We start from the raw sequence: 144,179 nt of genomic DNA on the forward strand, positions 1-144,179 counted from the left end.
TGCCTTGTGCCTTCGCCTATTCGGTTTTTTTTTTAAAATATATTTTCTGCAGTAGGGAATGAAGAGGTAACGCAGGAGCCCGGCGAAGCGGAGGGGACGGGCGGTGTGGAGGGGACGCATTTTTTGCTTTCCCTTCTTTTCCCCATCTCCCTCCCTGGAAGTTTCTTCCCGACACGAAATAAGGGAAGAAACCGAAATAAAAGGTTGCGGTGGGGAGGATCGGAGGCAGAGCTCCCAGTTTGCGGTATAAAACGCTCGATGGTATTTTATCGCATTTAACGCGCGGACGGCGAGCCCGTGTTACCGCTGCGCGCTGCCCCGCACCGCGGAGCGCGGCGGAACCGCGGCATCAATTCCACGAGTGGATTTCAATCCTCCCCTCGTTTTTTGAGTCCGTGTCCCCGGTGGAAGCACGGCTCGGGGCGCCGAGGTACCGCGGCCGCGCAGCGCGGCGCAGCCGGGGCGATGGTGGTTGGGATGTGTATGTGATTTTTTTTTTTTTTTTGAAACTGCTGAAAAAGGTCACTGAAGGAGTTGGCTGCTAAATAAAAAAAAAAAAAAAAAGCCCTAAAAAGAGCGGCAGGCATGCGCACTGCGCGGATGCCATATTGGAATGAGTCTGCCGCGGGTGCGGGCGGAGGGACCGGTCGGCTCCGCGCCGCGCAGCGCCGCGCAGCGCGGGGGTCTCGCCGCTGAGAAAAAAAAAAAAAAAAAAAAGAAAAACACCCCCAAAAAGCCAAACTTGCTCAGGTAAGGTACCGCGCCCGGCAGCCCCCCCAAAACCCTCCCGGCTGGCATTCCCCTTTATTTTATTTATTGGGTTTTGCATCGCTTGGGTGGAGAGAGTCGCTTTTCCCCTTTCAAGATATAGTAAAAATCTTTTTAAAATTTTTATATTTTTTTTTTATAAGCGGGGGAAGCTGGATGGGGATTTTTTTTTTTTTTTCCCCCTCTTCGAAAGGGGAAAAAAAAAAAAGCGGTGGAGTTGTTGGGAAGTGTTTGCGTGCGGGTGGCGGGGCGGCTCGGGCAGGTCCCCCGGCGGCCGCCGCGACCCGCGCCCGGCTTCGTGGGTGCCGCTCCCCGCGGTCGTGGGTGCCGCTCCCGCCGCTGCCCTCCGTGGGCAGGGCACGCCGGAGTTGTCACGGGCAGGGTTTGCAGTGCCCGTGCAATTCATCGCAGGCGTGCAGGGGTTTTCTTTTTGCCTCGGCGTATCGCATTTTAGATGCTCTCATTTCTCTTCCCCCCCCTTCTTTTTTTTCCGCCTTTTTCTTTCGTCTTTTTCCTTCTTTTTTCCCCTTCTTCTTTTTTCCCCTTCCTTCTTCTTTTTTCCCCTTCCTTCTTCTTTTTTCCCCTTCTTCCTTTTCCCCCTTCTTCTTTCCCCCCCCTTCTTCTTTCCCCCCCCCTTCTTCTTCCCCCCGCTTCTTCTTCCCCCCGCTTCTTCTTTTTCCCCGCTTCTTCTTTTTTCCCCTTCTTTTTTTTTTTTCTTTTTTTTTTTTTTTAAAGTAATATCTATCATTTTGGTGCTTCCCTGAGACACGCTTCTGCGACCTCCTTTCAAATTTACTAGGCTGATGCACGTCTCGGAAAGAGTTATTTTGGGTGTGCGGGTGGGTTTCTTCTGAATTTGCAGGGAAGAGGGGAAGCAAAAGCTGCTGCAAAAGGCGGTGGGGGAAAGAAAAGAAAAGAAAGCAATCAGCTGTGCCAAAATGTGCAGCCCTGATCTATACATATTTTCCCGTAGCGCTCCCGAACTGCGGTAAATGAATATTTATAAAGCTTGTCAGTTCAACATGGCGGGTTAAGGTGTCTTTAAAAACTGAAAAGAAACATTTTGAGAGGAGAAAAAGAGGAAAGCCGAGGTGCCGCACGTTTGGTTCAACTCTCTTTTGTTGCTCGGAGAGGTGCGCTGGCGAATTAAATGGGAAGGGAAGGGGATGGGGTCCGTCCTCGGGGGTGTCCCCCCCCGCAGGACTCGCTGGTGGGAAAAGTATAGGGCGTTTGTGTGTGCTGGGGAGAAACCATGGGAAGGGATGTGCGGACTTCGGGGCCCGGCCAATTTGCCTTTGAATGCCAAAATTGCAGACATGCCATGAGGAGAAAAAAAAAAAATGCCGAGAGACACAGCGATGATTTATTTTGCATTAACAGTAGACATGTCGTGGGATGAGATGTCCTGTTGGAGCTGTCAAGCCTTCCCTGCTCGCCTCGGCGCAGTCAACTGGGGATGTGGGTTTTTTTTTTTCCTGTTGTTTAGCAAAAATGCTCTGAAATTGCTATGCACGGAAATTTGGGCTGCCAAACAAGTGACTCTACCAGTGTGTGCTGCAATGAGCGTCTCTTTTGCAGAGATACCCTAAAAAACCCACGATGGTGGAGGCGAATCACAGCTTTTGCAAAGCAAGCAAATGAGAGTTTGCGAGGAGTTTGCAGGGAGTTGTTTGTGCCCTTCCCAGCTGCCTTTTGCAAATGTATTTTCCAGGGGAGTGGAGGAGTGAGGCTGCCTCCGAGGCAGGAGAAACTTCCTTCTTTCCGTGCAGAGAGCGCTTCGTTGCTGCTGTTCTGGGATTGTCTCACCGTGGTTGCAAGACGTTAACTTTGGAGCATCTGTGTTTAGTAGCCGTGGGAGGAGATGGGGAGCTCCAGCATCGCAAGCTGTCAGTGCCCGAGTGGGGATGGAGGAGCCAGGGAGGATCCGGGGAGGGAAGCGAGCTGCTCTGCCTGCCCATTTCCCTGCACCTCTTGGAGATGCTCTCCAGAAACCCGCTGTGTTTTTATTTAGCAGGGGCGGTTGGAGATGCTGTTTGCACACCTTGTCACGCAGGTTGAGGTTTCCCCTGCCAAAAGGGCTCTGCTCCATCTCCCCACCCCGTTTCCTCCCGCCACCTCCAGCCCCTGCCAGGACCAAGTTTTGCTGCTCAGGGAAGCCAGCAAACTCGCATCACAGGGTATGGTGCTGGGGAGGGGGGCAGAGGAGAAGACTGGGGAGGAGGGAGGATCGTGATTTCTTATCAAAAGAGCAGAAAACAGCATTAATTATTACCAGAGCAGCTTGGAAAGCAGCTGTCAAACAGTGGTGGGACTTGGGTGGCAAAATCCAAGAATCCAGTGGAGTAATGTCAGCCTGTGGGGTTTTCTGTGGGGTGGGAAGGGATGAAGCCCCTGCAAAATGGAAGCAGTTCCCCCCATGCATCTCTCTATCCCCGAGCTTTTTGCCCCTTGGACAGGACAGCTTTTAAAATCAGTTTGCGCCCCTGGTGCTCTTGGGGAAGATGTTGTAGCAGAGAGATCTGGTGTCTGAGCAGAGAAGCAGCTTCGCCTGGTTGCGTGCTGTGGATATGGGGATGGACGGGGGTTGCAAAGGTCTCTGCAGATCCTTCTGTAGCTGGGCTCTCACCCCTCTTCCCTCGCTTCACTTTTTTTTTATTCTTTGCCTTGGAGGGATCTGCTTAAAAATGGGAAAAGCAGCCTAAAATGGCTTTTTCCTTGCAAACGGCGCTTTCTGATGGAAACACCTTGCTTTGCGTCAGCGTTGCCTGTTTCAGGCTCTGCAACCGACACCCCACCCGAGATGGGGTGAGCCCCCGACCCCCAGCCCTTGGCTCTTTGCTGTCCAGGGGACACCCACATCAGCCAACGGGGCTGTATTTATGGGACCGCTTTGTCCCCCCGTCTTTGCTGCTCTTTCTCTCAAAGAGGGGGGGTCCTGTTGCTGCTCAGAGCCCACGCAGCCGCCTCCTGCACCCCTCCCGCAGCGCCAGCGAGGATGCATTAGGGTTAACTCTGGTTGCACCAGGCAAACCTTCTCCGAGGACTTTTTTCCTGTGGTAGCAGGGGGGTGCTGGCCAGGACTTAGTGCAATTTGCTTTTCCTCCCACGAAGCCTTTAGGTACAAACAAATTTGATTTCCTTTGCTGGGGGCAAAGGAGGAACAGGCGAGGCAGGTTTTCTCTCCAGGGCTGGGACTGTTGCCTGGGTGAGCAGGGATGCAAGTGGCTTTTTTTTCCCTCCTTTTTTTTCTCCGCAACAGATTATTTATGGAAAGGAAGAAAATATTCTCACAAGTCTAATAACTTTAGTGCTTATAAAGGATTAGGTCCTAATAACTCCTGTGATAAGATGGAGGCTCAGTGTAATCTGTTACTAAGTGAAAATCTAAACGCCATTTAAATAGATACGGCAAAGAGCTATCAAGAGACCAGTACATTGTAAACAACAAGGAAATACCTTTTTAATGATTTAAAGGGGCGCCCGGGGTAGTGGGACAGTAGATGCATTATAAGCAAGACACTATCATTTCACGTATGTATTGAGAAAACATTTACAAATATTCAACAGATGTTCCAAGGACGTTGCAGAGGTGGAGAGCGTGTTTCACACAGATGTAAGAACATCTGTAGAAGACAGTGTATAGTTATATAGCTGTGATTATGAGTGATAATTGACTGGCTGGACAGACAGTTGATGTTTTAATGAAGCATTTATTAAAACTTTATGGTAGTGTTACTAGAAATAGAATAAACAGCACAACTGTCAACTCTGTAGACTGGGGGTGCTTTTCCCCCACCCTTGGCTTGTGCTGTGCTGAGCGTGCTGCTGGCCCATGAAATACATACAGGTATTTTGAGTCACTGTTTCTGGCCTTTCACAGCCATGGGGCTGCTGGCCTGATACGAGAGCATCAGCGAGGGGATGTGACATTACCTTGCTGAGGGACACGACGTGGTAGAGAAGATGCCTTCTTGTTTCTTCAAGGACTTTTTGCTGGCTAAACTCATGTTGGTGTGGGGTAAAAGGGGGCTATGGAGAGCGGCTGAGGGGGTTTTCAAGGGTGGTGGTCGTTGAAGGAGGTGGCTGGTCCCTGACTGCGTCCAAGTGACAAAGTAAAGGAGTTGTGGAAAGCTCCAAAACCTGGGACAAGTAGCCAAAACTTGAAGCAGAGGAACCAGAGGTGTGTTTCTGAAGGTGCGCAGAGAAAATTAATGTGGTGACCACAGGGCCCATGTTTTAAATGACCTGAAGGCGATGGAGGTGTCAGAGCTTTTATTGCTGTGAATATTGACACATACATATATATATATCAGCTGGTGCAACAGGGTCCTCAGTGCTGAAAATGAAATGCTGTTGCTGTTGTTAATAGCGTTGCTATTTGCAAATACTGAGTTTGTTCTATTATTGTAATGTGCTAGTTCCCAGGAGCAGGTTTTTTTTTTTTTTTAGAATTAGAGTCACCGATGGCAGCTTGTCAATATTTAAATCTCATAATTTGAAACTGTCGATCTTTGCACGACAGTCATCTCTGATGAAACCAGTCAAGTCCATCCTATGGGTTTTCTGTCAGAAGATTTCTCTTTATTTTCTGTGTCTCAGGTATGACTCCTACAGTGATTAAAAATGTTTCATTTTCAAAACAGGGGAATGAAGAAATATGAGCAACGACTGTCACTGACATTTAAAAACCTCCTGAAAAAGTTTATTTTGAGATTGGCCTTTTGCAAGACCTAAACAAAGCATTCTTGAGAGGGCTGCTTTGGAAAATGTGTTCACAGTTACTCCATTTTTATGAATCAGAAACATTTGCTCTGAATTTAAATAGTAATAAAAAGAAAAAAAAAAAAACCAAGCAGTTCTTGACAGCTGACCAAGAGATCATTTCTGAGTAGGTGTGAGGCTTAAAAAAAGGTATGTGCAGAATCCTTGCTATTTTTACACTCACTCGTGATTCTTGCTTTCATGATTAATACTCTGAACATCACTGGGTGGCTTGTGCAAGGGAGTCTTGTTTTCTTGGGTAAAGTCCTGAGACCCAATTTGAATATAAGTTATTGGAAAGTTTTGTGTTTATTTGCTTGGCAGGGAATATGAATTCCCTCCACTAAAATCCAGGAGGTGACATTATCCTTGCCCCTGCAGTTTAGCAGATGAGATAAGACGACCAAGGGCTGAGGATCCTTAAAGTCTAAGGAACCATAAGTCCCTTGCCAGGACTTTTGGGTGGAAAGCAATAACTTTCCTGAATGCATTAAAAATATCCCTTTAAATAAAGAACAAGAAAAAATAGTATTTAACTGTTTCTTGGAAGGCATTTTGAGCAAGGTGCAGGTGTAAGACTGGACTCCATGATGCACTGTTGTGTGGGTGGTGGTGGGGCATTAAACCTGCATGTCCTGGAGCCGCTCACATGTTCACCGTGGCATCTCTTAGAGGCCACTTGTGATTCCCTCCCATGAAAGGGAATCCAATTTTTTTTTTCTTAGAGAAATGGGGTGGAATTAACCCTGTAAATGTGACCTGCAGGACTCAGAGTTAAAATGTCTTGTGGAATTTAATTCTGGATAGAGCTTGGCAGGGGTCTGCTGGCTGTCCTCGCATGCCCTTAGCGAAGGGAAGGGTCCTCCTCTTCCTGCTGTTGTACTGAGGAGTGACCGGAGACGGCTGCAAGGGCTGGATCTTTTTTCCTTTTTTTTTTTTTTTTTTTTTTTTTTTTGGCAAATCCTACCAGTCAGTGAAGCTGCTTCTGGGTGTAAAGCACTGAGAGGGATGTAAGCATGTGTAGGACTAAGCCCAAATGCTGATCAGCTGTGCTGTTTAAATGAACTAAACAGTGCCAAGACCTAAAATGTCATTTTTCCTAAAAAGTGTTGGAATCGGATGGCAGATGTTGCCTGGATTCTGGTTTGCATCTCATATTTTTTTTTCTTTTTTTTTTTTTTTTTTGAAAATGGCTCCAACTGCTGCAAAGCACCGCAACATAGAAGGCAGAGCTGATTGTCCTGGGCGATGGGAGTTTTGGCTGATGAGTGGCTTCTGAATTGGGCCCTAAATTAAGTCCATGAAAACAGTGTTTTGTGTTTCCCGCTGGGTGACTTCTATCACTTGGCTGATCTGTCCCATTCAGGGGGTCTGATTGATTTTTTTTGATGCATGTGGCTGGTATTTTGAGATGATAAGCATCAGATGAGATGTTTCAGGATGATAAGCAGCTGTGCGTGTTCAAGTTACCCATCTAAAAGGCTTTCTTGTTTCAGCTCTGTTTCAAACACGGAGGCGGGAGAAGACATGGTGTTGCAGATGGTTGATGTTGCCACTGTGCTTCTTCCCTGCAGCTCTTTTGCCTGTTGTAAGGGGCATTGGGGATACTGATTTGGTCTTCTTCATGACCCTGATTCAGCTGAGAACTTTAGAAGATGCCTAATCTTAAGTATGCCGTATTCCCAAAGTAGTTGGTGTATGTTGGGTCCTTAGCATGGGTAGAAGTGCTTTACCAAAGTGGGGCTACATCATGAAAATCGCCTGTTCAATCATGGAGAAGGTGACAGCCACCTACTAGGTGACAGAACAGCTGGAAATGAGACAGGTTAATACATGGCAACCTCCCTCTCCCTGGCCTGGCACCTTATGCTGACATTTATGTCTATGGAAAGAGAATGTAAAATATCAGTGCTGTGACAGGAGGGGATTTTACAGCTGCTTGAATGAGCATCAGTAGTGCAAGCTCAGGGCAGGGGAGAGGCACCCACTTGCCTTGCCTGGCTTGTTCATGGCAGCACTGCAGGGTGGTTTGGGGCCGGATCCTGCTGTTGGTATCCGAATCTGGGCGGCTTCCCCAGCCAGCTGATGTGGGTGCTGAGCACAGTATCGTGCCATGCACATGGGCTGCGTGGGATGCTCGAGGTGGGGACGTCCAGGGTTAGCACGGGCCATGGCAGGGGTACAGGTGTGGCAGCGATGCCTTGTAGCCCTTGGTTATAAGCGATCCAGCTCACTCGGGAGAAGGGAAATTTAATGAAAAAGTGCTTTTATTTTTAGAGGTTTGTCTAGTCCTCAGTGAAGTTTGTGGCAGGTTTTAGCTTTAAGTCCAGCTCTAGGTCTTTAGGCTATATTTACACATAGGGCAGCTAAGAGCGGGATGCGTACCTAAGTCTGTGTGCCTGCCTGTCATCTGTCTCTATTCTTTATTTTTTTTTGGCCTAATACTGCAGGGCTTTTTGCTGTAAACAAGTTAGTTTCTCTAATTAGGTTTATTTTACTTCCTGTTATCGTATCTCACTGCTATTTATCTCTGTGCGTATCCTGGAGTCCATGGTGTGCCAGGGAGGGAGGATGAGAAAATTGCTTTGTGAAACAGGTTTGTCTCTGTTGGCATAAAAAGCGTGAGGCATTCAGCACCAGTGCAAGAAGAGAGGAGAGCAAGGACCTGCTGAGTTACGGAGGGGTGTCACCACCTCGCATAATCCTTTCTCCACCATGTGTCTTCAGAGGAGTTTGGTTCCTGTCCTTCTTCCCCTTCGAGATGGACAATGCAGACCATCCCTGCTCTGATGGTTCCTCTAGTTTCCCATTTTTGCATGCTTTCCCTCCAGGCTTAGTCATTTATTTTCTGTGCTGCTGCACAAATGATACTGATGCTTGACTTCAAGAGCAGAAAGATCAGCCTTATTGAGTGGCTGGAAGAGACCTCCATGGCTTGTACAGGCCACCTCTTACCCCAGGGCAGGATTAACTGTACCAAGATCTGTTTCTGGACAGATCAGCATCCTAACCCTTCCAAAAACAGAGGCTCTGTACCCTTCCCACAGTCTATCCCACTTCTTCACCAGATTCATTATTAGTGATTTCTTCTCATGCCCGATCAAATGTCCCCTCCTGTAGTTTAAACCCAAGCCTTCCTCTTCGATCCACCAAGAACATGGAAAACAGATTATACTCTTTCCCCATTCAGCTGTTTTTTATATATTTGAATGTTGTGAACATTTCTAGTTCTCCAGATTAGATGGGATTTGTTTCTTCCACCCCAGAGTACATCTCAACCAACACAGCACTGTTCAAAGTAGTAATTTAGCCTTAATAAAATCCTGTGGGGTGTTCAATATGAAAGAGAAATTGTCACTTGAGATAAATGAAAACATTTGGCGAGGGAAGCTCTCAAATAAATAATTAAAAAAAAAGGACAGGAATTTGGAAGAAGTGATCCTTAAAAGGTTTCCAACTGGTACTTTGTCTGAGAAGAGAGACAGGCTCTTTCTCTAGGAGGTGAAAGCTGTTCCTTGATGTGTTCAATAGCCCTTCCAAATGAGCCTCCATTTGCATTGTGCAGATGCTCAGGGGGTATAAATATTGTGGCAGGCTGCCACTAGCAATCCTGCCTGAAGTATGGTTTTATTTAGGGACCTCTGCCTAGAGGAGCAGGCTTTCTTCTCAGTCACAGCATTAGTCCTGGGCATCCTCATGTTAAATGCAATGGGATGATTTGCAGCATTTCCCACGAACTAGCTTTTTGGGGATCTGGAGACTGCATTTATTGCCTTACGTTGCCTGCATGCTCTTGGAGGTGGTCTCTGAGCATTGAAAAAGGTCACCTGCATTGCTTAAAGCAAGGAATGGAGATCCAGGCTTTTAGTCCCAGAAGGGAACACTGCTGACTTGACTTGATCTGTAAAAATCAGAGGTTGTGTATGTTGCGATTTGCAGTGTGGCTACTGAGAAGACTGATCTCAGTGTTTACTGGGGCTGGGATCCACTGGGACACAGGTGTCTCCAGGCTAGCAGGCAATGGAGGCAACCAGAAGGGCTGTAGGAGTGCAGTGTTGGGTCAGAGTCCCAAAGGGGAAAGGAGATGCCATGGAGAAGAGCGCTTGAGGGTGGGCAGGATATCAAGTCGGTATTTTTTGCCCTGACTTTTGGGTGATGCCTGGTCTTGTATTGTGTCCCGTGAGTGAGAAGATTCCTTGGTGGGTCACCTGAGGAGGGAGAGCCTTGCGGTTCAGTCTTGCGGCAGCCAACTCACATCTATCCTAGATCTAGTCCCACAGGGCTGAGTCCCCCTTCTCCCTGCCCCACATGCTGGTCCATGTGGCATCTGAGCATCTCACTTCTTCAGTTTGTTTGCTGGCAAATTTGGATGTCTAAAATCTTGGGTGCTGTGCAAGCACAGGTACCCCCTGGGGGTTGTTCATCTCATCAGAATTTTGGATGTCCAACTTGGACCGCACAAATCGTCCTTTGGAGGTACTTTCTCTCGATTAGCTGCAAATGATTGACTAGGTGAGGCAAATCCCACCTGAGGTGGGTAGGATTGGTGGGCATCGTTTTTTTTAGTGCTGTTTCATGGGGATTTGCTGTGCTGGAAAATGCCAAGGTGAAGACAACAATGGAGTCAGGGCCTGGTCCGGTATCACCTGTGTCCTACCTAGGCTTTTGCTCCATCTGCTCAGGCCTGGGTGCCCCCGTTTTACCTGATGTAAAGCCATTTGGCCAGGTGGGGGACATTAGCAGGGACATAAAAAAATGATGCATTCTGGAAGTAGGATGGAAGAGGAGACAACTGGAGCGTCCGTCTCAGCTCCTGGATTGGGTTGAGGCAGGGCAGGTCTCAGCATAGTCCTGTCCTGCTTCCCGAGAGCCTCAGCACCAATTGCTGCCGTTGCCTAATTGTTCAGGCAGGTGGATCTGCTCTCATTTTTTCAAAATGGTTTCCTTGATCACTTTGCAGTGGCTTTTTCACTGATGGTCCTGCAGAAGGCTTGAAGATAGTAAAGGCTACATGAAATTGCACATGGTGGCGCCTGGCTTTGAGGGGACTGGGTGAAATCAGCAGATGCATTCACCAGGAAAATCTGCTGGGGCCGCCTCACATTCAGCTTCCTTCCAACTTGGCTGGAAAAAGAAATGCGGATTCCTTATATCCCAACATACCTAGGATTGAGCTCTGGAAATGCAGTGAACCCTGGAGCTGCCCATAGACCATCTTCCCACCGGCCACCTCCCTGGTAGGGGCTCTTCACCAAGGACATGGGGTTGTGCTGTCAGCCCTTGCTGCAGCCCTGCTGTACTCATCAGGTGGCTCCTTACCGAGAGGTGGGACCATCTCAAGTCAATGAATATTACTGAATATTGGAGGCAGGCGCCAGATCTTTGGGAGAGCAGTGGGATTTGCACTTCACCATTCAGGACTCAGTGGTACATTGACACAACTGATGCGCTATCCAGGCAGGAGGTTTCAAGGGTGTAAGATCTTTTTTGCATCCTGTGTTCCAGTAGCCTGCCTTTTTAATGTCAGTCCCAATTGACCAAGCATGTATTGGAGGGAGAACGTTAAGTTTTTCAGGACTGACCCTAAGGGAGAGCCGTAGGGTGCTGGATTTATGTGTGTGTGGGTAGCGGACCTCTCCCTACAGGGGCTTACTCCAAAAGAAGGAAAAGCAGGGTGAAGTCGACAGGAGATGAGAAATGTAAAGTGGTGTGAGGAAGCCGACGCCGGCAGTTATACAAAGAGCCAATATTGATAGAGATGACAAGGCGGCGTGTTTGAGATAATGGTGTGGCTGAGACTGACAGCCGTGGGAAGAAGGAAATAGATTTTTTTTTTTTTTTAATATTGGCTGGCTTTTTTTTGCCTGTGAATTAAGAGTCTGGATCTGAATTAAATACCAGGGGAATGGGAGCTGCGTGGGGGAAGAATCGGATCGGTTTGAACCACCACTGTGCAGAAACAATGAACAAGGGACCTGAAACCCGGGAATTGCCCTCCTCCCTGCTCTTTCCAATAAATTTCATAATATTTTCCTTTGTGTTCCTGCCTAGTGTAGTGTCACCTTGAGCCTCTTTTGCAGTTGTTTCCCATCCCCTGGTTTACAGGCTGGTGATGTGGCTTGTGGTCCTTAATTTGGTTTCCAGTGGACACGGGTTTCTTCAGATTGACAGAGAAATCGGAGTACAGCGGTGTGTGCTGCTTGTTTAATGCTGATGATTGCAGGCCAGTCAGCATGCTACTGTTAACAGTATGGTTGGGGACTCTGTTTGAAGTGTTAATTAGCAGCAATTAAGAAGTGAAAAATTAATACCCTATGTCAGCTTTCTTTGCTAGTTAGTTAGATTAACACCAAGGCTGAGAGCTATCTTGAAGCTTATGTTTGCATAAGAGTTTGGTCTTGTTGTCACATAGTATTGGGAAAATACTTAAATGCGCTCCTACCATAAATGGTAAACTAGTTATTCCCAAAATAAGAAGATAAGCTATAGCCTCTGACAGATCCAGTTTTCTTGGGATGTGGATGCTCTTGACAGGGCATTTCAAAAACAGTAAGTTGTCCGTAGTTTAAGGAAAAAATACATTAAAATACAGTTAAACAAACAAATATTGATGACATTGCTGAATCTGGCTAAGAGATTCTGCAGTGCCCCCTTTTAATTGAATTGGGCTCAAGCCCAGCCCCAGCTGTGGCCACCAAAGATGGATCCCAGCCATGGCCACCGAGGATGGATCCCAGCCATGTTGCCTCGGACAGGTTCCTGCTGGTTTTGCCATCCATTTTCCATTTCTGATGGGGAAGTCCCTGACCCAGGGGAACACGCCTTTCTCATGGGTCTGGCAGCAGAGTTGGGGCTTGACTGCGTAAGAAATAGCAAATACCGTTGTCGTCTGATTGGACACCTTCAGCTTTTTATCAGCTCATAACTTTGTCTTATCAGCATCATAGGAGCATCACAAGATTTAACTACACTACCAAGTAGCTTATCTTTCTTCTTTGTATTTATATTGTTACCCCTGAGTTCTGTTTAAGATGATTGATTTGTTGTGTTTAAATTGATCTTTCTGTTTCTCTCTGTTCTTTGAATTTTTTTTAATAGACCAAGATTACCTTCCATCATTGTCTGGTCCTAGGCAAAAATGAAAACAGCTGAATCCACCCAAGGTTTAGCTTCTGCTGACACCTCCCCTCCTCTCACATTAAAACACGCTTGATATAAAATCCTGATACTTAACCAATTTATTATTAATGATATTTACAGAAGTATTCTCTACCAAAGGAGAAGTGTTTTTTGACTTTCAGTAGACTGATTGCTTCTAGCTTCATAGTTAATTGAAACTTAATATACACTGGGGATGAGTGACATATGTTCTGAGGTAAGCTGCACTCAAAATACTCATAGTATATAATACACTTAATTCATTAGCAAGTCTCATGTCAACAAAGAATAAAGATGAAGTGCTGTAGTGGCCATCGCAGTGGGGAAGTGATCATTATTATTTATGGAGTGCTCAAAGTATAGTAAGTACTTTGCAGAGAGACCAAAACAAGCATATTGCTCTGAATGGGTTTACAGTCTCCTTTTTTAAAAATATTTTTTTTCCTTTCATTAGCATGTTCCTTTGGGGTGGGGAACATAAATTGCTGATGGGCGTCTAACTTTGCCCAAACAACCTTCAGTTGGGGGTTTCATCACCTTGGTGATTTGCTTTTATGATGCTTTGTGAAACACCCATGGTTTTAGCATGGTTTAATTGCAGTCACCACAATGCTGTTGTGATTGCTCCAGCAGACAGTCCTGCCATGGTTCAGTTAGTGGATATCACACTTACACTTGACATGCTCCTCATCTTTTTCAGTTCCTCCTATAACTGCTCACACATGCCCATTTCTTCCTTGAAGTTTTCATTGGAACAGCCTAAAAAACTGGGAATGAAAAATCTACAACAGAACACTCTCCCTCTTTCTGTTTTATAACCACCATATCTGGTCTTCCTGAATATGCCTCCTGAGCAGTAAAAGTTCAAAAAAATCCCATAATATTTTTACGATCTTATTACCTCCTGCTTTGCCTGGCTTCTGGCAGTAAACTTTTTTCCTGCTTTTAGTCATGCTTCTTGCAGAGCATTTGGTGTCGGTGCTGCCGGCATAGTCCTCTCTGTCATGCAAGTCTTGGAGGCATCCACTAATAAGCAGGACCAGCCCTCCACATCGTATATTCTGGACACACGCTTTCCCTACTATCTGTCTTTGCTTTAGCATATCTTGTGTGAATAGCTGGTTCCCTCTGTGCCCATAACCTGATCTCTTGGTTTCTCTTTTTCAGTCCTCCTTTGACACCTCATAATTCATCACCATCTCAGAGAGTTTTACTGAAAATCTCACTTTGGAGTTCTTTTTAATCTACTCCTAGAGGTGTATCTCTGCGTATTGCTTGTCTGGTGGCTCACTGTAGATAGAAATATAGTTCTCATTTAGTCTGGTGTCTCATTCAAGACCTAGTCAGTCTGTATTCCCTTTCTCGTATAATTTTTCATCTCTGTGTGTTTTTATTCCACTTTGTATTTACTATGGTCATTCCTTCTAGAAGAATCTCCTCTGCCAACATAACCCAATCTAAACCTGAGTTAATATTTGCTACCCTGCATGGTACTAGCTTGTGCGGTTACCTTAGGTCAGCCTTCATTCAAAAAACAGTTGCAGCCAGCACTGTTTCATTAGGGTACGTGCATTTTGCACGCTGAACGTTATTTTTTAGAGTTACTCCGGTCTCTCCCAAGTATTTTCCTTTCAGTGTTTCCTCTGTTTTGTTATCACAAATCTCCCCCTTTCGAAGTTTTAAAATTTATGGAATGAGATATATCTCACACAGTGTTTGCCATCAAAAAGTTGGAAGTCAAGGGCTGGACTTGCTGGAGGATGGTTTAGTTGGCCTTTCCTGTTTTTTTTTTTTTTTTTTGTTTTGGGTTTTTTTGGTGGTTTTTGTTTTTTTTTTTTTGGCCTGGGTTGTGCCACCTTATGGGCTGGTCTGTCCCTCTCTGTTGGTGGTACAGGGAGCTGGACTGAACTTTGAGACGTGAATCCTATCGATGCTGTTTATTACCTCATTATCTTCTCTGTTGTTACTATTGTTATTGCTGTTATATTATTATTGCCACTAAGGTCCTTTATTGTGGTTCCTCATCCAACTCTAGCTTCACCTTGGAGGAGAGAGCAGGATTGAAGGGTTACAATCAACATCAAAAAACTTGAAAACCATTAGGAAAGGCTGAAGGAATGGGTTGGTGTAGGTAGAACAAATCACTCATTGTTTTTTTTTCTTTTAGCTTGTCTTCTAGGCGCTCCCTGCTGCAGGATGAATTAGGAAGGCAAGGTCTCTTCCTCTGAACCATGGAGACAAGGGCATCTTTCATTGCCACCATGCAAGAGACCCAACATCTCTCCCCAGAGATGGGTCAGAGCCCAGCCAACGGCAACAGGGAGCAGTTTGATTCAGGTGAGCTCTCCTTTACCCTATGGTTTGTCTTTGCTGTTACAGCCCTCCAGCTCATCACCGGTAGAGGTGAGGACAGCCATGTTGCCAGGGGACCATTGGGATTGGTTGTACAGCTTGAAGGCCTTTTGTGAGTCTTATGGATTCATCTGTGTCCCATGGTTGATGGGCTGGGAGATTTGAGCTTTTCTTCTTCTGGATCTCCTCTACAGTACCTGGCAGCTATTAAAAATTTAAACAAAAAGCAATGGAAAACCTTTCCCAGGACATCATATTGTGTTCTTCTGGTTTCCCCATCCTTTTTTATTTTGTCGAAGTTTTGTGGTTAAAGAGGGGAAATGGACATTCAGAAATTACAGCATTTCTCCTTTGTTTTTGCCTTCACCCTCATTTCCTTCACAATTTTTTTGAGTGCTTCAGGTGAGAGGGCTTCACAAACATTAGACCAGCCAGCAGAGAGCTGGTTGCATGTTGTCCTTGTGCTCATGGGTATGACTGAATGCTCTGTAATGCTCTGGGATGGGCACCTAAAGGTGAGAATTCACTATGCTAAATTTGGGCATCGTCATGGTAGATACAGAAAAATAAGTGCTAACTTCTGGCGATTTCTGCTGGAATTAGGTGCTTTAACTTCCCGTATCTAGACTTAACTGGAGGAGACTGTATCTTATGGTGAAGTTGCACATTATGGCTAGACCCAATTTACTTTCTTTCTGATGCCGGGAGACACCTCTTTATGCCATCTCTTCTCTTGCACCACCTCGGCTGCCCATCGCACCCTGGGCTGAGTCAGTCAACTTGCTAACCAAGCAGGAAGGTAATCCAGAAAAAAAAAAGTGATTAATTTTCTCCCAGCTTTGTGAGTTGAACTGGCTGGAGGAAGAGGGAGGGCCAGAGCACATGCTGGTGGGAATGGGACCTCTCCCAGTGGCACTGAATTACTAATTTGGCTCAACTATAACTTACAACTTCATCCTTGCTCTGTGTTTGCATGGAAGAGCTCAGCTGATGAACTTGTGGAGAACAACACTGAGCTATCAGTCAGTCTGTACAAAAGGGTTTGTTTTTTCATTGTGGTACTTGTGTTGGTCCTCATATGCTTGAATGCTTTTCCAGAACTCGCTTGCATTTCTGTAAGAGCTATTCTTGACGAAAGGATCCTGAGGTGTAAATGGCGGATGAAAGTCTGTGCTTGCAGGTGGGCCTCCTAAAGGGCTGCCTTATGTCTCCTTCCATGGAAATAGGTGCCCTCACCAGTGGTGAATCACTGATTCAACACTACTCAAATGCAACAGTAGCAGTGTTGGGGTGACTGCTTAAAAACGCTTTAAAAACGGCGTACTTTGCCTTCAGTGTCTTTTGCATCTTTTCTCTCCGCTGGTGCTGTTTGTGCTTTCTTGGTCAGTGCTGTGCTGAAGTCCTTTGCAAAGCTGTGTCTTTGGTCCACTTTTCACTGTTTCTTCCTCAGCACCTCAGAAATTTGGCCACCCAGCCTTTAGTTTCTTCACTTCTCGTAGTGACTCAGTGATTCCTTGAGGGGACTTTGTAAGCTTTTTAAGGTAAGGACGGGCTGTTTTGCACAGCCCCTTGTGCAATGCAGCCATCTTCTACAACTTTTGCCATGAAAAAGCCAGGTTCAACTGGGCTCTTAAGCTCTGCCTGTTAGGTGGGACATAGAGGTGGAAGCTTTCCTGTGCTGTGGGGTTGCTAGCCCAGCCAAAGTTTTGGTTTTTTTCCATGGTATATGCAGTGGTTCTGGTTGTTTCAGGTGGCTTCAAAGGGAAATTGGACATGCTTGTGGAAGAAAGATGCAGCTCACTAACTGCTTAGAAACCACGGCTGTCTCAAGGAAACCTCTGAATCAGAAATAGTTGCATGATAGGAACTTACCTGGGGGGAAGTGTCACACGTGGTTGCCCTCATCTAATGGATATCTCTAGGCATCCAGGAGGAGGCAAAGCATACAGGAAAAGTGTGCTGTCTCTGTCAAGGGAAGGATGTGTAGGTATGGAGGGGTTGTGATGAGAAACCTGGATTCACCCCACCTAAAGGAAGCAGGACACTTATGTTACCTTAGGTAAGAACATAAATGTTGCCCTGGGTTCTCCCATAGACATGAAAGAGAAAGAGCCTCCCTTCTGTAGTGTGACTCATAGAGATAACTACTGAGGATCCTCTAGAGTTAAACATCTGAATCTGGAGCTGAGGTGTCTTAAAACACCTTCCAAAACCTGAGTCATCTGATGCTGCCTGTATCACCAGTGAAGAGAAAGATACAGCTCCAGAAAGCAAGTCATCCCATTTTAACACAGGTGCCGGGTTGCCTTTGGGTTGAGTTGCCATCTGGAGCTGCCTGTTTCTCCCCACTGAGGATGAAGAAAGCTAACCCTGGCTGGAGCAGAGGGGAACATCTCAATCCTTGTTGCTCACATGATGCAGACCCTTCTCTCGAGGTGGGATTCATGTCCTCTAGGTCAGACATTTCCAGAGTGGACACCTGCAGCCTGATCCAGTCACCATTGGATCCATTTATATCCATGGGAGAGAGGTAGGAGCCTCTAGGATGAGATTCAGTTGGCCAGCCATAGACATTGGTTTTGGAATGAGAAGAACTGGCCTGTGGTGCCTAAATTTCTTTGGGGATATGGATCTTGGTGACTCTCCCAAGGCCATGCTGGAGGTTTGTGGTTGACCAGGTTCCTCCCTGCCCTGCCTAGCTTGGTGTGTTAACTGCTAAAGCATTTCAGTTCTCCGTTCACTCAAAAAGTCATGAATGTACCTATGTGATATAAATAAGATGGCTAAGCAGTTTGCCACAAATACGTTCTCCTTCAGTGAAGCCTGGGAAAAATCTGTGTTTCTGGAGCCACAGGTTTTGGTTCTTTTATCCCCTTTATTTCCAGTAGCCAAACATCCCGGGAGGCTGTTAACAGCTGGAACAGTTGCGTTTTTATAGTGTCAATGCATGAGCACTTTAAAGTCATTGAGAGGCTCACAGATAATGACTTGTTGATTTTATTTGCCATCCTGGGCTTGTTTATACATCACCGTGTTGTAGGCTAGCCAGCCTTGACTCTTTCATTAAGAAAGAGCACTGGACCTAAGTACCAGTAATTGGAAAGGGAGCTGATATGTTAAATAGGCCTAATGCCAAATTTGTCATCTTGCAGGGCACTCTGTGAAATGCTGGCACCTGGGGTTTTGCAGCTCTCCAGCAGAGCCAGGACTTTGTTCTTGGAGTGTGTGATTTGAGGAGCGATGAACAGATCAGCTTTATGATAACCGCTTCTCAAGTGGGCACAGTCTTCGTTGTCGTATATTAAAACAGACTTTGCATTTCTCTATCTGCATTTTAATCAGGGGATCTCCAGGCAATTGAGAGAGATCGGCAAGAGGTTTCCCCTTCTCCTCAGCAGTAGGGCTTTTCTGATGGATGAGGAGATTTGTGTGCAGCTCCATTGCGTGCATGGATGGGACTGGGTCCCTTGGGCTGATCTCATCCCTGGGCCACGCTGTCTCTGCTCTGGATGCCCCCCTGCCAGATTTCTAGAAGGGAACAAGTCCATAAAAAAAACATCTTGGAAACTTACAGTCCCCTCAAAATCCTTTGTGATAAAACGAAGCAAAATAAAACACTGATACTGTGATAAATGAGTACTCTTGACATTATTTTTACAGACCTTGTAAAAGTAATTTCCTGATAAAGTCTGCAGATAAAACACAGTAGAGGAGTCAGACTTGTGATGTGTCGGAGAGAAATGGATTGACAGGGAGGAAAGGCTGCAGCTATCACACTACCCCCTGGGGTCTTAAAGCGTCTCTGTTTCGGTTTAGAAAGGAGTGATCTGGGTGATATTTTTTTAAACAGGTGCTGTTGTGAGTTTTGCTGGATTGCATGTGAATGAACCTGCCGGTTCCTGTGGGAACAGTGGGGCCAGTGAGTCTCTCTGTGTTGGCACGTGGCAGAGTAGGTCACGGGTAATAAGATTACGAAGTACAGGAGGACTTGTTGCGTCCTTAACTAGCATCTGTAATGCTAACGTAATTAACGTGCTGTTGGCAAATTCTGGAGAAGATTTTGTCACCCTGGAGACGTTGCTCCCTGCAAGGGCTGGAGGTTATATACTGAACTGCCTAAAAATCCCTGCTTCCACTGCTCTGTGGAATGACTCCTTCTCATAAGACTACCAAGGAAGGCTGGAGAAAAGGAGATACTTGTCTGGGCTCACCCAGCAGGTTAGAGCAAAAAGCAGTAATAAAACCTGAGAATATACAGAGAGCATCGTGGGCTGAGGGGAATGCTTCATACTCTGAAGTAGAAGTATCTGAGCAGAAGAGAAGAGAGCCCAGGACTGACCTGGAAATGTCCTGTCCTGAGGTGAAGCTGTCCTTGGGGTTGTTGAGCAGCCCATCCCAACACCAGACGCGCAGCTGGATGCAGAAGCGGGGAGCAACCAGGCAGAGGGGATGCACTTCTAGCTTTTCACCTTTTGCTTTTCACGTCAGATGTTCCTGACTTTTAGTGGGACGGGGATTGGTTGTGCTCAGGGTAGAAAGTTGCTTAAGCATCGGAGTAATTTTAAGCCCGGGATGGATAACCATATGTGCTCATCTACTCGTCGACTAACATATTTTATTTTAGAGGCTCAGCCTTTGAAATCTCTCGTCTGGGCTCTTCTCTAAAATATTAACTCCACAGGGTTGCAGACATTAAGGCTGAAAAATATCCCTGAGCATCTAAGTTGCCTGCCTGCATGATGTAGATGAAGGAAACTCTTAGCAATTTTTGCACCAAGCTCCTACCTTGTGGTTAAGCTGTGGCTTATCTTTCAGTCAAGAATGAACAAAACCATCATTTTGGGTCAAATATCTCAGAGTCAGCTTCTATGCGTGGAGGTTTTTGCAATGATTGCAAGAAACAAAACAAGGCCCATCCCTTATTCTATATTGAATTTGTCTATTTTCAGCTTGTAATCATGGAGTTGAGTTATTTCTTGTCTTGCTGAGTTGAAAAGTCATCTGGCAGCCACTTTATCATGGGAGTAAATGTTGATTTACATCTTCACATTTAAGCAGGTTAATTGAGTTTAAGGCAAGGAGTCAGACCTTAGACTTGATGCAGCAGTGTGCAAAGTGTTTAACAGCGACGACAGCTCAGCGCTCCTCTTTGAACTCCCAGACAGATCTTTACCCTCCACCATCTCTGTCTCAAAAACCCTCTTCTGATCCACTTTCTTCCCCTCGCCTATGTATGTCTGGCTCCATAGGCAGCAAATAAAACCTATGTCTTCCCCTTTTAATAATGAGAGATTCCTATTGCACAACATAATTTTCTGGTCCTGAAAACTGGAGACCTGTAGCAATAATTGCAATAAATTAACCCTGCCGTTTTCTTCATAAAACTGTCTGGGGAGGTTTCTTAATTCAGTTTGTCATGAGTCACTTTAATTACATCATGACCACACTGATGAATGTTTGGGCAGGTAAGGGTCTTGCAGAGTTTGCCTGATAAATGCTTATTGCAAAGAGCTCATTGCTAGACTGTAAATATTTTTGCTCTGGGGATGAAACTGGGTTTGCGAGATTGCTTGGGAACAAAATGAAAACAGTCAGATTTGGCTGATTTTCTGTACGTGAAAGAAGATTTACTTTTAATTATTGCTCTGTGTGTTTCAGCAATGGTTTGAGGCCTCAGCTCTGCTCTGCTCAGCGCGGTTATAAAAAAAAAAAAAAAAGAGTAGTAATGTCGAGCCCTTCAGTATGGGGAAGGATCATGAGGGGCTATGGTGCGGATGGGGGAGGCATGATGCAGAGCCCCAAATCTGAAATGGGGCAAGGACAAGGGCAGGGAGCAAGAACGCGATAGTGGTCTGGTGAGGGGTGCTGGGGGATTTGGGGGAAAGCAGCTGTAGTCTTGGGGGAGGAGGGAGGCATGGGGGCCTCGGCTGAGATTTCTGGGTGGAGGGATGCTGAGGAAGGAGAGAAAGCATGGCAGGACTGAACCTGGGGCACCCCCCACCCCAAGGGTTGGGGTGTTTGCTCTATACACTGCTCATCCAACTGAAGCAACTTCTAATATTATCACCAGGGCACAGCTGTAATTAACAGTGCTGTGTGACCCGATTTTGGGGCACAAGCAAGGCCATTGCACCCTTGTGATAGTGGACAGGCAGCCACCTCCCTTGCATCAAATACAAAATAAAAGAGCAGGAGTGCCTGTTGCAATATGGTGGGTTTGTTCCCCACTGCCGTGAAAGCAGAGTCATTTCTGGATTCAAAGTGTTGGCTGCCAAAGTCTGCTGAAAGCATAGCAAGAGTCGGTCAAACTAGGTAAGCGCAGATCTTTAAAACAAGCTTTCTGTTTTCTCTTGTGTTGATGTTTATACTGGTTGCTATTCTCATCCTGGACTCTTTGACAAAACTTTTGCCTTCTTTGGCTGTGTTTTAGGCTGCTTTTCTTTCTTTTTTTTTTTTTTTTTTTTTTTGCTTTTGAACAGATGAGGGCTCCAGCATTGAGGACGCAGACTTCAACTGGGACGAGTTCCTGGAGGAAACAGGAGCCAGCGCTGCTCCCCACACCTCCTTCAAACACGTACGTGCTTTGTCTGAGCTTTGCTGGCGTTGTGTGCGTTCCCTCTTCTGGTTTTCAGGGGTCCCTGGAGAACTGAAGTGGGGTCTGACCATTTTGGGGAGAAATCATCCCTCTGTGCATGCAGCAAACTGCATAGGAATGGCCCCCCAGCTGGTGTTAGGTGAACTTGGTGTGTTTGCATCATCTGCAAAGTTTCCATTTTTGAGGGCTTACAGTGCTCTACTTTTGCTCTAATGCACTCATTTTTCTTTCTTCATCTAGTTATCCTTCTCCTTATTTATTCATTGCTGTCCATCCCAACCCATAGAGATTCATCTCACAAGTGTGCCTTATTTCTCCAAAGCTGTCCACTTAACTCATGCTTTACTGACTAGCAGGGTCACTCAGCACTAGAGCCCAGTGTGGCCCATAGGAAGCAATCTCTCAGCCTCCTGCCTGGAGATGCATGAAAACCAAGTACTTGGGTAGGAGGTGCTTTTCCTGGGTGAACATGGCTCATACAGACGGCCATAGTAGTTACAGCATGGTCTGTGGGTCTGGTCCGTGTTAGCACAAGTAGCATTTGAAGTCTCTGATATCTTGACTGATGAAGAAGATCAGAACATGCTTTGAAAAAAGGGCTCTGTCTCCAAGCAGAGCTCATCACAGTCAAGGATACTGTTGTCTGGGACCAGCTTCTCCATCCACCACCAGTTGTTTAACCTCTTCTGTTCAGCTCCACGTGTGTGATGTCACATGAGGACATGGGACAGAAATTAAGATGATGTATGAGTTCTTCATCACAGTCAAGGGCATGCATGTGTGGCCACATTGGTAGATTTTTCTGGGACATCTTTGTCATTCAACCACGAGACTGTGCTGTCAGAGATGTTGGGGCCTAGTGGAAAGGTGGTGTGATACCTTCATCTGAGTCAAGCCATGAGAAATCATGGTGGTTCTCTGTCCTTAGCTGCAAGTCTCCTGAGGATGGTGCTGCTCATCCTGCTCCCTGACCCATCAGAACTGTAGCCCATTCTTCTACAGTTGCTTGTTGGTTGGCTCCTCTTCTCCCAGCTTCACTTGGCTGGTCTGCATGCTCTGGAGGACGTGGATATCTTCAGCATGAAGAGAGGGGTTTTAGCTGTGATGCTCTGGGCTGCTTTACGCTAAGTCTGTTTGGTGGCAGAGATGTCCTTTGGGAACAGTGTAGTTGTACTGCAGTGAGAAAGCTTCCTGAAGAACCTGTTGCTACTTTAATAGAAGTCTCTGTTTGGATGACTGCATTCACGCCATTAAACCACTTTCGTCTCCAGGTGGTTTCTTGGCTTGTTTTGAAGGGGTAAGGAGATGCGGTGATGAAAAGCCTGTCTTCCATCTATGTCTAAAAAATAATACAATCCTCCACCCCCTATTTTGCTTCCATTTTAACAACAGTAGAGTACTGCAGGACGAAGGACCATAATTCTCTGTACTGGAGAATTACAGTGCAATGCCAATGTTTTATTGTAGAGTTTATCCTTGGTCCAGCAGCTGTCTGGAGAGAACATTTTGTTCCAGGGTTCTGCTCTGGGCCCTGACCCAAATACCAGATCCAGCGAGCGGCTGTGTGGTGCTCAGTTGCTGGCTGGGGTTAAACCATGACAGAGCACAATCAACTCATGTCCTATCCCAGAGCTGCTCTTCAAGGGCAGCATTATCTTGTCTAGCTGGGGGGGGGGGGTGTCTTGCTGCAAAGAAGAAAAGGTAACACCATGCCTTTCTCATTTTGTAAGGTTGAAATCAGCCTTCAAAGCAGTTTCCAACCAGGAATGAAATTAGAAGTGGCCAACAAGAGCAATCCGGACACGTATTGGGTGGCTACAATCATTACAACATGTGGACAGCTCTTACTGCTTCGTTACTGTGGCTATGGAGATGACCGCAGGGCGGATTTCTGGTGTGACGTGATGACAGCAGATCTTCACCCTGTTGGCTGGTGTACACAGAATAACAAGGTCCTGATGCCTCCAGATGGTGAGTTCTGTGTGTTTTGTTAGGGTCATGCTCTGGTGTTGGGCTGGTGGTTAATCTCCAGACTTCCAGTCAATCTGGAATGGGTACTCCAGATCCTCAGTTGGTGTTGGGTGATGCAGTCAGGGTCAGGTCCCCACAGGTCAATGGGTGATTCAGTTTGCCAGTCGGTCTCTAGCAAAGGCATTTTTGCCCTGGTTGGTAACAACAGAAGGCGCTTCTATAGGAAACTGTTTTAAAAAGGAAACTTACTGCTCAAGTGTAAAGCTGTGATTTTCAGTTAGGGGAGAAAATTGTCCTGTTCTTGTAGGAAGGAAGGATGAAATTCAGAGTGAGAATAAACTAAGCAAGATCAGTTCGAGCGTAACCAAAACCAGAAGTTGGCTGTGCAAAGTGTTTTGCCCTGAAAGTTTAAAACCTTCCATTGCCAGATTCTTGCAGCTTTTAATGCCAATGATAGATGCACACGATTAAAGGTAGCAAAATTTGGTCATCATAGGTTAGGACATGTCCTGATTATCAACTCTTAGGTGCACAAAAGCTGAGTGCAAGAGCTCTAGGTTACTGAATGAATATTTAGCCTGCAGCTTGTGCATGCATTTAAGAAAAGTCGCACTTAAAGATTCTACTGCTGAAGTAATTCTTTTACTTTCTGTTGCATGTGACCATCAAAAAAAGTGTATGTGCCATTTGTGTGCCACGTGTGATTTTCCTGGTGTAGGTGTTGCCTGACCTCCCACTGAAGTGAGCTGTAGACGCGGTCCTTGAATCAGAGCTGACATTCTTGCCTTGTGTATGCTGAACTCTGAGCTAAATTTATCTTTTTTGTTCTGGTCTGTGTCTTTTGAATAAACAGAGGATTGATTGCCTAAAAAACAGAATTCTTGAAGACAAATATGGCTGAGAAATCTGTTGGCTTAACACTAGTAAATCAAGCTGATGAGAGAGGTTGGGTATTTTATTTCATTGGTCTCTTAAACTACCTTTTATTACGTGGATTATAATCAATGTTACCAGAAAGGTGTACAGTGCCATAAACTAAATCTCAAAATGCCAGAGTCAAGGGGTAAGAGATCTTATCAACTGTCTCAGTAGAAAATAATGATTGTTTTATAACTGAAGGCAACTTCTTTTCATGGAAATGTTGGAATCTGCTCTTTGGGTTGTGGCTACTTCGTGTGAATTGTCTTGTTTGAATGACTACAGATGTGCAGTGCATCGTACCTCCTTTCGCCTCTGGCTGGGTGATGAACTGTATGCCAGGGTCTTAAATTTGGGCAACTGCCCTGTTTTGGTTTGTTTTTTTTTCCCACTTCCATTCTCAGTGAATAAACTCTGTTGAATGTGTCTTAGTATAGTTTTCAGAAAGAATAAATTAAATGCATAGGTTGTAATTTCAAAAGAGATTTAAGCATTTAAGAGCTTGAGTCGTATTTTGGAATGAGGCATCTAAAATGCCCAGGAGGATTTGAGCCTTCAGGACCTCTCTCCCTTCGAAAAGAGAGAGGTCCTAAATGTGCTCATAAATCGCAGAGCTCTTTTGGCTGTTTGCCCACAGGGTTCAGCCTGTGGTAAAAGGTGGCTTTCAAAGATCGTAGCTCCGGTTGGGACACCACAAGGAAGAGGCTGGATTTTCCAGGGTGCCACTCATCTGCTGTAGGGAGAATGGAGCTCTGACTGGCTTTTAAAGGTAGCTTGTGAGTACTAGACTTACTGTACGCGGATGTCTGGAGTTTGTCCTGTGATTAATTGCTTGGCTGATCAGTGAATGTATCTTAATGAGCCAAAATTCATTGGAATGCTGAGAGTTTTATCTGGTGAAGCCTGCAGATCAGACTTTGCATTTGTTATAAAGAAAGTGATGTTGTCTATGAACTCCATGGAGGTTTTTTACCTTTTTAGCATTGCACACTATTTTGTTGTCAAACCTTTGGAAGAAATGAAAGCCAGCTTCAAATTGCATGGACCCGTTTTCTAAGGACCTGATTCTGCACATCTTGATTACAGTGAGGATATCTGTTGGCAAGACCATGCAAACAGCATGGCCAGGGCCAGTTATCTGTAATTAGGGTTTCATTTTAATCAGGAGCTGTAGGCTTTGGTTAAAAAGCAGATCTGCCAAAAAGGACTTATTTAACAGGCAGAATACCAGCACTGGGACAATGCTCTGTTTCTGCTTACGAATCAGATAGGGCTAATCAGTGCTCATCTTATAAATGTGATGCCAGACAAGAAAGGTATAGAGTGATAGGACGAAGAATTTCATTAGATGGGAGAGAGATGCGAAAAAATGGGCCGGTTCAGTTTAGCAAATCAATAGAGCTTGATTTAATGTTCAGCACACACAGAGCTTTTATGGGGCAGCTGCCAAATAATTATTGTTTATGATCCCAATAGAAGGAAGTAATTTAATTTACAGACTGTTACGTGATTATTTATTGGGTGACGTTAGTATTGCATCATGAGACCTGCAAGTATAATGTCAAGTCATGTTATGTCCTCCTATGACATTATGGTTCAATGCACTAGAATAGGACTGAGGGCCAAATACTTGAGTTTGCAATAAAATGTATTGGCTTATGAAAGGACAGTGTGAGCGCATGTGTGCCTGCGAGCTTCACCCTCCACCCCCTCCTTCCCTGCAGGAAATCAAAGGAGTAAAATTGTAGTTACTTCAAGCTTTGCCATTAATTATATTTTTCTCATTACAAATCGGTGTGTAATTTGAATTGCAAACTCAACTATCCTGGCAGAATAGATCTGTTTACCATTCAAAGCAAAATGAAAATTATTTAAATTAGTTAATATAGAACTCATTTGAATGAATTGGATGTTTATTCATGAACTAGCTGAGGCAAGTGTGAAGCTGTCCTTATGGTCTGTAGCTTTCGCACTGATCAGCTCTAAAGTCACGTCCTGGGACAGAGATTTCTTTTTTTATTGCATATTAACTGTGGTGTAGAGCAGTGGGTAGCTACTGCCTGATGTAGCTGAGTGTGAAATTTTCATCCTTTCTGACAAGGCCCCTCAGCAATTGTAATTCAGATGCGGAAGGACAACCTGCGTCAAAGTTCATTGACAGTGGCAGAGCTGTGGTGGTATAGTAGGATTTGTTTTCTGCACTATAGGGGTGGGATGTTACATAGACTTTCCATCAGTTAGTTAAAATTTCCCCTGTATATTAGCCTGCATGGAAGCAGGGGCAGCCTTTATCCCCTCCTATGTCTTATCCGAGCACTGTCTTCATCCTCAGCACAGAGCTGATGTGGTTATTTTTCAACATCCTCCATCCTTTGGGATGTTTTACCCATTGACCATTAAAAATTAAAGTCTAACTAAACTTTCCCTTACTAGTAACTCCTTTAACTGTGAAAGGAAAAGAGGTCTCTTGCCTCCTTTAGCCTGTTATTTCCATGTGCTGTTTTCCTTTGTTGATGACAGTTGGGTTCATGAACACATTTACCGTCGGGTAGAAGAGCAGCGTGGAGAACCTGACAAGCGTAGTAGCTAAATTATGCATTGTGAACCACGCAGAGAGCAGGAACGTCTTTTGATTGACACTCGGGTGTTTTTGTACAGATTGCAGATTTACAGCTGAGCCAACAGAGCTGAATCTCTCCTGGCACTATCTTAATGCATTCTGGGATGCGCTAAAGACACTGGACGACAAGATTATTGTGTACACTTGTAATTGCCGCGGTGGTTCTGCTTTAATGTTATTGACAGATGGAAATTCAAATAGGGCGTTTCTGTGTGCAGATCCGTGCGGTGAGCTTGAGTCTGCTTGCCGTGTAAACCAGAAAACGGAGGAGACTGGAGATGTAAAGAAGTATAGCGGGGGGAGAACCAGGTCTATAGTTTGATTTTCCAGTGAACTGGTACAGATGGAAAAACCTCTGAACACCATCCATACCTGGATTTGGTGACCAAGATGATAATTATACTGCAATTATATGTAGGAAAGCAGCCTTTACTTCTCTGTTACACCAATAGAAGGAGGATTAAAGCTGAAAAGCCTGATCTTGGGGTGAAGTGAGTCCCTCTTGAATGGTGCTGAGCTTCATCAAGTGAAATATGCCTTAAGAGTGGTGGACATAAAGCATTTTGCCTGTCCAGACTTTCTGTGAAGGTGAACATCATTTGGTCACTATTTGAAATAGGTTTTTGTGTTTCACTCGGGTCAGGTTAACTTTTATCCTAGATCCAGGCCAAAGGAGGAGAATTTCACTCAGATTCTAAGTGCTGGATCTGATTCTGGGCAGGGTATGGGTGAAAAAAGAGAGAAGAATTGTGCCACAGCAAACTGGGTTGCCTTCAAATGACAACTTTTTTTTTTTTTTTTTCCCATCCTTATTTTACTATTATCTGACTCTATCACAGAGCCAAATCCTGCTCTTTGAGATCACTGATGTAAGGGAGGGGAGAAGTGGATCTGGTTGGCCATGTCAAAACTTATGGCATGAGGAGTCACTGGATTCTTCATAGTCAAAAGTCAGTCGGCTGTGTTGCACAGCTGATTTGTGTGCAAGGTGTCAGATAGATGAATAGATAGAAGAAATAAGTTAACTTTGAGCCAATTTTTCCATTTTGTTAGTGCTCAGGTGAAATCGTCGAGGGATGTAGTGGTTAGAACAGACACTGGGGCTGGACTGCAGCAGAAAGTAGTGGGATTGAGAGAAAATGGGGTGCAGGGAATGGGAACTGGAGCTGGTGAGACAGGAGCAAAGAGAAGAGCAAGCCTTGAGCTGTCAGTTTCTGCTCGCGGTGTGGATTTGGTGTCATTCAAGACTCCCTAGGTGCACAGGAGGCTTTTTTGAGGGGCACAGCTGGTGGTGGTGGTGAAGATGTGGCCCGTACACTTGCCTTTCAGCATCATTCTTGGAGGTCACTTGTGTCCGCAAAGCTTGTCCACAGGTTCTTCAGAGAGTGACACAGAGATAATGTTTCTGAAAATAGATGAAGGCCTCCAGAGCTGCTCTCTCAGAAAATGCGATCACGGATGTTTTTTATTTAAGCGAAGCCAACTTTCCCCTGGAAATCTCATCCCAGAGGAAATAAACTATGCCTGCAGGTCCATGATAATAGTGCAGGTAGAGGGATCAGATGGGCAGGGTGGACTTGTCCTTTTATCTCTGCGAGGAGTTGGCTCGCCTCCACTGACTTATCTGAGATGAGTTTGCTTTTCTACTGGTATAACTGAGAGCAGATCTGGCCCCAGTTTAGCGCTTTCACTGAAGGCTCACCTGAAATATTACTTCCTAACAGCTTGAGGCTGGAGAAAATCAGTAGACATTCACTGAGCTTATGCTGTTTTACATCAGCTAAGAACTGGGCCCTCGAGCCAAGTAAAATGAAACTCGGAAATCTTCTTTGGCAGGTTGTACTGTCAAAGACTCTGCATATTTCTGAAGCAGTATATAGATTTTTTATTTTATATCTTCTTTGCCCGATCTTTATCCTCTTATTCCATCAAAACCAAGTTTAGACTAACCTAATGTAAATAGATTGCAGGACTTCTTTATTTTAAATACTGCAAATGATTCCTAGTACAGTGTTTTATGTGTGCTTTTCAAGTCGACTTTAGCAGACTATTAATTATGCAGGGGTGACGTTAGCATAAATAACTAGTCAGCAAATAAATGTCAATTAAATATTCTATTAGCATAGTAGGCAGCTTTATGCATTGGCATAGAACATTTAGCAGATTATAATTAACGAGCATATAAAAAACAGCATTTTTTTTCTTTGCTGTCCTAATGATGGCAGAGAGGAGGAGAGGAGGTAAAAATAATGCCAGCTTTGGCTGAAGAGCCGGGGGTGTTTGGGCTGAAATTTACCCTCGTAGAAGCCATGCCAGTTGACTCTCTTGCCTCTTGGGAGCTTGCAGCAGCTGGAAATTGCTGGAGCATATCATGGCTTGACATCTCCCCGCCAGCCCCATGTAGCCCCTTGCAGACTCGCTCCTGAGAAGAACATGTTTTCATTACAGCACCCACAGTAGTTTTTCCTTCCCTTCCTTGGCATGACTCAGATCGCTCAGTCTGGGATGTGAAAATTGAAGAGTTATCCCATTGCTTGTGCGGCATCAGGATAATGTTGTCTTGATAGGGAAAATGGTCTTTTCACTATTGTGTGAAACTGCAAATCTTTCGCACGTGCCTTTGGCTTTAGTTACTTTCAAAAGACTTAATATTGCCAAGTATTACCCTTTTGGGGTAAACTGAGTGTAACAGGCCCCCCCGTGTCTTTTGGGAATGTAAGTAATTGTTGAGCTACTGTGCAAATGTGGCACAGCCTGGCCAGTGGGACAGGCTTTGCAAAAAGTTTGAGTTGTCGACTGTCAAATGCAAAGTTTCTGAGCATCTCCAGGCCTGCTGGGCTTGAGGTCAACCTTTTCTGTTTTGATTTTACTTTTAATATAATTTTTCAGGTCTAGAGGCGTAATTGCAGAGACCCTTGCAGGGATGAGATGCTGGCAGATTTGCAAGTTGGATGCAGGAGTAAATGATTTATCTACTGTTTCTGTTGTGAAACTCACTCTGTGAGTGGGAAATGCGAGGTGTGCGCTGCTCTGGCTTTACTTGGAACTGCTGTGAGTGATGGAGGCTATCAAGGGGAAAAATCGATGTTTGGTTAAACATAGGTCCTTTTGTTTCAAGATTTTCGGGAATGCAGTGGAGTTGGTCCTTAGGGAACATACCTACCATGAGGTTCCCAGCCTTAGCTCTGCAATGACCCCATGGTTTAGGTACATACATGGTCATGGGGTAGTGTTGGGCTCTCTGCTAAGGGGAAGATTTCCCCTGGGGTGAAGCCTCATCAGCTGGGGTCACTCTTAGTGCTTTTCTATTGAGTTTTTGGTGGAACTGACTTAGAAAAGGTGTTTCTCCCCTTCACAAAAACCGTAAATGCGAAGCCTCTGCTTTGTTCTCATCAGTATTTTCCTTTGGAAAAAAGTAATTTATTTTCCCTCAAAAATGTCAGGACAGTTTTTTCTGGGATTAAATACCCAAAATGTTGTCTTGAGTTGCAGCAGTGCCTCAGGGGATTCATACGTGGGTGCTGGTCCCTCCTTGCCCTTTTGCCTACGTTAGACTTTCTCTCGAGGGTCTGGTCTCTTCTTATGGAGTCATCCTGAGATGTCTTCTCCTTGATGCCCCACGAGGTTCTCTTGTGCCTGGGGAACCCAGCCCTTGCTGAGGATCAGGCATTCGAAAAAACAAAGCCATGCAAGCTGGTTTAGGTTTCCAGTAAAAAAAAAAAAGCCCAAAGCTTGGACATGAAGTAGGCTCTGTTTATTAAAAGCAAGAAAAGAACACACTTTAATCAAAACCTAATTTTCCAGTAAGAAGCCGTTTCAGCAGAAACATACCCAGCAAGCCTAGTTTCCAGGGACAACGACATCTGCTTATGCTGTATTTATATTTATTTATTCTCACAAACAAATGGAGTAAGGGAAATGGGATCAGTTCTGACCAGACAGCCTGCGGTCCAACGATGCAGGGATGCACGCAGTGACTGCAGCCACCAAAACTGCACGGGACTCTGCAGTGCACCTAAAGTGCCTGCTCAGCCTCTGTTTTGGGAAGCTTTTTTTTTATTGCTCACGATTATTTGGGAAAATTAGCTTTCGCCTGCACCCAGATTAGGTATCAGTGCAACTTCTTAGGTAGGTGACAGTTTCACTGATGCAATTGTCCCCACACAGTCCTAATGCAAATCCTGGATTTTTGCACACTTACGGGTGGAAAGTACTTTGATTTATAAGTATAACCTGTCCTCATTCCTGTACTGGACTGAGCTATATAGTCAGTAAAACTATAGTAAAACAATACTGCATAGTTTTACAGCTAACACTGAAGATAATACAGGACTGTTTACACTAGTGTGTTATTAACCCAACTTGGAGCATGGGTTTAATCCGTAGGTTGGCTGACAGCCAAGGAAGGGTTCAAAAAGGAGTTTCACTGATGGAGTGAGGTTTGATAACAAATGACTCAGACATGAATGCACTTTCTGACTGCTTTTCCCTTGCTTGGGTGGACTGTTTGTCCTGACTTTTATTTCCATGTATTGCTACCTGTGCATGGTGCCTTCCTCCATAAATGAATGATGTTGCCATTCCCATGGCAGGAACACGGTAAAGCAGCAGTATGGTTTGCAGCACTGTAATGGTCCCTTTTGGGTGGTACAGGGAAGGCTGAACTATTTTAACTACAACTATCCTGTTACGATTAAAGAAGCAGCACTTTGTGTACAAGCAACAGTGGAGCTGAGGATCAGGCTTATTGCAATGAAAACTGAAAGCCTAATCCTTGTATAAACAGTCTGGAGGGGAATGGAGGTGAAGGAAAGAAAAGCAGTGATTTTCGTGGACTTTGACAAGTTATAAATATATCCTGAGTGAAACCAATAGTGTGGAGCTTTATGAAAGATTTAATGAATAAATATTTCATGCCCACATGGTGCTTCTTCAGTAACGCATGCTGTCGGTAAAAAGCAATAAACAAAGAACCTCCTTCAGGGTTTGTTTGGGCTTTTAAATTAAACTAATTTAATCAACTTTTTCAGTCAAGCTTGATATTAGTTCATTTCTGTACACAGCACTGTACTCAGATCTGTTTGTTTTCTCGTGATACCTGTTCTCCTGTTTGGAAGATGCTTGAATATCAAAGAATGATTCATTACATCCTGCCCCTATGGTGTGCATCTGGGTTTTCAAGGCAGAGAGCACAGTCTGACTTTCTCCTTATCCTACAGCTTGAGGAGCCAGCCATCCTCTGCCATCACAGCTGTAGATGTTATGGGACCCCAGCTGAGAATTTCATTATCCATCAGGGAGATCACTTGAGCATGTTGGTCGTTTCTGAATGTAAGCAAGAAGCAGGCATCTTTTGAGTTTTGGATGCCTTCAGCATCCAGCGTGCTGCTGCTCGAAGGACCAGAACTAGCCAAAAGTGCTCTGGAATCTGGCCTCATGTGGGCAGCGAGACTTGCACGCTTTTGCAATGGATTGCTGCACAGATTTATGCAGGTTGAGATTGAAATGCTCCTCCAGCTCAGGCTATTGGCAAAGCTGGGGCTTTGGTGCACTAGTATCATTGCTTTATGGTTCACTTTCACAACAAATGGCCAGGAGGAGATCAGGATATATATTAGCTCTGTGCTCCATGTCTTTGCAATACTTTAAAAAAAAAAATCCTCAGACCTGATTTTTCCTTGGGAACAGCGGGACTGTAGCCAATTGATTCTTTCACAGCTGGACCACGCATGTGAAGAGCAAATAAGACACAGTAGGAAGGTGAAAGCAAGGGTGATCGGAGGGGTAGAGCTAACTTTGGGAAGGCATCTGCGGGCAGGGCTGCTCAATGAGCTGAAGATTTGGTCAAACTTGGACACTGATGCACCTTGCAGGGGGTGGTGGCGTTGGACACAGGTGCGTGGAATGGGACACTTCTCAGCTGCTTTTGCCATGAAAGGGAGTAAAAGTGCTTCCTTTGCAACCACTTGTTTTTGTACTTGGGAACTGAAATTTATCCCTCTTGGCAGGATGGAGTACATCCCCATGAGGTTTGTGCCACACTAAGGGCAGTGACAAAAAACCAGGGGATGTATTAGAAACTGAGAAAGTTTTGCTTGTCCAAACCCATGTAGAGCTATATTTAATTTTTTTTTTTTTTTTAGTGTTATTAAGCAATGTGTGAGATTGTGTTTGTATAGATCAAAGCCCAAACCCTTTTCACAGCAAAAGGGTTCAACAAAGGGTTCAACTTTGGCAAAGATTGATGGAACAAAACTCCTTGCAATAGTGCTGAGCTGCGATAGTTGAGTGATCCAGCCCGAAGTGTTGTCAGAACCAATTTCTGCTGCAGCTCCCAACCTCCTGCAAGGAAAGTGTGTTTCGATGGGACTCAAGCTCTGTTCAGGGTGCTCGAAGGGCTTAAGATGAGCAGTTGAGACCCCACAGCTTCACCTTCTGCTGCTCGTGATTCTGGTCACAGTCCACAGGATAACACTGCAGCCGCTGCTGTGACTAAACCATTGGTTTTGGAGCTGACATTTAGTACAAGTCGTGCTGGAGGAACAAAGATATGGGAGGAAAGGAGTAATTGCAGTGTGAGGCAGAGACTGTGAATGAGAAGCTGTATTTCCAAGGAAATATTGCAGGAAAAGGCTGTGGGCAGACATCAGGCTTTTCTGTGAGTAGAGATTTCCTTGTTCTTTAGCAGCAGGTGAAATGGGGTGGATTTTTGGAAGGTACCTTTGAGACCATTTCAGGTAAAATCTGCCTTCGATGATCGTTGCAAAAAACCCCTTCCATCCGTTGCACAAACAAGTGAAATCCTTCTGTCAAGGCATTTAAGTGCCAAGGAATGAAAGGATGTAAATTATTTTACAGTTAAAGACCCGTATGAGGCTACTAATAAAAATTTGGTTGAGAAGACAGTAAGTTTTAGAAGTACTGGCTCTGGGGCTCTGTTTTGAGCCACCATTTGACATCATCCAACTGTTTGGTGCAAACCATGAGAACAAAATGTGTGGCAGTTGAGATCTGTGACTTGGTGAGTTGTCATTGAGGAGCAATCATAGAATCACAGAATCGTTAAGGTTGGAAAAGACCCTTAACATCATTGAGTCCAACCATTAACCTAGCACTGCCAAGTCCACCACTTAACCATGTCCCTAAGCACCACATCTGCACGTCTTTTAAATACCTGCAGGGATGGAGACTCAACCACTGCCCTGGGCAGCCTGTGCGAGTGCCTGATTACCCTTTCGGTGAAGAAGTTTTTCCTAATATCTAACCTAAACTTCCCCTGGTGCAACTTGAGGCCATTTCCTCTTGTCCTATCCCTTGTTACTTGGGAGAAGAGACCGACCCCCACCTCGCTACAACCTCCTTTCAGGTAGTTGTAGAGAGCAATAAGGTCTTCCCTCAACCTCCTCTTCTCCAAGCTAAACAACTCCAGCTCCCTCAGCTGCTCCTCATAGGACTTGTTCTCTAGACCCTTCACCAGCTTCATTGCCCTTCTTTGGACACGCTCCAGCACCTCGATGTCCTTCTTGGAGTGAGGGGCCCAACACTGAACACAGCACTCGAGGTGCGGCCTCACCAATGCCGAGTAGAGGGGCACCATCACCTCCCTGGTCCTGCTGGCCACACTATTCCTGATACAAGCCAGGATGCCATTGGCCTTCTTGGCCACCTGAGCACACTGCTGGCTCATGTTCAGGTGGCTGTCAACCAATGCCCCCAGGTCCTTTTCTGCCAGGCAGCTCTCCAGCCACTCCTCCCCCAGCCTGTAGCGTTGCATGGGGTTGTTGTGACCGAAGTGCAGGACCCGGCACTGAGCCTTGTTGAACCTCCTACAGTTGGCATCAGCCCATCGATCCAGCCTGTCCAGGTCCCTCTGCAGGGCCTTCCTACCCTCCAGCAGATCGACACTTCCACCCAACTTGGTGTCATCTGCAAACTTACTGAGGGTGCACTCAATCCCCTCATCCAGATCATCAGTGAAGATGCTGAACAGGACCGGCCCCAACACTGAGCCCTGGGGAACACCACTCGTGACCGGCCGCCAACTGGATTTGACTCCATTCACCACTACTCTCTGGGCTCGGCCGTCCAGCCAGTTTTTAACCGACCGCAGAGTGCACCCATCCAAGCCATGAGCAGGCAGCTTCTCCAGGAGAATGCTGTGGGAGACAGTGTCAAAGGCCTTACTGAAGTCCAGGTAGACAACATCCACAGCCTTCCCCTCATCCACTAAGTGGGTCACCTTGTCATAGAAGGAGACCAGGTTAGTGAAGCAGGACCTGCCCTTCATGAACCCATGCTGGCTGAGCCTGATCCCCTGGTTGTCCCGCACATGCCGCATGATAGCACTCAAGATGATCTGCTCCATGACCTTCCCCAGCACCGAGGTCAGGCTGACAGGCCTGTAGTTCCCTGGATATGTCCTTATGCAAGCAAAGACCCACGAGCTATGCGCCTCAGTCATAACTCTGGAGATGTCCACACCTTGAATATCTAGCAGTGCCTGTTTTGAGTTGTTCTTCCATACTTGCACATCTCCTGGGGCATGTGCTCTGAAGCTGTGGAGTTAGAAAGCCCAGAAACCATAGGAGAATGGGAAGTTTGACCCTGAAAGCATAACACTGGATGCAAACCACTCTTTTTTTTGACATGGTCAACTTAACTGATGTCCAGCTGAGTGCATTTTTTATAAAATATTCTTTAAAAATAATAATCAAGAGATTAGAAGTAGCCGTTATTAGTAATTGTATATAATTTCCCTTCCCCAGTCTACTGTAATTTCCCCCAGAGGAGTTTTGGAATGGAAATGCTATCTCAACTGTAAGGCTAGACCTAGGTATTTAATGTGGTGATATAATAAATACAACGTTGCCAGACTGAAATAATCGCCATTGGAGGCATCTGTGGAGACTTAAAAAACCTCCTACCATTCATATTCTAAGTTAGGCATGGTTTTGGGTCTCTGTATCAGAGAAGGAGGTGACTTTCTGTGCATTGCTGTAGGAGCTGGGAAGGGTAAATAGGACAAGGGACTTGATCCAGAGCATGCCAAAGTCGACGTACATGGTTTTTCACTGGACCTTTTTTGATCAAGTTGAAGATTAAATTATGTCTATTAGAGCTGAGCAGACATGAGAGGGTTTTATGTGCTCTTTCAGGCCAAGGACAAGCCAATGTTGTCTAGCGTCATGTCTTCAGCAGAGCGTTCCTTCAGATGCACCTAGGGGCACCTCAGATTTTGTTCATGAGGAGCATGCATATAGTGAGCTCAGGAAGCTGCTAGTGGCAGATGCAAGCACCAGCATGATCCCGAGCCAGCTGTGACTTGCACTTGATTTTTCCCTCATTACGCATGATAATGTAGGCTCCCAGTCACCATGGAAGGGGCTTGCTTCCTGAAGCAGACCATATGCTCCTGGAGCCCGTGGAGGTAGCTGTTACGCAGTGCAGAGATTTAAGTGATGCTCCTATAAAGCATTTTCCTGATGACAATTAAAAATCAATTCCTCTAACCCAGATTCCAAATTCTGGGTCAATTCTGGCCCTTTTGCATGACATTGGAAAGCTTTTGCTCTGAATTCCCAAATGGTTTGTTTCTATGTCTGTGTGTTTGTACTCTCATTCCTATTTGATTTTGGTCACAAAAGAAAAAAAAAAAAACAACCAAACAAGCAAATAAGCTTAAGGACGTGCTGAAGCCCTTCCTGATTGATGGTTTATTTTGTGTTGTGAGGCAGAGCATCTACCTCCTGCGTTTGTAGCAAAAAAAGCTTTTTCCCTACACTGTCACTGTTGGGAATGGATGAAGAAACAAGGGAACAGTCACCATTTTCAGGTCGTGGTGTAAAAATGCAGCTACTTCCTAAAGTGCTGGAGTTGATCTAGAAGATGCATCCAGGGAAAACTTTGTCAAACTCGGGAAACGATCCTGCGATGTATTGTACAAGTTTTACTGAAGAGGCTCTGCTATGATGAGTATAGAGCCTAAAGAGGCAAGAATGAAATCTGGTAAGCACCCCTGGGAAGGCCACTGAGGAGTCCCTGGCCATGTGAGGCATCTACACCATGGGCATTTGACTATTGAAGCTGCCTCTTCCATAGGGTCTTGCTTTGCTTTGAGCCATTCTGCTGTTGTCCTTGAACTTGTCAGCCTGGACATCAGGAGGTGGCTCCATTTGGAAGCCCTCTTTCCTGTAGAACATCTGCAAAATTTATTTAGAAACAAAGCAGCCAAAAAATCTTGGAGGAAACACTGTGTACTGAAGATCAGGTTAAGAGCTCACAAACCGCCTGAATGAACCATGGCTCTGCACTAAGATTTCAGAGCCTTCAATTTAGCAGGGAAGGCATTTGGGTTCATCAGAGCTTTGTCATCTCCAGTCAACGTGTCCCAGAGTGATGGAGAAGCTAAAGTTTTAGAATTCAAAGGAGTTTTGGAGCACTGTGGAAAAGCTGCTGGCATTTCAAATCCTGCAACACACGTTATTCTCATTTCAGATGATGCCTTGCATAATGTTCCACCTTGATCTCCGATTCAGATCTAAACTCTTCAAAGTTTGGGGTATGTTTTTGATCCTGGGATTTATAGTTCAAGCCCTTTTCTAGTTTCAAGTGAGGAAAACACATGTTTAGCAAGCGCAAAATGAGCCTTGATGGAATATTTCTTTGATGGTGTTGTGATGATGATTATGAATTTACATCTTGTGCATAAGATGTTAAGCACCTCATGGGGCCTGGCTGTGCTTAGACTATACCACTAATGTCGGGAAGGATGCTTGATGAATGCTCATAAGGCTCCCCTAGGTTCTGATTTGTGGTGCTTACATCACGTAGCTGAGAGGCTCCAAAATGATTAAATGGGATTCGATCATTAGAAGCTGGCAATAGAATACTGATTAATTAAAGAATGCGCTGCAAAGTGCAAAATGACTTTTTTTTTTTTTTTTTTTAAATATATGTTTCTGTTTCATGGGGCATCAGAAGGTGAAGTTATGGTGAATGAGGCTTGTTGGCTATTTCTGTGATTGGGAGTGTGCTGGCTCGCTCTTGGGTCATGGGGATGGTTAGATTTCCAGTATTGTCCCATGCTCTGGGCATGAGCAGTGAGATTTGGGGAGAACCATGGGCAAATCCTTAAATTAGACCTAGTGCGTCCTGCTTTGCTGCTTGTACCTTGCAGCACTGTTCCTCAGCAGCTTGAGCGCCGTGGCACCAGTCTCCTGCCTGAGTCCTGCCAGGGTTTTCCCACAAGAAATCCCTCGGCCTCTCGTCTCTGAGATGCATCTTTGCCCTTGGGTTGGGGGTCCAGGCTGAAACTAGTAATAGCTTGCTTTTTCTTTCAAATCACTGCTTGTGTCTTCAAAGGAAGACACGGTTTGAGACTGCCAGTCTGGCCATCCAGCCAGGGACATGTTTCATCTGCCTGTAGCCATAACACCTAATAATCAGATAGTGTGAGACTAGACACTTACATTTTAGATAGGTTGTGTAGGGTGAGGTGAACCTAGACTTGTAGTGTCTGTCTAAAGGCAAAAAAAGTAAAAAATGTGCTTTTGGCTTTTCGCTGGGTCTTATGCATATCTGGTGATTTTGGTAATAGAAAAAAACCTTGAACCGTTAACCAAACCTTGCATCCTTTTTTTTATTTTTAATTGATGTTTCCCACCAGAGCTAAGAAAGACTTGTCTTAATTATTGTTCTGTAGTGTATTAAACGATAAAATAATTTTCATCTTTCTGTAGAACATGGAAAAAAAAAAAAAAACAAACCCAGAATGGATTTCTTGGACATCATGTTCCTCTATATGTCTTCTATGTTTTGGTGCTTTTGTTCATAGTGGATATTTGCTGTAGACTGTTGGTATTGCCAGGGAAAAAAGGTAATTGTGCAGTGAACTGGTTTATGCTTTATGTAAGAACATTGTGCTGCTGCAAATCTGTTGCATTTGACAGAGCTGTCTCCAAAGAATAGCCTTCAGAAAGTGACTGTAGGATTTCGAAGTGAGAAAAGGCACTTAGTATGTGAGATAATTGGATGGAGTTTGGAGGCGTGAGGTCAGAGCCTCGGGCACAGTATTTATACTGCAATGACATCCCCTTACAGAATGGCCCATAACTTTTAGATGTTGTTACGCCACAGAATCCATTTGGGGCTGGCCTATGAGGTCCCAAAGAGATGGGGCATAAAAGTGCCTCTCGTGTCCATTTGCAAAGGCGAGCCAAGGGGAGGGCGTTTGGTATTTGGATCAGGATCAGGTAACCTCCAGACCTCCTTTCCTCCACTAGCTCCACTTTCTAGCATCAGAGAGATCTGGTGCAATGCAGTATTATGTGAAAGACCCCCATATTAATTTATAACAACTATTGGCATGGTTCAAGTGTGTGCCCAGCGGTCGTCAGAGATACTAATTCAAGGTATGAACCAAGCTGATGGCTATATTGCAGTAGTTCTGGCTATGGTTATGAATGCTTACTTGGATGGGGATTTATCCAGGAATAACTTCATTTTGCTTTGTAGACATACCTTTTTCCTCTTTCTACACTTCTCTTCTGGAACTAGTACACAGGGAGCATGCGAAGTGCTATATGTAGGCCTTACCAGGGTGATGATGGGCAAGCAGCACGCATACATCCTCCATGATGTCTTTCGAAACTTTTAAATCAGGATTTTACAAAGTGTATGTGCATCTGTCTACCTGCAACAGCAAATCTCTGTGCCTGCAAAGACGACTAAATACCTTCTTGGTTTTCACCCAGAGGGGCTACAGCTTGGCAGCAAATAGCTGTGCGACTACCTGCTAAGTGCAGTTACGCAGGGAATCTGGTGTGTGTACCTGCGTCTCATATAGGCGCGTGCAAAACCCCTCTCCTGCAGTCACACTCTGAGGTCTGTGACCTGGGCTGCTTCTGAGCACTTTCGTTAAGGTGCTGATTTTGCCTGGAAAACAGAGCTCTTAGAATTTTATTATTTCTTTTTATCTCCATGGGATAAAAATGGATTTAGAAATTACAATCAAAATACCAGGTTCTCCCCCTCCCTGAATGCTCCTGAACTGCTGATTTGACAAAGTATTCATTAAGACTCCCGGGTCTGAAGATTGGGAGTTTTTGCTCTCGTTGCCCATGGTACATTTCTGCTGCGCATTGAGCATGGTGCTTAATGCAAGTGGAGGAAAAAATAATCAAGGAACATACGTGGAGGCTTGGGGTTAAGTGGCGAGAGCCGTGGAGTTTGGATGCTCATTTTCACAGTGAGCCGTCACCCTAATGGACATTGATACTAATGATGGAGGAACCCCTATGGTTATATGGTTTGTTCAGAGGTTTCAAATGCTGGGCATTACCTGGCTTTCAGAAATACCTTCCAGGAACTCTGTCTGTGTGCGTACACGTCTGAGACCATTTAAGTCAGCCATTCCTGCTTAATTTCTAACGCTGTTGTTGATAACAATGAAATTTCGTTACCTTGTACCTAGAATTGGATTGGGCAGGGAGCAATGTTATTGCTATGCATAAAGAGTGTACAATCTCTGTTTAGGTAAGAGTGAAGGTGAAAAATTTTGGAGAAGTAGAAACTGCTTGCTCGTAATGAAACACCGTGACCTTTGTAGTCACGCATTAGGTTTCCTCCTAATTTATTGCATAAGTAACTGAGAATAAAATCAGCCCTTTTTTTACCGCGTTGAATGCTATAGCAAAATCAGACTAATCAGCCTTCATTCATGCCTGCAGATACAAGAGAACAGATAACTGACCCATGTAAAAATGTTAATCTGGAGGATCTTTTGCATTCCCGAGTAAGTTGCCAGGAGGCCGCTCTTCCCAGTTCATGGCGGTGCAATGGGGGTATTTCTGTTGTTTGGTACCTAGTCTGGATGACAAGGTACCAAATTGTGTTCCAGGTGAAATTAATGTAAAAAAAACTTCAAAAAATAAATAAATAGGGTTATGCATGGTAAATGCTCTGAAAAGTTGAATGCTTCATCCTTGAATACCACCCTATTGAGGCTGGATGGCTGCAGGTGACTTGTAGTTATGTTGAGGGACCAGGTGAATGAATCGGTTGCACCCCTGCAAGGCGGACGGTGGGAGGAGATGAGTTTCCCTTCCCTCTTGCCATCTCCCACCTGCATCTTGCTCTCCCTCCTCCCCAGTTCCCGTAATCCTAAGGGAGAGCAGTGCTGCATCTCAGTGGTCCCTGGCTGTGCTTGCATGAAGTCTTCCAACAGCGAAGGGATGTGACGAGTGAAAATAGAGCCGATAAATTTGCTGGTATTCTTTATCTACATAATCTGATTGCAATTGATAGATAATGCCACCAAGACAGAGCAGAGCTGCTTCCCATTATCAACACACCTCTTCTTTTTATTCCTTTTTTTTAAAATTTTAAATAATCCAGTGCGAGTAGAGTATTGACTTTAACTGAAGGGAAGTAATTAATCACAGTACTCACGAGTAGATCATTTACTGCAGCTTGCATGCAGCATGGGTACCTGAGGCCGTCGTACTCAGTCAATCAAGGCAGGATGATACGGGTTAATGGCATATGGGTCACCATGCTGTTGGGATTTATTAAGCAAATTTCTCTTCTGATCTTGGGCAGTTTAACTTGTAAGCAGAAAGCCATAGCAGTGGGCTCTGAAGAAGAGTGTGTTTGTTTCCATAATGTTGTGTTTGGGGTGAAGACAGCTGAACCTACTGCATGGAAGTACCTCTGCAGTTGCTGGTGGTGACCCTCCTGCCAGTTATTTCTAGCTTGGCAGAAGTGTCTTGCTAGGCTTCCTGAGCTGCACTGAGTTAGTGGAAAGGATTGCTGCAGGATCTTGCATCATTCAAAAAAAATAACTTCATTGTAACAGCATCCACCCAACCTGGCTGCACACACACGCACACTTTTTCTCCCACGGCATCCCACATTCATGTCCTTTCCTTCTTCCACCTGTAGTTCCCATAGCTGGGTCGGAGATGTAGCACAGGCCAGAGCAAGCTTCAAGAAATGAAAAGCAACTCCCAAACCACCCACTGCTTTTAAAAAGATAGCAGTTAATTAAGGACTAGAGAAACCCGAGGGGAATAGTGTGCATGCCTGTGAAGGACTCAAAGGATGTTAGGAAGTAAAGTCTTCTGTGGACAGTGAGACAATTTTTTGCACATGAACTTGCTTGTTTTGACTGAGAGAATATAAGCGGATCATTTCTGGACGCCTTGAATGGCAGCAGGAAGAATAACGGTCACATTACACTGAAATTCAATGTACTTGCATAGAAAAAGCTATAAGGGAATTCTTCAGGTGCAAACCTAAAGCATGTGTTCATGCCTTTCTTAATTTTTACTTCTCTTTACTTTTTCTAATCAAGGGGTGATCTTGCCTGCAGAATTGGGTATGCAAGGATTAAAGTCTGTGCATGGGCCCTTTCTTGGGTCATGACTATAAAAAGTGCAGCATGGATAGTCTTCTCTTAGGAATGGGATCAGGGTGTTTTAGGTAGCCTGGAAAACCAGAGCGCATCAAGTATTTTGAAGACAAGTGAAAAAACATGCAGAATATTCTTATCATATGAAGTAGATCGTGTGGGCTGAACAATTAACATTAATTTGAAGTTTACACATTTTCAGTTTTATTTATAAAAAAAATGTTAGATAATTAACAGTTATAAGAGCTAGTAGATAAATTGATAGCTTAAAGCAGCATCTTCTAACAGTGTACAAGAGCTACTCGTTCTCCTACAGATATCACACTCGTATAACATCTCTTTATTAGCCTGTTGTAAATTCATATGAATGGGACCACAATGTCCTGCTGAATCCAGGAGTGTATTTTGAGCACAGGTATTCTTTGATGGACAGTTGCTTATAACTTCTGGTTTCCATGAAAATCCCCTATATATAATATTTTCTTTGGAGGCTTTCCATATTTAAGACAGGTGTGTAGAAGGTGATGCCTGAGCTCTGAAGTTGATATCTCTTGGTATTTATGGCTGCATCATTAGGAAATCAGATCAACAGCTTTTGATGCACTTTTTTTTTTTCTTTTTCGGGCTGCATTTTCATTTTTTGTGATCCGATTCAAACTGCAGAACTCTGCTGGTATGAAACAGAAGATCGTTTGAAGTTTTAAGTAAGAAGGTTGTTTGAAGATATCTCCAGTCCTATTTGGCTTTTTCCAGGGAGCCCACAAAAGAATCTAAAATGAACAGTCATTTTTATAGAAAATGCCGTTAAATCACAAAGTGGCTTTTTTTTAAATTTATTTTTTATTTCTTTTATTTTGGAAATGCCTAATGGGGGATCTGGTTTTGTAGGGTTATTCCCTGGTTAGAGGATATTCCCTGCCCTGAAGGACTTGGGGAGGGTTCAAAAGCAGCATAGACACAGCCTGAGCCCTTTGCTTAGGGGCACAGGAGTAGGGACAGTGCTTACACCGCCATCCTATTTTCACATCCAGTCTGGCTCACAAGGATGTATATAGTTCAGCAACTAGAATGAAAATGTTTGGATTCAGCCGTTTTCTGTCAAAATGCTGTTTTATCAAAATGGAAATATTTTGTGAGAACATGTCAGTTTTGACAAATTGTTTTGATGGGTGAAGTCTAAACAAATTGTTTTAGCGTTCTATGCTATTTTGATATAAAGACATCTCATTTTGACTCTATCATTTAGACCTTTATAACATAGTTATAACATTTATATGTTAAGACTTTCATAACATATAAATATTGCGTCAGATGTGTGACAACTTTAAAAATAAAATATCAATATTACAGGGTTTCTGTATTTTTGCAATATGCCATTTATCTTTTTGAAAACTGTATATCTTAAATATATATATAATATCTGTATATAAACTTTTGAACATCCTGAATTACATGTTTAGAAATTTTTTTTTTTTATGAGATCCTGATATTTTTAGTGTGTTTCATAATGAAAGAATTTCCCAGGTCCTGTCCATCTATAATTCCTTTTTGTTAACCATTTTTGTTCACTCCAATCCTAGGAAGGAGTTAAATTTTTAATAATAAGAAGAGTTGCCACAATGAGAGTGTTGTAAGTTAGCAGATTTATCCTAAAGATTGTAAACCATTTTATAAAGCTGTTTAAGATGCTGTTCTTCACATAGGAGAAAATTGAAACTCTGTTGTTTAGATGTTGATGGGGTGCAGTGGGGATTCTCCAGTAGAGGTGTCGACAGGTTGTTGGTGATCCTAGGTTATTAAAAAAAAAACCAACATGAAAACCATTTTTTCTATTTTTTTTTTTTTTAAGTAAGGACAAAAATGAACATAATTTGATGTTATTACTTGTCTTGGGTCCCGTTAGTGGTGGCAGAAGCTCAGGTTGTCTCAGATGGGCTGGGGCTAGGTTGTCCTCATGCCTGCGAGCTTGTACTTGATGTGCTCAAATGCTAGGCAGATAGATGGGCATAGGTATTCAGTCATGCATTATGTGTTATTTTGTATTATGCTTTATGTATTGTTCTGAAGTCATGGCACACTACTTGCTCAGTGGTCCCTGGTGGCTGGAAGCACGGTCTTGGCCCGCTCAACCTCTGCTTGTGCTTCTTATGCCTTCCCTTGTGGCTGGGATGGGCAAGGGTATCCATGGGGTACGTAAAGGTGTTTCTGAGGAGTAGCTTTTTTAGGTGCTGTAACCCCATAAAGTATTTGTGCTACTTTTTGTTTCTTTTACTGAATGCAGTAGTTCAAATTCCTGAGTCTTGCTCTTGTCAGTCAAGGGAGTGATTTGGGGGGAAATAACCCAATCATAAAAAGGCAAAAAAAAAAAAAAAGGTGCACGTTCTTTTCACTGTCTTCTCAGTCTTTCAGATTTCAAGGTTTTTCCTGCGCTTTGCAGTGTACTGTTCTTGCAAGAAAAAAATAAAAGGGACAGTAGAAAATGAGGATTTTCGTATAAACCCATGACCCTGGGAGAAGTGGCTTTAAGAAAAACAGCAACTACTAGGAGACTAGATAAAATCCCAAGAGTCAGTAATGTGATAATAGTATCTCATATTCATTGAATGGCGCGCCTGTGACTCAGTGCTTTCATGGGACTGTAAATGTTCTTTTAATCTCCTATTTCTCTAGAGAGGCAGATAAATCTGAACCCATTATATGCTGTGGTTGAGGCAGGGCACAGAGATTTACAGGATCGCAGGGGCAGCCTGTTGTGCACCGGGAGTGAAGCTACTGTCCTGGCTCTCCAGCGTGTGGTGAGCGGGGTTACGGGGGATGCTCTGACCTTTTCCGACCGCTGTTTGCATGACTTTCATGGTCAGCATGCACAATGCAAAGGGAAGGGGCTGTTTTTGAGCAGCTAGTGGTGAAAACCAGGGAAAAACTGGTGCACGGTGAGCGGTGCTAATGGTACTTTGCACATCAACCAGGGGTTGCAGCAGCTCCTGGTTCTCAGCTGCTGCCGCAGTGCCCAGGAGCAGTCAGGTCCAGCCACAACCCAGAGTCGTTTGCTTGGGAAAATGAGATGAATGAGTAAAAGTGAGAAAATGACAGGGAGTTGAAAGGGGAGAGAGGAATGGCAGTCCGAGAGGTTGGGGGCAGGGTGAATTGAGTAGAGAAGGATGTGGGAAGAATTATTATTATTTGAGGGATATTGGGTGTGATCCGTTTTTTGATGGAGTTCAGCCCTGTGGAAGGGGAGCTCAGTTTTATAACCTGTACCGTCACTTCTGCAGAAATAAATAGAGCCCTAATATGGAAGGGCCCTTTTTATTTCTAATTTAAGGATCTGCTGTAATATCTGCCAAACTGGAAGCTGCTCTCTCAGATAAATATTTTTCATTGAAGGAGGCAGGAGGGCTTTGTATTTTCCTCTAGGACACACAAAAGTAGTGTGCTGCAAAGACTGCAGTGGAGCAGGGATACTTGGTTTTTACTTTTGCAGGTGTGGATAATTTCACTGAGGTTTATTAGGAGGGGGCAAAGCCTTGGCTCAGCCTCAACCAGCCCAGCCCGGTGTTGAGTCTGGGAGTTGGTGCACCACTACAACGGCTCCTCAGGAACTGGGGAGAGAAATGTGGGCTCTTTCTCATGTCTTTTTGTGGTGATCTAGATCCAGATGGATTTTCCTATCTGTGCATTTAGTCCTGCATGAATGCAATCTGGAGCAGAGCTATTGGCTCTGCTATGGATACGCCTTGGCCCAGCAACGTGCAGATCTGGCCTCTGTTTTGGGCTGCTTTGCTCTAAGGCAGGTGGTTCTGTGGCATTTTTATGGCACGAAGACACTTTAAAGCCTTTGGCCTTGGAGCTGCAGAGGGGTGAAAACAACCACCCATGCCGGCTCCAAGATGAACTGAACCCGATCCAAAGGAAACAGGCACATCTGCGTACACAAGCTGTGGCTCCAAACGGGGCTGTGGTGTTGCCTGCTAAAGCTGGAAAGAAAAGTAGTTACGAGAGCATTGGCATTTTGGGAGCATCTCTTTATGCGATGCACGCCTCGTGTTTGGGCTGTCCTGTGTCTAATATGGTGCAAGCTCTGACCAATGCTTTTTCCATGGTGAGAGTGTTGCTAATACCTGTCTTCTCTCTGGATTATCTAGTGTTTAATCGTTCAGTTCAGCTCACACTGTGGCCTTTGCATCAGTGGGATCACTAAACTGAGTCTTTTTTCCTGCTACCATGTCTCTGCTTCTCTTGAATCATTTCTTCTCACTATGATAAATTTGATGGCCGTTGGCCCCCAGGGTCTCAGACCATTGCACAATCTCATATCGGTCACTTCTCTGCACAGCAGCCCCATGCAGGACCATGGGACTGGCGCTAAGATGGGTCTGTTACTCAGAGCGGTAGTGGGACTCGGCCAAGCTGTGTCCTCGTGGAGTACCAAAGCCTCATGCTCTAGAGGACCAGTCAGTGTGATTATGTTACTGTTGTCTTGGTCAACAAGCCATCACTGCTTAGGATATAGAATCATAGAATCATAGAATCATAGAATAGAATCGTTTAGGTTGGAAGAGACCTTTAAGATCATCAAACTCAAACCTGTAATTTCCAAAATGGCCTGAATGTAACTAGAATATCTCAAATGCTTTCTTATCCTTGGGCCTATTTGGACCCCCACTGTGGTGTGGGTGACAGTCCCTTTCCAACGTGCCATCGTCACAGATGAGCTGTGCATGTTGAGGGAGGGGTGGGTGTGCAAAGGGACAGGTAGCTTTCAGTACTTACCCCTGCTTGGAGGGGATTTTATGCATTGGTAAAAGTCTTCTTCCCAGTTTTGCTAGCTCCCTGGATTGCGAAGAACGAGGGGTGTTTCCTCCTACGCCATCCAGGCAGAAGTACCAGGGACTTTCTTACTATGAAGATTTCTTTTCACCTTTTGAGTCTACGCAGCTCAGTAAGAGCTAGGGTGGAATGAATTAGGGTGACATCAACTGTGTGCTTGTAAGTTACTGCTTGGGCCCATCACACTTTGTGGTTGGAGGGGGCTAGTCAGAGTGTTTCTATTTCAAGGACACATTTTGTCCTCTGTGGCTTTTGTAGGACGTACCTCCATGCATGAAATGGTTCTCTTTGAAGGGATTTGATACGGAGGTTTCTTTTGCTCTATTTTTTGTGTGTTTCCCCTGCCTCCCACAGCACCACAGACGTGAGCTGAGATCCCGGAGGTGTATTCAGCTTGTCAGGTTCAGGGTGGGGGAAGTTCACAGAGGTCTTCTGGGAAGATGGATCCATTGAAAGGTAGAGAAAACATGGATATCTGAGCCCCGTGGACCACTTGTCACTCACTGAAGGAAGGAAAAATTGTTTTGGTGGAGTTTAGGTCCCTGTGGAACAGGATCTTTTGTCCTGTCCACCTTCCCATCCCATCGGTTGGCCAGCCAGCTGCAGATGGGCTCTAAAAGCAGAGTTCTTCCAGCCTGTCTGCAGTAGGAGAGGTTCAACTGGGTCTTTTTCTGTAGCTAACAAGTAAAATGTGAATTAGCGATTGAAAATCAGTGCTTCAGTTCACAGGTGCTGAGTCTGATATACCAGAGAAGCACCAGCATTTCTTGAGATGCATGCTCAGGTTGGGCACCCATGCATTACACTGCCAGCTATTCTCATTTACCCAGTGGATTTTCCTTTGTTTGAACATTCTTGTTTAACATTTTGCTTGGTCCTCGAAGGCTTTTGCAGATATCGTGATGATTCAGATTCACTTCATCACTGCTAAAAATTAATATTTGCATTGTAATGACTTGAACTCTAGTACTGAGAAAGCTGATTGCGCTCTATAGGCACAGAAGAAAGTGCAAATCCCTGTTCTAAAACTTCCAATGCAATCTGTTCTCTCTCAGAAGTTTTCAGAGTCCCCTGATGTACACTACAAAAGAATAAAATAAAGCAAAACACCAGATACTGGATTTGTCTGGGGAGGATGACTCTGAAACCACTCAGGAACTGGGAGTAGCTTGTTTTTTTTCATCTGAGTCTGTTTAGTCTGAAAACAAAGGTCACCTTGGCACTGTTGGACTTTGGAAGCCGGTAATCCAGATTTGAATGTGGAGAGGGGCCCCATCTTATTTAGGTGTCAAAAACTTGCGAGGTGCAAGCCTTTTAAAAAGGACAAGAGATTTTTTTTTTTTTTTGAGTGACATTAGAAGGGGGACAGACTGACAGACAGCAAGATCTGTGAATCAGGCACCGTTAAGACATCTCAAATTGGGCATCTGGAAATGGAGGCCCCTGAAATCTGTTGTCAACTTTGAAAATCCTATTCCCCCCCACCTCCTGCCAGCTTTGAAAGTTCGAACCGTGTTCTTTTTATCACATTTGTCATTCCTTAGTAATGAAACTCTGGCATTCAAAATTTGGCTGACAACTTTGTGGGTATGAGCCAAAATGAAGTTCAACTTGCACCTTTCTCTGATGCACCCAGTGCTGTTCACAGCAAGAGGCAGAAGTCTGAACTAGAGGGACTCCAGTCTCATTCATTATGGCGATTACTATCTTCTCGCTGATGCCAAAATTAAGCTTGTTTTCTTTATCCTAATATAGGTGGGCAGGAACTGATGAGGTGTATGCAACAGGAATGTTGAGAGAGAAAGTACCATGTATAAACCATTTCTTCTCAGGCTATTCCTTCATCTTAAGTAATGTAAAGATCATAAATCTCCTGGAAATCATGTAAAACCAGTGCTGCAAAAGATGTAGAGCAGTTCCAGGCTAGCTTAGCTTTTATTTTATAGAGGCTCAAGTCCAGCGCTTCAAAGTTTGCTAATTTTAAATACATTTAAATGCACTTTCAAAGTAAGTTAGATCTATACACTGAATGTATAGTTCAAATGACATTGGGAGAACTGGCTTTTGGGGAAGGAGCACAACTTAGAAATGAGGTCTGATGTATGGTCTTCTGGGCATGGCTTCTGTCTTTGTGGCTGATGGTATGGATTGCATAAGGTATTTAGGGTATAAACTGAGTATGGGCCAGGGTCCAAGTGTGCCAAGCACCCGTGTGGGAAGCAAGCCCAACCACGAGCATGTTTTTTGGCAATGTCATATAACTGTCCATAGGCGAACCCAGTGCTGCTCCTTGGTATTTCCCTAAAATGTGGAGCAAAGGACTCTGCTTCCTTTGAGCAAAACATGAGGGCTCCTATCATTTCGTTATTTTGGACCTACGCTGGTTAATTACAGCCCCTCCTGGCATCCCCTGTGGGGTAATGGTCTTTAAACCATGTATCCAGTTGTTTGTTCAGAGGAAATGTTTTAATTTTCAAATGCTTGTGATTTTTCTCTTCTATAGGTGTTGCTCTGTTAGCAACATAACTATATTACTGTTGGTTGTCTAACATACACGTAGGATTTTTTGGGAGAGAAAAATGTTTCTGATGTAATTTAATTCCCATTTACAGGCAGGTGGAATTAAAGTCTGGTTTCTGGGTTTCTGACTGCAAATGCACAATGCACTTGAAGAGGCATCTGAATCTCTGAAGCTGAGATTTGCTGAATTGCCTTTTGGTACCCAGCTTTTACTGATTTCAATAAGAATTGAACCAGAATTTGAGTCCCAGAGGCAACATTTATACATTTCAGTTCAAATCTTATGAAACTATATGGATACGGATCCCTAGAGTAACACAGGCTTACAGTATTTAGCTCAGAAATTATTCAAACTTTTTTTTTTTTAAATTAAATAGACGTTCCTGATAAATTTGTTAAGTCTTTCTTCTTGCAAGCATATTGCTCAGCAGCTGACGTACGATGTTCTCAGGGTTGATTTTCTGCTTTGTGGGGGAGAGCACCTGGAGTTGTTGTTGCCCTGTTGAGGAACTGAAAGTTTGCACAGCTTTTTTTTTTCTCCGAGGTCATTAGTGAACATACAAAGAAACTTTATAAATCACATCTGAGCCTACGTGGTAAGCAGGAAACGAGTGGTTACACAAGCGGTGGCCGGCTTTGAATGGGAGAGATGGAGGTGATAAACCACGCTGTTGTAAATCACTGTCAATGGCTACAGTGGAGCAACACCTTCCCTTATTTTGGGAGGTAACCGTATGCGCGGGTTGCCCAAGGAATTGGACAACAAACCAGGTTTTCTCCTGGTCTGGATTGCAATTGTATCCAAAACTTTAGAGCTGTTAAACCCCGAGGAGATGTTTCTAAATACATGTGGCAAGTCCATTGCAGTCTGCTGTGCTAAGCATTTTTCTTTCCTCCCCCTGCCCAGCAATCAAAGAGAAATACATGGACTGGACCGAGTTTCTCATACACGATTTGACCGGCGCCCGAACTGCACCTGCAAATTTACTGGAAGGCGTATGTATTAGATTGCAGTTTCTATCCGATACGGTGTCGCGGTGTGCATGCTGCAGCAGTGTTTGCGCTCCCGACGTGTAGGGCTGTGTGCTTGCAGCGTCTGTGTGCCGGCAGCGGGGTCTGATCCAGTGCTGGCCGAAAGTCGGTGGCAACGTTGCCTTGACTCTGCTGGCTCTGCTTCTGACCCAGTGATGGGTAGTTTGGTTTGCCTTTAGGCTGGAGGGTGGTACTTAGAAAGCTGGGTACTCAAAAAAGGCTGGGTGGTGAAGGAGAGCCTGGAGGGAGTCCGTAGGAAGGAGAATGCAGCCCTTCGGTGCCCCGTTAGATCCACCAAACCGATAACCTGAGCTTTCAGGTCAGGACACAGGTTGGAGAGGGGGTTTAGCAGCTTGATGGGGAGCACCGTCAGATTTATGTATATAGGGAAATAGCTCCTCCACAGACGTTCCCTCCACGTAAACACAGCAGTCAGATTTAGCAGGGAAGTTGGGTGAGGTGGCCTCAGTTGTCGGTAGTCAGGAGAGAAGAAGGGGCTGGTGTTTTAGATGCACCCGTATGGCCAAGAGCCCAGTCTGTGCAGCATATTCACATGGTGACTTCACCTGGGGCAGCCTCAGTTTGCTTTGAGATCTTGGACAAAAATCCCGCAGATTCACCTTGAAACTGGGAGCAAGGCACCTTCTCCATTGGGACCTGCCCTGCTCTCCTGTGGATGCTGTGCAGGTGTTTGGAGAGGAGACGGCCCATCCTGCAGGAGATAATTCACTCTGCCCCTCTGTATTTAGGCTGGGAGTAAAAGCATACAGGTGGTTTACCTTTGTGTAAACACTCACGTTGGCTTTTTGGAAGCAAGTGTGCATCCAGGCACCATTTTTGATCATTTTGTCCCTGGTCACTCCCACCTGCCACAGCTGCATCCCTTTTCCACGTTCCTGGGCAGTACGAGCTGCCTGGCAGGGAGAATTAATAGTGTACCATCAGGGATTTCCCCCTTCCCCAGTCTGTTAGCCGAACAGCCCTTGCATGCCCAAAATAATGCACATCCTCAGGCCTGCTGCATCCCTGTTCCTGGACCACTCCCAGGTGGCATACGCAAAACACCGGTGGTGTCCAACACCCACCTCTGGTGTTTGCCAGTGCCATCGCGAACCTCTCCATTCCCTTTCCACAGGCAGAGAAAAGAGGCAGCCTCAGGCAGAAATGCAGAGAGAGGAAACAGTTCGTTGGCTTGAAACAGTTTCTGACCCTTTTCTGGTGTTTTATGCAATATATGTGCTTGGTGCTGTCTGTGTCGTGCAATGTATGTAACCCCCTGTCGACAGATTTGCTGTTCGTGAGTGCTGCAGATTGTTGTTATACTGTTAAATCAATATGTAGTGATACTTTTTTTTTTTTAACATACTAGCTATGCATATAAAGAGTTGTTGCGTTATGGTAAATGTTCAGATTTCATGCAAGCCAATTATTAATCTTAGCCATTCAGTTCTCAGGGGTAAGTGACAACCCATTGGCTTAAAATTTAGCACACAAATCAGAGAAGCAATATTCGCTTTTACACAGCCAAGGATTTATTATAAGTAGTTAAATCATTACACCATTGTTTCATATTAAAGAATGTTTTGTTGCAATGAAGCAGTTGTATGAGAGGAAAAAAAAACCATTGAAGTAGATTTCTGTTATATTATTAAATTCTGACACTGCATTTTGCCATGAAATAATATTTGAAGAGATTATACAGGTGCTTGTAGCTTATACAATAGAGGAGTGGCTTATCATGGCAAATATATTGTTCTGAGAAATATCTATTAATCATAGAGCTGGTTAAAACTGTATGTGTGATAAAGTTATAGTTAACTTTAATTACATTTTTTACCAAATTCTCATTCTGTTGCCTGCATTTTTGGCTTAAGAGAGATGTAGTCAAAATTGGTTGCATTTCAAAATCTTGGATATTTTCAAAATTCAATGTGAAAGAGAACTTTTTTGAAAAATAAGGCTTTTTTCTCTCTTTTTTTTTTTTCCTAGCCACCCCTAGAAAGAACCATCCTGGACTTACTCTGATTTACAGAATTAATATTTTAAAAAATACTGTGAAAGGTTTATATTGTTTAATTAAGTAGAAGCGGGACAAACACACAGGAAAAAAAAAAGTCCTTGTTTTTAATATATTTTGCCTGTGCTTAGCATCTCCTTTGGGGACCAATGCTCCCAACTCTTGAGGTGTTTTTTAGTGCTGCTCTTAAAGCCTTGGAATCAAGAAATTACATAAGAATTGGAACTTGCATTTAAAGAAAAGAAATCTAACCATTGTGTTAGTGGAGTAAAGCTTGACAACAGAGAGATGCTCACAATCACAGAACAGAAACACTGAGCCCCTAAGGTATCGTTCTGCAAAGCATCTCATGGTTTTTTAATGCCTGTGGTTGGCAGCTTTGCAGGTGTAAAGTTAAGCACATGTGTAAATGGTTGCAAAACTGGGATCACAGAAAATACTGTATGTAAGCAAATAACCTCATTGGCTGGGGTTTCTTGGGTGTGGTGGCTTGATCCAGCAAATCCTATGTGCCTTGGGCTTTGATCCCAAGGCCACTTTAGTTGATGGGAGCCTGCCATTGGCTTTGGGCTTTGGAGTAACCACCATAGACTCTTGCATCCATTGCAGTGGGGAGTAATAGTAGGAGTGAGATAAAGCTTTTGGTGCGAAAGCAGAGCACGGAGGGCAATTTTGGGGTCATGTCCAAAGTAGTCACCTTTCAGGTAAATGCCAGTGTCCAGTCCTGTGATTGGTTATCAGCTGCAGTCAATGAGAATTTGGTTTGAAATCCTCCAATATTTGGAGACTTTGAGTTGTTCAGGAGCATCCTAAGTGGATGTGCCTTATGAGCTGTTCCACCTTTTATTATTCTTTTTTTGTTGTTGTTGATGATGTCGGTTGAGAAATTAGCACAACTGTTGTTTTCTGTTTTACTTCTGAATTTGCACTTGGAAGACATTGGGTAAAATAGAAGAAGAACAGACTGTTTGCTGATCGCTTGGATGATGGTGTGAAAAACAAAAATAATCTTCTGCTGTCATCTGTTTCCTTGAGAAGTCTTCAAATAAAGTTTAAAATAAGGAGTTTTGCTTCTATTCAAACAGCCTCTGCGAGGAAAAAACCCTGTAGACCTCATTACAGTTGATTCCTTAATAGAGCTGCAGGATTCCCAGAATCCCTTTCAGTACTGGATAGTTAGTGTGGTTGAAAATGTTGGAGGAAGATTACGCCTTCGCTATGTGGGATTGGAGGAGACTGAATCCTATGACCAGTGGTTGTTTTACTTGGATTGCAGACTTCGACCAGTCGGTTGGTGTCAAGAGAATAAATACAGAATGGACCCACCTGCAGGTAAAGAGCCTCCTAAAAATTCTATCTCCCTTTGTGGTGTTTACTGATGTTTTGAGATACTTGTGCAACCTGTTTCTTCTTATCCAGCATTCACATTGCTTTTACAGTAGTTTCTAGCTGTAACACAGATGGCATGTGAAAGCCATCTAATTTGAGTTCAAACTGGGTAAGGTAAACTGTATTAAATTTATTGAATAAATTCAGTTTAGCTTAGCTCACTCCTGGAAGGAAACAGTGTCCAATAAAAGCAGCTTCATGCATTGTTCCACCAAAAGGCGGAGGTCATGGGGATGGTCCAAGGATGTGCCTGCTTGCCCAGCCCTTTTCAGTCTTCCTGGCTATACTGTAGGCATCCTGGTGGATGCCTGCTGTCCGACTGAAGTCCTAGATGACACCTCTCAGCATGTACTAGGCTCCATTTGCTTTCCCCTCAACCCAGCACCTCTTGCCTGTTTGTCTTTCCATGGCCACACACATTTCTCTTGGGTAGCAGTAGAACTCCATGAAATTTCCCAGGGCTGGAGAAAGTGTTTTGGGACCCTCATGGTCCTTCTAACACAGGTCTTTCATATTCTGCTGTAACATTGCTGTACATCTGCCAAGTGAGACCTGCCTTGTGTGTAACCAGTCAGAAAGTGCATTGAGGGTGCTGGGTTTGTCTGCCTGTCCATGTCAGCCTGCCCATCGAGGGGTTATGGGGTGTCTGTTGCTAGACGCTAAGAAAATACTCTTTTAAATAAGGGTAGGTGGGTCGTTCAGATTTAAAAGATCACGGATTTTGTCCTGCATTTTCTCTAAGGGAGTGAAGTCTTTGCAAGTATGTCAGACCAGATTCAACATCAGGAGATTGCGACTTGGAGAAGAAGCTCTCTAGAGTTGAGTTTAGTGTTCAGACTAGCTTGGAAGGAGGGAGATAGGGACTGCAGTTAAGCCAGTCTGAGGTCAGAAACTGGAAGTCACAAATCCAGGGGCAGAAGTTCATGGGACAAGAGCCAGGCAGAAGAGTCAGACACAAGCAGGACAGGAGTCTGGGCAAGAGTAGAGTTTAGGGGTCAGCTGGAATCAGACTCCAAACAGTGGGACTGGGTTTAGCAAAAGGAGCAGGATCAAACTGGCAGGGCAAGAAGGAGTGCAAGGCTGAGTGTAGGGGAAACGGAAGCATTACTAAGGTTTAGCAAGCAGGATATGGGCTAGGGATCACAGCACACAGCATGTGTTTTTCTTCACTTGAAGACTCCTGGAGAAACGCTTGCAGAGGCATTCACTGGCAGGTTCTGGGGCTGGCTTTGGAGACGTGCTTCCATCCAGGCTATACTCCATTACACTGGGGGGTGGCTGGGAGGGTGAATTTTCTCCACCACACCAATAATATTCATCAAAACTTTGTGAAAGTTTCTGGGCAATTGCGTTTCTCTCTACTCAGGACGTTTGGTGCTGCATTGGTCTGACTTGAGTTGGCCAAGTTGGTTGAGTCAAGTTGGTTGACTTGTCTTGGAGTTAGAGATCTAGTTAAACATGACAGCTTAGGCTGTTACATTCATGGTCTGCTTTGGGGCAGAAAGTATGCAGCATCTGTATTTTTCATAAGTACTTGGGGCCACAAAGCTGTTTGCCAAGTCCTGTGGAGCATCACCCATATGTGCTAGCTGTTTACACCTCCAAGCTGAATGCCCGAGGACCAGTGTTTCTTCTGAGAGATGAGGTGCTTTCTTGGTTAATGCATAGGTTTTGGCCCAGCAGACCTATTCCGCTTTTTCCTGTGTAGGTGGATGACTTGTCCAGGTCTGTGCCTCATTTTCCTTGTGCTGTGGGTGAAGTTTTTGCACAAGCATCAAATGATAGCAGAAAGGTAGCCCTCCTTTGGGTAGGTATTTCTGATGTGGCTTCTGTCCATCATGCCTGATTCAGAGAGGTTACCCCGATACAGGCAATTGTCGTGTTCACAAGTCTGTCTGAGTCTTGGGTCTAACTTGGGGTCTCTAATGCTTTTTGGAAGCATGTGTTTTTCTTCACTGGTAGGTAAGAAAGAATCAATGTTCTCCATCACTTCTAAATTAGATGTGAATGCTGGAGAGCATGAATATCGCTCACTCTGTTATTTTACAGAGTATTTGTGTTCCAGAGAAACACTTTTTCATTGACTGTCTTTGAACCCTCTTGGCCTACATAGGTTTGGTAAATCAATACAGAAATGGCCCAAACGAGGTTTGTGCTTCCTGTTTGTTTATTCCATTCTCTTTCTATTCTTTCCTCCTTTTATCCAGTTATGTTTCCTTCTCCATGGATTTCCACACCCCCACCTTTTATTTTTTCTTTTCATTTTTTTCAGTTTTCTTGTCTCTAAACTTGTTATTGGACTCTTTATTTGCTGAAGTTGTTTGTGTTTCTTCTCCCCTCTCCTTGATTTAACTGCTTTTAAAATGTCTTTCTCTTTTTCTCATCTGTCTTCATCTGATATCTGTTTTGTCTCCTTGGCATTTCTCTGGTCCTTCACTTTTTAGTGGACATTGTTATTAATAAATTCAGTGCCCCAGATCTTCCTGACTTCCATTGACTTAAGTAGGTGGTCATTACTTTACATCTTCTAAAGTTGTGTCTCATAGGAGTTTGCTGAGAAAAGGCCCTTTGGGTCTGAACTCTTCCGTTTTCTCGAAAGTCCTCCCCTGAACACTTGGCCCTCAAGGATCTTTCTTTGATTCCCCCCTGCTGGTCTACGCAGTTGTCAGGCTCTGCACTGCAGGGAGTAGCCAGGCAGAAATGGCAATCTGATGACTTCCTGGAGGCAGGAATGCTGATGGTTCCACTTCTGACGTAGCGGACTATATCGGCCATTTGATGTCCACCTAACGTCAACATGCTCATAAAGCACAATGGATGAATAAAGCATATGAGACAGTTGTGGTATCACATTGACCCAGAGGAAGAAGAAGGAAAAAGCCAAGTGTCTGGTCTTAGGGGATCTGTTTCAAATTAAAGAGTCTGCAAAAGAAATCTGGGAGCAAGCAGGCAGGCAAGCAGTAGTGAGTTGACAGGATGAAATGCTGGCAGCAGAGAGCTCCAAAGAAACTCAGGGATGAAGCTATTAAACCACAAACTGTCAAAGGATGCAATTTTCTAAGGACCCCAGGCGAGGAGAGTGTGCCAGGGACACATTCCTGCCTGCTTACATCCTTCCTGGTGACTTCTATAGTAAATATGATTTGGACTAGAGACCTTTGCTGTGTGAAAGACCTAGCATGGACCTTCTTAGGAAAGACAGACAGTCTGGGCCATGTGTTGGCTTTTTACCTGTCAGGGATTAAATTGACCTGCTATAGTGTAGGCATCAAAAAGACAGTTCAGCATGAGCTATCGCTTTCTCTTTATGATCAGCAAAGAAAACGGGATGCCTAAGACATGTCTAACATAGGTCAGATGAAACGACATCTTCATCCGCCTATTTTTAACACTCAGGGCGGTTGAAAGCAACAAACACAGACCTGGTTCTAACTTGAACATCTGAAGCCAGTTGAGGTGACTCCTTGATTGATAACAGGAGCAGCTTTATGTCAAAACTGTTACGAATCTTCTCCGAAGAGATGCTGAGGACACGCAGCTCCTCCCAAATTGGGCTGCGTGTTCAGTTGCTATCAAAGAGGATGTTCAGTTATACATCAGTTCTGCAGGTTGTGACAGTGCTTTGCCTACCCTTGACTTGGATGCTGCATATGTACCTTCAGCTTTATTTCCCTATGTGTCCGGGCTGTGATTTTTCTGTGTTGATCCACCTATGGGACCTACCAAGTTGGTTTTCACCTTGTGCAGCACTTTGAGGTCAGTTGTTCAAGATGCAGAGCATCTCATATAAAGGAGATCGCATGGATCCAATCGTCTGCAATATTCTGGGTCTCTTTTCTGAAGCCGCCCACATCCTAGCACCCACTTAATTTACAAGAATGTGCAAGAGGGTCCTTAGGAAATAGCATCCTGGCTGTCTTCTCCAAATGGCAACTTTCAGGGGCTTTGTATGTCTCGTGAGCCCTTTTAACTGAGGCAAAGGGGTCATAGTGTGTTTTCCCCTCAGATGTATGTCTGAATCCAAAATAAGCCTCCTTGCTAGTGCAAATTGGCACAGGCTGCTTGAGACAGAGCCACTGATGGTCTTGCCTGGACTGCTTATGCAGGAGGAGATTGTCTTATTTTATGTTACTTTCTATTTAAAGATAAATTGGCAGTCATTTTAATTGCTCACTCCTTGTTAACCTAAATACAAATTGACACAGTGCACTTTGTTCAATTACCTGCAACCCTATCACTTAAACAAAATGCTTTATGCTCTTTTAACCGTGCAATTTAGTGTCCATATACTTGCCAGTATAAGCTAGCTAACACTAATTAAATGCACATATGATATTTCTTGCTGGTTATTGAAACCATTGGAGGTGTCCGTATCTCTCAAAGTTTGTTGACACTGCCCGAAGAAGTTGCTGCTTGTTTTCACTGATTTTGGGCAAAGTTGCCCAAAATGCCACTTTCTTCTTCTTTCCTATGCTTCACTGCTATCATGGTAGAAAATGAGGTTCTGTTTTCAGCTTGCTCTATCTGGGGAGCCGGGGAGCATAGAATCATAAAATCATAGAATTGTCAAGGTTGGAAAAGACCCTTAACATCATCGAGTCCAACCATTAACCTATCACTGCCAAGTCCATCTATACCATGTCTTCGAGCAACGTATCTATCTGTTCTTTAAATACCTCCAGGGATGGAGACTCAACCACTTCCCTGGGCAGCCTGTTCCAGTGCTCTCGGTGGGAGAGGGTGCATCCAGCAGGGTTTTCCAAAACTCAGACTTTTCGTTAGTTATAACAACAGGCTGGCTGCAGCATGGGGCAAAATCATGTTGTATTGAGTATTTCCCTGTTTGGCATCATTTAAGCCAAAAAGGAAGAAACAAGGTGAGTCGTTTCCCTCCCTGCGCTTCAAGCCAGTCAGAGGTTCTGCAAGTGAGGGAGAACTGGAGCAACAAGGCTATAAAATAATGAACAGTTAGGTAAAGAGTGCACTTCTTAACACTTGTGACCACTGCACATGCTGTAAACAAAGACTTGAAATGTATATTCCCATTAATAACCAGACAGTTGAAGAATTAAAAATATAGCCCTGAAAGGTTAACATTTCCCTTTAAGTGTGTTTAAATTCATATGCATATCCTTGATGTCTGTTCTGAAGTAACGAGGTTTGATATAGTGGAAGTATAAATACATCCACTTCCAGTGAGTGATTCTGCAAATCCTAGTTTGATAAGGTCTTAAATCTGTTGAGATCAGAGCATAAAATTCGCTTGTACCATCAGTGCTAGGTGAAAACAGTGCTTGCCAATTCCTTTTTTTATACATATTTTTATTTCCTCCTTCAGAATTGTAAGATACAGCAGTAAATCTTTGCTAGCTAGTAAATATATATGGTTATTAGATGTACAGAATTTAAATGCAATTTGGGCCAAATTGAACTGTGATGTTAGTGTGTGAAGCCAAACTGACAAAAGAAAAGCTTCACGCTATTCACTCTGTATCAAGGTTCAGGTTTATTATTGAGTAAATGTTCATTTCCATTTTAATAATTGTTGCAATCTGTCTACCTATCTGGTCTCTTTAAGGCCTTGATATGAATGTTCTCCAATAACTTGTTATGTGCAGGATAACAATATGTTTTCTAGGGCAGAAGTAAATCCAATATAATGTTCTTCATCATAGAATTGTTTCCTTCATTGTTTCCTTTGATGATTCATAGGCGTTTCACTGCACTGAACCATAAAGGGCTTGTTAATACAATGATTTAATAATATTAAACCTATTTAAAGAAACTCTATGAAAGCAATGTGAATCTGCACAAAGATGTTGCCTAAAAGTATAACGATGAAAATTCGTAAGTGTTAAGTCTTTGAATTGGTGTGATGGTCTGGTTTGAGTGTGATACAAACAAATGAGTCTGGGTAGAGATGTAGCTGAAATGTTCCTTCCCACACCTACCCCCACCCACTGCAAAAAAAACCCAACCCTGCAATAAAAAAATAAAAAAAAAGGACTTTCCAATGAACAGAAGCCTTGGTAAAGATATTTCTGTCTTTGTTCAAATGTAACTAATATTGGTGGAAGACCTGAGGCTCCTCAAACCAGAAAACATCAGGTATTTTGAGAATTGAAAGTCAAAGGAGAGTTTTTGTTATTTTCAAGTAATGAGATAGTACAATTCTCGTTTCTTCAGCAGAAAATGAAGGATGTGTATTTTTCTGGGTTTTACTCCAGGATATGAAACACAATCTTCCTCAAATGTGTCCCTGCTAGTTGCTTTTGTGTTGAATTTATCCATGCTGTACAGCTTGGAGTATACACACTGTTCATTTCACTTGTACTATCCATTTTTATGACATAGGAACTTAAGTCTTTCAAAAATGTTTGATCCCCAAACAGTCACCTCTTGGTTTTGTTGTTTTTTCTGTTGTCATCGCTTTAGATATCTATTCTCTGAAGACTATATCTGAGTGGAAATGCGCTCTGGAAAAATCCCTTAATGATGCAGCAAATTTTCCTCTTCCAATGGAAGTGTTCAAGGTAAAAGATGCATATTTTTCCTTCACTTAGAGAACCCACGATGAATAAATATCATGCAGTGTTTAGCAGCTTATGTTAAACTTTTGCAGGAAAGGCTGTTGCTCTAATACATCACTGTGAAAGGTCACAAGTGAGACGTTTGTATAAAATGCAGTTTTGCTCTTGTGCGGACTTCTCATTCTGAGAACTGATTTCTTGCAGTCAGTGTTTTGTAGGGACTGGTGGTGATCAGCACTGATTTCTCCAACATTATTTTTAATGTGTCTTATTCTGTTAGACCTGTGCAATGGCATTGTATACAACCATGAAAATGTAAGGCTACAAATATGAAAGTTGACATAAGATGGACAGATTTCTGTGAGCCTTGCACAAAAATTTTTATCCGATCACAAGCCACAAGGCAGAGAAACCTCCTTCAGGGACCTGTAGTGGAAGTGGGAGATAATTTTACTATTTTACTCCCATATCTTTTTTTTTTTTTTTTTCCCCTCACTCTGGTTTTTAATAGTTAGAGATGTGCTTCAGCCCTGAGGCACCAGCTTTAATTTCCCATCCAAATCTGCACTGCTATTAATCATGACGGCTCCAGATAATCCTGATTTCTAGCTGTGCCCGTCTGGTTTCTAACAGTTACATCCTTGCTGTGGTGTGATGGGCAGCGTGGCCATGGGTGCAAGAGGTGCGAGAGGATGCTCGGGGAGGTGTGTGCCCTCTCTCTGGTGCTGTCTTCGGTGTCACCTCCTGCTTGGGGACCTGGTGGACCATGATGCCCTCCTTGCCGCTGTTCCTGGCTCATCCAGCCTGGGGACCCTCTGGGTTCCTTCCCTGCCCATAAGCAACATTGCACTGGGACACCCCAAAACATCTACGCAATTGGAAGAGGCACCCCGCTTGCCCCATCCTGGCTGACATGCCACGAAACCCCGGTGCCACCTTCACCCTTTCTGCAGGGACGTGGCAGCAGCTTCCCGCAAGGAATCCAGGCTCCTTGCCCAGCTGAGATGCACTTAAATTATAGAATCATAGAATCATAGAATCATTTAGGTTGGAAAAGACCTTTAAGATCATCAAGTCCAACCGTCAACCCAGCACTGCCAAGTCCACCACTAAACCATGTCCCTAAGCACCACGTCCACCTGTCTTTTAAATACCTCCAGGGATGGAGACTCAACCCCTTCCCTGGGCAGCCTGTGCCAGTGCCTGATTACCCTTTCAGTGAAGAAATTTTTCCTAATATCCAACCTAATTAGCAACATTAATTTGGGAATGCTTTGCTAATGGCCCAGGCAGTGGCTCATTTGCTTGTGATGTGAAAGCTGTGCTAGGCTAGGAGAAGTGGGAAGATTTGTGCGTTGGCCTTCAGCACGAACGTGGGTTTGAGAAGCCCCATGTTGTTATGGGAGTGGCGCGTGGAGGGTTTTCATTCTCTGCCATTTATTTCATACAATGTTTCAATCCGCCAACTCTATATTAAAAGTTTGCATTTGCAGTTTCAAGATCAAAAAGGCATTGTCTGGGGCAGGGATTAAATCACAATAGGGAATGCCTAATGTGTAAATTTTATTCCTGTCTATATGAAAGAATGAAGAATGTTTCTGATGAGGCTCATAAAACATCCTTTTTTTTTTTTTAAAGTTTATAAATAACAGCTGTTTTGCTGCCTCTTCTCAGCATGCCAGACTTATACCCACTTATTTTAATTATTGCATTAGGGTCATAAATTTAAATTCAGCATAATCCCAGTTGCCATGCCATGCGGTTGGAGCTTGCAAAGGTGTTCCTCTTAGAAGACAATGCAAAACATTGGAATGCTTGAATGGCCCAAGAGGACAGTTACTTTGGGGCAAATGTGACAAAAAGGCAGGATTAGGTCAGTAGGGCTTCTTTATTTGTAATGTGAAAGCTGAGCACAAGGTGAGCTGAATTTAGTGTCTGGTGTTATCTAAGGCCTTGGTTCTGATGCTGGGAAGGCAGGAGGCTGAATAAGTTATTTGTGTGGGGGCATTACTTTATTCTGCCCATTTAGGGTGAATCAACCCCATCTTGTACCTCGTAATTAAGGAGAAGAATATGAGAGCTTGTCTGTGCCTGTGAGCATGACTTCCTCTAATAATGACTTAAACATGAGTTAAGGAAAGGCTTTAGGAGACTATATGAGAGTACACTTGTCTGATCTTACAAGATAAGCCAGTATTTATGTGTGGGACCTTCAAGCAGAATCCCAGATCCCAGCAAAAAGTGTTGAATCCAAAGGTGTCTTTTTAAAATTCTTAATTTTTTTTTTTATTTTTCTGTTTTTTTTTTATTTTTTTGCAAACCCAGCATGGAGATAATGTCTCTACATGGTGCCTGGGGCTCCATGCTACTGTAACTGTCATGTGCTAGATGAGATATAAAACACAGGGTTTGACAGCTGGCAACTGTTAAATATCTTCTGGAAAGCTGGAAATGTTTACTTTGGCAGACATGGTAAACTGCACACCGAGCAATTATATTCTGCATTTTCCACATTTCCCTACAGAAATCCATCACTGAGGAGAGTGTAAGCGTGTGCTTGCTCTACAGACATGAGTGGTCCCCAGGGTGAGCATGTGCACATTTGGCTGGATTACGAGTTAAATTACTGTTGTCCTTTGAGCTGTGTACGATTGGGCAGTGCCACTAATGCGCCATCAAACTGGTTCCAAGTGGTGGTGCTGAGAAAGCAAATCCGCATTTGTAGTGGGAGAAGTGGCTCCTCTTATGGGTCTGTCAGCCCATCATTGCTGTTGGTCGTGATGCTCTTTGGTTTTGGTGTAACAGGGTTGGGTTCTGCCTGAGACCTCATAAACCATGGATTTGAGCCTGAATTATCAATGCTCAGAAGCGTGGCAGAGCTGAACTTGCGTGTGGTGGTCTTCGGCAGCAGATCCAAAAATCCTTTGCAAAAGCGTAGCCCTGATACCCTGTTGGCATCCGAGGAGAGGGCACCAGCCACCAGACCGCACGAGCTGGTTGCAAAAATCAGGGGGAAGGCTGCAAACAGGTTCTTCTTTTTTTTTTCTGGTGCTATTTTACACTTGGCCATATGTTGAAAGTGTTTGTAAAATGCTTTAGGATACTTTGCAAAGGAACGTGATGTTCAACTGCCAGAAAATGCTGCTATTATATAGCTACTAAACATAGTGTTCTGCAAACTGCACATCCTAGAATAAGTTTTTTCTTCACAAAAGCTTTTTGCAACACACTTGCTATTTTGTTGTTCCATTATTTTCAGAAAACATATTGATCCTTAAAGAAAACTAAATACAGACAGTATTTTCACGGGTTTTTGAATGATTTAGGAGCAGAAATCCTTCCAAAAGGCCACAACCCAAGGAGATAGGTCCTCTGCTGTTTCTGCTCTGATTTCAGGGTGCTGTAGGGATCCTCCATGCTTGGCTAGGTACCAGTCCTAAACGATGGCTTAGGCTTCAGAGGACACCTGAGAAAATGGCCCAGGCTTTGGGTATGAATAAAGGTGGTCAAACTGTTACTGGGACCTGATCTGAAGTTAAGTGTGACAATTTAAGCGTTTTGCTTCAGTGGTGGCGTTGCTGGTGCTCTCTGAGAGAGAGCCTTGCATCAGGAAGGCAGTCTCCAAACACAGACCTTCTAGCCCTAATAGTTATGAATCAAGGCATTTTTTAGAGTTAAAGCCCCGTAGCTTGGCTAAGATGAATGCGGGACACAGGTCATGGGATTTAGTTTCCTAGAGAGAGGCAGATAGTGTCCTGGGGATGATCTCTGACATCCCAGTATGCTCCCCCTGGTCTTCTGTGCCATATCTGTGGGTCTTATGCAGATGTTGTGGATCCCTGGGTGTCTTTCAGCTCACCCCAACAGAACCTGAGGGAACGGTAGGAAGATATGCCAGGGGAGGTTTAGGTTGGATATTAGGAAAAGGTTCTTCACTCAGAGGGTGGTGGAGCACTGGAACAGGCTCCCCAGGGTGGTAGTCACGGCACCAAGCCTGACAATATTCAAGAAGCATTTGGACAACACCATCAGACATATGGTGTGAGTTTTGGGGTTGTCCTATGCAGGGACAGGAGTAGGACTTGATGATCTTTGTGGGTCCCTTCTAACTCAAGACATTTTATGATTCTATGACCACAGACAGCTCTGTTTGGGCAACTAAATCCTACCCAGGATTTGGGGTGCTCATCATCTTTCCATGAATGTTGCATATGGGCATACTACTCCCAATTCCTTCTGATTGTTATAAAGTGGGTCCTGATGACTGGCTTGGATAGACTTATGACCAGCCACATCCCTAACCTAAACTCTGTTAAACTGCTTGAAGAGCACAGATGCTTAGGAGGGAGAGATGTTATTTAAGACAGGTGGCAATTCCTGATTTACAGCCTTTAGTCCCATTCCTCTTGTCTCCACCCTCTGGTCCTCCTTTCCTAAAGTTGTCGTTTTTCCCAGCTCGAAATTGTTCTCTTACTGGCAAAAACAACTCTACATTATGCCCAGCCCAGTGTGCCCCTGTTTCTAACTGGAGTTTTTGGATGTTTCCTGTAATCAGTAGTAGTATTAATTAATGGTAAGACTAATGACATGGAAGGAATTGCTTGTGACAAATCTCTCCTAAGGAGAGTGATGGAGGGACCACCCATCACCTGGGCAAGAGGTGCCCGTGAAATTCAGGACAGAGTGGTGGTTCTAGTTCTACACTCAAAAGTATGAAGACAAATATTAAACAGGACTCCTTCCCACCTCTAAAATATAATTTTTCCATCAGATGAATTGTGCATTTTAAATATAAGAGTAAGATGGACTTTTTTTTTTTTTTTTTTTTTTTTTTTAAATGAGGATAACTTCTCTCAAAAGTTAATAAACCCTTTGGGTGTTTTAGGGTGTTTTCTTCCATTATTTGGTATTCTGGAGGAGTTTAAGTGTAAGATAGAGAAACCGAAGGGTTACTTTCTACTCAGGGACAGTCCTGACCGGAGTGGATGAATAGCCTTGAAGTCCAACAGGGTTTTTTCTGTCTTCAGCCCCCCTAATAGATGGGCATGTGCAACGCAGTAGCTTAAAACAAATGTGCTTTTGGTTTCACTTGGAAGCCAAATGCCAACATAAGCAATCCCCAGCCCCTTCATGCACTGATGTCTTGGCTGGCCCTCATTGTGCACGCTGTGCTTTAATAACCCGCGAGTCGCCATGTTGTTAGCAGGCTGCCAGATTATTTATACTCCATCTGTTCTTCCCCGTCCGTAGCACTCACCAGCCCTTCTCCCTGACTGCGATTTGCGTGGCTGGGAGACGTCCATGGCATCCTGATCCCTCTGTTCTTCAGCTGCCTTTTGACCCACTCCTGTCTCAGCTCATTAAAGCCATTTATCTTCCTAAGACCTAATAACCATCATTAAGAGTGTACCGCTAAGGTCCTTACAAACGTAGCTGCCTTCATGGCAATTGGGAGCAAGGATGTCTCTGATATCAAAGGTGCCACTCAGGTGAGATGGAGTCTGGTGGTCCCTCTGTGGATCAGGGAAAAGTTTTAACCTCTCTATAGCTCCCTCCTGACCACGGGCTTTGCAAGGAGGCAGGTGGGGAAAGCAGTCCAAGGAGGTGAATGAAGCCAAGCCCTGTCTGAGATGCCCCGAGGGTCTGTTTGGCAGCACCATATGAAAGTCAGGGTTGGAAGAGAAATGTCGGCGACAGTTCAAGCAAAGCAGACGGGCTGAGTGGGAACCGGGTCCCTCAGCCTTCCTCGTCCCTCTGGCTGTACGTTTAGCACATGTGGTTTTCTTTCTCCGTTATGTGCCAGGGGTCTCTCAGGATGGTGAGAGGTGAGCAAAAGGGCCCGATCCAGTTTACTGACTGCATCCAGGCTCGGTGTGGGGGAGTTTGTGCATGGGCTCTTGCCTCCCCCATCCTTGAGCATGGCAGTGTTTTTCACTGTGAGGGGCTAATGTGCGCCTGCAACCGGAGTCTGCTCCCATGTAGGGGTAGGTGATACCTAAAAGTCATCTAAAGATGGATGATTTTTCTCAAAGAAAGCAAAAGCCAGCTCTATTCCATAGGTGTTTTGCAGGGTGGATGGAGCCCACACTGTACACTGAATTTGTTCTGATACTCTAATGAATTACCATTGATTTCTCAATAGTGAACACTGCCATGACATTACTGAAGGCAGACTTGGTCCAAACAAGTGCCTATGAGGACTCGGTCCCTCTTTGCAGCTGAGATACTTATTTAGGGGTATGAAAAAGAGACACTGACGGTTTCATTTTGAGCAGTCAAGTTGGTGTTCCTGCCTGTGTCTTCCTTTCCATTTGACTTTCCCGCCTGTGAAATGGGACCCATGGATGTGACCCATGCAACAAGGATTCGTTAGCTAATGGTTGTGGAGTGGTGTGGCAGTCCTGAATGCTGTAAGATGTTAAAAAAAACCCAGCAAAGAAACACAGACCCCCCTGAGCGGATGCATATCTGCCTCTTTTACCTCTGCTGCCTGTGCGTCCACTGCCCAGGCAAATCAAAGCAGGCGCTGCGTAGGAGGGGATCTTTGCCCTAATGCCATCTGTGGCGGGCCGAGCCATACGGAGAAGGTGTATTTGGATTTAGACCGGCTACTCTGCAATGTTGCTGTTTCTATGGTAACTATTTTTTATTCAGCAAGAGGAGCCTAAAATCTGTAGGGCTAAATTCGATCCTAGGCAGAAGCATCTGCAGTTTTTAAGGGGCTCTTCAGTAGGTGCAGTTTGTAGCTGGCTCTCGTGCTCATTACTTCAGGGTCATGGTATCTCTAAAGCCCCCTTCCCAGCACCCTTTCCTCTTCATCCCACCCCACATCTCTACATTTTGGTCTTCCCGTGACTGCACTTGTCAAACGGAGGGACAATTTGCTCGTGTTGTGTCTTACCGGGGGATTTTTGTCTCCCTGCAGAGAGTGTGTCTTTAGGGAAAATTGCTCCGTGTTTAGCAAAGGAAGTTGATGAATCGCAAACAAGACTGATTCATCTGCAAATAACGCAGAAGATTGCATTTTGGAGGGTTTCTTTCTTTATTTTTTTTTCTCAATTATAAAACAAATGCCAGATTCCTGTAGAGGCAGTTTAACCACTGCTATTACTGTGTTTGTGACTGGTTACCACACATGAGCTTTGTGATTAAAATTAGGCTATTAGAAGCAGCCAGTTTCTTGGAGAATTAGAGAAAACACTGGGGGAAGCGATTTCGTTGAAAACAAAAACTGAATCAAATAATATGTTTCCAATCATACCAGATGGGGCCCACTTCTTCTGTGTCTTTTAGTAGGGTGAACCAGGAGAGATGTGACTGAAGGCAATAGCATTTCACACTGTTACAGTTGGTGAGGATTAAAGGAGGCGCAGGTCAATCACTTATTAAGTGCTCGATGTTTGTAATCAGCCTCTCAACTTCACAACTTTTCAGCGTGCAGACTTAGTTCTGAATTTTGCACAAAGTTGCAGTCTTATAATTGGTGTGAATCTGACTATCCTGGACCAAAAGAGCCCTGACTTTTAGAGTATTTGAAAATTAGAGTTCAAATTAGAGCCTTTCCCTCTTATCTATACACTGTGTAAGCTGCTAGGTTTAAAATGAGATGGCTCCAGTCTTGTATCTTGAGCAGAATGGGCTAAAAATGAGCATTTCACAATCTGAAGGCGATGCCCTTCCTTGGGTTTGTGGACACAGCTGGAGCAACCAGCCTGTAGTACGACTTCCCTGAATGTCATGGGCAAAAGCAGCTTAGCCAAGTCCTCCTGCTCTATCTGCATTACCCAGTGCACTGTAAAATTACCTGAGCTCCACCCTTCGGTGGCCAGAACACTGCTGTAACATGGACAAATTTGAGTTTATTTATGCTTAAATGACATTTGTTGAGTAGAAATACTCAGAAGCCAGATCTAGCAAGGTATTTAGGCACCAGAAAGGGCAAATGACTATGGTGATTTTGAAGTATATCTTTTTGAGCTCAAGACCTAAAGCCAATGCTTAGTGACTTTATTATTAGGACTTAAGCATGTCACCCACACAGGTGCTTCCCTAAAGCCTGTCGGCATCCTTAAGAGTCTGAGTACTTTTGTAAATCTGTTTGTGGGTCTCTTTTGGAATGACATTTAGGCTCCCAAGTCACCTGGCATTTTTGAAACCTGCACTGCTAGTGACTCGTTAGCTATGAAGGAGAAAATTATGCAACTGTCTCAGTACCTGAAGAAGAGGGTTGGGAATTAGGAGCCTGGTTCTGCTCCCAGCACCGTTGCTGACTTGTTATTTGACCTTCAGATGTTTCAGCGTTCAGCCCTGCAGGTGATGCTGGTTGCAGTGAGCTGTTGCAAAGCCTGTCAGTATTTTTGCAGAAGGGTTGCAGAAACACATGCTGCACGAAGATGGAGATAATGATGCAGATGCGTATCAAAGTGGAGCTGTCTTTCAGGTGGCCCGGAGGGTTGCAGCCTGTGCATGCTGGCAAATTTGCAAATGCATACTGCTCTAAAACTATGAGTGTGGGGCTGAGTTTAATTACTTGGGGTTTGTAGTGAGAGCTGTGACAGCCCTGGCTTTTGCCAGTGGGTTTGGGCTGTGAGTGACAGACTTACAGACTTACATTCAGCGGAGAGTTATGCAATTTTCCATTCATCACCCGTGAGCACCGTCACAGGCTGTAATCCATCATGTTAGAGATTGTGACCCTTTGAATGAGCAACTGTGGTGCTCGTACCGCGTTAATTCATTGTACTTTCCATGGTATGATTTTTCACTTTGCTGTAGGGGACTCTTCTGCATCCTTGTGGATTGCCGATCCAGCTTACTTGGCTGCTCTCCAGCAGTCGGAGGGTATTTCCATCACCCACTCAGGGCTTGTGAACCTTGGGACAGGCAATCTGCTGGGGTAAATCCGTGTAGTCAGTGGGGCTGCTCCTGGGAAGCATTGCCTGCCAGTAGAAGTAAAGGTTCACCATGCACGAGGGTATAAAATGCTCCAACTAGTCAAAACTAGTCTGCCTATTCATCTCCATTTCAAAGAAAATTGAGACTCACTTGGAGAAGTTACTAGAAAATAATGGCTGGTGACATCCTCGTAGGTGGTTTTGAACGCCGTGAAATAGTGGTAAAGGGTCGGATTCTGCCACCCATAATCATTTCAGGCATTTCTTTTGCTCGGCTGCAGAGCCTGGCAGGGACCAGTCTCACCCCTCCTGTCCTCTTCTTGTAGCTGCTTTTATTAAACAGGCGTCTTTCCCATCAATGTGAATAAAGGGAGGAGAGAGCAGTTCATTATCCAGTGTATCACTTTGAGTCTAATACTAATTAAAAGCTTTGCCTTCACTTCTGTGGAACCTATTCTTAGAAATTATGTAAATTAATTGGAGTTTTGAAGAGGAGCATATGCCAAATCCTAAGTAATTCCCTGCTGGCTGAGGCAACTCCAGCACTGGAACTGGAGAACGGCGTCAGGATCTTTTTTTCCTTTTGTGGCTGCAAAAATCTAAGGCTGCTTTGGGAAATTTTGATGCCTCTCTTTAGCAAATATATGAGAGAGATCAAGTATCCAGACCGTGACCATTTGCCAGAGAGGTACAATACAAAGGCTTTTTCTCCATGAAAGCTTTTCCATCTCAAAAACGACATTTAACACAGACAAGCTTTTTACTTCCGCAGCCCTTCTCCAAACAAATGCACATTCCTGCTTCAAAGAGGATTTTGACCCTCTGAAGGGAGACATACCTGAGACCCCATGAACTCCCCTTGCGAGTTCACTCTGACTATTAATGGGGAAGATATTTACATGCTATGCTGAATGAGAAGGGAGATTTGATCCTAAGAGACATAGCATGTAGAGAAAAGGGGTTATGCTTTTGAAGCAAAATAGCTTTAAATGTTATTAGCCTCCCCCCCCCCCCGATTATTTTTTCCCTTTGAAAAAGGCCAAAACAAATAGGAGAAGAACCAAAGAAAATGATTCGAATAAAAAAGAGAAGCAATATTGTTTGGTCTCAATACATTTTGGTCTCAATCAACAAATCACTTAAAAAGTTGATGAAACTACTTGCATGTTTAAAGATAAACATGATTAAGTACTTTGGTGTATCTTGGCTTATTATGTCTTGAAGCTGGATACAAGCGTGAATGGAATCGTGGATCTTTTGATGGGAAGATGCTGCGGTGTAAGCTTGCTTCCAGATGTACATTTTGCAAAGTTGCCTTTTCTTTACCACCTCACCCTAAGGATTAAGAGATGCAGGGTGTGGATCCTCATGCAGGAGGAGGCAGCCCTCCAGTCCAGATGCTTTTTTGCCTTTGGAGATTTGAAGTTCAGTGCTGGTGAGGTCTGATTTTTGCAGCCATCATCTTTTCCCAGCTAAAGCTTTTTCAGTATTAAAGATGGCAATTTTGATAACCTGTCCGTTGGATGCATCCCTGGTACTATGCAACCTCTATGTACAAGAAGCCAGATTCTCTTCCCTGGTTCAGACTTTTATTCGATGAAACGTTCTCTGTGTAAAGCTGCTATAAATGGGTCTCCTGTCTCTCTGGGGCTTTGGTGATATGGAAGCGACCGCCAGCCAGCGCAAGTATGGCCGGTGGTTGTGCTACACTGCAGAATGCCCAGACTCTTGAATGTCTGCTCCTTCTTCAGCCATTAGTTCACTGGCCTCTGGGCCATTATTGGTAAATCTTCCTCAGTTTCCCCATCAGGATATACTCCTCCTGCTGTGAGACTAAATCCATTCTGATCTTCTTTTTGACTGCTTTTTTGGTTCTCACATAAAAGGCTCCATAACATTGCAGATTGGTAAGACGAAAACAACAATTCATTTCGCTGTGGTTGGAGCTTGTAAAAATCCTTATCTCTAATGGCAGCAGGAATGTAAGATCCCAAAATAGAAGTTGTTAAGTCTACAAGTGAAGACAGTTCTTGGGAAAAGAAAGCACAATGACATACAACTTCAGATCAATAGAAAATCATTTTAGAACAAGAATACAACATGTAGCAATGAATGTAGATGGGAATGACATTGCTAACCACTTATTAGATAGCAAGCTTTCTGCATGTATTTTGGAGTCGTCTGTATGTGTGTGCTAAATATAACATCATCTCTTTTTACGCTTGTATTGGCTAATGCACAGATGGTTTAGAAATACCGTAGGACATTTTTATTAAGTGAACACAAAATATGATCATTACTTTGGAATTAGGATGCCAACTTGTACACCTGTTAGACAGGGGTCGTGAGAGATGGAGTAATTTGATAGATGTTAAACAGTAAAGTGGTGGCAAATCAGGGAGTTGAACCTGGGTTGGTTCTGAGTTTCGGGACTGCATCCTGCTGCCATCCCCAAAGCTGCTTCGTGCAACCCTCTGGGTGCAGCCAGCTTTGATCCCGGGTGAAGGTGTTGCTGTGGGCATGTACTTGAACACAGTTGCATGTTTTCCCACCAACACATTCTCGTTGCCCACATTTTGGGTCAGAGTTCATTGTCTGGGCCTTAGTCCACCTTTAGTCTCCTGGCTGGAGAAAAGACCTTTCCATCTTGCAGTACATGGAAACCAGCCCAGGACCTTATTTTGGTGCCATGTGGGACCTGGAAATCCATCAGGCTAAATCAGAGCCATCCTGAGCTGTTTGCACCCATGCTGTGCGTTACCCTGGGGGACCTCAAGTTGAGTCCTGACACCTCTGGACCTCTGGTTTCCCTCAGATGGTAGTGGCTGTCAGAGGTGAAGAGGCTCTGCCCAGGGGAGATTTTCAAGTAGCCATTTCTCAGACAGCTCCTCTTTTTGGTGAGCGCGATCTCCTTGTTGACTAAGTTCAAGTTAGATGCTGCTGATGAGATGGATCCACATTGTGCTTAAGATATGATGGGCCTGGTCCTGCAGATCTGTCCTCTAGGAGCAAGGCTGTGCCCTCTCTTTCTGTGATTGGGTTGGCATGAAAAGAACATATGACCAGGAGCGCCCAGTTGGAGCTGGAAGTCACTCTGGTAATCAGCTAAGTGACAAAACCCACGCGGACACATTTAAAATAAATTTTCAAATGTATCAGCCTCTCCTTGGTGGGTGGTGCTGATGCACTGTGTGTTCCTTTTCCCTGTCTATTCCCCCAGGACCATGCTGATTTGCGAAACCACTTCTTCACTGTGGGGATGAAGCTGGAGGCGGTGAATGTGAGGGAGCCGTTTCATATCTATCCTGCATCAGTGACCAAGGTGAGTTCCCAGAAGGGAGGGATGAAGAGAGCCTGATTAGGAACCTCTTACTGATTTCCAGTACATTTAGGAAAACTCAAGAGTGGTACTTCATTGGCTGGAGAACACATTAAGAAATATGTTTAAAATCCATGGATGTTCCTAGTTAATGAATTGTTTCTTTCCCAGAAGCATCACCAGCTGACTATATGCACTTAGATCCAATGGGGATGAGCACGTCTATCTACCACTTCCATGCAAAAAAAAGGGGTCTCTCTTTTATTTCTGTCTCCCCTCCATGCATACGTATTTTTCCTGCACATCTGGGAAACCTTTTGAAATAAAACAGCTGGATGGAGGCGGTAGCTGGATATTTAATCCACACTCTCAAATGCAAGAGAGAGGAAGGCTGTGGGGTCTCCAGGATCGCCTCCAGTCCCTGCTCAGTTATGGGCACGCTGAGTGCCCCTGAACCCCAGCACTTCCCCTTGCCTCAGTTTACCCATCTCTCAAACTTTGAAACACTTTAATGAAAAGTGTTAGGTGAGAGCGGGTTATTTTCAGGATCAGTTTGATTCCAGGGCCTGGCTATTTCAGCTTTCCACGTTACCCAGTGTTACAGCAAATTTAACTTCTAATTTTGTTTTCTTCTTTTTCACCCCTTAGGTTTTTAACAATCATTATTTACAAGTGACCATTGATGACTTGAGACCTGAACCCAGCAAAATCTCAATGCTTTGCCATGCGGATTCCTTAGGGATCTTGCCAATACAGTGGTGCCTTAAAAACGGAGTCAATCTCACACCTCCCAAGGGTTTGTATTCCTTCACGGTGATTTGCAGGTTTTCTCTGAAGGAAGTTTGCTTATTATTATTGCCTTTAAAACCATGGTGCTGTTCGCTGCAGAGCATCGCCCTAAGTGTCTTGAGCCAGAGTAGCTCTCTTGAGTCACTGGGGCTGTTCTGGCTCATGCCACCCCGTCAGCATCTCTGCAAACACATCTCGCTGGCAGATTGATGTCCCTGTGCTTTGTAGTCTGAAGCAGGCTCCACCAAAGCTTACTGAATTCCTGTAAAATGCATCTTAGCGATGCTTCGTGTGTCTAGAGAGTAAAAGGAGCATTAACAGTCATATCATACTAGAGGGAAACCAGGCAGTTCCACTACACCATCCACATCGGTACAATGCTGAGCCCAAGGAAAGCTCCTAAATCTAAATGTCTTCTGTATTGAAATCACCTTGTGCCCCACCAGCTAAACTCACAGCTGCCTGCCCAGGAGCATGTAGGAATTCCCTTAGCTGCCTCAAAAAATCCCAGGCGAGGGCAAATTGCGAGCAGTGTTCAGGTCAGAGCCAGGAGAAACAGCCTCCAACCGTGCTATTTCCCAACTTCGTAGCAGTGCAGTTAATTACTTGCAATTTCAGACAAGCACCTGCGGTGCCCTAGCAATATTTCTTCGCGAGCAGAATGTGTTGGTTCTCTGGAATTTTAGATATTTGAAGCTGCCTGGGATGTTGACCCTTTGCCAAAAATTGATGTTGCTTGGGAGAAAAAGAAATGCCTCAAAAACAAAAAATCCCACTAAGTTTCGCGTACACAGATTTGTCTTAATTTTGGAAAAGGTATGCTGCTGCAAAACCTAGGGAAGCAAAGGGTTATTCTCTGCCAGATTCAGGGTCCTTTTACGTATATCCAGAGTATCTCTTCAGCACATGTAATTTGAAATTCCCACCAAAGTCCTGGAGTCCTGTGTGTGCAGCTGCATACGGTGCATCCATGATTACTCTGTTGCTTTTACTGAAATAAAGGTGCTCTCTGGATGCTTTAGCTCCCTCCTGCTTAAATCCAGGTATAATGATAATGCCTGATATTGGCCAGAAAAGTTGCTAAAAATGAAAGTAAATGGAATGTTGTTTTTTCCTACCCCAAATTCACATGCAGCTTCCCCCAGGCCAGCTAATTAACTAAAGTGGACCATAGGCCAGACATTTCTCTTTACAGGGTCGTGGCCTGATAATTTCCAATCCGTGCTGGTACAAAGCCTGTCTGAGATGGTGTGTTATGGGTCAAGTGCATGCAAACTCTCTTTTAGATGCCAGCATTTTTAGAAGTGGCTGTAGCATCCGTCATATGAATATTTCTCAACTTGGCCAGTAAAGTCTAAGGGGCAAGTAGGTATCTGGTGTCTGGTGACTGGGGTCCACCTGGGCTCCTGAGAAAGTGTAAGAAGTCTCCCCTCATTCCCCTGATGAAAATCAAGTTTGCTTTCTGCTGTTAGATCAGAAATCCTGGAGGGAAGCTATTAAAAAGGCATAAAGCAAGTGGCAGATAGATGCATACTATATATTGCTGTATTTCTTATACTCTGTATGAGGGCTGCATGCCCAAACTGCTTTTTAGCACCTTTGGTGTCAAAAACTTCTTCCATTGGCAGACACGCTCTTTGAGTCACTAAAATGTAATCAGACATTGGAACGATTTCTTAAAAAAACAAACAAACAAAAAAACCCCCCCCCCACCAAAACTCCACAAACCACGCAAAAAGAGTGCAGAGGGAAAGTGAAAAGCATCCAAACCCCCATTGCGGGAGCCAGTCTTCTCTGAGCAGAATAATACCAGCTTTGGATGAAGAAATAACCAGGACTGATCTGAGAGGGCTGCAACGCTGTGAAAGTGAGGAAGGCTGTGCTATGAGCTGGCTGCTAATGAGCAGGTCTGCAGAAGGAGGAGGAAATCCCACCATTTCCACCAAAATCACTGGACAGATCTACCGGCCCTCGGGTGTCCAGAATTGCCCTTTCTCGCACACAGATTTGACCAGCCTACCGCTTCCCCAGTGCTCACGCATTCCCAGCTACCGTCACCCTTAACAGAGAATGTGTTGGCAATATGTAGTGTTGCCCAAATGGCTCTCCCTATTGAAAGGCAAGAAGTTCCCTTGGAGCGAAAGATAACAAAAAAGATAACATTTTTCTTTTTGTGAAAAGTTTCTTTGCTTTATTGTATTTCTTTGCTTGGATTTTTTGGTTAATTTGTTGTTGACAAGGAGGTTTTCTGATTTTAAAATTAACTGATTTTTATTTCATCAGAACAGTGTGCCAGGCTGGGGTATTTGGGTTCAGAGTCCTTTATTTCTCTGATATCCTTCCTCTTCCCTTTCTGCCTATCAGGCCTTTGTTGAAGCCAAACATACAGTAGATGAGTCATGAACAGGAGGTGCAAACATTTGCTACTAGAAATAGAGAGCAGTATTTTCCTGTACAGTGCCAAAAATGAATACCCATTTACTGCTGCTGTATAAACATTGAACAAGCGCTGTTTATATTTATTAGAGCTGAATTTATAGACCACTTCCCTTTAGAGTAACAACCATTGTTCCTTTTTATGAGCTATTAAGATGGGGGAAAACATTTCAGTGGCACTCCTAGTTGTATGGCTTACTAAGGAAATGCCACTTCCAAAACCTCCACTACATTTGTATTGTTATATTTGCTTCTGATTAAACTGCTGGGCTCTTCCATGCTGAGAGTCGAGGTAGAAAACACAGTGAGTTTTTACATGTTTGGGGAGCAGCAGGTGAATCATGCAAGCAACGCTTTGAACGTTATTACTTGGGCTGAGCCTTAAGGGGTAACAGTATGTGAATGCCATGTGCTGATGGAAGTACACATTTAGTTTATATCATGATGCACCATGAAAAGGCCATATACTGGCTTGTTTGAAGCCAATTCCTTAGTATGCTCCTCTTGGAGTGATCATCGTTGGGCTGCTGAGGTGAGTTATGGCAAACTCTTGCTACTGCCATCCGGGATTTCGTTCCTGCTGAAGTCTACAGCAGAAGGTCTTCCAGCAATTTCAATGGTGCAGAGCCAAGCCAACAGGTGGTTGTGCAGTGACAACACAGTCAAGTTTTTACACCTCACCGAAACCTTCCCAACGTGCCTTTTCCATCCACTCTGCCAAGATCTTGTGTAGCTCACAATTAAGATTCAAAACCCGTCCACGAGGGGTTTAAATCAGAGATGAGAGAATGTGCAGGGTGTGGGCAGGTTTTTGGGTCCCTGAAGGCAACGTGCTCTGGCAGCTGGGGTGGACCCCAGGTGATTTAAGGTAGACAACTAAGCTGTGGCTGTCCCCACCTGAGTCCATCACCCTAGCTGCTTCTGGAGTCAATGGAGAGTGAGAAGGACTTTCACAGGGTGATTCTGCTCCTTCTGCAGGAGGACAGACAGAGCATCTCTAGATCTGCCTGTTTCTCCATCGACTCCTTAGGGAACCATTGACTCTTTATTAGCACAGCTGTAGGTGTCTCCACTGCAAAAATCTGTATGCGGTCAGATGAATCCCCTTCTGACGTGATGTGCACTTCTCCTGTTTTCCATTTAATTTTATGAGACTGAAAAGTATCTGGCAAACAAATAACTGGAGAGCAAAAAGGAGATGGAGAAGAAGCAAAAGAATATACTGTTGCAGAAATTGGTTGTTAAAAAACAGTACAAGGATTTTTTTTTTGTATGAAAAATGAAAATTCTCTATAAGTAACTGCCCTTTTTTACTTCTCTGTGCATGTTTATTTCTGGCTTTCCACTTATTGTGGACTTTGATGCCCCACAGAGACAGGCATCTTTTAGGACCCTCTCTGCTCAAGGCTTTATCTCCTTAATTTGTCTGTCATGTATGCAATCATTAGGATTAGAAGTTCATCATATCCTAGATATTTGCATCTTAGCAGAATGCATGGGACTTTATTTTTAAACTTTTTACCACCCTTTTTGGATCTGTGTGTCTGATAGGTGACTCCATTCAGTATTCCAGTCCTTTCTTGCCTACAAAAAATTTCACAATTTTCATTGTCATAAATGATTCATTCCCGTATGATCTTGAGTGTCCCTTTTTGACTATCAATGAAGAAGGCATTAAGGGATGTTCTGTGAAATGAGGCCAGGCTGAGATGCCAAGCAGGGAGATTGAAGGGAGAATTTGGCTTTTAGGTGACTCCTAAAACTTTCCAGTGAGAGTAGTTCTGCAGTAATGTTATTAGAGTATCGACAGTATTGTCACAGGGCCCTGGACAGGATTAGCACTCATTGGTTTCAAGCACTGTAAAAATATAGACTGAGAGGCAGTAAAAAAAAAAACCAACCAAACCAAAAAGCAAATAAAAAACCCCCTCTCTGTCCCAAGAGTTTATTGCCTAAATAGCCAGGTAAGAAGAATGGATGGGCAGAGGTCTGTTTTGTCTCTCTGTGATGGGACTGTTTGAGAGATGCTTATATAAAGCAATGCTGCTTCTCTTGTGATCCTAGAAGCAGTGGCTGAAGGGATAATCCAGTTGCTGAGACTTTAGTCTGGGAGCTGGGAAGCCTGTGTTCATTTTCCTGCTCAGCTCCAGATTTCTATACAACCTTGGATAACATGCTTACTGTGAAGGGATTCAGCTCATGTACGCTGAGCTGCTGGAGGGTCAGTCGTGGAGGGTACATCTATATCGATGAAGAAAGAGGGGAATTTATCTCATGCTTTGAAAGAGAGGATGGATCACCTTCTGATTGTTCTTGTCCTCTCCCTGTCCACTGCTGAGAGATCCTTGATGTCCAGCTCCATAACCCTATCTTTTAGATAGGTAAAGGAAGGAGAAAGAATTCTATGACTAGCCCCACCTCGAAACTGGGGACAGTAGCACTTCTCAGGAGTTATGGGTTTATTAAAGCCTAGGAGGTGCTCACAGGAAAGGGAAACTAAGGAAAATAAATGTTTTATTACTTTTTAATGGAGACCTGGAGTTTTCAAAGCGAATTGCAGAAGGTGTGTGAGTGGGGGCTGGAGAAGCATTGGCATTGGCTCCCATGTTGTATAAACAGGCATCCAGAGAACTTGCCCACTGATACCGCACAGTTCACTGAGGTGGGATGGGATGCTGAAACACAAATGGTTGTCTGCTTGGGGCTCATTTCATGCTCTCTCTCTCTGGTGTGAAGTGGTGGCTGATGGCACTTTCTGTTTTGTCATCCTGCAGGTTACTCTGGCCAGGACTTTGACTGGGCAGACTACCAGAAGCAGTGTGGAGCGGAGGCAGCTCCTCACCTGTGCTTCAGAAACGTAAGTTCTCTTTTTGCCTTTGTGTCACTCCCGTCGATCCATGTGAAACAAAGTAGCTTGCACAGAAAAACTGCAGCAAGGTTTTGGGAGATTCCCCCAGACCACCGTGAGTCTGTCTTATGAAGGAAGCTGGAGAAGTGTTTCAGGTCTCCATCCATAAAAGAAAAAAAAATGTTATCTTATTCTTGTCTTTACCTGATTCATTTAGATTTCCTGCTCTTCATCTGCTCTCTGATTTTGTACAGCACCTAGCACAAGAAAGATCTCAACGGACAAGTACTTACAAGTGTTATTACAAGTAATTCAAGTGCTATTAAAAAAAAAATAAACTAGGTAAAAAAATTGCATGCTATCATCTGGCCCTTTTCACATTTTGGGTGTTTTCTCTGGTTCCCAGGGGGATACATTTAACCAAACCACATGTGTTTAAAAGCTAAGGTTGAAGCTGTTGAGCTCAGAGTGTGAGAAGAGTGATTAAGCCGTGTGGATGCTCTGGTCTTTGGGACAGCTGATGTGCTTCCTTGATACAGCAACAGTGATGTGAGAGTGACCAGCACATCATTACGCTGGAGGCCATCCAGCTTTGGAAATAGTCTTTTGCAGGCTGTTTTCTGGCAATGACGGTCCAGCACGGCTTGATCCAACAGGTATTCATCACTTGGTGAAAGGCAGATGTAGCCTTCTGAATTTTCCAATAAGCTGGTTTTCTTCTTCGTTCTCCCATCAACTGACGGAAGTGGAGATCCCATCAATAACTGAAAATGTGGTGGTACCTAAATGAGCACAGAAAGGTTTGCAAAATAAAGCAGTGTTGTGAACAGTGGACAAGGGATCCTCTAGGAGTTACGTAGCCTTTCACTGTGCTCAGAAGCCGCAAGATTGGGGGACAGGGTGTTTATGAAAAGCAGAATTGAGACAGTCTCACAAGATACCAACAGTGTTTTTGCATGGCCTTCCTCATCTATGGTGGCCCAAGGGCAGTTCAGCTTGGAACAGACCTTTGATGGTGAATTGATGAATTTGAACACTTATTGTTGATGAATTCAGAAGACCTGTATCATCAACAAAGTTCAACCTGGGAATCAAATCAGAGTTAGGATTTCTTTGCCCCATTTATTGTGCTATCCTGTGCAAAACCCTCTGCCTCAAGGGACTTTAAGCGAAGATTTCTGAAAGTGCTGAGGGAAGCTGGACAGTGCTGCATCGCACCAATAGAGTGGGACAATTGTCGCATTTCTTCTCTTCTGCAAGCACCCCTCCCTTTTCTTTATATCTCTTTTCATTTTGTCAAGTAATGGATCTATACTCTCAGCACTGGCAGCCTTGAGAATAGTCTCTGCGTAATATCCTCTGAAGATTAAATCAGGTCTAAGCACTTTTTTTCTTTTTTTTAAAGAATCATTCATCAGATGAACATGTGTCTGTTATTCTTTCACTCTCGATAACACAGTTCTCTGCAGAGAGATGTAATCTCGCTGTTGTCGCTTGTGCAGCCTCCCTGGCAGGTCGGTCCATTTGTTTCGTGGCTCTTTGATAGAAGCTGTATTGCAAGCACATCTTCCACCTAGTGCAGCCAGACGTGGTGCTGGAAGTGGATATGCTGTAACTGTTTCCCCGGGGGGGATATTTAACAAGAAGAGGCAGTTATGAAATGGATTGACATGACTAAATGCTTAGTAAAATAAACTCCCAGCTAACTGTTTTGCCATTGATTCTGTATAAATTAGCCTCCAGCACCGAATTGCAATGAAAGGAGCCGGTGCGATGATAAATGACATTTCCTTGTTAGGCAGCATAAAAGGCATTTAAACAAACTCACCCTGCTTTTCTGCAGTCCTGGCCATTGGCAGCTTTTACAGGGTGAAGCTGATCTGTGTGCCGAGCAAGGCTTGTGACAGTCCGAGCAATGTTTGAGACTAGCAGCACGTTCTTGGAAGGCGTCTTGATGAAAAAAAGACCAAATCCAGAATTTTTTAGTCTGACAAAGAGCTTCCAGTGATTGTTCAAGGTGAAGTGCCCATGGTCCTAGGTGCTGTACAAATAGCAGAAGGGTTGAATTTGAGCCTGGCTTTCAGTTGCTCACATGGGGTTGCTGGAGGAGCGATTGGTGTCATTTTGAGTCAATGACAATTATTACTCATCCTAATTATTATTAGCCAGAATCTCAGCCAAGAGGGGGAACCTTTTTGTGCTACTGTGTGCAAACAGAGAGATGCAAGCACTCAGAGCGGATGTGTTGCAGAACAGGTGGGACAGAGGGGAGGAAGATGCAAGGAAAGGAACCCATGGCATGGCCACAGGTATTGCATTAGTGTGTTTTCAGGGACAGTGGTGGTGGGGATATTGGGAAGGGAGAGAGGACACTGGAAGGGACAGAGAGTAAGGATAAAAGTAGATGAAGAGTAGCTTGAGGCTCGGCTTGTGGGGAAGGTTTTGGAGAGGGTTATAGGGTCTCGGGATCCCTCTGCATGTGAGATCACCTGCAATGGCTACAAACAGGAGCTGTGGTTTGTTATGTTAGGGCTGAACCATCCTGGTTCTGGCAGGAGCAGGAGGGAGTGGTCAGCAGCCTGCTGCTAACACATGGCCAGGCCAGCTGCAGACTGAAGCAGTTTGCCAAGGCGTACATCAGCCTACAGCAGTGGTACCTGAATGATTTGAGCTGCAGCTTCTCTCAGGCTCCCAGACTCTTAGTACAATGGGGGATGCTGCATTCTCACAAGCTCATGACCCCATGTTTTGGTCCTGTGTTTCTTATTTGGGGTGACAACCACTCATTTGGGGATCATTGCTGTAATATCTGGCCTGGCTTTGCCTTCACTGGAGAAGAGCGGGAGGGCAGTGGCGGCCTCAGATAACCTGTGAAAAACATGTTTCTTTGGTGCTGTATTTAAGCATACAGAAGTACTGCTGTAGCAGTAAACACAACTGGCTCCATCTACACCGACCTGCAACCAATGAACTTATGTACCCAAAGTCTACAGAGAAGGACCTTGTACATTGAGCTTAAAGTACTCCATGAAGAAAAACATACTTGAATAGGTTACTCAAATTTCTCCAGCCTCAGTCAGCCTGGGCAACTAAATGTGTGAAAAAGCTTCTCTGATCTCAGGCAAGATGGGTTATTTGCTTTACAAGGTTTCTCCTAGCAAGGTGAGAGATGCTCAAGCGCAGCAGATCTGGGAACCCTCTATGCAGTATCTTGTCAGCAACAGTGGCCAGCAAATGCATCACTAGCAAGCATTCAAATATACTTGGAGCTGGTGTGGAGTAACCTCCTCCCAGTCTCTGAGAGCTAGGGATTGGAGTAAACCATGAAATAAACTGCTTCCTGATTTGTTGCCATCATTTTTTTTTCATATGGGTGGCCAGGGCAGCTCCGTTTTGAATCTGGATGCCTTTGTGTTCTTCAGTGTATTCTGCACTTCCAGTGAAAAGCAAACCATGCTAAACTTCTGCTTCCCAGTGGACAGCCTAGTTAAAGTCATGCAGTGCTGCAGTGCCATACTTCAGTGTGGGTCCTTGACTTTTTCAGACATCCTTCAGCCGTGGCTTTACTAAGAACATGAAGCTGGAGGCAGTGAACCCCAGGAACCCTGCAGAGATATGCGTCGCTTCTATCACCTCAGTTAAAGGACGGTTAATGTGGCTTCACCTGGAAGGTATGTGCTGTAAAGGCTTCTTGTGTTTGTGTGGTTCACTGAAACGCTCTCTTAATTTTGTCATCCATCCTCTGCACAATACTGCTTTCTCCAGCCTTTCCTTTTCATACACCTTGACCAATAATAATATATTATTAAGAATTATCTTCCCCTGCTCTCTCCACAAGGGAGCCACACGACCTTCCACCCTCCCATCTATGTGGACTGTATCAGCATGATCTCCATTGACGATAGAAACCTCCCTACTGCCATCATGATAGACCTTGATCCTGGGAACGGATGTTTGCCTCACTTGTGCGGCTGACATTTCCACTGTGATTTCCAACAGACTCTCCTGTCCTTCTGCAACTTCCTTCCCTCCTTCCTTCCTTCCTTTCTTCCACTCCTTTTTTTCACCTAGGTCCATAAAACTTCTGCAATATATGCTGCTCTTCACTATGGCCATCGCATGCTCACATCCCTCCTCTCCGTGATTGTATAATTTCCTTCATTGATCTAAGAGAGCTCTTGCAGGCAGTAACTCTGTCATACAGATTTTAGAAAGCCAGCATCCCATGGAGAACACCACCGCTGTACAAGCAGCATTAGGAGAGTGCTGAAAAACTAGCAGAGCATGATACTGCATCAAAACTTCCATTTCTGCCTTTCTTGAAATGAGGTACAGACGAGCTCATTTTTAATGTGGTTTTGCTCTTGGGACTTTCTCAGTTCATCTGGGCAAGGTCTTCTTAAGTAAGTGTAATTTAGAACAACACAGGGATTCTTGCTTTAAAACCAGTGTTATTTGTAAAGTCACTGAGAGCAGAAAGCCATGCTCATTTAAGTGTTTTGATGGGCACTGTGATAAACCATGAAGTTGTTGTAGCATGCATCATTGTCACAACATAGTTTAATTTTTACCCATCAAGGTAACACGCTGTTGTTTGAAGCTACTGGCCTCATCTATAATGAATATAAGAGCTTCAGTTTCCCTCTGAAATCAATAGTAATTAGGTCAGCATCAACTACAAATGTAATATGCTGCTTTGCTTTCTTCTGGAAAACCATGAAAATATCCAAGGCACTTGAATATTATATATATATATAATATATATATATATATATATACAGTGGCCCATAGTCCTGCTCATCACCAGCCTCTAAGATCTGTGCTTCTACCTCTTGATGAATGTATAAGGCAGACATGCCGTCCCTTGTGCTGCCAGCCCTGACACAGTCAAAAATCAAGATGCTCAGCTTTCAGTGTTTTGGGGCTGGAAGACAGTGGAAACCAGATTGATACTAACTGTGTTGCTTCATCGTCACCTGGCACATCATCTTCAGCATCGTGTTGCATTGATTAGAATAACCCAATAAATATTTCAGCATCTGACAATGTGCAGTTCAATTTCTACAAGAGGAAAGATCTGTAATCAAAAGTCTTTAAAGTTAGTAAAAACATTGTCAGGTAACCAAAGTACTTCGTCTGTGCTAACAGCTTGCTTTAAAATATATGAAAGGCAGATGTTTTGTGGTGTTTACCTCTCAAAAGTAGCATTATATGGTAGACAAGGCTTTTCCGATGCCTCTGAGATAAATCCCATTCTCAGGGTTTTATAACTCAATTGCTACCTAAAGAGAGATTCCTCCTGACCTGAAGCTTGGCAGGCCAAAACATTTGTGCTTCTCCTGTCTTTGCTGCTAAGCCTTGTGGTCTGGGGCCAGCTGAGATCTGAGGAGAGCAGAGCTGCAGGCGTGTGCCTGAATGGAGCAGAGGTGGGAGGATGCAGGAGAGCTGCGTTGTCATCCTTCTCCATCCCTGACATATAGCTGTCATCCCAGGGAGTTTGTCTCCTCTGGGATTATCTCCAGTGTACAGAGCAGATACAACTCTGCATCTTTGCTTTTGGTAGAGCTGTGTGCAATGGCGGGTTTGGGTTTTTTTTCATCTGAGACAACTGGTTGCCTTCTGACTTGAGATAGCTAAAGTTTATCTGCAGCGTGGTTTGGACACAGGGCAAATATTTTTCTTAAAGAGGTGGAATCAACACTTGTTTGAAATTCAGTTCTCACTGAATTTGCACCCATCTCGTCAAGGAATCTGACCCATTTTGTCAACTCCCCTTCTTAAATGGCCAGGTGCCTTCACTTTTATATGCAGATTTTATGGGGTTTGGGAATCCTTCTTTCTTTTTTTTTTCCCTAAGCTGTAATACTTTCAAAGGGACTTGGTGTTCACTAAACTTTTGCCCGTTATAGTGAATAGGAAGTGCTGTTTCTTGGGTCTTTAAATCAGCTAGTCCTCCAAGACCCTGGACAGAGGCAGGGAGAGGGCCACACACTCCCACCTTGCTCGCCTCCCTCATGTATTTCTCCCTGCCTTTTACTCTTTTAATTTCTTAAAGGATGTTTTTTACAACTTATCATAAAAAAAAAAACCTGTGTGCATCTCCTTGTCTTTTGAGTTCTGATATATGGATGCTTTATGCTTGTTTTATATCTCAATACCAGGAATAGAATGATCTGTAGTAAAAGGAAAAGATGCAAAAGAGTGCAAAAATAAAAAGAAGTCTTTGCTGCTGTTGAAATACATGACTACAGTATGCACAGTGTTCCGCTAAAACTAGACATTAAAAATAAACCCAAAACCCTGCTTGCAGAGTTGTAAAATAAATGTGGCTTGAACTGTGGCATGTTTTTTTGACTCCATTAATACACTATTGTTTCTAACTGATTATTTATATTCTGGTAGCAGCAAGACTCCCCAGCTACCATGGGAGCCCATCACTGAAGACCTCGGGTCCCACCATTTATCATGGGCGCGTCTGAAGCTTTCATTGTTGCCCTCCCAGCTTCTCTGTTTGACAGCCCAAACTGCAGCTATAAACCAGGACGCAGTAGTTAAGCAGCATCGAGTTAGACGTGAGGGAACATTGCTTAATAAATCACGCTTTGTACAGTAGCAAAACTCTGTAAACTTCAGGGCGAGCATTTAATGAGCAGCAGTATAGTTCCCCCGTGGTGGAAAAGAAGCATAGGGCTGATCCGAGGCTGTGCACATCCCATCACTTTCTGCTACTTTATTACTCATCATCTGCATTGTTAATTTTTACTGGTTCATTTTAGATTTTAAAGCTGAAGCTTTCTGGTGTGAATTTATACAAGTAATAATGTACACTCTCTGCACAGCCTAGGAATTTGAGGAAAACCCTTTTGTTAATCACTTCTCCAGGGAGGTTTTCCATCATTTTCCCTTTGAGAGTTTTCCAGAGTTGCTGCTCTATTCTGCCCAAGATTTGTAGCAGGAAATGGAAGTTTTCCTCACCTTATTTCCAGTCTCCCTGTTCTCTTCTTTTCCATTTAACCTCTCAAGTCTCATGGACATTTCTTAGTCTGAGAAGATGGCAGCATAAAATGCAGCAAATGAAACTAATGAGTCTCAAACAAGCTGTTTTCCACTTATATGAGTGAGGCCAAATGAAGCAGTAAGATGTTGGAAGTGGAAGGCAGGGTTATCAATTGCCAGAGGGAAGAAGCAGTGCCAGGGAGGACAGAGTAGCTGTGAATATGTCTTACAAGAGGAATAGCGGTGTTGCAGAACAGACATTATGGTGCTTCCTTGCTCATCAGGGCAGCTGCAGCTGTAAACTTTAAAAACAAAGTTTTCCTGTCACATCTATTGTTTGCAAGCAGGAAAGTACATTTGATTTCTTTATTGGGTCAGAATAACACCATAGAAGTGACAGTAATGCAAATAATGGATTTTCCCAGATCTGGTGGAATTTCAGTGGGGACTGCGTTGATCTCTTGCTCTGTTTAGGGCTTGATCTATGGCTTGCTCACTTTGTACATGTCTTGCCACTGACTTCAGCAAGTCTCACATCAGTTCCTTGGCTGGGTTTGTGGCATTAGGCAAAAATGTTTTGCCCAGTGAAGAGTGCAGCTTTCATCGGGTTCAAACTGAGCAGTGACCTCTTGGTATTTTGTCATGGAGGGAAATGGTTTTGCAGGGAATGCCAGCTGCTGAGACCTCACATTGAGGCTCAGCTGCTCATATGAGCAGGTTGTGTCCTGTGTCATGTGCCTTCATCCCATCCTCTTCCCTTCCCCATATCCCAGTGAAATGGAGACTGTATCTTCAATGTATAATGCGTGAAGATAACGCAGGGCTCAGAGGAATATCATAAAGACATCCATGAATCTATGCAGGCATCATGATTTCATTTTTTCAGTTATTTCTTCCAGCCGTGTGAGCACCAGCACCTATTTTCCTGCTTCCTTTGGGTTTTCATACAGCCACACACTCTCAAAGTGCAGCAAGTTTATTAGTAGAGACAAGATTGAACCAAGTGCTGCGTCTCAGCCTCGACGCTGTTCCCATCACAAAGTTCAATTACTGTTTCAATTACACTGCAAGCCCTTGATGAACATTCATTAGTGGGAAGTTCCCCATAGTCATCTAGCTGTGCACAGTCAAAGACTGCTGCATTAAACAGGAGGCAAAGATGCTGTAACAGATGCAAAGGATGAGGATGCTGCAGGGGAAGCTGCTGATCCTTTGGTCTCTTTTATTAGGAGATCATCTCATGCTGGTGCTGGAGCTTTAGGTCCTAGGGTGGAAGTGGCAGAGGCAGGTGAACTTGGTGGCCAGCGCAGACGGACTTGAATTGGAGTAATTAAATGGTGTCTTGACTCAGGACCCAGAGCTGTTTTCAAAAGCACTCAAAGCCAGCGGGAATGTTTCCATTTGCTGCAATGGGCTTTGAGTGCAACCCACATGAACCAAGACAGGAGAGTGTCTTCTAAAGGAGCCATAATAACCAAACTGGAAGAGATTTGCTTTAAGCAGAGATTTTCAGTGGGGTTTTGGAGTCAGTGTTATGCCAGAGATCTTAGTGCGTCTGTCCCACTTGGGGTTTTTATACTGCCTCTCCCTTGTTGGGTGGTCAGCTCATGTTTCATGTGCAGTGAGGAGCCCTAGGAGAATTCATGGTATCTGTAGACAGAAGAGTGTCCATCTCCCACCCTTAAAAACAGTGACTCAAGGGCAGAACTACACAAAAAAAAAGCTTCAGGGGGCTGTTGGGGCATAAAGGCCCCTCGCCATTGGCTACCATCTTCTTACAGCCCATGTGGACTGTTACCAGTAAGAGCAAGCACCCAAGAAGTTCTGCTAAGTTGTTTGTGCAACTCCACAAAAAACCCAAGGGGGCAATCAGGCCGTCTTGTTGGGGAAAGTCATGCATGTTTAACCTTACTGGCTTTTGGCTGCTTCACTGCACAACCTTAGAGTGCTCTTAATGGGGGTTTTCTCTGGAATCTCATTGCGCTGTAAATGCAACAGCCTTGTCATTGCTGTCTGTGCAAAATTGAAGATGAAATGATGCCTGATTTTGATGCAGGGAAGCAGATTTATTTTTACGTGTTCTATCATTTACTTCCCTTGGTTCATGATGAATGCTCGAATGGCTCTGAGCTCGGTATTCCCATGTCTAAATTACATTATAAATTTGTGTTTATAGGTTTACAGATGCCCTCTCCAGAGTACATAGTTGATGTAGAGTCTATGGACATTTTCCCTGTTGGCTGGTGTGAAGCGAATGCTTATAACCTAACTCCACCACACAAAGCTGTTTGTAAGTAGATGGAAACCTCAAGCAGCATAGATATTACATCAAGAGATTTATCAGGGAGTTTGTCTTATGTCTATAATCCAATTCTTGAAACTACCAACCTAACTAGCAGACTAGTACCCATGCTGTAAGTGTACTGTAATATATAGTAATAAACCTAATTAGTGACCAGACTCCACAGCACTGCTATTATGCAATTTGTAGTTGTCTGTGTGATCAGTCCCTCTAAAAATGGGACTGTTTGCACTGGCAAAGGCTGTTACGTGGTTTGGGATTGCACAGTGTGGCTTGTGGGTTTGTGATGGGGTTGTCAGAGTGAAACCGGGTTTTGTTGCGCTGAGCCAAGTTCACTCGGGCAGCTGAGTGAATTAGGGACATGGGATCTCAAATCAGGAAAAAAACCCATAAAATATAGGGCAGAATGGGCATATCCAACCCCGATCTCAAGCCACCAGACGAAAAATTGACCTTGCTGTTTATATTAATTAACATCTGAAAGGCAAATTTTAAAATGTGTCAACCCTTTTGAAGAGTTAAATATGCTTAAGTTAAAAACCAGGCAGCCGGGGCCTAATTTGGAGAACACTGCTATGGCAACATTATGCAGCCTTATCGCAATTTATAGCTAGGGATAAATTATACTGGAGGTAATCATGCTTGCAAAATGTAATCTTATCCATATGTGTTTCTGTATGGAAAAATATTTGTGTTTTTATGTTAATTTTTTTTATACTGATCCCATAAAACACGATATTAGCATTCCAGAGGAAAGATTAAATGTATTATTACATTTTTAAAGTAGGTTTTAATGATGTAGTGACTTACTTAAAAAATACCAAGAAAAGATGGCGATAGTAATTAAGTACCATTTCATTGTGTTAGAAGTCATTTTATAGTCAGTGCATTTATACAGCTTTTTATGCATTATGAGTATACTTTATAGGACAGAAGGGTACAAACCTATTTTTTTCCTTCCTTGCTTCATTTTTGCAGTGCGAAGGAAGAGAAGAATTGCAGTTGTGCAACCAGAAAAGCAGTAAGTTTTTGTTATTTAAGTTGCTATTTTTATAGGGATGCATTGGGTCTTCCAGGGGAGATAATACACAGCAGTTGAGTGACTTCGCTAACTACCGCCCATATACTGCAGCAGAGTGCGCAAGGGGGTTCCTTGAAATCTGAAATGTTTGTGAACATGTAAGAAAGTCTTTTCAATAGAAATATTTTACTAGTTGGGACTGTATGGGCAGTGTCTGATGGCCAGTAAGGGATGCTTATGGAAGATGGAGATGTACCAGGAGGCTATTTCCCTATCTAGTCCTTGCAGTTTCTAGAAACTAGAATTTAAGGGACCTAAGCATGAATATTTGCAGCCTGAAGGACTAAAGGTCACAGACCATATTATATTTTTGGAGGAGTGGTGGATCTGGCTCCTTCTTCTGCAACATACAGGCCCTGGGCTATGGTAAAATATGCGGAATCAGGGTTACATTTGAGGTATCTCCATTCCTCAGTCTAGGCAGGTCCTGGTGTATCTCTTGGTCCAGCCTGAAGGCTGGTTCTGCCCCTTTGCTCTGTCTGACACTATTAAATATGCCAAATTGCTGTTTAACAGGTTACCATCCACAGTGCCTGTTGAGAAAATACCTCATGAACTCTGCCCAGTTCCTCAGCCAGACACAACAGGTAAGGCTGCTCGGCACCAGCAGAATCCTTATGTCAAGGACCCGTTGCGTGTATGGAGGGGGATGACCCCAAAAAGGGAGTGAGTGTGTCATATGGGTGGGGAGGTGGAACCACATCCTCAGGGGGTGTGAGGTGGTGTGGACCCACCAACAGTGCGAGGAGTCTCTGATGTACATGTGAGGGTCTGCTCCTCCATCTGTGAACGTCGTGTCTTGCTGGGGTTATTGGAGTTCCCCCGCAGCTTGCCCATTTCAGCTAATAATGTTAGGGCCAGGCTAATGAAGCTCTGGTGGAGGTGCATGTGACTTTTTAATTGGCATCAATGAAATTGCTTACAGCAGGACTTAATGTGTCCCTGTGTTAGCATCATGACTGTGTGGCATGGCTGCTACTTCTGCTAAAGGCAAATTTTCATAGAAAGCTAGAATCGTTTAGGTTGGAAAGGACCTTTAAGATCATCAAATCCAACCATTAACCTAGCACTGCCAAGTCCACCACTAAACCATGTCCCCAAGCACCACATCTACACGTCTTTTACATGCCTCCAGGGATGAGGACTCAACCACTTCCCTGAGCAGCCTGTTCCAATGCCTGACAACCCTTTCAGTGAAGAAATTTTTCCTAATATCCAATCTAAGCCTCCGCTGGTGCAACTTGAGGCCATTTCCTCTTGTCCTATCACTTGTTACTTGGGAGAAGAGACCAACTCCCACCTCGCTACAACCTCCTTTCAGGTAGTTGCAGAGTACTGATAAGATCTCCCCTTTTCTCCCCTTTAGCAATGGAAGGAGGCTCGGAGGGTGCAATATTCATTTCGTTAATGGCATAGACTCAGCAGGAGGGACAGGATTTAACTCGCTTTATTTCAGCAGACTGTAGGGCACATGTTGGCATCTGAGCCAACATCCCAGGGCCCTGTTACAATCAAATGGGGAGAAAGAGGCTCTTTTGGGGCATGATAACCAAAAAGTGGACAACCATTTGGATAGCACATGAATCGCACCTAGAAGTACCCACTTCTCTCCGTGGGCTATAAAGGAGCTCAGAGTAATTAGCCCAGACAAAGAAAACTACTCTGTAGAACCACATTGGGTCAGGGGAATGGCCCCTCAGTGCTTGCTGGGTTGGATAGTAGATGAACAGGGGTTTGTGGAGCCCTCCAGCTGAATTTTCTCCCTAAGCTGATTCTGTATCTATGAGAAGCAGCTAATACATTCCCTTTCTGGCAAGTTGCAACTGAGTCGCTCACGTCCATCTGTGATACGAGTTATGAAAGCGCCTTGGGTCACATTATGAATGAAATCCTTTCCTGATTCTCCTTTTGGTAGGGTGTGCAGCCAAATCAGTTGCTGTTAAAAGCAATTGCTTTTCCCACGTTGGATGAATTTGAGTAGCAGAGGCTTCTCTACCTCCTATCTCAGAGAGGACTGTGCCTCATTTACTCTTCTCCCCTCCTTCCCACATCTAGGAGGAAGAAGAAGGGCCCTTGATTTATTGTACAAAAGTGCTACATGCACATCAATGCTACTTTCTCCTTGCAGGCACCATCAATGGGAGATACTGCTGCCCCCAGCTCTACATCAATCATCGCTGCTTCTCAGGTCCATATTTAAACAAAGGCAGAATAGCAGAGCTACCTCAGTCTGTCGGGCCTGGCAAGTGTGTGCTGGTCCTCAAAGAGGTACGGCTCAGCTCTCTTTTGGGGGGATTTCAGGGGAAAGCATGGGTCATGGGTTGCCAGGCCCAGAATGTGAAAGAAGGCACCTAAAATTGTCCTGGAGCTCTGTAGTGGTTTCCATAAGTCAAAACTGCAAGCTGGGAAGAGAGGGTAGGTATATGCATTGTAAGTTTTGATGGGAGAGATGACATTTTTAAAACATGGGGAGTTCTGTTGGTTGGGACCAAGTTTCATCTAACTGTGTGCAAGAAAATTCATGTTCTGACTGGAGCTGTCCCCAAAGAGGACCTCTGTGGTTGTTGCAGTCAACTTGTTTCTCAGCATCCACGATGCTGTTGGGCCAGCAGATTCAGTGTGGGTGGCACCTTTGTATGTGTGACCACAGTCTAATGGGGCCCAAACCATCAGGATCCAAAATGAACAGGACAGAAGGCCAAGCAGGGGTATGTGTGATGTGCTGAGTGGAAGCTGTGGTGTACCCAGCTCTTGCTGAATGTGGATGGGTTAATCCCATGCATCAGGGATGGCAGAGCACCACCTCTTCACTTAGTCCTGACTGAATCAGTGCTTGCTTTGGGCCAAATCCAGAGTGTTGAGCTCTTGCTGTTGACCTCAGAGAAAAGCTAGCTTGTCTGAAAACAATGCATAAATATTTTCCGCACATTACAGTCCATATACAGATGAGAAGCAAGATGACTACAGGTGGGAGAGGACAGCAAGATGGTACTGTTGTATAAGTAGGGTGCCATTGGTGCCTTGGACACTGTTGGAGTTAGACCTGGATCTTCTAGAAATCCAGATCTTGCAGCTTTCTGATCTGTACCTGCATGAACCCGACTTGATGTGGATGCAGGGACATATCAGAACTTCCTTTACCCTTGGTGGAAAAGCATGGGAACTTCTAGGTCTCCATTTATCTGATGTATTTGCAAGATGCTCAGTGCCCAACTGAGGATGTTTGCAGTTGTCTGAAATGAGATGAATCCCAGCCCTTAACAGAAACACCTGAAAGCTGAGATTCCTCCCAAATCACCCACCACTTTTGAAAACACATCTGTACTGTACTGTAGAGTAACTCCTACATGCACTGCTTTATACACAACAGCACTGGTGGTTGTCTCACATGGTCAAAAGCTGGGCCGCGAAGAGAGCCCGGTAAACCTGTGCATTTGGGTGTCAAAGAAGCAAGTAAAAAATAGCCCTCAGCAGAAAGCAGGGTAAAGTGGTTGCAGAGCAAAAGTTGACAGCTGCCAAATTTAAAAGCAAGTCCATAGTGGCTTGCTGATGGGGAGCGTTAGCAATCTGCTGCTGCTTGAAAAACAGGCAATGAAAAAGCAACATGGGGGAAACATGAGGCATGCACAGTCAATACTTATGCTAATGTTTCTTCCTCCTTTCCTCATGGAATTTGGATTTTGAAAACATAAGCAGTGCAAAGCTTCTGCCAGGTCCTCCCCTGGTATCTTAGGGCTTTGCTGCATAGATTAACAGCAGCTTCTCCAAATTCCTGAAGAACGGGACCACTTACCAACTGTGGAAACCAGCCTGAGTTTCCTACAGAAAGGCTATTTTTCTCTTGCTCTGCCTCCTTGCAGAATTGCTTGCTGAAGGAGCAAATAGCAGTGTCAATGACACATAGGCATCTTGGTTTTGGAGACATGAACGAGGAGCAGGACTATGGCAATGGCCCAGCATTGGCCAGTGTTATTTTGCAGATAAATTCAAGTTCATTCTGGCCATGGGGACCAGGTCAAGATTCTGGAAAGGGTGAAGAGAAGATATTCAGGGTGTTGCTGTAGGGGAGATACATCTGGTTCCTATCACCTGCTGCTGATACAAGAGGGCTCCTCAGGGGGGAGGATAGGGGTACCCAGCATGTAGAGGAGGCAAGAAGCGGCAAGGAGGACATCCCTGCATCGAGATGAAGATCTGTAGCAGCTGCCAGAGCACCCAAAAGGACTGCAGAGCTGAGTGGTGAGAATAGTGCAGGAGATATCTCCTCCAGCCCAAGACCACAGCCGCAAAGCTTTGCACAGCTGAAGAGCTCACAAGGGTCCCCATCCCTCCAAACCCAGTCTCGGTGCTGAGCTTGATGCCTTTGTCTCGCTTTACACCCGCTGATGATGTTGCCCCAAGAATGCAAATGCATTATAATTATCTCTCTCTCACTATATAGGAAAATTGCAGGCCATTGTAAATTATGCATCAGCATAACTTGTCTGGAATAGATAAATTATACATGGGATTTACTTTGGCAACACACAGGGGAGGGTGGGAAAGACAACTCATAACAACAGCTACAAAGGAAAAACGGAGTCAGTAGAAGTCTGGCGAGAGCTTTTTAAATCACCCTGATCTCCAGCCATAATTCACTGCCTTTAGAGATGCTCTAGTTAAAAGTCTGTTCCGGTCGCCAGCCAGTTCACAGTGGGCAGCAGTCTCCGTGACAGAGATGCTGCTGTGTTGGGCCCTGATGGAAACCCCAGACTAAAACCAGCTGAACAACCAGCTCCTACCCCATTTGCTGGCCTGGTTTACCTCTAAAGCAAGAAGAGAGCAGATGTCCTCTCCCCACTAGCACCAGGTGATGGGAGACCTTGGTCCTGGCTGGGTGCTGAGGAAGTAGCACCTCATCCTCTACCTTCCTCCACACTCAGTCATGAGGGATGTAACAAAAAATGCAGCACAACTGTAGTTCATGATGCTCCTCAGCCCTCTTTTCCCCCAAAGTCTTGTCCTTCCTTACCTCCATCACCGATGTGGTAAAGCATCATCTGGGATCCAGCTCCAAACAATCTGGTGCTACCAGCCTGCACGCTAATAGTGAGATAGCTGTGGGTCAGTACTGCTTGGCTCTGGATTAAACAAGGTTGGGAGATACCCTTATAGTGTGGAGAAGGAACATCTTCCATTTGAGTAGTGTGGGCTGTTCTCACCTGAGGTGTTGGGAGAGAAGCAGCACGGATAGGTTTGCTTTTGTGCAGCACCTCTTTTCCAGCAAAACAGGCATTTCTGCTGAGTTCTGCCTTGTTACTGCAGCCCCCTGATTTCTGCCCAATTGCTTTGTCCTACTGTTGGATTCAGAGGTTGTGAGCTCTGCAGGGGGGAAACTGATAAGGTGCCTTCCAGAATGGCAGCCCTTGAGCAAGATGTCCCAGCAAAATCTTGAGAGCAATTGCAACTTACTTGGTAGTACGATCAAAAATACTGATTTTAAATTCTGTGTGTGTTTGCATGTGTTTATCCTTGCACCCGTGCAAAGCCTTAGGTGAGTGACAAGTAAATCTTGTGCTATCTAGGGCCAAACTTATTTTTAAGGCCTGGCTGTTCATTATTCCTGGTGCCAGCAGAAGGCTCTGCTGAGAGCAGTGGTTTATTGTGATTTCTTTCACCCCAAGAGTGAGGTTGTAATGCCTCTTGTTTAACATCAGCTGCAAAGCTTATCTCATTCCTGAGGTGTTTTCTTGGAAAAGAAGTTGAAACTTGGAGCCAAATACAGTGGAGACACCAACTATTGCCATCCAACAACTGCATCTGGGCTGAAAAATAGTGACTATGTAGTAGCTAAGATATGTAATAAATGCTCACTTTAAGTTAAATTAAAATAAACACATTGTCAGCTTTAGATTTAGTTCTTGGGACAGAATATCTAAAAAATACTTCTGAACAGTTCTTCCATCTATGCCAACAACTTACCACGGCAACATTGTAAAACAAAATGAGATGTCTTTTTAAGGCTTCAGATGATCTATAATCCACCATATCTTAGGAAAATATGCTGTAAAGATTAATTAGCCTCATTGCTTACTGCTCTTACTATTTTTAAGACACTGGTCTTTCTCTATTTAAAAAGAAAACGGACTTAAAGGTAATGTGACTGTCCAACTGCTGCAAATCAGCCAGCATTTGTGAAGGAGGGCTATTGTACTCTGCAACTTGAATTTTTTGGAGCACAGCATGACTTCTTAGGAGAAATTTGCATAATTAAATCACGGTGCTCAGAAAATTAAGTAGCTTGTACTGAGCCTTAGGTGTATGATTGAGCCAAGCTGATGGCATTATCATTAATGATCAGATACGGTGTTGGAATGGCAGAAACCTTCTATAGTCTGGAAAGATATAAACTACATTTCTGCAAGAGGGCTCACTAACATCCTCCTCAAGACTGCTCTGTGAACTTCAGCTCATCTATAATGGTTCTTCCAACTTAGGATCTGGCCATCTGTATTTTTGAAATGTCATGGACTGTCATAAGCACGTCAACAAGTGCTACAACCTTGATGGTGACAAAAGTGCATTTAGATGCTTGATCATCTAATGAAGGAATCCCAAAGAAGTCTTTTTTCCCTTTTCTTTCTGTCCCACAGACATGTCATTATTCCCAGGAAAATAAAATAACTTTTTATTGTCCTGCCTGAGGCTAGCCTGGGAGTTAGGGTCTCTCCTGTTAGGCAGGAGATGTGGGCTCACATCTCAGAGAGAGGAGGGAAATTTAGTTTCTCCTCACAAGGATGCTGATCTTGAACAGCAGATGTGTAATGGTATTTTGAACTGTACCTCATCAATGATACCTCCTGAGAAAGCTTCATCCAGGCTTGGGACCATTAATGAAGAGGGGTGGAGGGATGGGAAATGTGTGAATGACAAAAAGCTATGATGGGAAGAAAGGTGTTGAACTGCCCGGTGGCATCAAGCATGTCTAGACATGCTCAGAAAGGGGCCCTTGTGCATTTGAAAATATATGACATGGAAAACTTTATCGCTAAGATGTCAGGTGCTTATAAGGTTGGGTAGAGTCTTTTGGTGGTGCTGTGTGTTCATGCTCACTGATGTGACTCCAACCTACTTGAATCTGAAAATCCGAAGTTCAGCAGTATCAAAATAAAACCTCATAGATGCCTAGCAGCAAAGGCTGGTCTTGTCTAATCCACCCCTCTGCTCCAAGGCACCGCTGCACCCAAACCATTCCTGATGGAGAAGGCTGAAAATAAACTACCAAAATCTCAGACTGGTCACACTCCAGCCAAAGGGAATTTAGCAAATCAGATCAAAACTTGACCAGTCTGTTATGCGTGAAGTGACTTTCTGTCTCCAGAGGAAGCTGGAAACTGGAAAGTTGGAAACTGGCCTAGGTTTCTTCACTGTTTTTGCTTTAATCACAGTTAATTTTTCCACAAGAAACAAAGTGTTCTTTTTTCTCCCTCGTGTTTAGTAGTGTGTAGTATGAAGCAATAGTGTTGTTAGAAGATAACACTGTTAACATGGTGGTAGACTCCTGCTGTAGGGTATGACGCCAAACTCAGTGACTTATTTGAGATACAAGAAGAGTAAAAGCCAAGGCTTTTTTAAAAAAACCATTTTTTATTTCCTTAAAGGGAAATGATTGTTCTTACAAAACACTCTTTTTTAAACTGAGTTTAGAAGTTTACAGAGTCCTGCTGATGACAAGCCAGCTTTGAGAAAAGTCCTAGTATTGTGGGCGTCTTTGCAGGGCTGGAGCTGATTAGGTGTCTGGGATAATGCCCAGGCAGGGCCACACTGTTATTTGCAGGGTCGAGTTTTCTTTTCTTGCTCATTTCCTAACTGTTCTGACAACTCATACAAACACCATCATCCTGATAAAGGAGCAGGGCAGCACTGTTTGTGGGAATCAGTCAGCAAGAGACACCTCCTTTCTTCTCCCAGCTTTCCCACCGGCAAGCAGGGTGGGTGTAGAAGTGTGCTGAAGGAGAGCTTTCCCAACAAGCTCCGACATAGGTGTTAAGTAACTCCCTGGATGTGCTGATGAGGAGGGGAACACATCTGATGAGTCGTGAATGAGCGTGGGAGCTACCCAGGCACTTCATGGTTTTTGAAAACCCACCTTTGGTTTCCCTGCATTGTATCTCACTGTCTTTGTGTCAGAGACCAGTGCCCCATCAGTTTGTACAGTGAGTAGCAGGCAAGAAAAGATGTGGATAAACAACTGGATGGACTTACTCAGAAGCTTTCTTTTGTTCTCTTGGGAATCTGTATGGCTTCGTAACTAGTATAGTGGGTTGTGTGAGTAGATGGGAACCAGCTGGAGAGCTGTGGGTAAATCTGTGTTGTAGTTTCCCCTTGTGTGAGATAGCGCTCCTGCCCTTCCTCATAGAGTGCTTTGAGATGTACAGATGATCAGAGCTGCATAAGACATTGGTGCTGTTATTAGGCATTGCTTTAGGTGTCTCTAATTGCACTTTTTTTGAAGAGCGGCTTGAGTAGTGCTTCCAAGGGCCCAATGATAAATCAAATTTTGCTCCTAGTAAATAACGTAGCCAGGCAACTCAAACCACTGCCATTTTACAGGGTGCTATGCAGCATTAAGAGAAACCCTTGCCTGAAAATAATTCATCCTACAAGGCTTTCAAAATACTAGAAAATGCTCGGGTTGCTGGATTAAAAAAACAGGACCCTTCCCCCTCCCCCCCCCCCAAACATAAAGGCATTGCTCTCTGCCATATGACCTAGTCAGTTTTTCATTTCTGATGAGCCACATTCATGGGTGCTGGGGAAACTTAAAGCTCATCGTACTGAAATAACTTGCAGGCCCCCAAAGAATTAAGAACAGGCATTAGGTAAAGAGTTAAATTACATCAAAACCGATACAGATTAACTGTGGGGTCATTCATGTACACATAATGTAAAGTGTTCAAACACATGGTCTGGTGCTGTTATAAGATTTGTTTTTCTTGTATTTGTCTCCTTAGGCCAAGTGTAGACTATTAAAGCTTGGATTCCCTGAGCCAATAGTAGGAATCGTTTTATTCTCAGAGACTTTGGATTAAATGGATTGGCACATGTTTTGTTGTACAGAGTGGACACATACTGGGTTTCAAGCACACCTCCTGCAAACTCTTTTGTGTAGACTTCATTAATATTCTGTTAATACAGTCAAGGCACGCAGCACTCAGACGTTTAAGCATATTGCTGAGCTCAAGTATGTGAATTTCCCCTTTAGTGTTCAGTGTGTAATGGTACACATGACTTTGTACCTGGTTGAACCATCAGAAGTGTTTTCATTTTTTATTAAATTGAGCCAGTATGAATGCAGGGAATTGAATCTGCTTCGCGTGAGAGGGTCTGTCCCAAAGAAAAATACTGATTAACGGGAGATCTTTGGGGTTAGCTAGCAGCATTTAATGCAGTCACCATATCAGATCAATGTGTCATCTACAATATGTTTGGCACATTGATCCAATCTGGGACCTCTTTGCATTGCGTCTCGTGCTTACCCTGTGCAGCCTTGAACCTAAGTTGGCACCTGTAAGCTGCTTCTGCCTATGCAGCACCTGGGATCATATTCAGTGTGGTCAAGGACTACTGTTAAACCCATCAGTGTTGTCGGTTTTGTCTCTCAATAGGTTCTCAGCATGGTGATCAATGCAGCTTACAAGCCAGGGAGTGTTTTACGAGAACTGCAGCTAGTGGAAGACCCTCAGTGGAATTTCCAAGAGGAAACACTTAAAGCTAAGTAAGTCTTCAGCGTGTGCTCTTTTATTTGGGAGGCTTCAGAAATGGAACTGACGGCGGCGGGGGGAAGAGAACAAAAGATTTTTTCTGTCGTGAGAGTTTTGCTTTTCTAATTATCATTCTGCTTCACTGAATTATTTGACTCATTCTATAGCAACTTAAGAAATGAAATATTCACCTGAACAGTTCATTTCTATTGTCTTTCTCCAAGCAGCCATCCAGATTTTGATGAAAAATGCCATGTTTATTCAGTGAAGTCCTGAGTTTTATGATAAGCTGTTCCTATAAGCTCGGCTATTATTGAATTAACTGAATTCCTGGCTTTCTAAATGTAGGAGTATTACTACTTTTCATATAGAGCCTGTCACTCTAATGCAGAAAAACCTGCAAGAATGAATGGCACAAAAAGAAGTGCAAACAAAATAGCAGGGACACAGTTTTAAGCAGGAGAGTGATTAGGGCAAAATACTAACAGATCTGGGATTAAGATCAAGATTTGAGGCCTTTCCAGAATATATGCTTCTCATCTAAGCAACACTTAAGAAAATTGTGTATCTAGCAAATACTCAATTTCTCTTTCCAACTTTGAAATTTACCCATTTATTTCTCCTTTATGTAATGGGCACTACGTTCAGGATGTATTTCAACACCTATTGTCTCTCTGAAAGAGGTGAGTCTCACCTAAGCTCTCTGCAGAGTCCCTACAAAGAGCAATTCTTTCCGCTTCAAGATAGATGTCAACAAATAGTTCTTTGAAGGCATCTCTCTCCATTGACTAACTTGGTTACCTTGACTTTTGGAGTACTGAAGTTAAATGCAGTGAATCTCACCCTTTGTACTGAACTCTGTTACTCCTTTTCAAATAAAAGCAATTTTCTTTTGGTTATTTGAAATGATTGACTGTCAAATATGTCACTATTGATTGTTATTGTATTTGATCTCTGGCCATGCAGATATTGCAGAAGGCTCATGTGTGCTCTGGTTGAGGGAGAGAATTGAGAACCTTTTATTCTCCATACTCAGAAACTGCTTTTCTAAAGGAGGATTACAATAAGAAATGAAAAGCTACTAGAAAATCCTGGTTTTTAATTTTCTTCTTTCACCCATGTGGAAAGTCATGGTTTTGTGTTTGTCAATTGAAATCTGAAAGTCATCCTTGCACATGCAGATTTTCATGAAAAACAAGTCATCCTCCATGACCTGATTTTCATTGATTCCAGGCTCCCACACCTTGTACTAGTAAATATCAGATAATGCACTCCTACAGGTAATTAGCAGTTGTGAAATCAAGTTGTAATGCCCCATCTTAATGTCCTGTCCTGCAAAGACTTGAGCTTACAGGCAGTTTTCCTATTAGCGGTATCCAAAATAGGACTTTGTTGGGATTTCTCATTTGAGTGTGGGGATCCGCCTTGTGCAAAAGCAGCAGTATCTAGTTCTTAAGGCTGCTACAATCCTTATTTCTAATGGGAGACAGCCTGGAAAACGTTTAACTGTGTTATCAAGTGCAGGAATGTCTTGTCCTACATAGTCAGCTATGTCTACAGCCCAGTCCACTGAGACTCCCGGCAGCTTGCTGACTTCAGGTGTGCTTACACCAGCAACACCAATTCGGTTATGAGTACATGAACTGCTAGAGATTGTCACTCATCCATATCACACCCCACTTATCCTCCCTCACTGTTGCCTGATGTGCTAATCATACTGTAAAAAGCACTTCCATCTCCGTTATCTTCGCCCATGACCCTTCTACCCATTTGTTCCTGTGTCTGTTTCCTCCTCCCCTCTATTTAGCAGGGCAGCCAGGCTGCTGGGACATGTCGTATATCCACATAGCCTGCCAGATAAAAGTATACCAGTGCTTTCCAGCAAGGAGGTTTTGTGTTTTATGTTGGTCAGCCAGTCACAGGCTGTGTACGTGTTCCTGTATGATGGCTACCCCAGGAGGCAACAATCTCAGCTCTTCAGTGAGTCAAGCAGCATCTTTCAACTTTATCAAGCCACAGAATGGGTCATTAGAGGCTCAGAGCTGAGACAGCATCTTTTGGAGTGACTTCTAAGCATAAAAGTGTATTCTCATTCAGTGTGGCATTGTCCTCTGGCTCCTGAGGAGACAGAGCGCATGGGGCTGGACAGCACCTTGTTGCTGTAGCTGTCTGGCTTCTGAGGCTGGAGCTGTATTCACAGAGCGGTGCTGGCTGGACATACCACCTTGCCTGCGGATAGTTTGAGTACTTCTACGAGTGGGTGACAAAGAGTTGACATGCCCTAAGACTGCTTGGCTACCCTAGGACTTCTTTCTTTTTTCCTTCCTGAGTTTGCTTGAGCTGCTTCATCAAGAAGCATACCGGGGTTTTAATTGCATTTGGTTGTGCAGAAGCAGAAAAGAAAACATGCTCATGAAATCAGATACCCTGGGATGTGCAAACGACACATGACATGTTACATCAGGTATGACAGTCACTTGTGCTCCAGAATCTTAAACAGAGACCCGTAACGAGCAAACGCCTGTCTACAACAACTTCCAGTTACACCGGCTCCCAATGGTGTCTTGCTGCTAATGATGACAGCTCTACAGCCAGCTGGAGCGCCTGTGCTGTAATGTGACGTGTCGTGTCACTGCCTTCCTTCTGATGTAAACTGACAACTCCTTGGATCTTGACAATGTTGTTGTTTGTTTGCGGTGACGGCTGCAGCAGGGTAGAGCAAAGGGGAGGGAGGAGGACAGTGAAGGGAAGGCTATTTTTCCCGCTGGCCCAAATGCCAAATCATGCACTGCCAGGAATGCATTATCTCAGTCCTAGGGCAACCTGCATTTAGTTTACTCTGCTGTCATGAGTGACCAGCGCAGAATCAATTACACTAGCCTTTCAAAGAAGATAAACAATTTAGATTGTCCGAAAAGATGTGTCTGCAATGCGTGATGGCAGTTGCTTCCCATCAGCCCTGCTGGCTCTCTGTGAAAATAGTCAAACTTGATTTATTGGTGATGATGAGTTAGAAATGTCAAGCCCAATCCTCTGAAGTCCCATGAGGGCCAGCCGAAGCTGTGGGCATTCAACCCTTATAGTTTTGATGCTTTAAGTTCAGTGCCTACATCTAGATTTGGCTTTCCAATTTTACATAAAATGCTTGAGGGACATTATGATTTTTAAGGGCTTTCATTCCTAATGGCTGTAAGTGGGGCTGTTTGGACTTACCCATTTTTGCAGGACTTTGGACATAAACAGTACCAGTGTGTGCAGAGTTATCTCCTGGATCTTGTATGAAGCCCAGTTAATCAAAATAAGAAAGATGAGTACTCCTGGACTCCTTCATTAAATGAAATTTTGAGACCTGCCCAAATCCAGTAGCTGAAATCTAGGAATATTTACCCCCATCACAGACACCATTGCTTATTTATGAAGCTGCATTTCAAAGAAAGTCTTTTCACTGGGATGCTATAGAAGACTGCCTTTCACTTGTGATAGGTGATGCTGAGGTGTTCAAAGTCTTCTTTGCCTCAGCCTTTGCTAGCAAGGGTTGCTCTCATGCCTCCCAGGTCCCTGTTACTGTTTGAGGGAATGAAGTGTTACCCACAGTAGGTGGAAAAGAAGGTAGAGACTATAAGCAAACTGGACGAGCACAAGTGCGTGGAACCAGATGGGATGCAGCCAGCTCTGCTTGAGGAACTGGCCAATGTCATTGTGAGGCCACTCTCTGTCATGTTTGAAAGTTGGTGATGATCAGGAAGGTTTCCTGATGTCTGGAAAGAGGCAAACATCACAGCCCTCCTCAAGAAGGGCAAGAAGGAGGATCCAAGTAATTACAAGCTGTCAGCCTAACGTTCCTGGGAAGTTTATTAGGCAAATCCTTCTGGAAGCCATTTCCAAGAACATGCAGGACCAATAGGTGACTGGCAAGAACCAGCGTGGATTTACGAAGGGCGAGTTGTTCCTGATATAACTGGTTTGATTGTTGAGGGAAAAGCAGTGGAAGTTATTTACATTGATTTTAGCAAGGCATTCAACACAGTCTCCCGTAGCATCCTTATAGCCAAGCTGTGGAGATGTGGACTGGACATATGTGTGATGAGTGGAAAGTTGGCTGGACAACTGGCTGGAAAGAAAACCCCAAAGGGCTGCGATCAATAATATGAAGTCCAGGTGGCAGCCAGTTATTAACGGTGCTCCTCAAAGGTCAGTACAAAGCTATACCTCATATGATCTGTTCCGTCTTCCGCATCAGCTCTGCCACATACTTCCTGAGGCACTGCAAGGGTGAATTAGTGTGATCAGGTGGCCTTCTGTGCCAGATACTGGAGACAGAAGTCATTAGCACCAGTGGAATAACTTAAACTCTTTGTTTCCGTAACCAGGAGGAGAATTAACAAAACATGTCCTTACAACCAGAACAATTCCAAGGCCCTTTCTGAATCCTGTCTTCAGGAGTACAGAATATCACTGGATGATTAAAGAGCTTTGGAGGAAAATAGCTACTACATTTTTATTGATTTTACCTAGACTAGGATTATTTGCAAAATCCTTGGTAGTCAACATACACTGAGTAGCTTCAAGGGTATCAGGGTTTTGATGAAAACTATAGGGTTTTCTGTCATTGGCAGTCGGAATGGCCCATGCAGGTAGAGTCTGATTCAAACACGATGAAGTGGATGTTAGACAATGTCTGCTGCTGTACTGGTAAGTTGCTTCTGGTAGGTGCAATGCAGAGAGACTTTGGTTGTGTGGTGTGAGTAGCTAGTGTTTCCCAGAGATTTCTCCTGTTCGGCAGACTTTAAGCTAGTAAGACAAATCGGAAATTTCTTGCAAAAGAATAGATGGGAGTTTTTCGTCCCCTGAAAGGAAATTGAGGCTTTCAGCCACTGAGTTGTTCAAAAGAGTCTCAAGGATTGTCAAAACTATGGGCTGTATCCTTATGATGAGGCTTTTGAAAATGAGGGTGGTCTCAATGCTCTTACCTTTTGAAGTGTCTTCAGCACAAGGCTTTTCATGCCATCAGACAGTGGTCCCCAGCTGGAGCTCCTAGAAGACATTTTATTCTCATGAACCTCTGATCTATTTTATCACCAAAGGAAGCTTCAACAGAAGAATGATATTGCCAGCAAAGTGCTATTAGCTTAATATTGTTGCTCATGGATCAGCAAAAATCCTGAGTATATTTTTCGTGGAAATAGTTTCAGCCATAAAGGTTTCTCCAATTCTGGGGATCTGAGGGCAGAGAAAGAGGGAGAGGAAAGGAATATTTCTGTGGCTCTGGCTGAAAAATCTTTTTTAAAAGAACAGTGATTTCTAAGAAAACTGAAGATGTGCTTGACACGGCTGTTTCCAAGTCTCCAGTGCTGCCATGCTGTGCGTGCAGGTTACTTACTGCTTAAAAGTGGTTGGGAAGGTAAGAGTCCTAGTATGAAAACATCTATAGGAATATCAGTAGTTGGTAATTTTTTGAATGATGCTAATGGAAGAGGGGTTTCTGATTATATCCAAAGGACCTCTTTTCACATGGCTGTGCTAGAACAGCTTACGATTACATTTGGTGGTGTTTGTGTTAAAAATCTTTAGTGTGTGAAGAATATGGAAAATATTAGTAGAATCTGGTTTATAGTTGAAAGGAGTGCTGCTGAGGCCCAAATAATGTAAAAACCACGACTGCGGCCAGTACTAACACCCTGGGTTATTGAGACTGATTGCTGCAGTCATATTGTTCTCCATTTTGCCATCCATTCTGTTAATTACTATGTGTATTGCATTCAAACCAGACTGTGAAATCAGTCGGTTGTTCATTTTCCTGGTTTCATCTTTTTTTTCACCAGGCACTTTAGTACAATGGGTCCTTTCTGGGCAGCCAAACACAATAGGAAGCACACAGTTAGAAGTAGTCAGCCATCCTTGAATAATACCCATCAGGCAGCTTTCTTAGCTTATGAGAAAGAAGATCAAGAGGCAATTTGATTACAGTGCTTTTGCAGGGAAACAAAACCAGATGCAGTCTTTTCATCCTAGCGGTGAAAGTCAGAACAAGGACAAATAAATGTAAGTTAAATCCAGACACATCCAGACATAAAATGAGGCAGAGGCTCATGAGGTATAGGTACAGGTGCTCCTGCTGCCAGGATTCTTCTAGTGTGGAGACCCTTGAGGGGAGGCTGATGCTTTTCTGGAAATGATGCTTTAGTCCAGCCAAAGTTGTTTGGGTTCAGGTGAAGGTAACACAATGAAATTCAGCAGCCTGTCACAGGAGTCAGACTTACTGGCCTAATGATCTAGGCCGTCCCTAAACTTAATGGCTCCTGGAGAAGTAATAAGGGCAGCAGTCTTTTCAAACACATTGAAAAGAAATAGAAAACATTTATAAGTAGATACATTTAAATGCCTGTGGAATTTGTTCTTTTGACATTAGGTATTGCCAAACCCCCTTTAGCTAGCCTGGCTGTGCAGCTATTTCATAGGGAAGCTGGAATAACAGTGCTCTGTATCTGGAAGGAACACTTTTTCCATTTTATGTCATCTGTCCAGGTCTGTCAGGATGCATGAAGAGTTGGCTAATTAAGTCATTCATTCATTCATTTAGAAGGATGAATGAATTCAGGATTGTCTCCATGACCTGGGGTCCTTGGTCAGGCACCAAATGGGGTATCACAGCCTGGTGCCTTGCAGAAATGCTCATTTAGGTTCTGGAATAGTTTTATGTTGAGGTGATAGTTTAGATCAAGTCTTCTGCAACATGATGGTTGGACTGGGCTGTTCTCAGACCCAGGTTTTGTTTGGGTACCTCTCTAAGTTTCAAACCCTTTTCCCATACCCCAGTGTTTACAGAAAGAACTTTTGGGAGGGAGAGCAGCAAAAGGTGGTTTCTCAGGTGCTTTGTGCAACTCAGTAAAACCTTCAAAGAGGGAATAGGGTCCGGGCACATGCTGTGAATTTTAACTCTCCGGCCACATCTCCTTTGTTTCACCTTCTCCTCCTCTTCCTCTTCCATATCTGACTATCAGCAGCTGATTCCCTGGGTCTTAATGGTCCCAGTCCCTGGGAACTGTGGGTCTTAATGCACTCACAAATGCTTCATCTCATTTTTCCTGATGACTGTATCTTTGTCTTTCATTGCCTCCCATCCAGTAATCTTTGTTTCACTGTCTCCCTCTTTTTCTTTTGTGTGTGTTACTTTTCTCTCCTCTAAGCACATTTATAATGCCTTAGCACCAGGCACTTGCGTGATTGTCTCTTGTCTTGCATTCCTCAGGATGGGTAAGAGATGTTTTAAAAACCTTATCTCACTGTTCACAACAGCTCGGTGCTGCTGTTTAATAAATTATGGGGATAATTGTTTTTTCAGAGTTCACATCTACAATGTATTACAGCAGGGATGTAACTGTATCTTTCTTAGCCATTTATCGCTCAGAAACACTTCATATAAAACACTGAAATAAATGTTTTAGTAGCACATGGATAACAAATTTAAGACAAACCTTTCATTGCACATTTCTGCTCTAAGCATTCCCTGTAGGAATCAGTTTTTAGGGCCTGTTGCTGCAGCCCCCTTAAACAACTTAAGAGACTCCTGGTTAGTTCCTCGGGTTTTGTATTGCCCACATCTCATAGCAGTGAAGTCATCTGGTCCCCATATGGCAGACAGTACAGTTTCACTCAGATGCTTCTACACAGTGCGTGTATCCCAGTAACCCAGTAACAGTTGGCACAACGAAACTGGGGGCTTATTGTGAGCTGGGACGTGATGTGAGAGCTGCCTTGAGAAAGATGGCAATGGAGAAGACCAAAGGTGTATTGGGGGCTTATAGAGACAGTCTCCAGTGCAGCCCACATACAGGGTGGTGACCAGAAAGCTCTGCAAGGCATATAAGCTTACCACAGATCAATATATGAGGAGAGACTACATCCCTCTCCCCAAAACTTTGCATCAGTTCATAGTGTGGGCATGCTGTCCTGGGTAGTATCCTCATCAAGCCTACTGTGATTTTTTTCTGTCTCTTGCTGTATCTACAGGTGTATCCAGTCTGCACATGCATTCCTCCCCAATCATGTCCACACCTCAGCTTCCAGGATCATTTCACTCTGCCTTTCCTTCTTCAAGTCCATCTGAAGTGGAGCCACTAAAACAAATAGACCTATTCTGCTTGCCTTCCCAAGAGAGACCATCTTCCAAAAGTCATTAGGGAAGATATCTCCCCAACAGAGGAGAGTCTGGTCTGTAGCATCGAAGGACATTGCTTGATTGGTGACATGGGGTCTTGTACTCTTTTTCTAGGTACAGAGGGAAGACATACAGGGCGACTGTTAAGATTGTGCGAACGTCAGATCAGGTAGCGGATTTCTGCAGAAGAGTCTGTGCAAAGTTGGAGTGCTGCCCCAACTTGTTCAGTCCTGTTCTCGTGGCCGAAGTCTGCCCGGAGAACTGCTCCATTCATACCAAAACCAAGTACAGTGAGTATTGGCCAAAATGCTTTGTGTTGCTACCTGGGAATCAGAGCAGTGGGAGACTGTGCATGAGATAGTGATGAAGAACAGGAGTTGCGTAATACATTAATATTGAGTAGGATTCATCTCATCTAAGAGCAGTTATTTAGTCCTGACCAGGCCACCTTAGGCTCCCTTAGTATTCTGTACAGAGAAATAGGCATCTCCACAAAACTGTCCATCTCACTCCATCCTAATACATGTTTGAAAGTCACTACTTTTTGGAAGTCTTGACTTTTCTTCACATGTGAAGTTAATATAAAGAGCATGTAAAAGAAACCTGCAATGGCCAGCTGAGATTTAAACTGCTATATCTGAGACACCTTTGTTAGGTGAGATGAATCCTGTCCTACTCAGGGAAGAGTTTCTGAAATATGCACCAGCACAGGCCAGTATCACAGTGCCAAGGTGCTGGAAGGAGTTTGGTAGCACTGACTCTCTCTGCTCAGGCTGTTTAATATTTAGGCATATTCCTGCCTATTCAGAAAGGCTGAAGTTAGGCATGTGTTCAACACTTGCTGTTGTCAATGTTACTCATATTATTGGCTCTTAAACAGGTCAGGAAAGTGGAAGTGAGTGCTGTCCTTCTTCCACAAAGGTTGCAAGAAACCAATATGATTGATTTAAACTAGTTAGCTTCTGTTTAGTGCCAGAGTAGAAGGAGAAATGGGCTCAGGGAGATATTCAGATCACTGAATATGGTTTTCTGTAGAAGTCTACACCTGAGCTAGACTCCTAGCTCCCACTGGTAGCAAACGGAGAGCTGGAGGAGTACAGCTAGGGGAGCTCCAGCTGAGATTGTCTCATCTCAAAGTTGATGGTTGTATGTGGCTGGATGAATTGTTACTCAAAACTCCATTGATTTGATGAAAAGCTCGGTTCAATTACAAACTTTGACATGGGTGCCAAGTGCCATTTTAGATGTCCCGGGATACCCTACCTGGTGAAGGGCAGAGTATCTGTCAGCCCCAGAGGATGCTGTAGAGCATGTCAAAAGGTACCTGACCCAAGCCCCTAATGTAACGTCAGAGGACTCTCTCATCCTGAATTTCAGCTTGGGCCAAGAAATATTCAAAGGTAATAAAAACCCATTCCTTTGTGCATTGAACATACATAATTCAGGATAGCTGACCCTCTCCACTCTCTGCTGAAAACATTAGCGACTGAAAGTGTATCTAAGACTTAACGTTAACTCTTGCAGAAAGGCTTTAGATCAAATCTGAAACTTGCTGGCCTCTCTCCTTCCAAATCACTGCTCGGCTTAGTGAAAGCTTTGCCTAAGTGCACATTGTAGGGTTAAATTCTGAACTCCTCACTCATCACCGATAAATGTGTATATAAGAGCTGTAACACTCTGTGCTAGTCCAAGATGACATATTTATACTGGACATTTTTTCCAAATCAAGATATTTTAAAGTTCCTTGTAAAAGTGCACCTAGAGTGCAGTACTGAATCAGTAGCAAGAAGCACGCCAAAGTTTCCTTCTCTCAACAGTTAAGTTTTTAATGGGTATTTTGCTTCATTCCTCCAGCTTATTATTATGGGAAAAGGAAAAAAATAATTAAGCCACCAATTGGGGAAAATAACAATATGAAAAGTGGACATGTCAAGCCAGCTAGACGCAGAAAAAGGCGGAAATCCATCTTTGTGCAGAAGAAAAGGAGGTCGTCAGCTGTCGATTTGAATGCTGCAGGCTCTGCAGAGGTATGTGTTGCACTGGGATGAATCAGCAAAAGCCCCCTGGTGCTTTTTTTATCCCCCCATCTGCATCTTCCTTTTGAGGGACTTCTCGGCAAACCCCCACACTTCCATCTTCCATTTTGAATACCTCCTTGCTACTCTGTTCTTCTAAGATCAGACTGGTTTTATTGGATCACTTTGGGGACTTTTACCCTTGTCCATTCTAGAGTTAGCAAATAGAGTTTTTGCTTCCATCTTCTTAATGCTCACTAGCTAACATGCTGTCTAATATTATATCTTTGTTTACTTGTGCTTCCTTATAAGCCTGCAGGCAGGCAGGTGAGCCTGTTAGATGCTTTTTGAAGCATCTAGCAGTGTGAAGGAGGACTGTGATCCATGTCTAAGATCTCTAAATACTATAATAAATAACAATAACTCTCAGGCCATTATGGTTTCAAGGGCTTTTATTTTTTCATTAACCATTCGTAATATTTTTGGTTAACAATATCAAACAATAAAAGTGCTAGAAACTTTAGAAAACAAGCAAATGGTGTGTGCCCCAAATATATGGTATTTGAGGCCTCAATCTTTCCAGCATACTATGTGATATGATGGCATCCCAGCTTCAGCAATGATTCGTGTCCAAATACAACCTGGAGCAGACTTAGTTCTGTGTGGACCGTTCCCGGGTGGTTTTCCCATGATAGTAATGACGAAGTTCACATGTGGTTTCCCTTCCTCAGCTGAGTGCCAGTGATTGCTGCTTTGTGCAATGTGAAATAAAACTGATTTACTTAAATTTCCTCTTCTTCAGCTGGAGGGGGATATTTTAGGCAGCTTTCAGTTGATTGCTCGCATCTTCATGACTTGGTCCTCATTTAGATGTAGTTCTGCTTCATTTCCTTAGATGGTACCCATTTCAAAGGAATTTAAACTGCAATAAACTCACGTTAAGCCTAAATCAACCATTAGCCAAGTTTTTTGACCTTTCAGCCAATATAACTAACTTCATCTAAAATTGTTCTTTCACTTAAGACCTCAGCATATGGCTTGGATGCATGCTCACACTTTGATCAGAGCTAAGCTGTCGAAGCCATTTGGGCCACTTGTGTATATATAAAGTTCAAAATACACAGCTTCCATCAGTTGGTGTGTGCTTGCAAGCTCTGTGTGACAGAAATAACAAGAATCTGGTGTAATATCCTTTAAATGGAAATTTGTGCTTCACCTTCAGCAATTTGGTGTTCAGCTGAAAGCAGGGAAATCTGGGTGAAATCGTCTGGGTTTTACAGAAATGCCAGCTAAGAAATCAAGTGCAAGTATGCACTTGTACATCTAGATATTTTTAAAGGCACCAAATTTTCCTTCCTTTCAATACCAGTGACACCCATGACAATTTGAAGCAAGGTGAAAGTTTAAATTCAAGCCTACTTCTGATTTTATTTCATCTCAAGCAACCCGAGTTTCATTTAATCCTTTTAGTATTTTCCATTTCCCCTTCTCATGCACATCTGCAGTGCCACAAGGTTTGAGATGCAAGCCCAACAGAGGAACATTTCATGCCAGATGAGTTATTGCCGTTGACCTTTTGTAAGAAACAGAAAAAGGATTTGTCCACCGTGTATTTTTTTCTTCTACATTTTGTAGCAAATCTAAATTGAGGGATAATCTACTTAGCACTGTAATGAAAAAGAGATAATTCAGTTAAAATAAATGTTACCCTGGACCGGCATGGGCACGGGCATGCAGTTTGACCCAGTGCCTTTTGATTTGCTGCTGTATTAATCTCTGAGCTTGGATGCAGTTTCACTGATGGTCCTTGTGCAGGAGAGCGAAGATGATGAGCCGGACGTGATGGAGGACGAGACAGGAAGCGAGGAAACCAGCTCAGAGCTCCGTGATGACCAGACGGATACCTCCTCTGCTGAGGTTCCCTCTGCCAGGCCCCGGCGAGCGGTCACCTTGCGGAGCAGCACCGAGTCGGACAGACCTCCTCCCACGGAGAGAGCCCGACGGAGTCGGAGACCGCAGCCCCACTCCTACGGCGAGGCAGAGAAGTGCGCACAAGTCAAGGAAGTGAGTATGTCCATAGGCTTTCACTCCCAATTAATAACAATATTCTTCCTAAATTAACCTTCAGTGCCAAGCCTTCCTCATCTGAGGAGGGCATCCCTGCCCTGGTTCTCCACACAAGGTAGTTTTTTTTATGAGAGCTTTTGGTTTTTTGCAGGAAGTTAAGCAAGAAGAGGAAGAGAAGCTCATCCTGGACAGTAATCCATTGGAGTGGACTGTAACTGATGTCGTGAGGTTTATTAAACTGACTGACTGTGCACCCCTTGCCAAAATATTTCAGGAGCAGGTAGAGGTCTTCATGTAACTCTTCTCTTTGTGTCTGCGGTGCTTACTCACATCACAAAAAAAAAGAGCAGCACATACCACCTTGCCAGCTGGGCCCTGAGCTTTGACAAAGAGATTATGATCAGACTTTAGATCCCCTCACACCAAGCTATAGCACAAATTTTGGCAAGGCATGGAAATCCTCGGAAACTTGAGTCAGAGCCTTGCCAGAGCCTCAGAGAGACCAGAAACACCCCAGCCACAGTGTTTGTGAAAAGCAGGAGGTTTAGACCTTTCTTGTTCATGCCAAGGTCCACAGCACCATCCTGGTGTCACATAGGCACCTCAGTGTACCAACAGATAGTGGTTATTTGGTACCTAGCAAGCTGTCTCTCGGGGCCCCATGGGTTCCACCCTGTTTTAAAATATCAGCCTGGGAAGCAGAAAATTGCTGCTTGAACCCAAAACTGCCTGCCTGAATTTTGGCATCGACACCTAGATGCTCCAAGTATGTAGACACTTACTTCCCATCTTCATCCCTCTGAAGATCTGGCAGTCAGGCCCTTGGATGACCTAATTTTAGGAGATGCCAAGCGTCTTCCCATTAAGCACGTAGGTTTGCAGGAGCAGAAGCCAATGCTTTTCATATCAAGTCAGTGTGAATGTGTAAAATTTATATAGAAACAGCCATTCCTTGGCTAATGAGTAACAGCCACTGCTGAAAGTAAAGGGCAGTGCTAAGACATCATAGCTAGGAAGAAGCAAGTGTGGTTAATTAGGCCATTGCCGATTGCAGTCAGTGGTATGGCCAACTGCACATTGAACTATCTCTGATTCTTCACCATGAATAACTCTGTACCCGACTACAGCTGCTTTGACTGGGAGAACGTGAAGTGCAAGTCTAGAGCAAGGCTGAAACACTCCATAGCAAGATGCTGTAGTCGCTGCGTCGCAGCGTGCTCCGACCATTTGTTAATCAGCCTGGAGTAATGCCAGGGCTTGAAAACCAACCCTGTCTCTCCTTTGCCAAAGAATTTTATAGGGATTTTAATCAAAAACAGATGACTGGAGCTTGTGATTTGCAAGAAAGCTCTGGTGCAATGGGCCATGCCATCAAGCTTCAGTGGAGGAAGAACCTGAGCTGTGGACAGTCATGATCAAAGCAGTGCTTAAGGTGTCCAAATCCTCCTTGTGTTTAATGCTACCTAATCAGGGCCATCCTGTGGAGTTTATGTTGCCTGTGAGTGAGAGTGCTCTTTCTGCACTTAGACTCTGATCCACCCTAAGGGGTAAAAAGCGGTTTTGTAGCCTGCTCGTCTGCATCTCAGACCATTAAAGAATAAAGAGGACTTGAGCTCTTAATTAAGAAGAGGATCATAAAGCCAACAGAAATGCCTAATAAAATAGCTTCTGTCTGGGGTGCTAGTTCATGGAGTTTGGTGCATAAATATGCCTGAGGGAGGGATGTGACCTCCTGAGGTCCCTTCCATCTTATACCATTCTATGACTCTGGGACATTAGAGATTGCAAGGGCTCCATGTGGTCCAGACCCCTCTGTGTTGGTTGTTCAGCAGCTGAGGTGGAACAAGGCAGGTCCTGAGTGGACCGGGTGACACGGCATGGAGCAAGGCAGATATAAACCTGTGCTGAGCAAATCATGGGCCAAAAGAGGTAGGGCAAGGGTCTGACTTAGCAGTGGGACTGGCTTCAGTTTCTCCATTCAGCTCCCTCCTGTGTCTCCTGGTGTGCTCTCTGCAGCCTCCCCCTTGCCTCAGTTCTCAGTCATAAAATGGGACTAATCACATCTCCGTGGACCCTGCAGAGCTTCTGTAGAAGGTGATCCAGCATTTCAGCAGCTGGAAGGCTTTTCCCAAACTGGGGGCAAGGTGAGAGCCTACAAAGACACACTAGGCAACTTCTGAAAGAGCGTGAGGTATCCCAGAGAAAGGAGATGGGCAGCATCAAAGTGGGAAAAAAAGGGCAGAGGACAAAACCACCTTTAATTTTCGAGGCAAACTTCCCTTCTTGCTTCTCCAGACCTGGTTATGCTTTCTGCTCTCCAGAGTCCACAAACAAAACCATTTTTCCTGTCTTTGTCTTCCCCAGGACATCGATGGCCAAGCCCTTCTGTTGCTGACGCTGCCCACGGTACAAGAATGCATGGAGCTGAAGCTTGGTCCAGCCATCAAACTTTGTCACCAGATAGAGCGAGTAAAAGTTGCTTTCTATGCACAATATGCCAACTGACTGCACTTCTCCATTTCTTTCTGTTCTCCTTCTTGTTCCCTCTCTTTTTTAACATTTCAACTTGTTCAAGGGTTTTTTCCCCCTATCTGTTTTCTTTTCCAAGAACACATGGAATTGGAAGCACTGGGAATTAATCTGTAGGGAAGAAAAAAAAAAAAAAAACACAACAAAAAACTAGCAACAAATTGAACTAATTTTTCTGTACTTGTAAAGCACACCGAAAGACTGCTGGCATCTCTCCTCATGAGCCTCGCCAACCCGTTACACTGTGGTGCAAGGCCAGCACGGATCAGATGCTTTGTTGTTTGTTAAAACAAAGGTACCGATGGCAGACACATTCCCAGGGAGAAGGATCGGACATTTCTGGATGGTGATGGTTTATCTAGGCCAATTTCTGGACATGAACATTTCTTTTGGCCAACTCTGACACATTTCTTTCATATTGAAATGTAAGTGATCATTTGTAGCATTACCTGGGGTTTACTGCAAATTTGATCTTAGTGATCAATGGGCTTTTTTTCTCTTGCCTCTCCAGTCTTACAAAAGGAAAAAGTGTTATACCAGTTGTACGCTGTTTGTTATTCCTGAGTGATTTATAAAAGAGGACTCAACCCATGGTCTCTGTACGGTATTGGACAAAGCTGCAGCAAACGGACAGGGGTGCAACAAGACCTAATGTGCAGTAATGCGTCCTGAGCCACGCTGGCTCTGCACGATAAGCTCAATGTCCCTGTGGTGGGATCTGTACAGTACTGCACTCTTGTACAGGAACATGCGTGAAAGCTTTCATAGTCAAGCCCATCCTCTTAAATCCAAGTCACTTGAAAGGCCTGACTTTAAGCCCCATGGGGTGGAAAAAAAAAAAGGCTGTTCAGATTTAATGATGAGACTGTTGAGTGAATGCTGGTTTCATTTGCACCTTCATGAATCTGGTTGATAGGTGGGAATAAAAAGCATCAGTGTTTTCAGGCTGCGTACACCAGCTGAGGATCTGGCCCAAAGCATTCTGTATAAAGCCCCCACATTGTCCCAGTGCCACCCTGGCCAGGAAGACTAGGGGCTTGCTTCATGCCAAGCAGAGTAAGCACCAGGGAGGGTGAAGAAATGGGTCGGACACCTAAGGTTTGCCTCAACTGTACTTATAGTAGAAGTATTTCCCATTTACTTTGCTGGGATATATGACCCCATTAGTCCCACATGTTGAGCCTGAATTTGCTGTAACTGAGCAGAGGTTGGCAGCATCACATTGGTGTAAAGTTCTCCAAAAACCAAGAACCAAACTGGGACCAAGTCTGAATTTTGCTCTGACTTTAAGGTGCAAGTGAATCCCTCCCGCAAAAAGTGAATTGGATGGTTCGTGCTGAGATTTAGCCTGATTTCATAGGAAACCACCGACTTTGGCAGACTTTTGTTCTCAAACCATAAACAGATTCCTGTTCCCTGGCCTCAGGGAATCCACCTTGGAAATGGTACACAGCTCTGTTACCATGCTGTCATGCCAAAGCCCACTCAGTGAAGACCTCTTCAAAAAGAAATGCCATTTCTAGCCCTAAATCTGAAGGCAGTGCTTATGGCCAGATAACCCCCACCTCAAACACGTACCATATGGTGACAGCAAACTTGGATCAGATAATCCTGTTGACCACCGCGTGCTCAGAAAAACCTATTGAGCGACACCAGGCTATAGTTGCTGCTTTCTCCTTCATCAGTTTCCTCCTTAATTTCTTTGGATTAAAGAAAGAAAGCCTCAGAAATAAATATTCTGGACTACATTTGTATCTGCCCTAGGGCATGTGTTAAGCAAGAAGTATTGACTCCATTTGCCATGCATCGCTGCGGACTTTGTAGTCTCTCTTTTGGTGAGTTTCTTGATTTGCCACTGAGGAATGTGATGGGTACAATCGCTGCAGGCTGGGCCAGATCCTGCCAACTCCTGAGACTTCATAAAAAATTTTCTTACATAGGAGATCAGCAGGACTGGGTCTGTTCTCAGCTGTTGTCTTGTACTGAAGATCTTGTTGTTCAAGTTTTAATCAATGGAAGGGAAAAGTGGTCACCTCTGCATCAAATGGTTTTCTTTTTGTTTCTCAGAAGTCCAGGAACAGGGTTCTGTAGTGGTGCCGACATTGAAAAACTGGGTTTTAGACTGGATTTCCTACTGACAGTAGCAGTGGACTGTGTCCATGCAACTGGTTTGATAACTACTTTGGATCCCTCTTAGGGTCCCCTAAAAACATTGCTCCTTGTTTCGTCTCTGAAGACAAAAGGATTGCGCCCAGCAAAATGAGAGCACAGCTGAGAAAAACATGGAGGGTGCTTTTCCCAGCTGCTCCTTGCTTCAGCCCAGTCCCTCCAATGGCTGGTATAACATCTGTCAGCAGGAGATAGCTCCCAAAAGACTGCTGTCAGGAGAACTGTGTATGAGGACATTTCAAGGAAGGGAAGCAGAATGGCTGTTTGCTGAACAGCATCCCAGCACTGATCTTTTACTTACTGCATCCACCTTCTTCTGAGCATCCTTTGCTGCTCCGATGTTCTTGGAGTTTCTGGCCACTGGGATTTGTCAAAGACATTTAACGCTTCTTGGGACATGTTGCAAAAAATGTCATTGTTTTCTCCATCAACCTTGTAACTGTAGATATTCTTATGGCAGCTAACTACTCACGGAGGCACGGTCAGGGAGCAGACAGCAGCAGACTCTGAGAGCAACAAGCTCTGATGTTGGCCAAACAGGGGATGTGTGAAGCATTGAGCTCAGCACATGGGAGTCTTTACTGATTGTTCAGGGAAGTTAAATCGTATTTAAAACTCACCTATTAAACAAAAAAAAGAGTTTTAATTTTGGCTTGCGCCGGCTCTTTTATTTCCTCAGGTTTCTCTCTCCTCACCATTTGTCTTTCAATTTATTGTTCTTCAGTGTCATCTCATTTATCGCTCTCTGATTTGGAGAAGATGATAACCTGAAATCTTTATCCTAAAATTACCTTGGGTGGTAAATGCTTTATTATTTCTTTTAGTCTGCAGGTTGGGAAGAAATAGGGGGTTGGGCTACTGTTGTCTGTTGCACTGATTGCCTTCCAGAAAAGCTGGATTTGAACTTCTTAGACAAGTGGAAAATGGACTATGCATAGTTTAACTGGACAGTATGCTCAGATTGTCACTTACAGCTTGAGCAGCGATCAGAAGGAAATACTCTTGTCTGGACTTCATTTCAATTCTGGAACATTAGCAAGGCTTTGGAGTAATGTACTTCAAAGGAGATGTTGGAAACCCAATCTTGCTCGGGTAAAATACCACTTTACTTTGCAATGTAGAAGTATAAGCCACCGGAAGTTTTTTTTGGTCCAGCCCTGGTTCTGAGTTAAATTCAGAGCTGGTGCAACTTCACAGATACACTGATGACACTGGTGAAGCCACATCTTCTCCCCTCCCTGTTCTGAATTTGGCATCCAGGCCTGAAGTTTATTGTGTTACCAGCTAGAAAAGGTCACCACTGTGAAGTGCTGAACTCATGATTATCCAAGATCATTACCAAGGGCTGAGGAGCAACCCTGCTGTTGCTTTTGGGCTGTTGGATGCTGAACATGAGCGTTTTCGCACGGACCACTTTGGTCCCACAAGAAGGGTGTGCAAGCACCCGTTATTGGCCTCTCTTCAGGCATATGACCAAGGTTGGACATTTGTGGAGCAAAAGTAGGGAGTTGAAGAGTGTGTGGTACCTGCCCGTCTTCATCTGCGCTGGCTTCTTTTGAGCTTGCATTTAGTCAGGTTGAGCAGATCCATGGTCAGGTCCCTGCTCCCTTCCCAACCCCCTTCAGTGCTTACCTTGACAGAATCAGCCAATTCTCAGTCTGCAGGCCCGAAGCACCAGTCTCTGAAATTGGATTAAAGCATTAACTTAGGGGAATGTCCATGATTCCCTGGCTGGTTGTCGTGCCTTCCTCCTGCTGTCATGGGTGCTCCTCTCCCACCTTGAAGGAAAATGCTGTCTTTGGTTTCAGAGCTCTTCTTTCCTTTCCAGCTTGAAAACACAGCTCCCATCCACACTCCTGTTTTTTTTCTGAGTGCCAAGATGACCAAACCCTGGCTTTTTCTACCTCTCAGATGTGTGATGGCCTCTCAGCTCTAAGAAGGATTTCAGGGTCTCCAGCTCCACCATGTTAACCATATGCAATAGCCCTTGATAGTTTGGTCCTGAAGGGTGCAGAAAATCTCCTAGAAATGCTATGTGCCCTCAGTAACCACTGAAATCGGGGCAAATGGTTACACACCCTCTCCTTAGTGAAGCATCTAGCAGATGCATGTCCTAGCTGAGATGGCCTGACCCACACTGTCAGAGGTATTTTGATGTCTGCTAGGATTTACAAAGTTTCTCAGTAAGTTAGACACCTAAAACCCATTAATAGTTTGCTCTGGGTAAACAGCTAATTTGCCTTAAACTGGAAAGTCACCATTCCTTGGCTTTAACCTTCAACCTTTTGCAGTCCCCAGTTGCGTGGTGTGGAGCAAACACCACCTCAGCTCTTTGAAGGCAAACCAGACACTGTTGGGCTGCCATAATCAACAATGGGTCACCTGAAAAGCCTGCCTTGGTCTTTTAAGGGCACAAAATTGAATTTGGCAGAGCTGCAGTGCCATCTCAATGTTTTAGAAGCTCAGTGCCATCAGGGCACTTCAGATACTTTTTGCTTTTCTGGTGCAGTGTGTCTGGAAAATTATGAACTCAGACTGTTCGTCCCATTTCCAAATTCAAGTGCCAAAAGAGAAGTACATGCTGCAACTGAACACCATTAAAACCAGCTTTATTACATGTGGATAAATATAGTCTGAAGGACTCCATTTTGGTGCTAAGATATGTCACACTGTATTTTCCATTGCTTGGGATTACAAAGCTGATTCCTTACTCCAGGAAATATTTTCTGTAATCAGCAATGTCTTAAGCATTAGGATTTTATTTTTTATCTTGTGGCTGTAGATTTTTTTAACTTAGATACACTCAACAAATACACACCCCTCCCAGTCATGTGAGTTTTGGAGAAGTTTTATATAGTATATTTATGTAAAAACTCTTTCAAAATGCAGGTGCATGTATATTTTCCCCTCAATGATACTCTTCATCACATCAGCTGACCCAGAACTAAGGGAATCTGTTACTCAGGATTTGATCCAGAAGTAACTGAGGTTAGTGGAAGGGCCCTCACAGCTGTGTGGGCTGTGGGACCAGGTCTTCACCAAATTCTTTCACTTAGAAGTCAAAAAGTGTGCAGTTAATTAACATAAAATTTAAATTCCTCCTTCTCCTATCAGGCAGAAATCCAGCTGAAATCTGCCAGACTTCACAAGAGAGGGCTAGTGTCCTTAGGTGCTCATGAACTCCAAAAAAGGGAGCAGAAGCATTTAATATTCTAATTTATTCTTTGGTACAATATTCCAACAAAAAGTGAAAATTGTCTTAATGGGTGCATTTACCATATGAGCCAGTCGTCAACGATGAGAGTTTTACAGCCCAACTCTAAGTGTCAGTCATCCTATAGAAGAAGAGTGGTTTTGCAATGGTTTTGGTGCCATGCACTGGAATTCTCTTGCAGAAGAAGATACGTGAACTGTACAGAAACAAAATGGGTCATAGGTTTAAATACTCATGGCCTTTCTCTTGTTTTAGCCTTTCATGTGAATTCTTACCTTGAAAAAGGTCTCATGTTCTCATGATTTAAAACTCCAGCCTCTGTAATGGCCCATGGCACAGCATACCAGCAAAATACATTTTTGTCCATCATCACACTATAGATGAACATGGGGGCGTTATGCTGACAAGCAGTTAGGTCAGGTGAGACAAGGAGGTCTCTCTTCAACACCTTGTTGGAAGAGTTGTCCATGCAGCCTGGAGGGCAGATGCTCCCCACAGCTCACTGTGGAGGGACAGATGCTGCGAGTGATGCTGTTGCTGGATAGGTCACGGAACCCAAGTAGCCTAATGCAGCAGGTCAATTGCTGTGCAGCTACCTGCCCACAGTTCCTGTTCTTGATGACTGCCAAGGATGTGGGAGAGGGGAGGGAGGTTTTCAGGGAAGGAGAGAGGTTGGAGTTCTGGGCTTGAGATATCTTTGTAGAGAGGGGCGCCTCATAACAGGGAAGCACAGCTATGGTCCATGAGCATCATTTCTGAAGGCTTCTCTGAGTCATTTCACAGCAAAGATGCTTTGAGCCCCAACGGGCCAGGTGAGAGGAAGGAAAGAAGCTGGCAATACACTCAGAGCTACAATGCTGAAAGGTTTGTATTTTGTTTTCCCGGTGGAGTTACAAAGATTTGGCTCAGGTGGCTCTAGGCTCCTTGGCTGGATAATAGGGAAAAATCAGTGTTTCTTCCTTGTATCCAATTCCTGTGTGTCTTCTGTGTTTGGGGGCTGAAGAACCTCCTCTTGCACCTTTCAGACCTCCATAGAAAATGTCAGGGGCTAAAAGTTGAGCTTTCTCCCATAGAAAAAGGTGGCATTGCCCTGAGTTCAGCCTGTGGGTCTACAAAACACTCTGCTCTGTGTTACAGTGTGACAGGACGAAAATGATCATTCCCAAGTCACTCCACCTCCTTGTTGCTGCTCTAGTCTCACTGGAGATTATGGACATTGTATCTGCTTATAAAGGTATGCATTAAATTTCCCAGTCCTTGTTCCACCAAACCTGGTCAGGATGTGCCAACACGTGCAGCTATTCCAGCAGCTTTCACCTTCAGGGACCTTGCTAGAAAACACTCACCTGGGGAACAGTATCACAACACTTTCATGTACACAGGCAGGGATGTCAAGTACAGCCAGGCATTTGCTGCAGCACACTGGTCCAACAGATGTGAAAGTCTCAAGTTCAGACTTCGAAGGGAGTTGGGTCTTCTCACGTACCATGGTAGGACAAGGCAAGCATTTAAACCCTCCTGTCTCTTATGGAAGAACAGAAATTAGCTCCACAACCAGCAGTTATGGTCCATTCGTGGTGATGCACGTTGGAAACCTTTGAATTGTTTTGCATTCCAGTTTGTACTGAAAATTTGGTTCAAACTTTGTGTATATAATACCTTTGGTGTGTTACAAATATATATGTCTGTGTATATATATGTATATATATGTGTGTGTGTATATGTATGTGTATATATATACATATAAATCAATCAATGCTGGTGTTTTTACTTTTTGAAGTTCACAGGGCAAAGGGCATGTTGTTAGTTTGCTGTAAGATTCTATTCTGTATATATGTTTTCATGTAAATAAGTGAAAATCTATATTCAGAGTTATATTTTAATTTTTATTCAAAATGAAATAAATCCCCTTTTTACTTGAAACAATTGTAAGCCACGTTGTTAATAAAGTAACAATAAATCATGTCTCTCTCCAGGATAGTTTTTTGTTTGGCTGGGCAGTGAGGGTTGTGTTTTGATGTATTATTTGGTTCATCCCTGAGGAGGTAAGGTGAGAAAGCCGTCTGCTTGGCTTCACTGCTGATACCAACTTAGCTCCATCTTGAGTGACCTCATGCATGTTCTAGGACAGGCCAGTCTGGATTTGTCCCTTGCGGTGTTAGACACTTACAGAGGCATCTCTGGAGGCTCCCTTTTTGTCCCTAGAGGGAAGCACCTGCAGTAAGCTTTAGGTTGGCCAAATCAAATCACCCTAGGGAGTTGCCTCTCTTCAGTGCCTTTGGTGGACATCTAGAAAAGGTGAACTCTTCATTTAGGTTAATACTAAGAGAGGATGAACCTAAGCCAGTAGCCAGTCTACATGGATGAGTGTAGATAGACATCAGCTGTGGTTGCATCCCTCAGAGCATAATGGACACACAACGGTATGACTTCCAGGCAGTGCAGGTTCCTGTCCAAGCAAAGGTGTGTGTCCACATCTATGTGCTCTGCATGCTTCACACCCCAGCCCTGATGAATGTGCCCAAGCTGCCTGGACCACAGTCTTGCCCTCACTGAGCCCTGGAACCTCCAGGGAGGTGCAACACAGCCTCCCTGGCTCAACCCTCCATAGATGCCAAGCTGCAGGATTTGGGTTTACGTGCCTGCAAATTCTTCCTAGAAGCAGTATGGCAGAACATGAAACAAGGAAGATGGTGGGTGGGTGGGTGTGTGTGTGTGTGAGGAGACAGAAGAGCATCTGAGGACCTTTTAGGAGAGTGACAGGGAGCAGGGTGAAAGACAGGAATGAATGAGCATGCAATGAGCAACAGGCAAAGAAGGATGTAGTGAGAGAGGAGCTGACAGTGGCAGGAGAAGAATTACAGCAGGGCCACAGCACATGGAGCAGAGACACAGACAAAAAAACTTCCCAAGCAGCACAGCAGCCATTGAACATGGGGAGAGCCATCCTGCAGTGGTGGAAAAGAGCCGTTTGTGGAGTCCAAAAGGTGGGCTGCAGAGATAGTGACACACTCTGCAAAAGAAAACCTTGCTTTTCTTACGTGTTTCATATAACATTTTCTCTGCGGTTACAGGCTGTATTGAAGATCATAAGTTCCAGCTTTGTAAATGAGTCACCTCGCCTTTCAGACCTCTCAATGCATCCTGAGTCCTGCCCAGAACGTCTTTATTTGTTGGGCTAGCTTGGCTACTGGGCATTTGCCATTGGTCTCATCACCCATCCCCTCTGCCCCAGTGAAAGTGGAGTAGTGCACACCTCGAGACAGCAATATTGCATCCATTGACGTGTGCATGGCAGAAAGTGAGCACAGAGCCTACAGAATTAGCTAACAAGAACTCACATGACCCTTGTTTTGTTTTTGCTCCATAAATCCCATTCAGGTATCCCTTGTGGATACAGCAAAAGGGGAAACCCAAAATTTCTCCCTCCATGGCCCACCGTTTCTCTTAGTTCATGAAGACTGGCTATTCTTCAGCAGGCAAAAATACAACCATGGGCAAGCAAATGGGTTTAGGGTGATTTACAAAAGGATCAAACCACTGGAAAGATTTTTTTTTTACAATGTCAACAAAGTCTTGGGATGGAAAGCCTTCTGTGTTATTCATTATGACACTGTAACCACAGCCCATGCTTTGGGACAGACAAAAGTGCAGATAGTCAGAGAAGTGAGCTGTCCAAACAGGCTTAAAAATGAAGCATCAGATCAATGGATAGTCTTGTGCGTTGATAAATGGCTTGCTAGACCACAGAAGTCCTCCCTGAAAGGTGATGTAGGGAATGGGAAGGATTTATACAAGGAAATAATTCTGATCTGAGTCTGATGGTGACATAAAACTAGAAGAGCAAAAACTTGAATGTTTTATGATATTCTTCAGAATCCAGAGGTGAAAATAAATCCCTGTATCTCCCTGCAGCTTATTACATAGTCATTTAAAAGTAATGCAAAGGTCAGACACTGGTTTTTAAATTTCTGCCCCAGATCAGTGAAGACATGCTCAGAGCTCTGCAAAGAGCTAATTTTTGAAGAATGTAATGCAAAGTGATTTTAGTAAAACGCTGGCAAGATATTCTGAGCTCCTTGAAATTAATGACCAACACATGAAATATAGTTGCCATATATAATTTCCTCAGGGAAAAAAGATCTACCAGCCTTGCGTCTGGCATCACAGGCCAAGATTTTGAAGACAACTCCATTTTTAGTGTTGCAGTTTTTCATGTACAATTAATTTTGGAAAGATTTCTAGATACTTCACCTGATTTGTGGACACAATCAAGAACTCATGTAAGCAGCAGTATGAACACCAACATATAGACAACCACCCCATAAAAACCCACAAAAATAAAGTTGGATTTTCAGGTCTCTGAGGAAACATCATCTTTCTTTTCTACATACAGAAAGAACAAAAAAAGGAGGTAGTTATATTTCATTCCTAGGTTTTTTAGACAGGCTTTCAAGACAAATAATTATTGTTTTTAACAACCATACTGTTGCTATTACTGCTACTTTTCTTAACATTGTTATTGCTTTTTTAATTTAAAGATTCATGACTTTCAGTGAAATTTAATGATTCTCAAAGTCCCTCTACTGCTACAATATTTACTTAAGAATGATACACCTCTTGCTATAGTGTCTGTATTCAATTACCGTAAGCTGATTTTATAACTACATCTCAGCCGAAGTTGTAATTATACTGTCTTCTCTAATAAGTCATAAAATCTTAAAACCAGAGAAAAATAGTGTTGTAGGACACCTTGAGGTGTTAGCTTTACTGTTTCCCCTCTACAAGGCAGGACCAATTAGACAAATCTTATTCCTATTTGGCATTTTTTTAACCTGACCTTCAGATGGGTGTCAAAATAAGACCTCCAGCAACAAGCGATTCCCCAGCACTTCTACACATATAAAAAAAAGTGATGGCATTTGGATGATGAAGCATAATATTCCCAGGCAAAACCACTGAGCTGATGTTGCCATTGAATGGCCATTTTGTTCTGAAAAGCTCAATATGACTAGTGATTAATGTAGCAATTAATAAAAGTAAAAGCAGAAAATTCACAGTTAAGATGGATTAGATTTCAAGTAAGCCACTGTGATAATAATTTCCATCATGAGTCCTTAGTTGGGGAGGTAGAGCATATGATCTGGAGGTTGCAGCAGACAATGGTACTACAGTCAACTTCCCTGCAATAGCTAGTGCTGCCATCATTGTGCTCGTGTCTCTGGATAAGTCATCTCTGGAGATAAAGCTTTGTAACACTGGGTTCCCAGCTTGTACCCAGGCAATTCAGGGTCCCACTGACTCACATCCATCTGGGCTGAAGAAGGTCAGATCCAAAGCTGCAAGGGCTAAACAGTAGGGTTTGCCCAGCCATTCCTAACGGTGAGCTGGAGTCAAGGAAGAGCTGTTAGCCGTAAAGAGGGCTTGATCGGCAGTCAGTCTCAAGTGCTTCTGAATCAACTGGATACCCTCCCATGCCATTTTAGGGAATGCAATACCTATGATGGACATGGGATGGGAATACTTGAGCATGCATTCCTTCCAGGCATGATAATACAGTCTCCTTTAGTGGACAACTCCCATTAGCTAGAGAGAGAGCTAGGAAGAGACCTTAGCTCCTGAAAGAGCTCCTGTTAGCTCTTGGTAATCCTGCTCTAGATGGGATTTCCAAGGTGATGGCTCTCTGGAACCTGCCTTTTGTTCCCAGGAGGAGACATCGACCACTTTCCTGACTCAGCCCAGGATTAACAGCAATCTTTTATTCTCTAACCCAAACAGAACTTTTAAGACCCTCTTTTTGTTAACACATGTAAACCTAAAAAATGTCCATAAGAATCAATGAAAGTTTTTCATGTAAATGCGGAGTCTGCACATAGCAAAAGGGAGAGTAGTAGGAGAAAAGAAGAAAGGAGGGAAAGCAACCAGGTCCAAACCCAACACCAAGGACCTTGTCTCCACTCACCACAACACTGATGGACAGACATAATTCTCCTAACTTTACTCATATGAGAAAGTGAATGTGTAGGCACCATTTTGGGGGGCTTTTTCTTTCCCTTTATTTTTCTAAGTCATTTAATAAGAAGCAGCTTTCTGTTTCCATTTACAACTGTTAAGCTGCAGCGTCTATGTGTGTGTGTGCGTGTGTCTCTGTGTGTGAGTCTCCAGTCCATTGTGAAACACAAACCAGAATATCAAGTCTTTGCATTTCCTTGGATTGTTTTTTATCTGATATTGAATTAAGTAAAGGGCTTAATGTTCAAAGTGGTGTTTGGGGAGTTACTCACACAAATTCTGTTATTGCTGTTAATGGGATTTGTGCAGATTGCTTTGAAGATGAGTCCCTTAATGTAGAATAGGAAAAGATATTCTAAATAATAAATAATAAACTTATTCAGACAAATCTATCTTTAATCTTTACCAATAGAGTATTAGAGATGTGAGACAAAGAAGTTTTTGCTGCATTTTTTCATATATTATCATTATTCACAGACAGGTGAAGACAGGTTTGGTTCGGATAATCCAGTGGATACTTTGCTGAATTCTTAGAAGTGGAGAGAAATGGACTTTAAGGTTTGAAATAATGATGAAATCTGGTGACATTCAGAGAATACAAAGCTGGAAAGAAATGGCCATAAAACATTTCCTAGACACTATCTTACACTGCAGACTCAATACTGATGGAAATCTTAGGTTGCAAAGTGGACATCTCAGCCTGCAGCTTGGCAGTACCTCCCTTAGTTATTGGACTAGCTGATGACCACGCTGGTTTTAAGATGTGACTAGGAACAGAAAAGAGCAGGCAAAGGGAAGCCTGGCTGATGGGACTGTAGACAAAAAGGCTTGAGGACCCAGCATAATGCATTTTTCTTGAGAAATCTCATCCCTTCTGACTCCAGAGAAGAGTCAGATCAGGCTTGTCTTATATGAGCTGAGAACAGGCAAGTCTGGGTCAATCAGGCAACCTGAGGCCTGTAGCAACTAAGGACAGAGCAGGGCAGCATTAGGAAAAGTGTTACTTAATTTTCAGGTGCCTATTTTCAGGTGCCTGGGCAGAGGGCATCTTACTTGACTCCAGCCAAGGCTGGGGCTAGTGATCATTGCAGGACATCCAAGACATGAATGGGATTGCAAATCCAAGGAAAATTCACACACTCTTGGAGCAGCAGCTAGAAGTGGTATTTTTGGTCTCTCAGATAGTGGTAGACACCTACGTTGAGTCAACTCGTTCAAGTCCCACCTGGATATCTGCTTGTACGGCTCCACTGACTGTACCAGATGCAATCATAGACACCGACATGTTTGCAGACACCCTCATGTAGGCTTCCATTCACCTTAGTGGGACAACCAAGCTCCACACCTCTTTTGTTGTTTGTGTCTCTGGAGGAATGCATGGGATGATAACCACACCAGTCCAGGCAGCTCCCCTAAGATTGATGAGTAGTTTAATGCTAACTTTCTCACTGCTGAGCTTGCAATGAAGATTTGTGGGCTGTTGCCTTCTCAGATCCTTGCAACCCCTATCTTTTATCCTCTGATCTGGATGATAAAGTTGACAGAAGCTATATAAATTATAGTCTTTGGAGTATTAATTGCCTGTTTCTAAAAGATTAATTACAGAATATCTCTTACATTCACAGATCAGTATTAGTGAGACACAGAGTATTATTCAACAATATCTCTTCCTGAGTCATCCAGTCTCTTCTGGATGTAAACAGGGTGGTAGCTTCTGAGCTTAGAAGTGTGAAGAAGTTATAGGAGAGAAAGAGTTAGTATGAACTTTTGTGCATTATCTACTTGTCATAACTGTCTATGTATAGGCTCGTGGTCCATAGTAAACATGGAGCAATTTAACGCACTTAACCCACAAGCCAAGGTTACACTGTCACCTTGGTGTTAGTGCTCTTTCTGCTTCAGTGAATGGTCCCATCCCCTCCCTGTGTCACTTCTGCTTTCTCACTTGTGCTGGCATCAGTATTTTGGCAGTTAGGAAAGTCGTCTGGCTAAAGACTAACCCCCATTAAAAAAACATCTCTCAGCCGGCTTATTTTCCCAATCTGTCTGTCTGCTTGGATGCATGAGCTCTTCCATCAGCATTTTGGGATAGGTAGGAACAAGCACCCAGGAGGGACGGGAGGAAAGGATCATCTTTTTCAATTGCACATGAATTTACACTGAATTCAGGTACGAGAGTTGCCATAGCCCTAGGGGCAAGGGCAGACATTTCTTCATACCACATGCAGAGCAGGAGAATTGTGTCTCGCACAGCTCCTCTTGCACTAAAGCGTCCATAAGCCAAGCTAAGCAACACAAGACGAAACCCAGTAGATCTCCATCCTAGATATATGATTTCACTGCATATTTGAAAGCCATGCCTCAAAGACATACAGAAGCAATGGAAAGAAACCACATGAGGTGATGAACTGAAAGGTTGAGGTAATGAATTAATGTGCAGAGACAAACAAAGATGTTTCTGAGACCTAAATGAGTAACTCTATGGTTGATCAGGTTGGTTTAGATTTCTCTAATCTGAGGCATTCTGCTGAAATGCCCATATTTCCTCCATAAAAGCTAACCAGCCTTTCTCTACTGACCTCACTTCAGTTTTGTCACCCGTTATCCACACTTTTAAGTTGGATGAAAGCTTGACATACGTACTTTACTTTTGCTCCATTAAAATATTCGTTATACTTTTTAAATGCCATTTCCCTCTCCCCCTCCCAAAAAACCTGAAGAGGTTCCTCAGCAAGGGTCTGTAACCATCCAGTCACATAAACACATAGTTAAATTTGAGCACCCAAATAGTTCTGAATGCTGAAGTTTTGGAAGGAGTTTTGAGGTGTTTTCTGCAGGGTGGTAGGAGATGCCTTCAGATGTATCTGATATGACCAATTGTGTTAAAAAGCTGTTTTATTAGTGGCTGCTGTTACTGGTAATATATGTATTTTACAAATGTTTCCAAAATTACCACTTGAAATATAGCCATTCTTACTCTGTTCTAAATTTTCATATCCTTGAGATGTTGTTTTCTTTGCTAATTACTGCTTTACTTCCTCACCCCTTATAGATTCCTCATTTCCCCCCACCGTGGTCTATCAACATCACTTAATTTTAGCTTTTCAGACATATGCACCACATCTAAATTCATTCTGTAGCCAAGGAAGGAGACAAGCACCTCCAGAGGGCAGTTTATCTCATCTATTTAAGACCGTTACCTAGGACAGGATGAATTGTCTTTTGTAACAAAAGGAGATAGATGTCTCCAGAGGACAATTAACTTAGTCAATGTATCTAAATTTTGGAAATCTGAAGTCAAAGAAATCTCACCACAAAGTTGCTTTGGGAATAAAAATTGATTTAGTTGATTTTGGAGTCCTAATATTTTTCCTCACTTCCATTCCAAGTAATTTTTACATAACGGACATAAGGAAACCCCGGGCCCTTTGAAATCAAGAATCTTCATTGCAGACCAGTCCTGATGTACCCTTCTGCTTAACAGAAACTGAATCAACTTAATGCAGACTGTTTTTCCTGCAAGCTCTTCTAAAATTTGCTTTTCTTTCATAGACAGCCTCACCACTTTCTGCCCAGGTCACCATCACATCAAAGATACTTGGGACCTACTCTTACAAGCAGCATTTTGTCTCCCAGTTTGCACCTAGGATGTTGAAGTCTCCCATGATAGTGTCATCCTTAGGGATATTTTTTTCCTTTAACAAGAGCTTCTGACCACATGCAAGCCCAAACATGGCGATTCATCAACCTCAGTACCATCTCCAGAGAACTTGTCCTACCATCCAGTCCAAAAGGACTTCAGTTCAAATAGGTTTTCTGCCAGTCATGCTACATTATCTTAATTCTTCTCCTTATATCCTGAGCGTGTAACTCTCTCTTCTGCATTCAGTTCCTTCTTGGACAGCTGTTAACTTCTCCGTCTGCATCACAGGTATACGCCTAATGGAAACAGATTTCCTTTATTCTCCCATCAGGGGTCTGTTGCCCTTTTTTACCCATTTGGTTCCTTAGAATCCTTATGTTAAGCTCAACAATTTGTTTTCTTAACTCATGTCTGTATGATCAAGATTCACAGGCAGACCTGTCCTAAATCTCCAGCAGGAGCTGTGCAGAGAAGTGCTGTTTCAGGGGAGTGCTCAGCCAACCTCAAAAGCCTTGCTGCAAGGTGGGGTTCATCTCCCAGAGTAGCGCATTGCTCTAACATTGATAAACAGCTCAAAGAACAGAGACACATCCCAGATACATACCTGGGAGCTCCACCTGTAAAAGACTGGGTGGACTTAGGCTTGACAGTAAAACCTGTTTTTTTTTTTTATATAGTTCACAAATTAAATTATTAGTTCACAAAATAAATTATTAATATATTTCACCCATTCTTTCCCTTACCATCAATACTCTTTCTTTGACACTCACCATCTTCTTTTCCCTATAGCATGCCTTAATCCATTACTGTGCCCTGACTTCCCTGTTCTTTCTTATCTCATAAATCAAGACCAACTGTTTACATATTTATATATACACAGAAAAGCACCTTGTGAGTTTTTGGAGGGAATTACTCAGCTGTATCTTCAGGCATCTCTAAAAAACTGGCCCTAAGGCAGTAACTATTTACTGCAAGCAAAGGCAGGTACTTTGCTAAATAAAATGATTCCCTAATAACGTAATTCCCAAGACAGAGAGGGAGGAGAGCAGGGACAGGATAAGAGATTTTAATTGTCTCCCTTTTCCAGCAGGAAGCAAGCAGAATAATTGTTAATTGCTGTTAATTGTTAATTGCTGCCTCCCCCATCTGCAAAGCTTTCATTAGGAACTAATGAAAACTTAGAAGTGCTTGAATGGATGTATTGCTCTCTGGCTCTACAAATTTTTTTCCTCTATAACAGAAAAGGGGTAAGTTTTCCACTGACTTTTGTTTAGAAGGATGCTCAGAGCCTCTAGCCCTGCTACGTGGTTTCAACCATGCCAGAGGAACACATCACTGTGAAGAGTTTAATGGCTTCCAAAACATGATGAGTATTTTGCTATTACTTTGTCTCTTATCCGCGCTGCTTATCTCATGGGAAGGACTCTTGTCCTCTAGGAGTGCACACTGCATGGTTTTCTTTGATGAAAAGTCTTTTAGCAGAAGCCCTAGAGCATGTCTCCAGACCTGTGTCTCAAGATGCATTTCTGCTATGGCCATCCTAGAAAGCCCCTGCTCCCAGGAGAGTGGCTTTGTCAGGTTACCTGGTGATCATCCGATCTGCAGAAAGCCTCTGCAGCTTGCCCAGTGGATAATGAAAGTGGTTCCTTTTGTTATCCCACACTGGCGACCCTTGCTCAGATGAATCTCAGGTTTGCAGAGAACTGGAGGGTGATGGGCAATGGGCAGAACCCACTGTAATAGGTGCTTCAGGACACCCATTGCTGTTCTGTTCCTGTGATAGCAGGTCCTTGTATAAATAAATCTAAGGTCACTTCATTTGGAGCAAGTATTAACACTGAGGCTTAAAAAGGGAGCTGACAAATCCACTTTTAATTCCCACCATTAATTGTTGTGGCAAAATGTTCACATGTGTCTCTCTGTTGACAAGCTTTGCATCTCCTCTCATCAAGCCTTTTACCTCATCCAACCTTATTAATTCATTCTTATTTTAATCAAATCTGGAGGCACTGGGCTATATGTGGGATAGGAATATGGCAGATCAGTACCGAGAGCTGTAATTCAGGAGCTGCCTTACCTCCTGCCAGCCACTGCCTCTATTTCGTGTATCTTTCCATCTTCCCGTCTGTAAAATGTGCAAAGTATTGCTTACCGCACTTCAAAAATCTTGTAAATTCCTTAGTTGTGAATAACTAAATATTATGACATATAAAAGCACAGGGTATAGATATATCATAGACTTCACACTTGTATTTCACACTCTCTATTAATGTGGCACTCCATGGTGACATGATATTTACCAAAGACTTCCTGGGAGCAGATTTGAAATTTTATTTTTTTTTTTCAAGGCTAAAAACTGTTAAGCTCAATGTTTATCTGCAATGGCAAGGGAAGGTTCTCAATGAATGGTAATGATAGGTTTCTAGTCATAAAAATAGCCTTTCCTGTGCTGACGAAAGAAAAAAAAGAAAAAGAAAATACCCTATGAGATTTTTCTGGCATTAAGACAGTCAAATTGTCTTTTTAAATAGTATGGAAATTGACAGATCATAAAAAATAGAGAGAACAATCATGGGAGAGTGTACGATAATCTGGCAATATGGAAATTACACATTTTAATATTTCCCCCCGAGTCAATGAAATATGCAAAGGAACACCAGCATAATACAGCAAGCTCTGTTTAATCCCTAGGTAGCTAGAGTTAGCAAGATACTCTATCCCGGTTGTTTTTTTTCTTGGTTAATAACAAATCCACCAAATTACTTCAATGGTGAAGGATAGAAACATCCTCTCTGAAGTTCAATTGTTGCACAAAGCTGCTCTATCAAATATCCAAATTTAATGATCCTCTGGTACTTTCTGATCTTGCTGAATTCTTATTGCAACATGAAAAGTCACTTGGCCTAAATTTGTGCAGCTGCCATCAGCATTCTTTTGCCGTAAGGGATTTTATTGGTGATTTATCAAACCCAGCTTTTTTCTCCAGCAGAAACCAGCAAGCCATCTGAAACAGTGGGGAAGTCTGCTCCCCAAACCATGCTCACCAGCTTGTGACTGGTTTCCTTTTTAAATCAAAACATTTTTCTCACAAATTTGGAAGAAATCTGAACGGATATCAGATTCAGAATTCCTCCCCCTTTGGTAATAGAACTGCAGAGTAAAAGATCAATTCCTTCTTTAAAGAGTGCAAAATATTTTGTAAACTAATGTCAGTCACAAAATGACAACGGTGGTATGTTCCTGCACCATGCAAACCTTTGCTAGACAAACAGCAGCAGCAAACTCACCAAGCAGATAGCTTTCTGTAAAACATGACTGAATGTGCCTTTTGCTTAAGAGCTGCTTTTTCCAAGAGCTTTTGTTTAGTTTCAGTGCCCGAGCTGCACTTTGAATAATGGATTGCAGCAGTTTCAAAATACAGCAGAAAACTCAGCCAGAGCTTGCTCAAGCTCCCGATTCAGGAGAGCACTTCAGTGTGTGCTTAATTTAAGCATATACTTAAGAGTCTAAAGGGCTGAACAACACACTTAATGCCCCTCTAATTAGAGATTACTCAAATCATAGAATCCTAGAATCATAGAATTGTCAAGGTTGGAAAAGACCCTTAAGATCACTGAGTCCAACCATTAACCTATCACTGCCAAGTCCATCACTATACCATGTCCTCAAGCACCACATCTATCCGTTCTTTAAATACCTCCAGGGATGGAGACTCAACCACTTCCCTGGGCAGCCTGGTCCAATGCTTGACCACCCTCTCGGTGAAGAAGTTTTTCCTAATATCCAACCTAAACCTCCCCTGGCGCAGCTTGAGGCCATTTCCTCTCGTCCTATCCCTTGTTACTTGGGAGAAGAGACCAACACCCACCTCGCTACAACCTCCTTTCAGGTAGTTGTAGAGAGCAATAAGGTCTCCCCTCAGCCTCCTCTTCTCCTGGCTAAACAACCCCAGCTCCCTCAGCCGCTCCTCATAAGACTTGTGCTCTAGACCCTTCACCAGCCTCACTGCCCTGCTCTGGACACACTCCAGCATCTCAATGTCCTTCTTGTAGTGAGGGGCCCAAAACTGAACACAGCACTCGAGGTGCAGCCTCACCAGTGCCGAGTAGAGGGGCACTGTCACCTCCCTGGTCCTGCTGGCCACACTATTCCTGATACAGGCCAGGATGCCATTGGCCCTCTTGCCTGCCTGAGCACACTGCTGGCAATGCTGCAATACAGACCAGCAACAGGAGATGACTCAACCCATCTTCCCTTAATGCAGGGCCAGAAGCAACTCCGATGGGTGGAAAACTTACTTCTAACAAAAAGACAAGGGATTTGTCTATACTTAGAGCTACACGGACATATTCTGGGCTAAACTAGACAGGGAGGCACTGGCAGGAATGTCCAGAGAGTCCTGAATGAAGAAGCAATGTTGCATACAGACAATGTTGAAATCAGACCATTTTATTCAATGCCTCTCTGGTTAGCATGGAAGGAAGTTGCACTGTGAAATGATGCTTGTGTTGCCCAGAGAGATGATGTTGACAGCTCAAGGCTGACCCACCTGAAATTAAAGTGGATCCAAGCATGAGTAAAGGATTTTATAATGTGCTGGGATTAGAGGTAGGGACAACATATCAGTTATTGCAGAGGGGAAACCAAGCTCCAAACAACAGTGTGGACAGATAGGGTCTGACTGCAGCTAGCTGAGCCCCGACGAGTTTTTCCATGAGAGAATCTGATCCTTTTAGCTCTAATCCAGGCTTGCTAAGCTCAAGGGAGCCTGCAATTAGACTTAGCATCGTGCTAGTCCTGGACAGACAGTTTTCATCGGAGGCAGAGTTCAAGCGCGCCTGTCTGATTTTGTCATTCAAAGTTTCCATTGAAAAACTTCCTGTTCCCAATAGTTCTGGCCATAATTCTTCCAAATATAGGTGCTTCAGATGGAAAATCCTCCTCATGTTTTCCCTTTTAGCAGTGAAACAAACCTGTCTTGCATTGCTTGGGCTTAGAAGATTTCAGTAATGGCTTTGAAGCAAGTTTATAGTCTTCCTTCCCTCTCTCTACAAGAGAGCAGCCCTTTTTTGGTGGCGGGTGGGGAAGCGATCCGTTCCTTACAGCAGCACGTGCCTAATGGATCTGTCTCTTTCATTAGCTCTGGGCTCCTAATAACCACTGTCTTTCCCAAATGAGGGATGTGTTATGTCGGCCTCCTCTCCCTTCTTCTCCTCCCTTCTCTGCTTTGTCAGCAGCATGCTAATTTATGTAATCAATTCATAGTACTGCTTAATGAATAGCTTTGAAGTCGTTAGATTCGTCTGCTGGTAAAGGGGCTGATTGGTCAGCCTCTGAATCATTTCCATTTTCTGAAGCTCGACAGTGTCAGCCAACATAATTGCTTTAGAAACACCCTTGGGAGACACTTGGGAAGTAGCTGTACACTCCCCCTTTATATCTAAGTGGAAGACAAAGTGGAACAATAATAATACTTAGCATTTTTACCACATTTTATGTCATTAAAATGCTCCCCAAACATTAACTAAATTTTGCAGCATGCCCAAAAGGTGACTCATTACTTCACTTATATAGAAGACAGTCAGTAATAAAGACAGCGGGTCCTAAGCTCCTTGGACATTGCAGCCGATGGGTACCTTTGTGTTCAGGAAGGTCAGTGGTAAACCCAGATTCACAATGTCCCTTCAGTACCCAACTCCTATGGAAATCCCTGGGGAATGTGAGCTCTAGGATTTTAAACCACACAAAAAGCAGAAATCACCATTGGCTTGTAAATACTGGGAACACATTCAAAGATACTATGAGCCTTTTCTTCTCCGGACCGTGGTCCTGATGGAGGCACACAGACAGTCACTGATAATTTACAATTATTATGCTCTGGGGAAATTAGATTTTTTTTATCTTGACTGACAGCTCTGTGAATGCCTCCCTTCTCACCATCCAAGCACTTTTCTGTCTTCACATCTGAGTCCTGACCTGCTGTTGATGGACACGGTGATGTACAGCTGAGCTCAGCTCTCACGTATGATGTGCAGCTGGCATAAGGAAAGGAACTGTGGAAAAGGGGCAAATGCTTGTTGAATTCCCACCACAATGCAAAGTATGGATCCTAGCAGTGTGTTCCAAGGGACCCTGTGTGGATGTAATTTGATGCTTGCGTCAGATACTCAAATGCGTGCTCAGCCAACCCTACCAAAGCCTGAGTAGATGCAGTCTGGGCCAACAACCACAACACACTGATATAGCTAGAAAACAGTAAGGAGACGGTGAGATTTCCTTTCAGCTTGACTGTCTGCTACCAATAGAGATGACTACTGCTTTAATCACTTGAAAACTTTCAAATGCAAACAGTTTTGCTGTGCTTCATAATGTTTATTCAAGGGTTTCAGACTCCGCAGTGAGCTGTGATGCAGGGTGGCCTCGGGCCACACCATTTCAGTAATGACTCTGGCATTTCTGACAGAGACTAACAGCAGAAATTGTTATCAATGTTTTTGGCAAAATACTGCAAGCTAGAAATTGGATTTCCCCCCTCCTACCTCCTCCTTCACTCGTTAATGAGCTACTTCTTCAAGGTGCCAATGGTAAAGCTGTAAAGTGAGATGGGCAATTTATTTTCTGGGCCGGAGACCCTAGATACAGTAACATACAGTTATTTATTTTAATGCATCATTCATATAAAATTACATGATGCTTTACAGGTATAGCAGGAGGAGAAGTTACCTTATCCCAGGGACCTGTAACATGAGATATTGATGAGATGGTAGAGCAAGACGAACATGAGATGAAGGAATCTCACACTCCAGGTGTAGGTGAGGGTGGTGAGAACTGATTTTGCCATGCATTACCTCTTAAGACTTCAAGAAGCTGGGAGTGGGCAGGGCATTTACTTTCTAGATAGAGATATTTGAACTCCCTTAACATCACTGGAGAGATGCAGCCTTTCCAATAAAATTATTTATCCTAGTTTAGATGTTTAAAATCAGTGAGATGAATAATGGTCTCTTTCCAATTTCCTATTTCTCTTCTCCAGCTTGTAAAGAAAGTCAAGAGCTGCTAGGTCAGACAGAAGTGTTCACACTGTCGGTGTCTGAAGACAGGCTAAACATTCCCACCTTGACTTTATGGACACACAGCTTGCATTTCTGCCAATAAATGTTTTTTTCACTGATTCTGAATGCTTGTGGAATCAAGGATGGTATTTGTCTGCCTAAACATTACAGCAGCTCACAGAGGTGGCAGATTTGAGACAGGACTTGTAGACGGAGCCCTTCTGGACCAGCACCTTTACTACAGATCCCACAGTACCTAAAATGGCACACGAGGTCTGCACTTCAGCAATGGGATACTGCCCAGAGGTGCGAACATCAAGGTGCCAAACTCCTTTTACAACAAGTGGAGAGACGATCAATACAATCAGTGGAAATCAGTGTGGAATTCGTCTTGCCAGATGCAGGCATCTACCTTAGGATAGGAGGATTCACACTCCAGCAACCGCAAGGGGAACTGCGGGTGACTTGGGATTTGTGCAGATGTAGAGACTCTCATTTCATCATCTGAATCCTACCCTTGATGTCTAGTAAGTAGACAGCTGGATCTATATTCCTTTTTCAGTCAGTAGAGAGAAACAGGTTCTTCTAGGCTTCAACTTCTAGTGGAGTTTGAGGTGCTGAAAGGTCTATTGCCTGTACAACTGCTGTACCAAAAGGGTGCAGGTTTTTCCATGGTAGCCCATGGCATATCTATCAATCATGTGTGGCTTGCTCAAGTATTTCAAGGACTGTCCACTGGTGCACAGGACACTAAGGAGGTGGAGTTGCATGCTGGATGACTAGCTCCAGCATAGGTGTCTCCACCTACAGTCACAGACATTCTGGGCTACTGCAACCTGGATAACAGAATTGCTTTCCTCCATTCTTTCCTCCCCTTCCAGAGCACCCTAACTTTCTGTCATTGTTTTTCAGGCTGTAGAGATATAAGTTATCTCAAATTGGATGGATATGCTTTACTCTTCGTCTGTGGAAACTCAGGCATGTATCACCTGCAAGAAGCTATTTTGCAAGCATATTAATATTTTTATTAAGATAGGAATATATTCATATTTTATTGGTATATGAATATTTTTATTAGTATCTGAAGGAAAATATAGAAAACAGAATATTTAAGTGTGTAAGCATGTGTCAATCTCTATCAGTGATGCCTCCACTGTATCCTGCCTAGCCTCTGACTATTGCTCCAAAAGTGAACCTCTTCCATCTGTCCTGTGACACATCAGCATGCTGTGGGTCATCTCAGGTACCCTAGGAGGGCTCATACAATACTAGAGGTCTATGTGTGAGCAACGGCATTGTGCCTACACTTATTTGTGGAGCACAGCAAAGAGAAAAGGTCACTGAAGGTAGGTATGGAGTTGGGATAGGTTAACCAAGAGGGTTGATAGAGGATGAGTTTAGCCAGAGGTTATGAAGCATCTGGGAGAGCAGACATTGGTGTTTAAAAGGAAATGCCCTTTGAGCCTTGAGGAAACAGTTTCTCTAATCTGCTGGATAGTGCACATTGACAGGTGCTATCAGGGAAGGACTGTGACAAGGTCTTGATTCTCTACGCCATGTAGTCAGGATTGGAGACAGAGTGGGGACAACTCAGACATGGGCTTTCAGCAGGCAAGTGATCCTAGGTGGGCTTTTTCCCCTACTTCTTTTTTCTTTTAGTGTTTTCCTTTTGTTTACTGAAAAGGCACAATGCTGTTCTCCCCGTTTTTGCTTCCAGGGGAACGGAGGCAAAAAAAAGGTAATGTGACCTTCCCATGGTGCTTGCATGCAGGGCTGTGCAAGCAGATCACAAGGAGCAATATCTGGTTTTCCAGGGAGAGGATGCAATACCAGCCTACAGGTAGGGGCTGCAACTTCTCACAGGGACCCTCAGTGGATGTATATCCCAAAAGAAACTTGTGCTAGTCAGACCCCTAAGGTCACCGTGAGTGGTTGTGCAGGGAAGAGGCAATGACACAGTGTGAACTTCCCTCTGCAAGGGAGCACAAGATGAAACCAGAATGGACAAGTGTCATGTTCACCGCAGCAGGGACATCCTCTGTGTGTCCTGGCCACCACTTTGTTGCTTCTTCCTCCAGGGAAGTCAAACCTCGCTTATCTTGTTGTGGTCTCTAGCCCATGCTACTGCAGGCACTCAACATGCTAACATTTTGCCATCCCTTCTGTTTCGTTTGTCCGGCACTGGTTTTTAACCTTGAGAGAAGTTTAAACAAGAAAACCACCACCAGCAACCAAAAGGCTCTGCCTTCACCATGAGAGCATTTTAATTTCTTGACTGACTACCAAAGTAATCTTTTCACCTGCAGTATGTATCTCTTCACCTGTGGTATCTCATGTAATTACTGACAGCATTAAGAGGAAAAACCTTGTGTTAACTTCTTGTCCTTGCCGCTCAAGAATGTCCAAGGGACCCTGATGCAATGTTATTATTTTGCAAGAAAACTCCTTTCATGCATGGTTTATTTGATTTGATGTATAAAGGGAGACAGCAAGGCAGTTGTCACCTCTTCTTCCCATGCAGACATTAGGTCTGAGCAGAGACGAGGTGAGTGGTGCTTGGTGACAGGTTATTGCCAAGGTTGAGATATAGGGCCTTTTTGTTTTATTCTCCATCTAAATTAGTTACTGCAAAGAGATTTCCCTGGTGGAAAATTAGTTTCAATATTTATTTCCTACCTGACACTTTATTATTCTTTTATTGAGTGGAATGTGCGCTTTCTCTTTCAGGGCAGGTTTTCATGCAGAGCTCGCTATAACCTGCCTCCACTGTTTTGGTTTATAAACTCATGCCAGCTGCCTGTTACAGCTGGCTGCGCAGAATGAATAGCTGTTTGGGAGCTGACCCCTTGTCCACTCTAAAAAATAAAGATAATGCAAACATCCAGTTCAACTTAACCCAAGATAGAAATAATTTCTTATTTCTTTTATAGCAAAAAAAAAAAAAAAAAAAAAAAAAAAAAAAGGGTTGGAGGGGACCTAACACAACATCCCTATGAATTGTCAGAAATGCTTCATTCAAAGTGTTTTATTTATAATTTGGTCATTTGTAACAATAGGAAAGCTAGACTGAGGCATTCTTCATAAACTGGGGAAGGGAACAGCTCAGTGTGAATATGCTCAGGTTTTGGAGACTACAAAGTCTCAGGTGTTGTCCACTGCCCCTCTTTGCCTGGGAGGATGTAAATGCTTGGTAATGTTCTGCATCTGCTTTTTTTTTCAATTTCTCCTGCTTGCATCTCTCTGCTTTGTATAAAATATTCAAACATGCATTGGAGAGGGGATGGAGACATGGCCTTGAGGGCAGTGACTCCTGAGCACCAAGGGACAGTATGTTCTCCAGTAGTTCCCTCTCACAGTTTTTGCCACCATCTGGCTTTGCCTGGTAGGGGCACACAAGTATTGCTGAAGCACAAGACTTGCTTTGCATGGTGGCCCAAGACCCATGGCTCCAGAAAATTGCTTAGCAACCTGTGTAATTTTTCCATTTGCTTCACTTGAGCAAATTTAAAGTGAAGCAGTTCACATGCATGATGTGGCTCCAAGAGGAGAAAGCAACACCCTTCCCTGTGTTACTTGTCAGCCTTTCCATTAAGAGAGGATGACTGTGATTTCAAATCCCTGCAGGTCAAGGAAATTGAATCCCGGTCTACCACCTCACTGCCGGATTACAAGAAAATAGGTGCCATCATGTTGGCTTTGCAAAGGACTCTAGGGTGAAACCACATTTCAGCTGAAATGGTTCAGCTGAAATGGTTCAGCAATTGCTGTTGTCACAAGCAGTATTCAATTTGCAGCTCATACCTTGCTTTGTTCCTCCTGTGTCTCTTGGAGGCTCCTGTGGGCAGCATGTCTCTCCTGGTGACCTGAACACTGGACTTCAGGAGACCTGTGGTCTGCTTCTGCCACTGTCCAGTTTAGGGCAAAGCATTTCATACTTACATGTTCACTTTTCCCACTTTTCAACAGTTGTAGTGTTAATGTCTTCATAGAATACTTTAAGTAAAAAAGGTAAGGCTAATAATTTGATAGTGCTACAGTCTCATTGTTAGGACTTAAACGGTTTAAATATCACATGGTAAGCCAAAAGCACTCCACCTTCCTAATGCTGTGGCTTCAGCAATACCTTTGAATTTCAGTAATTCGGCTGCCTCTGGGGTCCCCTTTATCAAAATATGTAGCGAACACTTGAAAGTCACCACTCAAATATGATGGAGAATGAACAACTCTTATGGTACTTTTCCTCAAAATGCATCGAAGTGCTAACCAAAGGTATACTGAGTTGCAAATAGATTTCAGGTATTTATAGGGTTATAGAAGGAAAGATTTAGCAAGAGAATATTTATAATAGAGCTTTCTCACAAAATAACTATATGCAGGACAATGTAATATTACAGAGCGTATCGGAGAGGCCTTTACATTAAGAATGTCATCTGTTTTCATAATGGAAATATAAGAGTTTTGGAGACTGAAATGTGTTTTCCTCCTCCCTGAGCTGATTATTTTTTCTCACTTTGGCGTCTTATTTGTATTGTTTCTTCTTGTACAATTTTATTGTGACATCTGGCTGCAAAATAAAAATGTAGCCTACAGGAAAGCTTAGAATTGTGTTCCCTACAGTGCATCAGTCAGACAATAAAATAGCCATCACTAGAAAAGTGTGTTTACAAAAGCTATTATTTGTAAATAGAAAGTTTTCTTCTGGCTTTGCATCCAAATGAATGCATAGGGACAACTTTTCAGATGTAAGTTGGATTCAGGATGGCTCTACCATTTTTTGCAAGCTGGAGGTCTGTTCAGGAGGCTTCCTTTCCTTTCTAGTACTTGTTCGGAGAGCATCTAAAAATGCACCTCTATTGAGTGTGTATGGGGTTTGTTGGTTTTTGTCCATGTGTGAGGATAGTCTTTCACTGTGTTCATCCCGCTGTTCCTTCTCATCCTGTGACCAACTCCACTGACCATCTCACGGTCTCCTCAGCGATGTGCCTGTCTGGATTTAGGCAACCATTTCTGAAAGTAATAGTAATTTGGGCTTCACTATCCTCCTTTGAAAACTATGAATACTACTACTAAGAGGTCAGTGGGAGAGTTAATACTGGATTAGAAGCAGTTCCAAGATTACTATCACAAAGTTTGAATATATTGGTTTCCTAAGCCTATGGTAGGCTTCGGAAAAGAATGAAAGCAGCATGATTACCTGCTAACAAATTGGTTACATCCATACAGATAGTGCAGAGGAAAATACTGGCAGATCAAAGCACAATTTTGACAACAGACTTGTTGTCGACTAAACAAGTTATTTTAGCAACTTGTTATGAGGCAGAAGAAGGAAAAGCTTGCCTGGAGGCCCCATTGCATGAAGACAACCTTGCAGAACTTTACAGATCAAGAGGAACTGGTTTGAGAAGAGATGGTGCTAGCAATGGATTATATTATAGTACTGCCATGCACTGAAATAGAACATGAACATACAGATTAAATGGTACCTAGCTCTGAGCTTGCCATTATAGTCAATGGAAGGAAAACAAATACTTCTCAGGTACGACTTATTCTGAATGGTTGGTTTAGGATGAAATGAGGTGTGCACAACATCTGTTTGACTCCACTGATTCAGAAAAGAGGATAGGTGACTAGTCCAGATGGAGATATCTCCATTATTGTTCTCTCAGTGGAAATGAATCTAGTCAGGATTTCAGGAATGGCTGACACTGATCATTTTCAAGGAGAGGTAATTAGATGAGACAAAAAACTAAATCTGTGGTTTAATTCCCATATTCTTCTGGTAAAAATAGAGAGAAAGAGTCACTCCAGCTCAGTTACTTTAGGAACAAGGTGTAGAAGTTGGATGCCTCAAAAGAAATGGGATGGGATCAGCTTGAATCCCTACACACAAGGTTTGATTCAGCTGTTGAAGCATTGCTGTTGGGTACCAGCTGAGATGCCATAGGATATAAGTATGGGCATGCCAGGCATGACCTGAGACTAGAGGGGACCTGTTCACTTTCAGAGCAGTAACCAGAGACTTGACAGCACTCTCTGATTGGGCTCAAGTGGCACTTGCTACTTCTGTTCACACAACTGGGTTGATTCCCTAACTGTAAGTAGCAATGATGATGGTCTCTACATGTGGGCTGAGTATTTACAGTCCTGTCATAGCCAGAGAAGATCCCATCATTACATTCCACGAAGTCCTAAAAATTACTTACCTCACCAAACAAAGGTGTTTGCCTTGCTGCTGCTATTCTCCTACTGACTCTGCTGAGTGTAATGAGAATTTATATGCTCAGCTCACATAACTGCATTATTGTGTCTGCATCCTGCCCCTGCATCTCACAGGGAAAATGTGATTGCTGGGACAGTAACTCATGTGATCCTTACAGCTTGGGGAGAGTGTTGGGAACTGGATAGGACTCAGGCAAATACAGTATAACTCAACATCTATTTTTATGTCACTCAAAGATGTTCTTTTGCTTACCAAGAAACTTCATGAGCTCATGACATTGTGACTTTGAGGGCTCCACAAAGAAGCTGCAGGTACTCTGCAGTGTGAGATCTGGGCAGAAGATCCAACTTATTTTGTCTGTAGGCATCTGTAGCCCATCCCAATTCATCTTGTCAAGGTTAGGGTTTTTTCTAAATCATACCACATAGTAATGTTCATTATGACCACAGCTCAAATAAATCCATGTAATTCAATTTTCTGCCAGTAATTATCTGCTCATCTGATTCTGATTGTGTATAGCAGGGTAATTGAACAAATGTCATCACAGTTACACAAGCCTAATCAGAGTGTCTCTTGATCTGAGATAATCCACAGAAGATGTATTCCTTGACCTCTTTTACTCAGTTCACCTTTGCACAAAATGGAGATGATGGATCAACTCTACTGGGTTGAATGCAAGCAAACTGACCTAAAATGTCCTTTCCTTCCCAACTCATGATCTTGTTGAAGGCTTTAGTTAGGGACAATTTATGTCTTCAGAGAGAAACATGACTGCAGGGCCCAAGCAACACTTTGTCCAGAAAGAGGAGCTGGAGACAAGAGGTGGGGATGGCAGAAGCAAAGAGGATAAATTATTCTGGAGGTATTTGACATTGGGGAATGATGCAGGTGTTTCCAGGAAGACCTGCATGGTTTCTCCTAAGGTCTCAAGTCTGCTGCCTGCATGTAGGTACGTCATGTCAGTTGAGAGGCCTGAGGATACCTTACCCAAGACTCCAGCTAATGTTATAGAAGGGCAGAGATAACTGCCAGCTGCATTTGGCTGTCTCTGATAACCAGAGGCTTGGACAACTACGACTGCACAATTGAATCAAACCTTTAGTATCTGGAAAATCTAATGCTTCTTGAAATCATAATTCACAGCTACTGGGGAAATCTTCTTAACACATATAACTATGTGTTAACATAGTTGCATTCAGTCCAGTACAGTTTGCAGAAGATTTCACCCAAGAGATCAACTCTTTGAGGCAGATGATATTTTATTTTACTAATTTTCATGCAACACACCTATTTACCTCAGGTCCTTCTAACATGCCAGTAACTGCCATGGGTTCAAGCCAATGACTCCTCTTTCATCAAGGGACCTACAGGTAGGAAAACAGATACTTCATCAAGCTATCAACTAGTAAACTATGCTTTAAAACTGCAAACAAACAAAAAGACTTCACAATGTGGGTTACTACAGACACTGGTGTGCTGCTTTCATTGGTTTTAATGGGTTTTATCTTCATGGCCTGTACAGGGAGCAAACTTGGAAACCCATGTTACTCGAAAACATAGCTAATAACCTGCAAAGCCAGGTATTTTATCAGCTATTTACATCTCTGCAGCTGGGGAATTGATCTAATCACAGAAAATTTTAACTAATGACAAATAAATAGGCTCATGGTTACCTGCTTTCAACCGTCTAGTTTCTTAAGCTTATCTGAGTTGCACTTCAAAAGCCTTTGGTGATTCTGTCAGTACCAATGCAGGCATCAGTTGCACAAGGGCCAGAGTATGCAAAGGAGACAAGCAGTAGGATACCACTTTCTTATGTTAC

The 144,179-nt window shown here is 43.7% G+C and overlaps 1 protein-coding gene across 1 annotated transcript; it reads left to right on the forward strand.

The window, feature by feature from the left end:
* Positions 1-633: 633 nt before the first annotated feature.
* On the forward strand, positions 634-114,023 carry SFMBT2 (Scm like with four mbt domains 2; the record flags this gene model as incomplete). Its single annotated transcript, XM_082309130.1, has 21 exons — positions 634-750; positions 14,855-15,024; positions 21,519-21,613; positions 23,365-23,605; positions 50,810-50,898; positions 54,037-54,283; positions 60,776-60,873; positions 72,985-73,086; positions 73,732-73,879; positions 79,083-79,165; positions 82,701-82,827; positions 88,329-88,442; positions 89,433-89,475; positions 90,052-90,122; positions 91,664-91,803; positions 99,183-99,292; positions 107,551-107,726; positions 109,291-109,463; positions 111,267-111,515; positions 111,670-111,798; positions 113,883-114,023. Exons 2-21 carry the CDS (start codon positions 14,919-14,921, stop codon positions 114,021-114,023), a joined length of 2,682 nt encoding a protein of 893 aa, XP_082165256.1. The 5' UTR covers positions 634-750; positions 14,855-14,918.
* Between the last annotated feature and the right edge of the window lie 30,156 nt (positions 114,024-144,179).

This window comes from Platalea leucorodia (assembly GCF_965183815.1).
Source record: "Platalea leucorodia genome assembly, chromosome: 4".
In the NCBI taxonomy this organism is placed as follows: Eukaryota; Metazoa; Chordata; class Aves; order Pelecaniformes; family Threskiornithidae; genus Platalea; species Platalea leucorodia.